The 140,840-nt window shown below is 54.3% G+C and overlaps 3 protein-coding genes across 4 annotated transcripts; 2 read left to right on the top strand and 1 right to left on the bottom strand.

Moving 5' to 3' along the window:
• Positions 1-7,610: 7,610 nt before the first annotated feature.
• Positions 7,611-35,889, bottom strand: CSNK1A1 (casein kinase 1 alpha 1; the record flags this gene model as incomplete). Of its 2 annotated transcripts, XM_082006100.1 has the most annotated exons (10): positions 35,722-35,889; positions 34,767-34,873; positions 22,246-22,372; positions 20,357-20,455; positions 17,862-17,945; positions 14,371-14,510; positions 11,069-11,147; positions 9,993-10,067; positions 8,629-8,735; positions 7,611-7,764 (listed from the first exon to the last, which is right to left on the bottom strand). In XM_082006100.1, exons 1-10 carry the CDS (start codon positions 35,842-35,844, stop codon positions 7,611-7,613), a joined length of 1,095 nt encoding a protein of 364 aa, XP_081862226.1. In that variant the 5' UTR covers positions 35,845-35,889. The 2 variants fall into 2 exon arrangements, with proteins under 2 accessions (XP_081862226.1, XP_081862227.1); XM_082006101.1 differs by lacking the exon at positions 17,862-17,945.
• Positions 35,890-58,222: 22,333 nt separating this feature from the next.
• On the top strand, positions 58,223-68,595 carry ARHGEF37 (Rho guanine nucleotide exchange factor 37; the record flags this gene model as incomplete). Its single annotated transcript, XM_082006419.1, has 12 exons — positions 58,223-58,426; positions 58,857-58,980; positions 59,397-59,544; positions 60,445-60,644; positions 61,224-61,354; positions 61,944-62,048; positions 64,081-64,191; positions 65,441-65,770; positions 66,687-66,815; positions 67,183-67,378; positions 67,817-67,989; positions 68,386-68,595. The coding sequence occupies 12 exons, from the start codon at positions 58,223-58,225 to the stop codon at positions 68,593-68,595; spliced, it is 2,061 nt and encodes a 686-aa protein (XP_081862545.1).
• Positions 68,596-90,054: 21,459 nt separating this feature from the next.
• On the top strand, positions 90,055-138,135 carry PPARGC1B (PPARG coactivator 1 beta; the record flags this gene model as incomplete). The annotated part of the gene is made up of 12 exons (XM_082006176.1): positions 90,055-90,291; positions 125,047-125,220; positions 127,762-127,974; positions 129,845-129,961; positions 130,780-131,956; positions 132,563-132,599; positions 133,026-133,090; positions 133,539-134,310; positions 134,770-134,845; positions 135,656-135,777; positions 136,227-136,381; positions 138,032-138,135. The coding sequence occupies exons 1-12, from the start codon at positions 90,208-90,210 to the stop codon at positions 138,133-138,135; spliced, it is 3,096 nt and encodes a 1,031-aa protein (XP_081862302.1). The 5' UTR covers positions 90,055-90,207.
• Between the last annotated feature and the right edge of the window lie 2,705 nt (positions 138,136-140,840).

Raw genomic sequence — 140,840 nt, 5'->3', positions numbered from 1 at the left:
TGCTGCTCTGCACGACATGGTTTGCAGTTCTAAGAACTACAAACCGATGCATTTTGACGCTCCAACCATATGAACCATTCTTGTTTAGAGTGCTGCTCAAGGACAGTTCTGTTTCTAAAACTTGACAACCCTCCTCAAAGTCACGAGTAAATCTAGTGGACAGAGGAAATAGTTTCTTTTCCTGAAACCAAATGATTTCCTCTGACTTTCGAATATCTCATGTCAAAGCAAGAAAAGTGGTGCCAAAACAATTCCAAGCAGCCACTCTGAAAACAGCTGCCAAGAAGGCATTTCATTGCCGCTTCTTCCCCTTCTGCCAATGCATGTTGTCAGATGCATTGCCTAAACAGTGGAAATCATATATAAGGACATAACATAGTATTCTAAATACCAGTTCTTAGAAACATACCAGTTTTCATATGAGGAATTGCTTGTAAAGCATCCTTATTCAGATGGGGCAACACTCAGTCTAGAACACAGAAAAACATCCTAGCCAAAAGAATCAGCTACATGTCTTCTTCCACCTTCCAGGTAACAGCAAGAGACTGCTCTGACTCAGAGGAGATGCTTCCAAATGTGCACTGATACCTCTGAAGCCCAGCACACTTTTTGCATCCCTGTACTCCCAGATTATCTATACAAATGTTTATTAGCACACAACATTCTCCAGCTAAAGGTTAACATCTTCTCAGGGCTGATCCTTCTGGTAAAGAGAGTATGCATAGTGACCGCACTAGAGTGTGGCCTTGACCCAGACTACCACTCCGTGACGACAGAGTGCACAGTGTAAGTACGATTTTGAAGAAACAGTTTTCAAAATGAAAGACCTTTTCAAACAGTAAAAATATGAACTGTGAGCAGGAACTCTGCTACATGCATGGAAACTGTCTAAAAAGCTAACATACAAACAACATTTACACAATAGGCATCTGGCAGCATTTTCAGACATTTTTTTAATTTATTCTGACATGCTATAAAGGAATAAATTACACTGTTAAAGAATTACCAGCAATAAAAGTATTTCTTTCTTTCAGCTGGGCTAGAATAGAAGTGAGAAGGAAGACAGCCTGGGGCAGTAACCAATGTGAACTCTGCATGGTGCGAAGCTGTCCCCAAGAACAAGAGTAAATCTGGTCATATCCACTTCACAAGAACTTGAAAGAAAATGCCTTGGTTTAAAACCATCCAAATACTCCATCCAAATTTTCCTTAAAACCAGCAATCACAAGTCAGTCCAGCCGGTGCATGACATGGCAACGCTCAGAGGCTGCCAATACTGGGTCTGCAAAAGATGCCGTTTCATTTTTTAAAAATCCAATCTTAGTATTGAGGGCTGGTCTCAGGTTATAAAAATGCAAGACTGCCCCTTCTCCTTCAAGGAAAAAATACAAAATTTTTTTTAAAACAAAATGATGAAGAGTTACAACACTAAATCTAAAATGATTTAGAAAGAAATATGACTTGTTTTGCTTAACAAATGGCCTCGAAACCTGGTTTAAAAACAGGGTAATGTAGATTTCTTAAACTGAATTAACAAGGCAAATTAAAAAAAAAATCCCATTTCCTTACAGAAACAGTTTTTAGTTTTTAATGAACTTGTAAACAAAAAAGCTCCCGCTTCAAAATAAAAACAAAATCCCAGATCATATAGATGTTTACAGTGATTACATTTATCTAAGCAACTTACATACAGGTTCAGTTGTAAGATGTTAACTAAATTTCGTGACAAATATGCTGTTTTTCCTTTTATACCAAGAACATTATAGAGTTAATGCAGAGTCCTAAAGATTATCTAGTAGTCGCTAAGTTTCTCTTAAGTCTTCACTTTAGATGCTGTTATTTCTAGCACAGGTAAGCAGGCAGAGTCTTTCATATGCTTAAAAACTGGAATCTTTGGTTACTACCATGTCAGCTGGCTTGGTATGTTGCACATAGAAGCCAACAACTTTAAGAATGTTTTAAGTGTACAACTTTCAAAACCCAGGGAGGAATAACCAGAAAAGAGTGCACAATTGTGAGCATTTACAATTATCACAACTGTTGCCGAAGACTGTTCATGCCATTCTTCCAAAACAATGAGATCTCATAAGCAGTGTAGTTCAAAGTAAAAAGGTAACAAAAATTGGCATATGCACAATTTTCTCCACTTGTGTGTCAACCATCAGTTAACTTTTCCACTTGAAAAAAATGCAATAGAAAACTGGACACCATGTTTCACTATCTCAGTAATATTCACAATTACAGCTGCTACAACTCAAAGTGCAGCATCATTGACACTGCCCAGAGCCAGTTTATACTGATATTAAGTTCTTTACACCAAGTAAATGGTTGCCCACAGCCACTGGCAAGTGTATGTATGAACTAAAATTTCTAGGATTTGGGGAGTGACAAGTCCTGCTCCGATCTGCTCTGCTTTGTCCCATCCTTGCCATGCTCAGAAACCTGTAAGATAAACACAAGGGCAACTTACTGATACGGGATGAAAATGAGAAACAGTCTTCACAATAGAATTAAACATCAGTTATGGTAATTCAAAGGGGAAAATGCTGCTCAGTCTCAGAATTGCAGAGTGCCTGGTGTCCCTTTCCAAAGCTAACCAGCATTTGACACCACCCTTTAGCTTAAACACACATCTCTCACACCTACTGCTGCACTGGAAAACAGGCTTATGCACCAACTGGATGCCACATTCCTCAAATAGGAATTCAGACCAACAGTTTGAAAACAAGATGCGTTATTGCCACTAGGAAGCAGGATGTAATTTCATAGGATTGTTTTCTACTTGTCTGCAATGTCTCATGCTTATATCCTTGAATGTCAAACTGTCATCTGATTGCAGTGGTGCTCTTCAGAGACGCAGTACAGCAGTGTCAGACAGACAGATGGAAAAGGAACAGGAATAACTTACCTTACAGTAGCTGGTGTTCACTACATGCTCACATGTATGACACTCTGGGCAACCAGAACAGAAGTGAGAACCTTTGACAGTGACTAGGAACACAGCATACCTTCTGTCCTTGGAAGGACAAGTGAACAACTCAGGTGACAGGGGAGGTGGGGCATCTAGAACAATTCTTCTGAAGTTTAGTACTTCAAATGACAAGTTCAAGACATTGTGGAAAAGGGAGAGTAAAGGAATACATACACAGATCTCAAAGAACCAGTGACTGCAAGCTAAGCCAGTCTTCTCTTCATGTGACTGCTTATGTACTCATCTCTGGTGACTCAGGTAGTAGCACTGTGCTTTAAAAAGAGGTAACAGGAGTCTCAATCAAAGACTACTTTGCCAAGCAAATTCCCGTTCTGGATGCCCTCCAAACAGCACGGTATTCTGTCGATGTATGAATTGAGCTGAACAACAGCTCTCAGTCCTTCCAACTGAAATCTCTTCACAGTGAAATACAGACAAAGCTGACCTCAGCTATAATTTGTGCTGTCAGCCAGAGAGAAGCAAGTACAAACAAGTCTTAAACATAGCCTGACTTCAATCAAAAAAATGCATCTGGATAGTACCCAGAAGACAGCTTTAACTTTTCCAGAATAGGCTACAGGTAACTTAGAAGAGATTCAATAGCTTTATTTGAACCCAATCTTAATGCACTCAAGGACAATTCTCTTTATCCAGCACTATCAATTCTAAAAAAAGCCTGCACCAGAATGAAGACAGTCATTCCCACTTGAGTGCAAATTCTCACGGAAACGCCAGTGATTCCTTAGTTCCACTGGTATAAAGTTGTCCATAACCCTTACTTGATGCATACAAAAGTTACACCGTTTTTCCATTTAGTGCATTCAGCAGTGAACACTGATTCATCATTTGAACCACTTTCTCCATCAAGGCAGCCAAAACTAAGCCAACAACGGAGGAGTGTGCTCCCAGAATGGAAAGAAACAGATCAACTCATTACTGTAGAAGCCTGGACATGTCAAATGAAAATGGGATCCTGAATCTGAGGACAAAGGACATGCTAGCAAATGATATGCTGCTATTTGTTAAATACCTCAAATCCAAGGTATTATGGGCAAGAGAATGCCCAACTCTACATAAAGCAATAGGGAACTGGATTCAACTCCCAACATCCCTTGCAAGTCCTATTAGGCCTACAGAGAAGTGTTCCCCAACACAGCTGTCAAATGGGATGTTGAGACATTCATGCAGCACACAAGACTTTACCAGTATGAAGAATATGCGGAAGAGTTTATGCCAGCATCTCTCTAACAAGTCTTCACTATATACAGGGTCAGTTCAAATCTGCACAATCATCACTCCTTGTCCCTTCAGGGTGTTACCCAAAACTTTGATAATCTCTATGCTGGGAGGATACTCAAACTGCTTTATTATTACCATAGCTGCAGATCTCATCAATGGGGTAACAGTAACTGTACTGTCATACTCCAAGAAGCTCCTCTACTTAAGAAGTGTTCAAACTTTTTCTCTGTTAAGTAGCTGCAGAGACAAGCAGTGAAAAGTATTTAGCTGTCAATTGGCTAAATCTCATGTAGTAAACTAACAGACTGTTCTGAGAAATATTGCCACAACCATAAGCATCCAGTGAATCCTAATGGGACTGCTGACTGGCTTACAGAACTCTACACTGAAGTGAATTAAAAACATCTCTCACAAATGGATAGACTTTATCCTGGCGATTGACTGCTTGAGTCAGTTTTATGACTGAGAAGCTGACTGTAAGCATTGTTATGAATCACACCTGAACAACAGCTGCACTGTCAAGAGATCAAGAGCTAAACTTCCCAGAGTCAGCAGAGAAGTTCTGTCTGTTGAAACAGTTCACCTCTCCCAAGTTCAAAACCAGCTGATCTTACTGTTACAAAAGACACTGTACAGGGTTCCAGAGAGGGGGAGGGTAAGGAAAAAAAAAGGCCACTGACAGAACAGGCTATCCTGGAATCAAATAGAATATTCAGCCTCAATAACCTATAGGACTCAGTGATACAGTTTAATATGGATCTGAGTTAAGACAGCCAGGATTACCTATGAATGAGCACACGGTCCAAGCACTCTAAGTCATGTAAGTCTCTGTACACTGTTTGAAAGAATTAAGATCTCACCACCCTCCCCAGATGCACATCTTCAACAGTACTTGCACTTTATACAGTATACTGTAAGATTTTAACCAATAAACGCATCTGTAAATTGCTATTTCCAGTACTCTTGCTAAACTGGATATGGTTACCAGAGGGGTGTAATTTTACACCATGAAGCCTTTTAAGCCACTTCAGCATAGGCTTTGCTACAGCAACTACATGACAATTTAACTGAACTCTGCAAAAAATAACCAGGTATTTCATTAATCTTCAATGTGACAGCAACTTATAACCCATACAGACTCCTGCTTGGGCTTAGCTGGTTTCAGAAAATCTTCATTAACAGGCAATATTCCACACAAAAAGGCGAGTAGGATTTTAGAAATCTGGAATCTTTACTTTGATGAAATGACTAAAGCTACCTATTTTAGGAAGCTGGGAAGTCTTCAAATGTTTGACAAGCACTACTTTAATGCTTTGCTGACATTACAGCCTGATCAATCCCAAGGCCACAAGCCTTTTCTTCATGACGAGAAGCAGGGAGGAGGGAGTCATTCCCCCAAGAGGCTGTTACTCCATGCAAGTGCCAAGGAAATTCTGCTAGAAAAACAGCAACTTCTCCATAGCTATAATGATGGGCCTCGCTACGAGGAACATCCATTAAGAAAGAGTAATGGTCTATCAGGTTCAACCTGAAAGACAGCTTCCCCATTACTCATGCTTGTCAGTCAGCTGCAACTTTGTCACTAAATCATCATCAAGGTGGCAGCAGACAATGATTATAATGATTTTTTCTTCACTTATGGTATAGCACTCGGTCAGAGACCACCTGAGCCAGGAAAGCAGCACATTAAACCTTAGAATACTTCACCAGCAAAACAGTATTTCAAGTGCATACAACTTGATTTTCAGGGCAGTGTGTGTTTATAGATCATCACCTCCTGTAAGACCTTCACTTTAAGGGCGAGCCATTGTGAAGAATCCGCATTTTTTGCTCAGATTATTTCCTCCTGCTCTAACAGCCACACCCCAACATCAGGCTGGGTTCAGTAGTGGGTTCTGAACTCCAGTCAGAGCTTCTGTATTTCAGGAAGCAATCTAACCCTGGGTGCGTAATCACCGAGTCTGGTACGTACTGGCATTTCAAGCTGAAGGAACTGGTTCACAGCCTTCAGTGTTGCAGCACCTGTTGGCTCCAGCAAAACAAGTTGGAGACTCTATGCCACAAAGAATCTGACATTTAATGTTATCCTATGGAAATTTTTTTTCCTTCATGAGACTGTTTCAGATTGAGTCTTGGGAAGACCAGCAGGTATTTTACTACTTCATTTTTCTGGATGAAGTGTTATATTTTTGGATAGTTATTTTGACTAAAGCCACCTAGTAATGCTTGAATGCTGCCACAATACATGAAAAACAACATTTTGGTAAGTTTATTGTAAACACTTCTGCATTTCTTTGACTTCCAAGTCTGCCATGTTAGCTTAATATCTAATTTTATACATATAAAAATTATAGTCAATGTAAGAATGTACTGAAGAGTAGCAAGTACTAGGAATACCTCAGTACATAACTTAAACCTAGCTTCTCTATTCTCAGACAACCTCATTAGCTCCTATTTTATCCACAGCTCATCTTGAAGAATCAGTTTCATTAGAAGACTGGCTGTAATAGTCACTACCTGTAGCAGTTTCATTCTAGTGACTTACTAGACTAACACTGGCAGATTTACATCACAGATAAATTTAAGAAGTCTCTAGAATGTGTAAAAAAAATGTGCCTTTTCAGAACTCCATTTTCAGTTTTTACACAATTGCATCTTGAACATTTCACATTTCCCTTTGAAACCATAACCTAGAAACATTAAAGATAGTCAAGAACCCTGAAGCATCACCCCAGAACATCCAGATACTTCAGAAAATTGTGACTTGGCAGTCCACAGCAGTTCAGGGTTACTCCTTGATTTAGGCAAGGCATTTTGAGCTCACTGGTCCTTTCCTTTAACTCTGGACCAAACGTCTCAATGTAAACCCACTGGAGGAAGCCAGATCATTCACAATTTTCTGCTTCCAATGTTTGAGGCATACAGAACAGAAGCAAACCCACAGCACTATACTAGCTGGAACAGAGTAGAACCCAAAGTCTCTAGATCCGTGCCTAGTTAATGAGAATTATCCCTTAAGAAGTGTTAGGTCTAGGATTTTGGATTGTATTATATATTTTTATATATATAAAAAGATATATGTATATATATAAATAAAAATAAAAATGTCACATTCCCAACACCAAGTCAGTTTCTTGTTTTTGGAAAGTGGTTAATGCGGGAGCAAAAGATGCAGTGGTTAAAATGACCCAACATCCCCAGAAGAAATGATATGAAGAACAAGGACATTTTGGTATAAAGTTAGTAGTCAAATTCTCCAAGGACGTCTTTTGTTTTTGCTTTTTAAATTAACAGCCAAATATATTTTTTAAACCACCTCCTTGATCTAACACTTAAATTGCTGACATTGTCCAAATTAGTGTAATTTTTTTTTCCTGTAACGTCACTTGGTTCTTGGCTACTAACCTTTCATGTTACTCTTGGATTTGTCAGTTTGCTTGCCTGTGGGGGTTTGGGCTTGCTGCCCCTGCCCACTGGAAGAGGCTGCCTGCTGTGCTGCTTTCTGCTTTAACATTGTCCAGTCGAATGTGTAGTCATATTGGTGGTTCAAGGTCCTAGAAAAAAGTGAAATACTTTACTATAACACATCATAACTTCCTTACTGCTAATACCAAGCCTTTGCGGAAAACCCAGAATTAGAGGTTAGCTCTTTGTAAGCTGCTTTGGAGAGCATTTATATACCATTCATAATAAGTATAACTGACTTAAAGGGATTCTTGAAGCAAGCCCAAATACCATCAAGCAGTGTTTTCTTCACTGTTTACACAAAAGTCTGCATTTGTACAAGCAGCACTTTCTCACAACCCAGCTTACCCACTTGTCTGCACTGACGTCCTCAGATTTTTTTCTTGTTTTAAAAAAGAAACATTTTGAAGGAGATACTGCAGCATTGTAGATAGTTGAATATAAATTGCTTTGGATTCCAAAAACCTGGAGGGAGCCACTTGAGAGATCAGTACCAACTCTTCTTTTGACAGATGCTCTTCACTCCACAAGGTTGTGTTTATGTTCTGGTTTCTCTAACAAGCTCAATGAAACAGCACTATTCCCCTCCGTTGAAATTCATCTCCTGGGCACCACTGCTAGCCCCATCACCAATCTCCAAACACAAAAAGCTTCAAAAATTTCTACCAAGGGGTCAATTTCTTAAGATACTTGCAACAGAACTTGAAGCACGAGCTCAAGCCTCTAGCATTAGTGGCCAGATCATGTAACACAAGAGAGAATCTTTTCCTTCATGCTTAACATTGAACAATATTTTTCAGGTGCTTTAAACAGCTTTTCAAATTCTGAAGTGAAAGTAAGTCCCAGACGAGCTCCCTACGCCACACACGTACAGAGCCCTGCAAGTTCCACAGAGCAGTTACCAACTGCTAAAGCACTAACAAGTTTCTGTACTTTTCCACTTTGAGACTGACCTGAAAAGAATACGGAATAATTGCCTCAGATACATGTAATCTGGTGCCTCTTCAAAGCGCAGGCCACGACAGTAGTTCAGATACATGGCAAATTCTGCAGGGAATCCCTGTAAATCAACAGTGTTAATCAAGCCACGGCTTGCAGCAAAAAGCTTCTAGCAACCCTATAAGAAAGCAAAAAGCTGTCTTTCTGTCTTTAATGGCAGAGAAAAACCAGCTGAAGATTCGTAAGTGCAAATTCCACTTTCTCTCTAGTTACTCATTTACTTTATTTCAGAAAGTGATTTAATCAGCAGGTTACCAGGTACATATTCCATCCCCAGAATTGTTACCTGATGCATGTTTTGCCATCGCAAGTCCTCTGCAATAAAAACCTTCAACATAAAACATATTTAAAGCACTTCATTAATCCTGATTGAACCTAGTTCTTATTAACTATTTTATTAACTAGGTCTCATTTGAAGTAAGTAGCAATTGTCTCAAAAGATTCCACTCATGTTTCCTTGATAATCTACTTGAACATACAAGCAGCAAGGTCAGTTACCACTATTAAGTGTGAAGACTTAAGACAAGAAAACCTCTTTCAAAGATTCCCTGCTTACATGCTTACACATTTAATGCTATATTAAAGCCTACATGTAAACAGGTAACACCATACAGCGTAGTGCTCTACTACAAAAAAGAAAACACAGGGTATAACAGTTCAGCAGTTTGGAATATGCTGTCAGACTATGAGGGTATATAAATGTGCATGACTAGAAAGTGCTGCTGTTTGATGTGCAAAAACTACTATGTGTTCTCAGGGACCTTTGTTAACAAGCATGTGGCTGCCACAGTTCAAGAGAAATCTTAAGACCCAAAGGATAGAATTGGAAAAACATCATTCTGCAACATGGCTTTAAAGATCACTTGACATCCAATTCTACTACATCCTCTATTTGAGGTACACAGGACAATATGAACAATCCTGAAGAGGCAAAAGCAAGTACATAAGGCAAGCTATACAGCTCTACCATGGTTTTACTTATCCAAGAGGGCACATGTAGAATTTTCACTGTAGAAGTTGAAGAAATGAACAAGCCTCACTTAAGAGAGCTGGAGAGCTTGTATGGCCAACAGTCACCAATAACTGGAATGATGGTAGCATGAACTACGCCAAGAAACAGCAGAAAATGCCTGCCCTGTTACACACATTCACAGTCTTGTTGGGTGGCCAAACACTAGGCACCCGTGACTGCCAGAGAAGTATTATTCAGCAGCAAATGCCATGTGATATTATCTAATATATTTGCTCTAGCTTTAAAAAAAAATGACAAAGAAAAGAACTTCCATTCCACAGTATGACATCATTTGGAAACTCTTACCTTACACAAAACCTCAACAGGAGTGGACATTTTCTTTTCACTAATCTTTTCATACTTTTGCTTCTTTGTTGCAGCCTGTGGAACATGTAGGTCACAATATAAGAGATATTGTGCAACACTGGATTAATAAGGACAGTAGCAAAAAAAATGACAAAAATCCTTTGGTCAACCATAAGTATTTTATGTGAAATCTCCAAGTCCCACACACTTATTGCAAAGAGAATGAAGGTCAATCTGGTATTAAGATTCGGACACAGTTTAATACCATTTGTCGCAGTCTAATGCGTCCATCACATGGCACAGCTCGTGTAGTTCTAGCTGCTGCTTTTGTCCCTTAAACAGACCAGACTTGCATTTACATTTGCCAAAGTTCTATTAATTCTCACTCAGTACCCCATTCAAGGGCTGCCTGCATGTTTCAGTAAGCAGCCATTACATTTATTTGCCACTGTAGAGTTCTAGTGTTTCACAAGCTGCTTGTCTTTTTAGAGAACTTGCGGCTGCAACACCATTTGAGTTACACAACTCACATGGAAGAAGAAAAAACAATTAAAACATGAAAACAAATCACTGAAGTCTGTATAACAAATAAGAATACTTGCCATGCTTGTACTTGGCTACCATACATGAAAATACTTGAAACAAGTCTGTTACAGCTAATGATTATTCAGTCATGTCATAAACTGGACTGAAGATATCACTAAAGCTGAACTTGTTAGGCGAGAGATTATTTCCATGCTCTCTACAGCAATTCAAAAAAGCCACTAACAATGTTATTTTCTAATTCCCAAAAAGGGCCTCAGCCTGCAAGAGGACAATAATAATTTGCAAAGATGATGTAAACTATTGTTTAGCATAAAATTTAAGACAGCCAAAGAGTATGCAGTTTGCCTGCTGCACGAGAAGCAGAAAGAACCTTTCTTCTACATTCTATAAATATCACATGCCTTGGGAAAAGCTGCTTTGTATAACTGAAGCTAAACACTATATACAACCACCTATCCAGAGCAGCAGGCAGAAGCACAATACCCAAACATAAAAAACAAAGGGGGGATAAAAAAGGCAACATAACCTACCTTTAATCCTTGCCACGGCAGACTGGTTCTGTTGAAGTACATCAATACATAGCCTAGTGACTCCATGTCATCCCTACGACTGGAGAAAACACCACCACAATAAATTACAAATTTTGGCATTTTATACTTTACTCCAAACAGTGCAAGTATTCCAAAATAATTAAAAAATAATAATTAAGGAACAAAACCTAAGCTGTGGTGCAAGGGAAGATCTTTTTCTAATACAGCTAAGACATCTAGGTGTTCAGGATTCCACTGGCAGGCATGTAGCATCTTCACAAGCAGGAAGGAGATCCTATTCATTTTTCAAGCAAGGAACAGTCAGTAGGTATTGTGTGTGGTAAGTTTCCATCTGCAGCTACATTAGAATAATTTGGGAAACAAACTTTGGGAAATAAAAGAATGAAACATTAAATGTCTTTCCCATTTAATTAATTAGCTTGGATAGAAACTAAAGTTTTACCTATAGGAACCATGGAATGCATTGCAAGAGAGACACATGACGCTATCCTTAATTAAGGGAAGTTTTTCCCTGAACCTTGCCTCAGCCTGGGAACAATACTGAACATCTAGCCCCAAAAGGGCATAACTTTTTTCTTTCTTCATTTCTGTTAAAAAAAAACCCTGAACTGTCTCCATGCTTTTTAAAAGACAAGTGACATTTAGAAAGGTGCCTCTGCTTTCTTCCCACAAGACAACTGTTTCAAGGCAGCTAGAGAACTCCAAAGTTATTGCAAACTCTCATCTAAAAGGCCTGCATATGCTCCAGATCCACACTTCAGCCACATGAACACCATCATACTTTGCTACACAGCTTTCATGATTACTAATGCTAGTCCAGTTCACTGAAGTGGAAAAAATGCTCCACGTTTTTTTTTTCCCTCTTGGCAAAGTTGCCTCTTCCCAGCTGTGGTACAATCAGATTTTTTCCTCTGACTGCCCCTCTGCAGCTGACATCTATTTAACATGAGATAGAAAAATAACTTATTTTTCCCTTCCCAGCTCCCTTATCAAGAGAAGCTGCCAGGTATTGCTGCTGCTTTGCCACCCAGGCAGAGCTGCAAGAAAAGCAGTTAAATGGTGGCTGGAAAGACTACACACCTGCCACCCCCACAAGGCAGCAAAAGGCTGACAGCAGTACTGCAAACAGAATTATACATATGGGCGAGGGTAAAACAGCTCCCTTTAAGTGAGAACAATCTTTAAGAACCTGGACAGATCTTCCTCTCATACCGAGATCTGGAAGTAAGAAGTTGTAGGTGATGCTTTGTGTTACAGCCAATCCAATATAACCACTAATAATCACCAGAATGGCCTGCCTGTCACCCCCTCAACTCACATTCCATCTGACTCTTTGAGGAACCAGTTCAGGGAGCTATCCCAGAAGAAAATCAGCCTGGCTCCCTAAACCATTTCACCACCAGGCCAAAAAAGCACTAGCTGTGCCCAGGGGTCAGCGAAGAGAAGATTGGTTCACTGCTGTTGACAGCAGCTAGCTCTGAGGTTCCCTCAGCTGTAGTATGAAACCACAGCCAAAGAGAGGGATGAAAAATGACACCAAAACCACAAACTCCAGGCTGCAAAACTTGCAAATTTGATTAGAATTGCAGATTTTAATCAACAGGATTCAGTGAACCAGTATGGCGCCATGACATAAAATTACATTTTCTGAGAAGGCAATGGTAAATTCAGAAGCAATAAGGGGATTAATAGTTTCCACCCCCCATCCAGTTAATTATTTTAATGTTTAATTTCATGATTTTGTAGTAGGAAACATTTAGTTCTGTAAACCTCTAATAGATATATTACATTTGAGCATATACTGATAACTGATTTTCAGGATTTGGAAAACAGGGTAACATTCTCCATTACTAAAAGAAATGGAGAACACTGCAAACAGCTCATTGAGAATAGCTGTCATTACAAATAGGAAAACATGTTCTCTAACAGTTAAAGTACAGCACTAACAGTTGAAATATTCTGCCATGAGCCTCAGGACTGGTTTCTCTTGATTACAGGGATATATATTGGCCTCACTGTTGACTTGGTCTAGTCAGTTTAATAGCTTTTAGCATGCACCAAGCTACATTTCCAATTATATTAGAATTCCCAGTACCAGCAGAGATGGTACAAAACCCCCCAACTAAATTCAAAAGCAATAGTCCTTCGCAGTTCCCTCCCTTCACTGGAAGGGGCTAGCACAGCTACACCCTCACAAGAACAGCCTGGGTTCTATGAAATGTACTAACTTCAGAAATTACACCTGTCATTTAGCCTACTTGACACACATGTCAAGTAGCCTTAAATAATGACACTGACAGACAATAGTAGACACTTAAAGAACCTTAAGGAAATTAAAGCAAAGAGGAAACAGAGCATTTTAAAGCACCAAATATTTGTAAGTTACATATTCTGTTGAAGTTGACCACTCCAAATTGTCATCCCCATCTTGATTAAAACTGAAGGTCAGAGGCACAGACATTCATGGAAGTTTTAACTATGTCTAAGCAATCTCAGCATCATGTGGTCAAGTCACACTACTACATTTACACATTACAATATCTAGGCATATAGGTAAGGAAGAGAGGCATCACTTCATATTTCCTGAGTACCTTACACTTCCAAACAACCTAAAGTGCTATCTCCACTGGACCACTGCTAGGATACTGTAGTAGCAATATGCTTTTGATCCAGATGATAAAAATGTGTTTGTTGATTGAGCAAAGCTCAAACATCTAAACATATATATACACACACACACACGCATATATACATACAGAGTCACAACTATGGTCATGTATACCAGAAACCAAAATACAGTGTGAGTGAAGTAGAAGATCTTTAAGTCTTGCTTGCAGGCAAAAGGATAAACAATAATTTATTAACTTGAGGGGAGAGTGAGCAAACAGGACACAGACACCAGCTTAGAATACCCTTTTTGGGTACAGAATTGCATCTCAAGCCTGTTATCAGTGGCATCAACAGCTACCAACACAATCAAGAAAGTGCAGTCTTATTTGTGAAGGTCCTCTGAAAGATCCACATGAAAGTACAGCTTATCCTTTAAGAAACCAAAACAGTACGCAGAACATCCACCTCATGCCTGCAAGACTTAGAATCTCTTCAAGAAGCAAATTAGGTGCTTGGATTCCCCTCTGCCCCCCAACATAGGCAGCCAAAAAGAAAAACACTTGCAAAGGGATATATACACTTATGCATATAAAATTAGTTCAGACACTTCAAAAGCTTACAACAGGATCATCTTGTAGCCTCCAAAAGCACAGCAGGTATCTTGAACTCACCTCTGCTCAATGCCAAGATGTGCATTGATACTGGCATATCGAGCTGTGCCAGTGAGATTTTTGTCTTCTCTGTATGGTATGTGTTGTCTTGTCCTGTTGTCCCGGTACTTTTTGGCCAAACCAAAGTCAATAAGGAATAACTTAAAGAAAAATGAAAATAGATTATATTCCTATACAATGCAAGGAATCCACAACATCTTTCACTAGACATTAGCTACATTAAGACATCCACACAATGTAAACAGCCTACAGTTAAGAGGAAGCAAAGTAACAGTGCACAGTTGCAACTAGCTGTAACTAGCCAGTTCAAAGACTTAATAGTGAATTAGTTCAAGCCTTTTCTCAATACAGTGGAATAGATTAGATTGTGCTACTCAGCATCTGCAGCTTAGTTCTACAACTATTTTATGTTACTATTGTAGTTTGTATCACATTAGCTCGGTAACTACAGTGCACGGTTTAGGAAGGAAACTAATAATGTGCAAAAGCACACTTCACAAAACCCCACTCACACTAGAACAGTTTACACATACAGATAGTTAATGGCAGCTCAGCAGCTTAATGCAATTTATGCACATCCTGTATTCTTCTCTATGTCTCAAAGAACACTGGCCATTCTGCAGAGTGTAAGGCCACAACCTTCAACAGCAAACAAGACCTCTTCCTTTCAATCATATGCTCATTTTAAGACAACCAGAACACTGTTACAGCAGCATGACACACTTGCTGATGATATTAATACAGCCAGGAAGCTAGAACCTAGTACATGGAATCCAATTTAGGTTTCTAATAACCAAGCTTGCACAATGATTTGATATTTAGGAACAACTTGAGTGCATGCTAATTAGCATGCTAACAGCCAGCCTATCTACAAAGGTTAAGCACAGACTGTACCTTCTTGCGACAAGATTTCAAGACTAGGCAAAAAAAAGTTGAGGCAGAAGTACATAAGGAACATTTCAAATTCTAGCAATCAGTCTTCAAGCTAGAAATCATCAGGCTGAGCTCCTGATGCCAACGCTGGATTAATCCTACAGGATCAGGGACTACAACCCCTACAGATTAATAAATACTGCAAAAGTAACTTGGGTGGGGGAAGGAGATGACGGAAATAAGACATAAGGTTCAAGAAATTCTCAGCAAAAGCCCATTCAGTATCACCTTAAAGGTGATTCCAGAACAGAAGATGCAGCTTTAAATGCAAATAAGTACTGGAGATTGATATGCAACATACCTGCATCCAAGACTGAAACAAAGGATCACTCTAGCACAGTGGAAGTGCTGTGAATTATAAAGTGACACTCGACATGAAGTATCAAAAGATGCTGAAAGACTGAAAGTTTCTGAATTGCATGGTAGGTATGTTTTACAATTCTGCTTGAAGAAGACTTTCTAACTATAGTAGTCTAGACAGGAAAACAAAGCTAAAAGTCTCTTAAACTACTGATGTCAGAGCAGAAAACCTTCAGTTGAAGTCTTGCTATGATTTATATGCAATCACAAAGCACAGCACTTCTGCATTTGTTGTTCTAGTGAAAGTCACCCTGAAAGCCCAGAATGCTTTGAGCAAGAGATCATAAAACCAAGTTTTTAAATCAACTACACTGGTCAGACAGTTCAGGAAAGTAGAGGTCTTGTCTTTGTTGCACCCACCACAGCTACCACTAGAGGTAGTGATTCACTTCATGAGCATGGACATACCCTCCAGCCACCAGGAAATTAGCTGTTTTGATACTAAACTCCTAAAGCAGAGAGTATAAAGCTTCTATATAATTACTATACTGCAAATACAACCTTCCTAGAAGCAAAGCCTGAACTCAAATGCAATCCCTTATTTTCTGATTAAAGATTTCTGATCTGATGACAGCCTCTGATGTATAGTTTGCAATAGCTATTTTTTCAGGGCCTTTGCCCATTAGTTTAAGCAAAATACTATGCCTTGAAAGAGAGAAAACCAAACAATATACACATCAGTCAGAATATTTTCACTGCATATTTAGTTGCAAACACTTAAACAATTCAAAGTCTTCACGTGCTTTCTGTAATCCTGGGGATCTTGCTGTTAATTAATGGAATAAAGGGACAAAGTCACAGTTCATGAATCAAAATAGTTAACAGTGGAAGTGTGCCTCTAATACATCAATAGCTGGTGTCCAGCCCTGTTTAGCACAGACATGGTGTGAATACTTTCTTCAACAGAGTTAAAAGTAAATGATGCACTGCCTCGTCCACAGCTGCTACGAGCTCTTGATATTAGACCTGAACAAGGTAATTCTGCATTCTCTCAAGAGGTATGGGTAAAACCTCTTTAAAAAAAAAAAAGAATCAATTCAGCAACACAGATCTGTTTTATGCCAGCCAAGTAACTGGGTATTATTTTATGGCACTGATTTCTCCAGGGAAGTTTACTCTGTTCTCTAACTTAGGCTCATTCTTTATTTCCCATTCTAGATGGGTGGAAGGCAAAGGAGGGAGTCCATCTTGCAAAGAGTTTAGTTGGAAGATGCAGCCTGATTTGGATGAGCACAGAATGTACTGATGTCAGCCAGCAGGAACACAGACGTATTCCCACAGATAACCTCATACCACCTTAATTCTGTTTGTTGCATGATCAGCAGGAAACTGGAGAAGTAGGGCAAGATTTTTGCCAAGAGCAACTAGAGAAGTAGATCAAAGTCTCTGCCTCAACTGATAAGAAAGTTTCAGAAGCAGATAACAGAAGCCTGTTGGCTCGTGTACAGCAGCTAGCTGCCTCGGATTTAATACATGAGGACTATCATTGTGTAAAGCTATGGACTGATTCTATGGCCAACCTCCTAAGCTCTGATTCATATTCATCAGTTTCCAGCTGTCCTGCTACTAACTGGCATATGTCTTCATTTCTCTCCAATTCATCTTCTCTTAAAGAGTCAGGAGTACTACGTTTAACACGAGAAGATAAGCTCACACTTCTCCAAGACACAGCTTATTGGAGTAATTTCATTTTATAATCACAATGGATGAAAATATGAGAGTTCTCATTACACATTCAGAAAGATTTTTTGAACAAAAACTGCAAGGGAAGGAGTCTGGCTGAAGCAATAACAGAACTTCTCCACATGCATTCAAAGACACTGCAGCAACCCTACAAGAAGGCAAGCAGACAACCCTACACAGAAGCCCTGCTATTTCGCTAGGGTGGCACGTCTATCCTTCAACACATTCAGAGTGCCTTTGAGTTTTAAAGGACAAAAATAAAACTTGCTTCTGCATCTGAAATCAAGCACGTACATTTAGCCCTTTTTAATATCAAGTTTAGAAGTAATTCCACAACTTAAACAAGCGCCACAGGGAAACATCTTAGTAATGTTACATGTTTGCCAAGTATGTCTGAATAATGCCAACATAAGAGGTGCTTTTGCAAGGTCTACATTCTCCAGAAAAAAACAAAACAAAACAAAAATAAAGCACATGAATTTGGGGTTGAGGTTGGAATAGGAGACAGTTCAGACCTGGTTTAATCCTGAGAAAGATGGGTCCTGAGAAGTACTAACAGTCATGCTTCTTTTCCTCTTCCCCACTGGAGATTCTAAACACTGAACAAACAATAGAGGGTGGCAGTGCATCAAACAGTATTGCTTACATTGCAACAATGGCCGGCGCAGACAGGCAACACCGAGGCATTCGAGAAAGAACAGGGTAGCCAAATGCCATCCTTCTTCCACCAAGCACTGTAGTTTTCAAAAAACCACGTATGTTTGTATTTTCTTTTTTAAATTTTTTTTTTTCCAAGGAGAAAATTTGAAAGATGTGACAAGGTAAATTTTAACTGTGAGCCGCTCCAAAATGGCACTGCCTTGGACCACGGATAGCAATGGTGACATTTGGCTCTACTAAAAAAGGAAATTGAAGTTTTGCTTACAAAAGCATCCTTTGGTTCCACAGACTGCCCTTCCCCCAAAAGACATTTAGAAAAAGTAAATCTTCAGTAAGGAAGAGGTAGAAGGCATTTAGTCACCTTAAAGTTTACTTTCATAAGCATGCAGGGCTTATTTCTAGCAGAGAGGAAAATTAATCTTTTAAGGTGGGAGCAAAATTTCTCCCAATCACCAAATTAAAATTTGAAAAAAATTTTTTTTTTTTTTTTAAATACAACTGAAAGGAAGCTACTGGAACAAGATTACCATGCTATTCTAGTCTGTGTGGATGATTTTCTTTAAACTGTGCATAGTCATCTCTAAAAAACCCCAAACTACACTTATGTTACAAAAAGAAACAAAGTAAATACTGTATGGTGGCAAGGGTTCCCTAGATAAAGCACTTGGTTCCAAACCGAAGCAACCTATTCCTCATTTTGCTCATGTAAACCCATCAATTTTGACTTCTGTCAAGAACTACCTCCCTACTCTCTAAAACCCTGCAACAGTGACAAAGCCAATGCCCATAGACAAGTGTTCACCACCATATCACTGCGTGGCTCCCTAACTAGTCTACCAATGGGAAAAAAAAATATTTACAGGCAATTTTGTTTTTCATTTCAGCTGATGCAAATCTAATGTGTTCCTCCACTAAAGTAAGCACAGCAGCAATTTCTAGGCCATTAATCCCCATCAAGATGAAAAAGAGTGCAGCAATGCCAACCTAGCATGACTGTGCAAAAGTACAGAAAAATGGCCCAAAAAGAATAATTGGAAATCAGAAACTAAAACTAAGAAAAAAAATTTAAAGTTTTCAAGTTATACTCTAAGTCATGCCAGAAAATTAAGGAGCCTAACTGCTCAACACAGCAGAGAAAAAGAGCTCTACAGAGTGAAAGTATGAAACTTGGGAACAAGCAAAGTTTAACAGCAACAGGATTACATAAAGACTGCCTTTCAGCTGGACTTACAAGCTTTTCCAACAATGGTTGTATCTAAACATTCAGTGCACTGCACCTCTTCAGACAAGAGCTGTTATCCCATGTTAATCAAGCTTTCCCCTTCTAATGTTCATGGCCCTGAAGTTGGCATTCATACAGGCAAACAAAGGTAAACATTTTAAATACTAGTAGTACCTAAAGAGATGAGACATTCTCAGATGGCATATAGAGAAGATAAGTGGGAATCTTGCTTCCAATAAACAGCTTAATCACATACATTTGTCCTGAAGTTAATTTCTATTAAGTAGCATGCTTAATGCATTGCCAATGCTGCCTGTCTGCCCGAGCTCAACATACAAATTGCAGGATTAAGCATATTTCACTCAAGAGAACTGAAAATAAAATAAAGAAGTTTTCTTCTATATAAGGTTTTCAACAGGAAACATGCACTTCTGACTATATTTACCCATCCAAACAAATGCAACAACTTCAGCCCGCCCCTTGCCCTGCCTTTTTTTTTCCCACAAAGTAAACTGAGAGCAGTTTTCAGTTGTACAACATGTTCATGTACTCTACAACAGTTTTCCACCAACATATTTGCATAATTTCATTTATTTACAAAGGCAATTGATCTACATGTTGGCTATTAGTTGTATCCACAATTCAGATGGCTGAAGAGTTCTCTGTACCACTCCGCCACTGCAAGATTTAATGCCCTGATGACTGGTAGGTCAGGAGCTCCCATGTTGGCACAAATTCATTTAATCCCAGCAAGTCAACCCCAAAGCCGAGATAAGATTTTACTTTATCATTGAGGAAAAAAAATGCTATTACAACAGTCATCTCAATAATGAAACTCCATCATTGAGAAAAGTAGCTAAATATTCTCCAGGGTTAGTTGATTATCTTGTTGCAAGCCTAGAAATCATCTTGCAAGCAAGTGCATCTCACAGGGTGGGTCAGAGACCCACATGTGTATGCTGCTGCATTTAGAAGTGGACACTGAGAAATGCAAGTTCTTGCATCAAAGAATCATGGTTTAGCATCCAAAACAACAGTTTTAGCAATGAGTTTTAAAAACGTTGTACAGCTTGAATCCAGTAACATAGCCATTCCTTTTGGACTTTAAACAAAGAGCATTAGACTAACCTTATTACAGTGACGCCCAATACCCATTAGGAAATTATCTGGTTTAATGTCTCTGTGTATAAAATTCTTTGTGTGCACATATTCAATTCTACTGATCATCTGCAAAAAAACAGCAACAACAAAACAGATAAGATTTCAATGAAAGCAATACAATTAACTTAAACCTTCAAGGAAAGCTTGAATTTCTAGTGTTACCTTCCTCCGCAACTTAAAGGGGTTCCTTTTTTATGCTGTTCAAATAAGTTTATCTTTCTTTTATGTTAAAATTCCATAATCTTGGTCAGGAAATGGCAAATTAAATACCTGAAACTATTTCCCAGATATTCAAGTTCATGATCTAACTACAGTGTCCTATTAAACAGTAATTTCTACTTCTTACTTCAAACAAAGGTTTTCTGTAACTTCCACATGACAATTTTAAAGCTCATCCCACCCCCCCAACCCGTCCCAATTATTCATTCATCTAGTTATTCATTCATTATCAAGTGCAACTTTTGCAGGTAACAGTTTTCATGGAGCAAGTAACAACTTGCTTGTGGCCCATACTGTGATATCTAGGCTACCATGATCCAGGAATAACAGTCAGCAATGAAGATGCAGAGAAACTCTGGCGCATCTTTATCATCATACAGACTCATGCAGTGTCCTGTGTGTGCAATCACAGCACATGCATTTATGCGGTACAGCTTTCCAGATACTAAAAACACTCTTCATGCAGTCTTTTGTGAGTTGAATGGTTAAAACATCATACCCTCAACAGCTGTTCTCCTGGCCTATGCCCTAAAAGCCAGTTCCATGCACTGGTATCATACATCCTGTCTATGTTTCCCAGATGACAACTAATTAGCGTTTGTCATTCAAAGGAATACTGCACAAAACCCATACAGATTCCCTGGAGATGCTGCAACACCCAGGCTCTAGCTAGCTAATCAGGCAAATAGCCCTCTAAAGTATACCACTCAAGGCAGCTGAGAATAGGGACAGCGGACCTTGTCTCCATACAAATGCTGTGAGCTTCCTTGGCCAAGAGCCTGGGATTCTACAAGCATCTGGCTAAGTGACAATTTGATACTAACATCAATTACATAATATCAGATGAAATTTAAACTACCATTGAAAATTCAACTTGAGAAACCTTTACTACCTTTCAAATAGCTGAAGACAGCACAATTAAGGCACTTATTAAACAGCAAGAAATAAATATGGCTGTCCATTTTGAATGCTGTACTTTCATGACCAAATTGAAAAAATCTCAATTGCTAGAAAAAGACTAAACAGATAGGTACTCCTGACGCCTTAACTAACAGACTTCAGTTTTACAGGCCTTAAGTTTAAGGTAGAGCAGCATCTCCACTAACAGCTTTAAGAACTATCTTTAAGCACCACAACCATCAAAATAGTATGTATTAGTTCATGGTCTGGTACTAGAAGGTACAGGAGGTTGTGACTGCACAGTGACATTCAATAAGAACAGACGCACAGACTTGCATGTTGTCCACCTGTCACCGCAACTGGCCAACATGTAACAGCTTTCCACTGAATCAGATCAGTCACAACTAGAGACTGCTTCAGGCCTTCTGACACCACCCCCATGGCTGGTATCAGGAGTTAAACCACCCATATTAGTCTCAATACTTCAGTAAAGTTGCACTTGTTAGATTTGCAGCATCAAGGAGTTGGTATCTGCACTGCCCTCCCACTGCAGGCCTACAGTCATTTTGCATGCCACAGCACACAGAAGCCACCATTACTTCATTCCTATATAGGTCAAGTGTTCACTTGGCTATATACAACACTGCATAAAACATTATCTAACCCCCTTAAAGAGAACCATGTTACACAAAATACTTTAAGAGTTTTAACTTCCTCACAGTAAGATTTGTACATACCTGGTCTGCTAACATAAGTACTGTTTTCATCGTAAACCTGCGAGAACAGAAGTTGAATAGGTCTTCAAGGCTGGGACCAAGAAGATCCATAACTAGAACATTGTAGTCCTTTTCTTGACCATACCACCTGCAACAAAGAATAATTATTCAGTGTTAGCAGAAATCCTACTACAGCCCAGGATACCATTAGCACTCTTGGCTGCAAGGGCACATCACTGGCTAATGTTCAGTCTTGAAAGCTAACTAAAAACTAGGGCTAGTACCGTCTTATTTTTCCTGGAAACAAAGTCTGAGGGCAAAACAGAATACACAAGCTGGCAAGTGCCTGTGCAAACATTTGATTTTCCCTTAAGAGGAAACACTACTACACTTCAGCAGCAACTGAAATACCAAACACCAAAAGCAAAATGCAATCAAAGCAGAAGCCATTACACATCAATAGAGGTGTGTGTACAAAGTCTGAATTTAAACTCATCTGCAGGACACCTTACACTCCTATCATTGTTCCCTGCATTAAGATGTTTCTGTGAAGTTGAAATGCTTTAGGCTTTGTTTCCAAGTATGACTTCTCTGCAACAGACCAAAGCAGCTCATGCAGTTAACTCATACTACCTCTTCATTCACTCATCCAAATTTAACAAATGGCAATGAAGTTCTACTGTCTATCAAGTAGAAGATAAAGGCTTTTTACCAGGTTATCATCATCATAAAGGGAAAAACGCTTCAGTGTCACAAAAGCAAAAATACCGATTTAGCAATATATCAGTCGCAGTCAGAGTGCCCTTAAGTGTCTGATATCAATTTGGGGTGAAAAATTAAATGTTACCAATGCAGTGAGAGCAAGCAGAAAACCTCCCATGCGTATTTTTCCTTCCAGTCCATGTCTAGCATTTCTATCATAGTATTGCTTTGCATTATCGGTAACTAGGGGATAGCATTTCACCACCTAAGCTGCCTGAGAAGACCTGGTATCACACCCTTCGCTTCTCTAAGTCTCAGCTGTGAATTTCTGTACTTCAAACAGGAACGGAAAAACAGAACCTGCATGTTCTTCTCTTCAGTCCCTCTGCACATTCCAGAGACCTCCAGTTAAGTGAGAGGTGTGTCTGAAAAACTGTTTATGAAGCTGTGCTGAGTACTAGTACATCACTGTAAAGATTCAATACCTTATTGATCAGAAGGCTGCATTTTGCCTTTGCTAGGCACCTAGTCCTTATGCCAAGGACCTAGTACCAGCAGTCAATGGATAAGGCATTGGCCAGCTCTCTCCTAGAGGCATCCTGAAGTTTCCAACAGTGGTGCAAACAAGATAAACCAAGAATATACCCCATAATAAGAGCATGTGGATAAAAAAAAAACCTGCCCCCCCCCCCCCCCCGATTCAGCTCAAACACAGTAATAGCTGAGTCTTAAAGACCTGTACAGACATTTTATTTCCACTTTAGGCAGTGACTCCAGGAGACTAAATGCATAGTTATCTGGAAAATAGTTGCCACTGATAAAGCTGACAAATTCCTTGCTACTCACAGGATTTCAAGCTTAGCCAGGGTAGTGGAGTAAAATATTTACAAAACCACAGAGAAAAGATCCTATATTTGGATTTGTTTCAGGAACTACCAGCCTGTACCTTCGCGCTGTCAGGATCTTAGTAGAAACCATGCACTTTGTAATGCATTGTTTTAAATTTGACAAAAGTTGTATATGAGCTGTGGATCATGCTCATTGTTCTACAGGTCAGGACCTTTATTCATTCCCTACATAAAGAGGAGATGCAGAAAATAGTATTTTGAAAACAGTCATTCAAATGAAATGTCAACAAAACAGTTTTCCTCCAACATGTTAATGATCATACCAATACTGTAAGGTATTATCAGGTTTTGCTTTCTAAAAATTAACTGAATGTAAGTTGGTTTTTTGTACATCATAGTACAACTGACTCAACTAGGAAAACATGCTGATGGTATTATTTGATAAAGTTTGTAATTTATGAAAAAGTTAGTATTCACACTGCAACCTGACACCGAGCCATGAAACACACACATGTTGAAAAGAACTGCCTAGCTAGGCCCTTTTAAGGAGTGATCAGAAGCTAGTTTCAACTGCAAGAACGACCAAGAAGACTATTTTAAAAATGCAATGCAGAAATGGAGAAAGAATCAAAATGAGATGCTGTTGAGAAAAGTTCTTAACTACAAACGAACTTCAGTTCAAGAATTACTGACTATGCCTATAAATCTACATCTGGGTTCTTATCGAAGTCACCTATGCAAACTGCTGAGTAGTTTTGAGATGGCTCTATAAACAACTCCATTGGTCACAGTTGAAAATGAAACATTATGGTCATCTACAGCAATGAAAATTGGACCAAATGACCTGCCTAGTTACTCTGTCATACGAAATTTAGGTTTGTTGTGAAGAAGTCTAAAGACTAATGAGCTGAATTGAAGCATAAGGAGTAAGTAAAGATTGAGATAAAACATGATTTTCTTCAAGAAATTAAAGTCCAGTTCAGATGCTGAGTGTAATTGTACAGTAATGGTTCAGTGCCCAGGAGACTGCAGTATAAGGGAAAAGGATCAAAGATCAGTCTTCAACTGCGCTAAGAAAATTTAGTTACAGCGTCACAGAAAAAGTGAAGCTGATGAAAACGAAGCCTACCCTGGGAGCTACATTTTAGAACGCGTTTGGTTCCTCTATAAGGATCTCTCTGCTTAGTAAGTGCAGTAATTCAGGTTGATTGCACAATCTCATTTGGCCTACTTCTGCATATGCACAAGAAAATTTTAATCTCCTGACCATTTTGCACTGGTGGAAAGCAGAATAAATTCTGCAAGACAAAGAAGTAAGACAGGACCTCTTAACACTTCATTTTCATGTGTACCTGCCTGTAATTCCTCGCAGAAGACTGCCCCATCTATTCATTTCACTACTGGCAACTGAAACTTCTGCTAGGGTGTTGGAGTAACTTGTACTTTATTTACTTTGCTAACACTGCAAAGTAAGTTTTCGTTTCCCTTGGAACATTTCCAGGGAAAATGGGATTAAAAAGTAAGGCTACATCACATCCACTCAAAATCTAGTAGCTGCTACTACTGGCAGCTCCGAGTAATAATGTTAGAATGCTTGGCTCTTCTTAGGAAACCTTGGATATTATGATACGTAAGAGCTTGGCAAGTACTCCTTACTCCCATATTCTCCTAATCAATGTAAGATGGCATATAAGCACACATTTTGGACAAGCACAAATTCAGAGCACTTTGGCATGCAAGTTTTAACACCACTGGGCTAAAGTGCAAAACAACATGGCAACTAGCTGAGCATAATTCTAAAAAAACAAACTAGTGTCTCAAAGAAATCTTCAGAAATTCTAATACTGCATCAGCCATGAAATTTGGAGTGAACTACTAATACAAAGGAATGATCCATACAAAGCCCTGGGCAACTATTAGATGACACTAGCATCTCAGAAGTGTCCCACATGTCTATGGACTTCTTTGTTAAGCACACTTGGAAATATTCTCTCTCATACTAGAGTGGAGGAAAAGCAACAGTAACAATACATTTTAAGCAGGGTGAGTTTTGGAGAGGAGTGGAAAGTGGGAGCAAGAGTTTTAACTACTTGACAGTTCACTTTGGGTGGGTAATGACTCTGCATATAGTTACGCAGATGTATTATTTCAAGAAAAGCTAAAATACTGGACTAGGAAAATTCATTATTTCTCTAATTCATTCCCACAGTGCTATATGTCCCATTACAACCTATTTCCTAAATAGAGAATTTTGATTCTGTAGCACAGGTCCATCTATACCTACTTATGTGAAAACACCACACAAAGTACAGATTATCATCAGCTTTCCTGAACAGCAGCAGTAGATGGATCTTATCGAGGACAACACAAAACATTAACAGGACAGTATTATTATGAAGAGCTAAGATTTAGCCTCAAACAGGCAGCATAACACTGCAACATCCAATACAGCTGCTAAGAACCCTAGTCCATATTCAAGCTGTAAGGCATGCCCAAGCTTACAGCTGCATGAAAAGGCTTTGTCACTCTCCCTTGCCTCATCTGTTTAAAGGCTACAGATCAAATTACTATAGATCAGTTTGAATACAGTAAATATCCTTTATGAAGCTTTCCGTCAAAGCATGGTTAAAGATCGAGCACAATGACCTTAATATGACTTCAGCAACTTGTCTAATTTAAACAACGAAGACTCACCACGTCAACAAGTTCCCAAATCATGTGGTTTAGCAGCCTGATATATTGCCCCAGTATACGCACACAGCTGAAATTTTGTAACATCTTGAATTTCAGTATTTGTAGCTCTAAGCTGAACAACTAAGTCACATGACAGTGGCTTCAAAGTATTTGGTTTCCAAATCCCATACAGTAAAGCGGGTATGGTGCCAGATCACATGACAAGTGAATGTTTACTTCAGCTCATGTGGGGTGTTGTTTTTAATTCCCTTGACTAACCTTGAGACAAGCAAGTGAAGTACTGATGCTCATCTAACACTTAGTAGCAAATACTGTAGTCAGGTCAACCCAAACTTAAAATCCTTTTCTGATTTCAGAGCTGCACCTTTCGAAAATCATACGATGTCTATTTCAGCAACTTTGCATATTTTGTAAATAATGTCAATGACAAAATAGATGTTTGAGAAAATGTTTGTTAATAGCTTGTTTTTTTCACTGAGAAAACATTTCATTTCATTATTATAATACTCTCTTCACATCTAGTGCACCTTCTTTTGAAAAGGTCAAATTGAGGTAGGCCAGTTAGCAAAGAGAGGTGAGCGAAGGGGTAACAATTCAGACACAGCCTATGAAATTATCATTTCAGACTACAGTACCACTTACACAATGTTAGTAGATATCCAGCAGTTTCATCCATTACATTGGCACTTGTAATTACAAGGTAACAAAACCAGCACAATTAAAGCTGTGCCTGCTGGTCACATGCGGAATAAAAAAAATTCTGAAAATTCACATGAAAAAATCTCAACTTCAGATTAAGATTAACTGTACAGCTAAATAAATGTACTGGTAGAGAAACTCCAAATCACATGCATTCTGAAGCCATGAAACTAGTAAAGGCATTGTCACCATCAGCATAATGGTACATTATTTTGTCTACAGCTTATTATATACAAAACCAGAACATCAGCTCAGTGTCACAAGAAAGCATTCCTACTACCAGAGCAACTATTAACAAGACCATTTTGTTCCAGCTTAATAAAAAGCTCTCCTCAATCAACACCTGCTTTGCCAGGTAACCTATCCTCCCCTAAAGGCTTCTGTCAATTCGATCACTGACTATTCCAGTGGAGGCTGTGGCAGTCTGGAATTACAAACAGGACTGCAGAAGGTCATGCTTTTATGAAACAAACAAAAAAAATCTCCTGGTGCCTCACTTCAAGGGAGTACAATGCTTCTGTGACAAGACTTGAATAGTCAAACTCAAACCTTTAGACTTCCAGAAACCTTTATAGTCACGAAAAAAAAGGTGGATTTGAACTTCTTTGACTTCTTTTGCCACTTCCATAATTCACAGTATTTGACCCTACGATTACTCCGTCTAGGTCTATGCAATTTTTCCCCAGCATTTTGGCTTTCAAACACCAAGTGGAAGAGTTCACATGACAAAAATGGAGATTGTCAGAACTAAGGTGGATTAAAAAGCTATTAAAACAAAAAGTGTATGGTGAACAAGCAAGCTGGAAAGAACTTACTACTGGAATTACCGGAAATCACCTTATTAGTAAGTTTGACAAATCGGCAGGCAGATGAAGGTGAATATGCAAGTCTGGAAGGCCTCATGAACACAAAGGGTTCAGACATCCTAGCAAAAACCAAATGACACTGAACTGATGAACACTCTGGAACTGCATTCCATTTCTGCTATCACCCAGTGATTCATACAAAAGTCTCTGAACTAGGCATTGGTCAGATAATGTGACCAAAGAGAAAACACAGACCTCCCTATAACCATATAGCTCTAATGTCAGGCATCACTGAAAAAATAGGAAATAATCACAACCAATAAAAGTACAGGTATTCTACACAGAAACCGTGAAGCAATCTGTATCAATGCTTTAAGGCACTGATGTGCAAGCCCTGTCACCAACATTCAGGAAAGGAAATCCACATCAGAACAAGGACAGAAGAGACTTGAAGAAAGATGGAAAGATGGTGACCTCTGTAATCACATATTCAAAGAGTGCAGCAAGGCAGCTTTGGAGTTAAGCAACTGTTCTTTTATCTATAAAGAGGACTGTGATAGGGAAAAGGTTATTGAAAAAATCAGGGAAGAAGTAAGTGGGAGCTGACTGCCTATGGGTACAAGCATTTATCTTTAGGCACAGAAGCTTGCTCGCTCTCCCCCCAGTGACAGAATCATGAGCACTACCATGCTAGCCTAGAAAGTTTTAACATTGTACCTGACTGATTCACAGAAAGAATAGCATGTTGTCCAAACCAGGTGCTGGATTTAGACTAAAGTGGTCCCTTCTAGTCCCATATTCTGGATTTCTCAGGACAGGAGTCTCCTAATAAATAATGATGTTTCAGACAAATTGGGAAGTATATTCTGCCTGCAAAAATACACTAATTTAAGTCTTAACAGGTACTGAAGCAACACACATAAGAAAAGTAATCTATCATCATAGCATTCATGTCTAAATTACCATGTATTTTATATTTCTAGTTTATCTCCCCTTAAGCTGGAAAAGCACTTAAACTGTTAGCCAGCTAGGAGTAATATAAATGAACTTCACATAATATGGCACGATTGAAATACCAAAGTGTAATATTTAGCAGATGTCATCTAACGTTAGTTGCCATGGTGAGTATGAATTAGGCCACCCAAGTACTAAATAAAGAAACAGCAATGAACACCCTATGCCGTGAAGTTAGACAGACTCTATAAATAAAATTCTGTATAATTTTTTGTACAGTTATAAGAGAAATATGAATATCTGAAGTATGCCAGTGCAACTCATCTCCTAAGCAGTAAGGTCATTTCGTCTGCCTAGTGTTATGTTGCATACATACTGCCATGTAGTTGACTCACTGTTTTGCTAGCTGTTTAATGAGGTAGATTAACACCTGGTAGGAAGCAAGGAGAACATAAGTCAAGTTTCTTCCATAAAAGTCAGAATGCTCAGCTCAGTTGAGAAGGTAAGCCATTAATCCACAGTAGGTATAAGAAACATTGCTGAGGGAAAGAGTGTTTCAGTAGCACCTCTGCTGATCACCTGTTCCAAATAAGAGTAACACAGAACTGAAACTGCATACTCTTGCAGCTGTTTATGAAAAGGCTGAGCTAAGGCAAGGAGAAAAAAAAAAAAAGAGCAAGATCAAAAAAGGACAGCTGCATTTCTTTTCAAACTGTGGTCTCTCTTAGCTGCTTCTAAGGAGTCCATGAAGACCAATTAAGGCAGAAGTTTAGATTGTTATAAAACATGAAGTAGATTTTGTTTAAAGACATTCATTCTCTCAGTAGACAAGTTTTAAGTATTAAAAGACTAGCTTTCAATTTCAAAAGACTAGCTTTCAATTTCACTTTGAGCTACCAGAACAAGAGGCTTCCTCATCTACTGGAGCATTTCTGCCCTTCAGTATGCAACCTCAAGTAACAAAAGAAAGTTAATTAATAGGAGGCTCTATTGCTAGAACCTTCCTCCTCATTACTTGCAGACCTATCTGAAATTATCAGCCTTACCAATGAAAGTAAAACAGAAAACTTTTCAGACTTTATCTGACTACTCATTTTGGGCTTGGTTGGTTTGCGTTTTTGGTTGGTTTTGGTGGGTTTTTTTCTTGAGGGGGGAAAGCACTGCAGGGGTTGTTTTTTGGTTTTGGGTTTGGTGAGTATTTTTCATTTTCATTTTTTGTTTGGGTGTTTTTAGGTTTTTTTATGCTGCAGGAAGTTACTGGGAAAAATTTAAAATGAAGGTGTTTGAGGTGTGTTTACAGATTTTTAAGCACTGCTTAAAGAGATCAAAACTTGAAGTGCTCAAGGAAAAATCTGTTGTGAGAACAACCTTAAAATTACCGAACTTGACCACATTTTTCCATTAACATGTATTACTCAGTGAAGATGAATATGCAGAGTCTGTTATTAAGAGATTATCCAACAACATGGCAGTAAGTAACTAGAACAACAAAAACTGTAGATGCTTTTATAGATTTCTTTTTCCAGAAACTTTACAACACGCTTCACTATTTAGAAGATTGCATAGTGATATAGGGGTGGCACTACTGAATTTCTCAACATCAAATTATTTTGCAAGAATTTACTGCATTGAAAAGTTCAGAAGTGTAAGGATTTACTTCTTCAGTTTGCAAGAGAATACTGCAATAAAATTGGTAAGTCAGTAGCTTCTGGTTTTTAAACTTACAAATGACTAAACTTAAATACCACCTTGATTAGCCTCACATGCTGTACAGTATCTCTTCATCCTTGCCCACAGAATACACACAGCATCTGTTTCACATTCACTAGGCTCTCCTCCTACTCAAGTGCAACACTTCTAATACATGGCCAATAGTCATCTGGTTCCAGCAGAGCTTTTTTCCATTTGAAACTGGTGATAAAGAAAATAAGTTATCCCATGGTGTTGTCAGGAGAAAAATCTGAAGCCCACTTTTCTTTCAAAAGTACATCTGAAAGAGTACCTAAAGGTAATCTTTGTAAAGGATATGAACAATAGTTGATAAACACCATAAATGGCAAAAATCAAGATTGGCTGTCACAGATAATTTGAAGAATTGCTTTTGTCAAGAGTGCTTTAACCGTTACACTATGAACAAAACATGCGAAAATCACCAAACACACTCTGCTGCATTCCTCCAAGCCAGAACCAAGAATTTGGGAATAAAGGTAGATAGTCCACACTAATAGGATCAGTGCCCAGTTAACAAGATTACAGCTAAAAATGCTTTGCCACTGAAAGAGAGAGGAAAAAAGAAAAAGACAGCTGATGGCTGAGAACAATGAGAGTAAGCCCAGCAGAATACTGCGGACTTTGCATTGTGTCCTAAAGGCAGATCAGATTGTTAGAATGTTAAGCCTGGTTCAAGAGCCTTTTGTGAAAAATGAAAGTAATAATTAACAAAAATTTGTGCATCAAGAACATACTACAGCTTAAAAAAATCTGTAGAGCATTTATAGGTTTTGTAAAACCCCAGAGACAAGTTCAGAAAATTTGCTACTCTTCCCAGAAACAACAGTAAGTAATGAAGTCAAAGATTTGCAGGTCTAAAAGGGTTTAGAATATTCAGAGAATAAAGACATTCCAATCTCAATTTTTGCTATTTTATGTGCAAACAATATGTTCTGTTACAGTGGGAGCACCAAGGCCTCTTGTTCACCTTCCACAACAAGTGAAGGCTCACAGTTGACCCCACAAAAGCAGCACTAAAGAACTTAACTCCCGAACTGAGATTTTGCTCATTATCTTTCTTGCAATCAGCCAGAAAGGCCATCAAATCAACCTTAAAAGCTATAAAAAAATTTGCTTGGTTCCATATATTCAAGTGACACTGCAAACTTAGTAATGATAAGATAGCATGTCTGAAATCTCATCTAAAGGGCAGAAATCAGTTTTAAGAACAGGTGCTCAAAATGAATGAGCAATCCATACCTCACCTATTATTTCAGCTTTGTGAGTTAAAGAAGCACAGCAGACCACTTTAGGAAGGCAAAGCCACATAATGCAACTTCTAGTAAGCTGATCTTGGCCACTGCATTACTTAAGTAGATGAAAAGTAGAGAACTCCCTCATTCTTAAATGAGGAATGCAAGATTATGTGCCTGTTTCCCAGATGTGTAGCACTGCGATAAAAATGCTGCTGAGCCCAGCTTATACAGCATGGCAATGGGAAAAGCTTAGAGTGATTCCTTAATTTTCTATTAAATGGTTTATTTGTGGTGGTGTTGTTTAAAGGTGTCACATTACAAAAATTTTAATAAATGTATTGAAAGATTTTCCTTCAACTTGATTCATCCTTCCAAATATACTGAGCCAAGAACAGCTTATTCCGACTTGACAGCATACCATTATAAAACAATGGCAGAACATGTAGTATCAATCACACATGCAAAATGACCTAAGTACAAAGTCATACATTCTCCCAGCTTAGCTGCTGCCAAAAAAACATGTCAGAAAAGCTTGAATTATCTGGAACAACATGCACAGTAACTTCACTCTGGTCTTAATCTTTGTAATCAGCTACTCAAAGACATATCCTTGTGAAGCATCTCAGTAGCTTTGGTAGGCCAAGCCCTCCCCTTTAGATTCAGAGTACCATAGATTCTACTTCTACTAAACACACCGCATTTTAATGTTTGTTGGAAGAACTGTGCTGAGTCCCCTGCTCAGCTTCCTCTTAAAGACAGAAAACATAAAAATGCCATTTTAGATTTCTTCAAGCATCACCAGGTATCATACAGCCAGAAGACAACTAGTAACAGAAGCCTAGTCAAAGAACCTGTCAAGCAGCATTTGGTACATACAAATAGATCTAAAATTAATGCTGCTTCTGAAGGCAACAAAAGGTACTTCCAAAAGTTTTCTGAAAGACAGTTTTCTAGAAAAATACTATGAAGACTAATACTGTGAGAACCTGAAAGTGAAAAACTTTAAGACTTACTGACATCAAATAGATCACACACCTTTACCACAATGAGTCTATGAATTAATTTGAGTTGTTTTGAGTATTGCCTCACTTGTCAATTCTTATTCAGATTCTTGTAATGTTGTATTATTGGGGGCAGGGGAAGGAAAATACTGAGGAAAAACTTAAAGATGACTGCTGTAATTGAAGCTAGAAGCAAATTTCTCAACACGCAAGACTTCCAGTATTTCAGCTTTACCTAAAACGCTCTCACAGGGCATTTTAACCAAATCCAAGAACTTACTTTTAAACAGTAGTTCACTTCTGCTACATGGAAAAGTCGAAAAATTTGCAACTTAGGCCTCATTATAGCACCAAACACTCATTCACTTTTTCAAAAAAATAGCTTAAGAATGCCCGTTTTTCCAGTTTGTGATGAAACACCTGATATCCACTTGCTTTGGCTGTTTTCCCAGTTATCCCTGTTTTAGCGCTTAACAACACTGTGATAGCTTTCCAAAATGCAATTTCTAGTCTTTCAGTTGTGAAATAAAAGCACTGATTTGAAGAAAAGAGGGAAACGGTAGTCTAAAAGACTAAATCTGTTTTCACGTAAGCAACTATTTAAGATGCAAGTGTTCCACTTAATTCAGGTATGTTTATTCTATTCCTGCAAAAGGCTGTAGTGAATGAGGACAGATGGCCCAAGGCAACACTGCCTCCTCCGCTATATAGCTCCTGCTTACAGTCAGGACTCCAGCCAGTTGTGTTTGGGTGGGGGGGAGCCATTAACCTCAGAAATGCAGACTTGTTTTAGGTTTTGTTAAAGTTACTATATGATCTAGAATAGGTCATCATTATGACCTTACAATAGACCCTGCAGGCCACTGTTGACATAGGTGCACACACAAAGTCAGGGAAGGGTTAACAGATTAAATGGAATCCACCATTTGATCCAGTATCTAAATTGAAATCATTTCTGCAGCTCTAGGAACAAAATTCCTTTACACTGTAATAGAAACATAACAAAAACTAACTTTAAAAACAATTATTAACAAAGTTTAAAAAAAGACCAACTTATCTGTACAAAGTCTTTCTGGAGAAAACTGAAGTTTCATTTAATCTGTTCTGATGCAGATTCAGTAGTTAGGAACTAACCCAGCATAACATCTCGATGATCTCAAGAGAAATAACTCCTCCTAGAGTCTGCGGAACCACTGATTTTCCTCCAGATCAGGAAATTGTTTAACACTTTTATTGAACGTTTCAGAGTATGAAACAAGGAAGCCGCATAATGAGCAACTGGGAGGGATTAATCTTGGCAGTTTAACTGTACGGAAATCCTAGTGACGCATCTGTTGCGGGTAACAGAAAGGGGCTGCCATTTCATTCCTGGTTGAGGTTCTCTGCAGTCTCAAGCCTTACAGCATATAACTATGAAAGGAAAAGATACATGCCTGAGCACGTCCCTTGTCCCAACACGAGAAGGGGGAGGGTTAATCACGTCCATCCGCCATTTTCTGAGCGGAGGAGGAAGACATGTTGGAACAAAAAAAAAAAAGGCAACAAAAGAAAGCAGCCATTTCCAGTACCGACTCGGAACTCTCAACCTCATCAAGAACATTGGCTCTCACCGAAACAGTCTCACACTTTGTTGTAATCACAAGAATTTCTCACAACTCGAACTGCTTAAGATCTCACTTTCAAAGCACAGTAGTACAGTTAAGACAAGACAGCAAGCCGGTGGGGAGGATACCCAACTAGTTGTAGAGCTTGGAATGGAGCATTTTTCCCCAAACAGCCCATTCCCCTCCAGATAGGTATCTTTTTAATGGTGGTGTCCTGCCTCACACTAACATTAAAGTCACTGTACTGGCATACATGAAAGATTCCTACCGTATATGTGGGATGCCAACTCCTCCCTGCAGAATCTTGTATAGTTTGCTTTCATACAGCAGCTGGGGATGTCTAGCCTTCTGAGACTCCAACTTTACAGCAACTTCCTACATTGAGAGGGAACAAGAATCAGAGCAGAGCGTCCACCAAGCACAGCCTTGCCACCGAGGTTTAAGGGGCACAGCACTTCAACATCCCCCACACACCCCTGCTGTAAATGCTTTTAAGTATAATTTTTTTTTAAGCTCTCGGTGCTCAACATCCTGCACTTTGTTGCGTCTTCAAATAAAATCCATATCGTGACGATTTGTACATAAATATCCTTCTCAGGTCATGAAATTGAGATGCAGATGCAAAGTCTTCAGATCCATGTAAGTGAGGAAGAACATACGTGGGTGTTCCTTCTTTACAGCTCAGAGCCATGAGGGGGAGGAAGAAAAAAACACAAGAAAAAAAAAAAGAGCTGAAGAAACAGGGGATCTTCTTTGTTTCTATCACTGCTGATGAAAATGAGATAAAGTGTTCCCCAGATCGGGACACACACGATTCTTGGGAGAGGGCCGACTTAGGCCGCTCATAAAAGACAAAGTATGTTTTCCTACAATGGTGGTCTCCTCTCCCTACCCTAGCAAGCTATGCAACTGCTGGGTGGGGGAGACCACGACCGCACGGCTCTGCTGTCGGGAGGGGTCGTGCCACCCCCCGGCCATGAAGACCCTCAGGCGGAGGAAACCTCTCAACCCCGGGGTACGCAACTTCACCCTCCCACCCTGCGGAGGGCAGCTTAGCCAGCCTGGCGAGATGGGGCCGCCCGCGACCCGGGACAAGGCGGGAGGCAAAACCAGGCTCCAAATCAACCTCGGGAGGGTTATCGCTGGTCTCCGGTTCCCCGTGAGGTGCAGAAGGGACCGTGCCGACGGGCCAAAGGAGGCGAGGGAGTACAAGCCACCCTTACCTCCCCGTTGGTGATGTTGATCGCCAAATAGATGTCCCCGAAGGAGCCCGACCCGATCTTCCGCACCAGCTTGTATTTGCCTCCGACAATGAACTCGGCCTTGGAGCCGCTGCTACTCGCCATGGCGAGTGGCGGCTGAAGGGCCCTCCCAGCGCTGAGAGGCTCGGGGGGAGAAAGAGGGCTCTATCGCCGCCCCAGAGGAGGGGGAAGGGACAGGGGAGGGAGAAGGGGAGGGGGGGAGGGGGAAGAACAAGGAAGGCTAGTTCCCGCTGCTCAGTTCCAGCCGGGCCCCTCCGGCGGGAGCCCCCCTCCGCGGCTCTGTCCCGCTCCCCGGCCGGGCTGCGCTCGGCTCTCGGCACCCTCCAGAAAGACGAGAGGCGGCCACCGAGGTGCTGTGAGGATAGGGAAAGGGAGAGGGGGAAGGGGAAGGGAAACGCAAAGCCCGCTGGCTCCGCCGGGTCCCGGCCGCCGCCGGTCCCTCACTCAGCCACCGCCGCCATCTTGTCTCTCAACCGCTGCTATCGCGGACACAAAATGCCCCCAGCCAGCAGCCGCCGCTTCTTCACCGCGCGGGGCACGCTGGGAGCGGGGCGGGGCGGCCGGCGCGCATGCGCCAGAGAAAGACCGCCCTCTTCCCACAGTGCGCATGCGCGTGGGGCTGAGCGGGCGGGGGAAGGGCTGGGAGAAGGCGGTGGTACACCCTCTGCGCATGCGCACATACCGCCCGCCCTCAAAGCCAATGACCGGCGTCGCTCTTCACCCGTTCCCAGTCCAGCGATTCGTCATCTGCTAGCTTTGCGCATGCGCACTATCGCACCCGAGCACGGGCGGAAGAGGAAGGAGAGAGGCATACGTGCCCTCACCCACTTCTTAAAGGGGCAGCTGTCCCAAACTCTGTGCCTCGAGGGTCTTGACTGGGCCTGCTCCGGGCGCTCTCCCCGTTGGGGCTGGGAGCAGGGGGGCTTCAGAAGCTGCGAGGCTCCTGCTGAGTATTCCCGGTGTCTGCTTTGCCCACCTGCCCCTGCATCTCTCACATGGTGAGGAGCTTGTCGCTAGCCTGGGCAGCAGGGCATCCGGCCTCGCTGGCTGTGAGGTGGCCATTGGGGTTAGGGAACAGGAGATAATGCCGGGGCAGAGTCACTGCTGTGACGCACGCTTCACGCTTCTTTTATGTGGGGTTGTGGCTGGGCTACTGGCACTGTTTCAAGGTTCTTATCAAATCCCAAACCCTGATCTGTGAGCGTGTTAATGGTCAGGTTTTACATACAAATGAATTGACAACAACCTGTCTCCTGTCCTGGGGCGCCCGCAGCCCCATGGGTCATAGGGCTGAGCTGAGGGCCTGGTAGCGCCTTCCCTGCTCCTGTGTACACGCATCTGCTTCATTATCCTACCCTGCTCAGCCTGCCATGTCTAACTTACCCCTCCAACCTTCAGCCTTGGTCTGCTCAGATTGCAACGTGTAGCACTGCAGATCTTGGACAGGCCTCATGCATTTCTGCTGGGTGTTTCTTAGTCCAGGTGCAGATTTAGGAAAAGCCTGAGTGGCCCTCTTACAAGGACTGCACCACAGGCAGAGCCACCCGTCCTGGTCACATCTCTTGGCCTTGCAGCCTCCACCTTCCTGTGACCATTACACTCAGCACATCTCCTTCCCAAGATCACTTTGACCCAGCAGTTTGTGCTCCAGGAGCTGTTTCTTGCTGTCTGTCAAAACGGAGATCTCCTCTGTTGCCCCTTCGCTCGGTGCTGTGAGTTTTTCCTTTGCAGGAACACAGAGCTGTGAATTCCCAGTGACTCATTATCACTCCCTGTCAGAGCGGTGTCTTTTTGCTGTGCAAGCCTACATTTGGGAAATGATTCAGTCTGCAGGAGAAAGAAAGCTCCTACAGAAATGTAGCTCATGTATGTAGAAGGAAAGTCCACTCAGGGTGTCTGCTTTTAAGGGGGGCAGTCAGAGAAACCGCTACCAGTTTCTAGTAGCCTGGTACACCCAAAGCCTTAAAAATAATAAAAAGTTTTTAAGACTGGTCTATGCACAGATTTTTGTGAATAACTAACTATTTTGGAGAAAAGTGAGATTAAGAGGTCCAGGTTAGGACACTGCTATATTGGTAGAAAGTTGTTCATATAAAGGTAGAGGAGTCCTCTTAACAGAACAGCATCCACATGGTGATAGAGGCTTATATTGCACTCACCGTGTTGCTTTCTAGCTTGGGAATAGCACTGTGGTACATTTTCTGTCTGCACAAGTGCAAAAACATCCTGGCTTGTGTCCATCTGGCTGTTAGGCAGCAAGGGAAGTCTGTCATTTGCCTGTGTTTCTTCCTATGGTGGACTCAGTCAGTTACAGCATGGCTCCATAGTGAGAAATCAGGAGGAATGAAGAGGGAAGATTGGCAGCCAGCAATGGCCTGAACTGCAAATATCAGATCCAAGTTCCCCTTGTGTTTCAGGGAGCTTAGATCCAAGGTTTTACTACAAGTGTCTCTGCATCTGTAATAAAAATAAAATGCAAAAGATTCAAAATCAGGCCGGACTGGGCCAGATGCATCAGAATGAAAACAATGCTCTGAGAGCAAGCTGGCCTCCAACTCATTCCCACCTCGGTTCTGTTAAGGAGTGTTTGCACAAGCAAGAATATCTGCACTGTTGTCACTCAAAGGGAATGTGGATCCTGTGCGGAGGAGCTCAGATACATCGCACACTAGTTAAGGGGGCTGGAGTTTCAAGGGCAAATGAGGTATCTTTAAACATCACACTCATTTCTAAATGCAGAGCCACTGTGTCCTCAGTTGCCCTCACATTGCTGTTAATGGTGATGTGCAGACAGTTTAGGACCGATGTGCAGCCTTTGGGGTTCAGTTGTTTTTAATGGTTGCTCTGGATGGGATTTGAGCAGTTTGGAGGCGTTTGGCTTGAGTCACACATCCTTGGAGGAGCTGGAAAAACAGGTCTGCAGCTCCTGGCCAGTAAACAGACCATGCATGGGTATGCAGGAGAGCAGGATCTCCTGGACTATGCAATGCTGCCACCTCCTGCCTGCCGGGGGACATCTCTGTGTCCAGGGGACACTGTTGGTGCCTGAGGCCAGGGGACATTATACAGGACAAGGACTGGTCGAGCTGAGCCTGATGCAAGTGCATCCGATGCGCACATCTTCCAAAACGCCTGCAGTCTAGTTGGGTCTTGTGCAAAAAGGACGACAAGCAATCAGCATTTGGGATTTTTTTTGTCTTGGTCATTTTTAATATGCATTCACTAATGTATCCTGCAGCAGGGATGAAAATGAGGGGCTTCAAAGGAGGATCAGTCTAGGTAATGTGGGAAGGGCTGCAGGACACACTGGAGGATAGCAGAGAGACGGAAGAAGTCAGCCAGCTAAAACCAGGACACAGAAGAGAAGACAGACCGACCAGCACAGCTGCAGCTCCATCACCCCTGGCCAGGAGCAGTGAGGATACCTGTGACCACCCTCCTGCACTGGGACCAGGAGTGTGGAGAAAACCTCCATGCCATCTCCAGCTCTGGCTGCTCCGTGAAGGAAGAGCTGGAGAGCCCCAGGCGCTAGCGTCCCACCATGTGCCACGTTGAGATGACCTCAGCCGATTTCCCATTTCCTCACTCCAATGGTTGCAGACCACATCTCTTTGTAGACTGGGGACACCATGTTGCATCCTACCTTTCAGATTTACATCTCAGCCACTCTAGGGCTCTGTTTATGTCTCCACAGCAGCAAGGAGAGCTTTGTTCAGATTCAAAGAGGGAAGGTGCACGTGTATTTCTGGGTAGGCAGAATTTAACCCAGTGAACTAACAGCACTATTCAGAGCATAAGGTTGGAAGACACTCACAGCTTGATGGGTCCTAGATGTCCAGAAGGTGTTAGATCTGGAGATGGGTCTCACCTGGTGTTTTGTCCCCTGCTGTGTCAAGACAAAGTCCACCTGTGCAAGAGTTTTTTATTTAGGCCAATGGATCTGTTCTGTCTTCATGCCATGGCGCAGGAAAATTCCCCTCTCAGCCCCTTGCAGAAAAACACATCCTGTGGCACTGTGTTTGGGGTTTGTCTTGCTGAGCAGTGAAGATACTGACAGTCTGAAAGCAGTCCTGGCCTTGTAAAAATCCTACCATGGCCTCTGCCTTGGTCCTGAGTCTTTAGGAAAGCACAGAAGTTGGTGAAGACAAACATGAACAATACCAAGATCTGCACAAACATAAAACCCATGGAGATACCGATTGGATTTAAAATTGTATCAATTAAAAGCACTGAAAATGTAAGTTGGAAGGGGAATTTTAGGCTGTGGTTTCACAGCAGCTGGCCTGATCTAATCTAATCTGACTGTCCTGGTCCCAATGCCCAACTCTGGTGGCTCGTCAGACCCTCTGTGGTCAGTTCAGCTCTCCAAGCCTACAGAAAATTGTCCAAATGGTTTCTCTCCGTATTTTCTCTGGGTTAATGTTCTGCCAGACTAGTGACTCAAAGCTCAAGGAGCTCCAGGGGACGGTGCAAGGGTTGTCCCCCATTGCCAATGACATGATGGCAGCCAAAAGACCAGATGGGAGCGCTCATACAGGAAAACTGAAGAAACATCCCCTGGTGCCTAGAAAGGCACTCTGCAGACACCCAGGAGAGAACATGAGAATCGATGAATTCACTGCTAACAGGAAGAACACCAGCCTCAGCACCACCACCAAAGAGGATGGGGTGGACTGGACAGCTAGAGCATCCACAAGCTATTCTTTAGCTCATGTTCATTATTATTTTTTACATCTTTCAGGGACACTGAGACAATGAAAACATGTTTATAGCTGCATCACTTGATGAAGTGAAATGAATAAATCCTCTCTCTTCTCTTTCCAGAAGATAGGCCAGAAGTTCTGCTGCATGACCAAGCCTCCAGTGTGACCAGCCCTCCTTGATCCCAGCTTTGTTCAACCTTTATTTGTGCCTGCTTTGCAACTGAGCATCCCCAAAGCTGTTAACTTGATCCCAGCAAAGGAGAGGTGTATTTTTGGTGTAATAAAACAGCTGTTTGATGCAGCACTGTTGGAGCAGCATGCTTTTTGCATGCTTGTGACTGTGTCAGCAAATATGTGCTGCTGTGAAGTTGGAGCAGGAAGGAACTGCTCATTCTCATAGGCAGCAGAAATATCCCGGGCTCCTGCCTAAAGGCTCCTGGGGAGGCAGGAACAGTGAAACGATGAACTAAGTGAAGCCGTGATTGAAAAAGTCAAAGGGCATGCAGCGCCTCTGCTCCAGAGCAGTCAGCTCATGTTCAGGTCAAATTATAATTTCAGAGACTCTCTGGAGTGGAGCTGCCATCTCTCAGGGCTTCCCTCCTGCTGCTGTGGGTAGGACCTGGGAGCACCAGGGATGCACATCCTGAGTGCTTCTGCAATACAGACTGCAAAGCGCAATATTATGGACCGCAAAGGGCAAAGTTACCTGCCACAGCTGAGCTGAGCCAACAAATCCCATCCCTGCCCAGCAGCAGAGTTCTGCTCACTCCCAGCCAGCTACTCTAGCAGTCCGGCCCCTCACTGAGCTGATGCACCTCCTAACCTGGCAGGAGACGATCCCCTTGTTTTCCCAGGCCAGTTTTCTGATGGTTTAGGGAATAAAATTGTCTCATGGCAAGGTCCAACAAAGCTGGAGCTGATGCAAAGGAAAAAAAAGAGTGGGATCAGCAGAAGCCCAAGATCTTCAGAAATAAAATTGCTGTCTTATGTCTTTTGACTTGTCCCTCCAGCCACCTAGCATCAGCCCCTCTTCAGAGGGGCAACATTCACCCTGTGTACCCTGCGTAGCCAAGAAAAAACAAGGTCCGTATCTTCAATCCAAGGTCCGATCTGCTCTCTGAAGTGTTTATTGTCTCAGAGAGATGGAGAACCCAAGGCAGTTTTGCCCCCAATTTTCCCTGTAAGTGGGCAAAACCCAGGTGCAGATAAACAAACCAAGACACCACCAGTGAATTCCACTGAGTCCTGGGCAGCCAAAGCCATCTCAGCATTTCTTTGCTCTTTCACAGGAGGGGCAGGTGAGCTTCTGGCACAGCTGAGGGATTTGTTTTAAATTAGATCTGGGTTGCAGGTTTGTAGACACAGTGGGTTGCTTGTCTGGGGACACCCGTTCTGCTCTAGCATCTCCTCATGCTCCCCTTGCTCACGCCATTACACCAGCAGCGTGTCCTTCATGCAGGAGCTTTTGCCCTCCCTTCTGAGACCCTGGGCTTCAGCTTTGTGCTGACCTTAGCTGACTCTCCATCCAGCTATTTTTAGCAGAGCTTGCGGCGTTTGAGAAAACTCCTGGAGAGGAGCAGCTTGTGTCAGTAGGAACCAAACCAAGCTTGTGTTGGGACCCCACATGAGGTAGCTTACCTTCAGAGGGTCCTGTCTGTGTGCCTGAGGACACCTCATGGGGTGGCTTTGCCACCCATCTGGCCAAAACCCGGCTCCCCCACGGGTTGCTCTGGCAGAGCGGGTGATGTGGGGCTCAGCAGGGCATTGCAGTGGGGCAGGAGGGATCTGGTCTCCCTGCATTCCTTGGGCAATGTCCTGCCTGACACACACCCACGCCAAGGGCATCCACAGGCACCAAAGAGGTGCTGCTGGCCAGCCCTGCCAGGGCCACTTGTTCCTGCCCTCCTGCCACTCCCTCCCCTGTGCTGGCAGGGGGCTGTGGGGAGCCAGCCCAGGGAACTGGTCCAGGTTGAAAATAACTCTGTTTTTCTGGAGCAGTCTGACACCGGCTGCATTTGCCAGGCTGGCTCTCAGCACAAAGCTTCAGTGCCAGTGCTGGCACAAGGCAAGAGGCACCATTATTTTTGGCAAGGGTGCCTGCTTTAAGTGTTCGCACATGACCCTCAGAAAGTTGTCATCCCTCCTAGTCCAGGGTTGGAGCCAGCACAGGCGATGCCTTATTGCTTCCTAAAAGATACAAGCAGCCACACCGTGTCCGACCTGGATCCTGGGATTTCATCTCTGGCAGCACCTGGTGGCAGAGGGTCAGGAGAAGTGCAGCAGAAACAGGCAAGGCTGGGTGAGTCTTCCCCACTTCTGCGAAACCCTTGCATTTGACCACATCATACCTCCATGCAGACCCCATCATCCGCAGCCATGACAGCATAGATGTAGCGTCGTGCCCGTCCTCTGGCAAGGAAAGGACATGGGGAGCCCTGGAGCTGGGGCACGGCTCTGGCTGGCTGGGCAGAGCCTGGAGCGGGGCTGGGACAGTGGGATAAATCTCATTCTTGCAGTGCTTGAATGGAACCAAATGTATCTCGGTCTGGGGAGAAGATGTCCATGAACTAATAGCACCATTTACAAGTCTTATAGGAAGTTAGACGGGGAATTCTGCAGTCTGGGATGTTCTTGGCTGTTTGGAGTGAGGGTTTTTTTTAAGTATGGCAGGAAAAGGGGGATTTTCAAGGAATTTTGGTGATTCATAGGAAGTGCCATTAGCACACAGCTGAAGCTCTACCAATGAACTTGTTCCCTGGAACACTCTTTCCTGCAAAGTTTCTCTAGTGAACATATTAGCGCCAAGCAGCAGCATCTGCAGGCTGCTTGGATTTCCCCGGCTCTGCTGCAGAGCTTGGAATATCCACCCAGGCAAAATGTTCAGGGACATGAGATCCCTAAAAGTTTCTTGATGGAGTTCCTTTAGGATACCTTGCCTTAACTCTCTGAAAGGCCACGAGATTTCCAAATGCAGGTTCCTTCCCTAATCCAGTGCCAAGAAGCTGTGCAGCTCCAGAAGTGTTTGTAGGTAGGTGGAGGAACTGCAGCCCCTTTCTTTTGGCACAGTCACTAGGGACAATTTGCTGAGCGGAGTGAAGTTGAGGTCCAATCTTTCCAATGATGTCAGACTTGAAATTGCTTCAGGTACGTCAGCAGATGCACTGGGAAGTGAGGCAAGAGACTCTGAAGAAGTCATGGGCCAAAAAAGGTGTAAATGGCAGCACAGCTGATTCACTGCATGTCAAGTGCTATGGATAAGTCTTCAGCAGCAGTTTCTCTGGCACTTTTGAAATAATTACCCTGCTGGTGCAGAGTACTGCTATTTGGCATCCAAGTCACATTTCCTCTGTGAAACTGCCAAAATCAGTCAGGTTCAAATCACTGAGGTGAGTCTCATCTAAGGCAAAATAATTCAGCTTGTGGATGACAACTGATACACCTGGGAGTAAATCTTCCCCCCAAGTATAATTTCTTGAACCATTTTAGGGAACATGGATTTTTATACATGCCGTGTGTTGTGGTTTAGGATGCCAGGGAGGATAAGAGGAACGAAAGCAGGCGGTGCAGAGTATCTGCTGCAGTAGCAGAGCAAGAGCCTGGAGAGCAGCATGTGGCCAGCTCGGTCCTATCTGCCCAGTGCAGGCTTTGGCTGGGCTGGGGGGACACTGCTGCTCCCCGGTGGCAGGAGCCAGCCGAGCACAGTCCATCCCAGCCGGCTGCCCATCACCCTCTTCTTGGGGTGCTCTGGATCTCTTTACACATTAGGGGAGAAATGATAAGGAGCAGTGAGCAGAGGCTGTGCCCCCCTGCCCCCCAGGCCCCTCTGCAGCAGGGATGCTCCCTCTGCCTCCCACCTCCTGAATCTTAAAACCCTTAGAGGCTGCCTCTGGATGAGGATCAGCACTCGAGCAGATTGCAGATGAGGGACCCAATCAAGGGCTGCTGAGTCTGGTGGTTTTATCACTAACAGCACATCATGTGGTGGTTTCTATCAGCACCTCTTCAGGGGTCATGGAATTAGTCCTGTGGAGTCAGGGCATTACAATTCCATTTTTTTTAAAAGAAAGTTGCTTCCTCCCAAGATTGGAAAGAAAAACATGTTTGAGAGCACCCCAGAGAGTCTGGTGAACATGGTGCAGTGGAAAGGAGCCCCATCCCTCCAGGTGCTTGTTTTTAAATGTCTGCAATTTTAAAACATGGTATTTCCTAGGCCACCCTCCTGATTTCTACATCCTGGAAGAGATTTGCAGGATACTAGCTCTGAGGGATGCTGAGTACTGGCCCATCTCTTGGATGCCATGCACAAGGGCTTGGCACTGGGATGCTACTGGGCAAAGTATCCCAGGATTTGGACTCAGGCTGGAGCGCCTCATTCCAGACAAATTGTGGCTGGAAACCAGGGGCTCCAGCCCCTTTATGACTGTGTCCTCCCAGGGGTACCCTCCACTTGCATCTTGTCCCTTCCAACAGTCACCTGCAGGCCTGAACACCTTCTCTACACAATGGGGCAGCTTTTCATATCATTCAAAAGCTGATTCTTGTTGAGATAAAAAAAAAACATGGGCTGAGAGATGCTGTTTGATTATGCCTGAATTTTTTCTCTCCCCTCCTCCAAAGATCATCACGAGCTCCAGCTGATTAGCGTTTGTGAAAAGCGCAGGGTGGAAAGTGCCAGATAAGGGGAAAGGATCATCACATGTTATTGTTGCCACAGTACTGGAAACATCACTAACAAATCAATCAGCCCCTTGATGCGCCAGACCCTGCTCCACATCTCCTCCGGAGCAGCAGTCACGCCGCGTGGGTCCCACTTTATCATCTGAGGAGCAGAGCGAGCAGATGAAAAGGGTGCAGGCTGTCCCGCTTTGATGCTCTTGAGAGTGAGCTCTTTCAAGGGCTCCTTTATTGGTGGGCCTTCAGCTAATTTTAGCACCAATGGACAGCAGCTTAACACAGCTCAGGGCAGCAGGGGCCATGGTTTGCAAAAGCAGGTGTCTGTGTTAGATGCTCCAGCCAACATGTAGGCAGCCACAGAAATGGCTCTGCGGGATCTTGCAGGCAGCCCTGAGCTCGCTGTGCTCACACTCCAAAGCAGCCGGAGACGCGCCAGCTTCGGTCCCAGAGCTGGGTGGCAGCGAGACCCTGTGGGGACAGCTTAACTCAAGCTCTGTGACACAGCAAAGCAGCTTTTGGCCGCCGTGCTTTCTGGCAATAGATGGAATTGCTGCCTGCTCCTCAGAGACACGATGCCCTGGGAAGTTGCTGGGTGCCTTGAAGAGCAGGACGCTTCGCTGGCGCCCATGATGCAAATGTGGGAGCAGCACCAGCTAGGGGAGAGCCTCCCGTCTGCTCTGCACCGACTGCAGCTCTGGCAGCAGCGGCACAAGCTCCCTCTGCGTTGTCCTCTGCCAAGGGGGAGTGGGTGCTGCTACAGAGCAGGAAGGCACCTCTGACAGCCTGGGACCAGATTCAGCTGCAGAGCAGCTTCATGGTGGGAATGCAGCTCTACTAGTTGCTGCTCTGTGCCTGGTCTTGTTGGCACTGAGACTGAGTTAAAATTCAGGTGTTTTCATTTATCACTGCATGAGGCTCCTGGTGTGGAGCTCTCGTACACATGCTCCTCTCTCCAGCCATCTCCTTTGGGTCTGTGAGGCCACATCTGTGTGGTGATGACTGACACCTGCCACAGGAATGTCACACAGCAAAGATGCCTCACCCTGATTACGGGTGCTGCTGGCCTGGTCCAAAGCCCACTAGCACCAGGGGAGCAGATCAAAATCTTGTGTGACTCAGGCACAAGACTCGTCACGTCCCTCCTAAGTGAGGCGGTTCCCTTGCTGTCCCAGGGTCTCTGGTGATCCTCCCTCCAGTGGGATGCAGAGTCCCCCTGGGTCCCCAGAGGAGGGGAAGTTGTGTGGTGGCCGAGCCGCAGATCCCCACAGCAAGCCCATGCTACCCAGGCTGATGGAGCCAGGCTCCTAGGACTGGCATCCAACCTGCCCTCTGAGACAGGCGATTTACATCACTCTGAAGCTTCTCAAGAAAATGCAGATGCGTGGGACCTGCCTTTCCTCTGCAGGGAGACAAAAAAGTCCAAGGCCGGAGGGGAAGAAATGAGTGTTTGATGCTCACCCAAGCAGCCGTGGGGTGCAGCAGGTGACAGTGTTCCTCTGTCCTGTGTCACTGCTGGCCGAAAGGTGGGCGATGCACCCAGAGCATCCCTCGGATGCCGCAGCATGAATTGCAGCAGCAATGCATTAAGTCAAAACAGGTGCCAGGTCCTGGCTGGGAGCTCTCTGCCAGCCGCGGCGCTGGATACCCTCAGCATCGCTGTGCTGCCGTACTGGGACGGTTTCTCATGGCAGGTTGGGGCAGATGCAACAAAAAGGATCATTCCCCCCGAAGTGTCACGTTCACTTCCCAAGGGTCAAGTAGCTGTCAGAGTGACCCACACTGTGACTGGTGTGTTCAGTCTCCAGAGCACATGAAGCCCTGTCAGCCACCTCTTTGAAAAATTATCCTGAAAACAAATGTTTCTAAAAATAGAAACTTCTCCATGCTTCACCTCTGCTGGACCCTCTCCTAAGCAACAAAGGAGGCAGACCAGAGTCAGATCTTCCCATTAAAGCTGATGGACTCACATCTCTGTTCCCAGCAGCTGGTACCTGGCTGCTGAGAACTGGTGCATTGCAGGGAACTCCAGGCACATGACAGCATCTCTCTGCGTGCCCTTGCTGTGAGGTTTGCTTTATCACCCCAGGGAACAGAAGACGGTGTTCCAAAACCTCTGAACTCAGGCTGAATTCAGTAGGGCTGCCTGCGTATCACAGTGATCAGAACATATTGTCAGACGGTGTGGCAGCAGGCAAACAGAAGACACTAGGGTCAGCTGCCGTGTCCGAATAGCCAGCTCCTGCCAACTCTGAGCTGGTTACAGCTCTTGCGAGCATTAAGCGGTGGAGGGGAGAAATGCACGCAGAGGTGCAGGCTGGTGAAAAAGGTGGGACTGAGGCCTAGCAAAGAACTTTTTTAAAATTATTTTTTGTGACCAGAACGTGTTGTGGTTTCCATGAATTCCCAGACTCTTTCCCCCTCTGTCTCAAGGACATCACCAGACAGAAGTATTTGCTTTTGTTAGGCTGTATGCTGCCTGAGAATCCAGAGGAGACCAGGCAGAGGGATGTTGCCCATGGTGAGTCATTCCAAAATGCACTTCAAGAAAAATAGAGAACTTCAGTTGATTATTATCAACTGTTCTCTTAAAACCAAAGGGAATGGGAACATCTTGCTGTGGCACAGCAGGTCCGGCATGCGGCACAGGTTGGGCTGAGCCCCCCGTGTGGGGCAGCCTCCCTGCAGAGCCTGTGACCGGAGCAGCTCAGGCTCACCTCAGGCAAGGAAGTGGTGTGCCATGTTCCCAGGGCGCTGCCTGGTCTGTGGCTTCATCTCAGGGCAGTGGTTTGACAAAATTTAAGAGCCATGTGACAGCTCATCGAGGCCAATATCCTGGCTCCAGCTGTGGCCCACGGCAGATGTTTACAGAGGCACGGAGTAAGGGCACAGCAAGACTTCCTGAGAATAGTCCCCAAGCTCCCACCAGTCCTCCAGCCTTAAGGAAGAGATGGTGGTTCTTTGTATTTAATAACCCAAAGGATTTTTCTTCCATGAATTCATCCAGTTCCTGTTTAAATTATTTGCATCTGTCACATCCTGTGGCGAGGAGCTCCATGGCTTAACTATACGTTGCACCGAGAGCCACTTCCTTTTCCTTGTTTTAAACTTCCCTCCAGGTAGTTTCATTTGGAGGTTGTGCTCCTACACTGGAAGAGATGGTGAGTAATCACCCCTCCATACCCTCACATGCCTCCCAAAACGGTGCAGATCTGTGCCACAGCCATCTCCGTCATCCCTTGTCCTGGCCATGGAGCCATTCCTCACACAGAGGCTGCTCCAGGGCTTGGGTCATTCCTGCTTCCTTTCTCTGAGCCTCTTCCATATCCCTCTTGAGATGGAGGCAGCGGGGAGAGCCAGACCTGCAGGCAGCCTCCTGAGCGTGGGCACACCACCGGCTTACGCAGTGCCAATGCTTCTTTTCTCGTCCTCTGTTTCTTTCCTACTCACTTCCAACATCCAGTTTTCTGCTTTCCCTGCTCCAGACATTTTGGAAACATCATTTCGCACTGCCTCCATTTCCTGGGAGGAAATGCGTCAGTCAGAGCCCATCACTGGGCTACCAACGTTACGACTGTTTTTCATGTGTTTGCTCTGCCTTTGCCTGAGTTTCCTCGGCTGCCTTACTGTCCCACCGCTCGGGGAAAGGGACCTGGCAGCTCCTTGCAGCCTGCCCATGTCTGCTCTGCTCTGAAGAGCTCAGTCCTGGTGGCAAACCTGGTCACTTGCTACCCCTGCCCTTTTTCAGAAAACTTCTGGACACACTCAGCGGTTCTGCACAGGTAACATCCCTTTGCTGTGAAAACAGACCCTTTACTTCAGTCCTTCCTTTCCTGCCTGTAACAGCTATCTGCCTAGCAGGTCTTTCTCCTCTTCCTCCCATACAGCACCATGTCCCCCGAGGGCCTGTGGTGGGAGGCCTGGCCGGACATCTCGCTGGACACCCCAGCAGACCACATGAACCAGGTTTCCTTCCCACATCTTTTCTGGATGGCCCTGTAATCCCCCTTGGCCGAGACCAGGACCCAAGGCTTGGCAGAGAGGTCTCTAACTGGAAGGTGTCAAGGCTGGTGGCTCTCCACCATCATGGCCTGGGGAGGAGACCTGCAGCTGGGGCGTGGGCTGGTGAGTCAAAGTGGGTGGAAGAGCTGGAGCTGGCAGCTCATCTACACACATTAATAATGGAGACGTCCCTCTGACGCTGCAGTCATCTTGTGGCTGGAGGGAAGGAGCTGAAGTAATGGCTGCTGACGCACAGGGGAGCTCTGCTTTCAGCCGAAGCGACTGATGAGCAGAGCGCGTCTTGGCCGTGCGCGGCCGCGTTGGCAGGAAGCCCCACGTTGCTGGAGCCAGGATAACGTGACAGGTACAGGGAGGGGGCTGAGCTGTACAGGGCCCCGGGGCCTGGGCAGGCGGTGCCCAGGCTGACTCCGCTCAGCTGCCAGACCTCAGTGCCACCAGCACCTGGGACTCCTGGCCGTCCTTTTATATTCCATGGTATTAGCTGCTGGGGTTTTCCCACAGCAAACTCCTCCCCAGTAAAACATACTCCTTGCTGAGATGTGAGGAGATGGGTAGAGGAGGACATGTGGGCAACACTGTGAGCTGGTCCTGCAGGCCCTCTGCTGCTGCTGCGGCTCCAGAGACTCCTGGACCTCTCCTTCCACCTCAGCCTCTTTTCACCCCTTCTGGGTTTGTTCAGCCACATCTGTCTTCTCAGCCTTGGCACGTGGCAGCCCCACCAACGCTATCCTGCCAGGGACCTGCAGTCAGACCTCCATTAATGCCAGGCAGCTGCCCACCCCCAGTTCTCCGCAGCCTCCAGTGGAGATGTCCGGTTCTCCCTGCTTGGTTGTTTATCTGCTCACGAAATGAAGCAGGAGCCCAGGCATTAGGCAGCTGCCCTGAAAAGGCTGTTGGCCATGGGCTTCCCCAGCCCATTGCACAAAGCTCGGGGGCTGCCCGCCACCCTCCTTCCCAGCAGTGCATGGAGCTGGTGGCCCTACTGCAAGGTCTTTGCTTCGGGTGTCCTTACTATGCTGGGAGAGGTAGCACACTGGCTGAGATTCCTGGACTGGGTTTCTGCCTTCAGTAGTGAAACGAGCAGATGATGATCGCTCTCAAGGGGGCAGCTGTTACGCTTGCCTGTGGCGGAGACGCAAGCCCTGTCAAGGCACGGGCACTCCCAGTTGCGTCAGTGGAACAAGGGATGGAGAGCTTGCACGCTGACTGGCTTGGCAGCTTCAAAGGACTGCTCTTGTCTCCCTCCCACCCTTCATTTCTCTCTCGAGCAAGAGAAGTCAGCTCCTGCAATGTCTCCCACGCAGGCAGCAGCTATTGCAGTGACTCCAGAATAACCACTCTTGCAGGAATTTGCCTGGAGGAGTGGGTGCTGGTGGGACTCCAGAAGTACCTGATCCCAGAGGAGAAGGTGAATCTCAGGGGGATGTGCCTCTCCTTATCTCCTCACGCCCTCACGTTGCTCAGGAGAGCAACTGCACCCCAGGGTGGGGTGCCAGCAGCAGGGTGCCCAGGTGCCTGAGCATGTGGGTGGTGCAGGGCGAAAGCGTGGTGTGCCGTTGGGAGGAGGTGGTGGTCACGTGCAGCTCCATCTTTGCGGGTGGGTGGTTGTAATGACTCGGCAGGAGCAGAAACCGTACAAAGTCAGGCAGGGAAAAGATGTTGGCTTGATCAGTGGAAATGACTAATCAGCATAAACCACCAGAATTTTCTAAACTTTTCTTACCTTTCTCATGTCTCATCACCTCCTCACTCCAGGAAGAAGGTGCTTGGTGGGATGGTGCGCCTGCCATGCTTTGGGTGAGGAGTGTTGTTGCTGGCACTGCCCTGTGATGGGATGCTGGTGGCCCCAGCTGGGGCTGGACTGGCCTGAAGACATTTGTCTTTCCTCCCAGAGCTGCAAGGTGCTGCAGACACCTCCATCCCTCCCTGGTGCCCCTGCCCAGGTGCCCATGGACAGTGCACATCTCTGTATGCTGCTCAGCCATGGCATTCCAGGCTGGGCCAGGGCAGAGGCAGGGACTAAGTGCCTGTCCTGCTCATAGGTTTGGAGACCCCAGCCCCCAGGAAGGGCCCAGTGCGTGCGTCTTTGATGGGCAGACCTTGAAGACCACAGCTTGAAGACCACAGCCCTTATGAAATAACCTGTTTGCTAACTGGGTAATGGTGCTCTCCATCAAACTGTTACCCTTCACCAGTACAGATAGCAGCAAGAAAAGCAGCCACTAGCATCCCTGCATTAACAGGAGGAGGAAAAAAATAAGTATCAGTACTGCTTGGTCTGTTGAGCAAGAGATGGCAAAGGGCTCCCAGCAGAGCACTGCTCTGCACTGGTCCTGAGAGAGCAGGCACTGCTCTCTGGGCAGAAAGGCAGATACCTCGGCATTCAGTGCCCTCAAACGAGCGTCTGGCTTTCTCCTTGAGCTGTCCTCACCATCAGCTGGCTTAGCTGATAACAGGGACGTGAGGCAGATAGGTGAAACCCCAGAGTTGCCATCCCTGGGAGAGAAATGGAGATCTTGGGGTAGGAAAAGCAATGCAAGGCAGAAGGAACTCAGTGGGAAGAGGGAAGGACCACAGAGGCTGGTGGACATGAAGCTTCAAGCACTGAAAGCTGGATACAGGAGACTTGAGCTGCTGTAGCCTCAGAGAGTCCAAGAGGATCTGACGCCTCCTCCACGAAGGAGGTCTGCCTAAGGCCCATAAATAACCCTTAGAAATAAAGAGCTGACTCTTAATTTATTCCACTTGGCTCAAATTCTACCTGCTTATTTTTAGGCTGTGCTCTGCCTCATGGTGCAGCCAGTGACCCCCATCCACGAGGCTGGAGCCTGCAACTCCTTCAGACCGCTGGAGCTAACACAATTTCTACCTTCTTAGGAGCAGGCCCTCAGCACAGCCCTGGCCAAGTACATGGACGGAATAATCCCCAGCAGGTACACACAGCCCTCCTTCCCTCCCACGGAGGATTTAAGCACAGGTTACGTTAGCTGGGAAGGGAGGAGGGAAGAGAAAGGAATTACATCTATGTGGTTTGTCAGGAGTTGCTCATGTTGATGGCCACCTCTGCAGAATGAAGACCTTTCATTTCACAGGCTTTTTCCTCCTCTCCCTAGCACCTTAGCTCAAACTCCCCTGCTCTGCACAGCATGCACAAGCAATGGTGGTGGAGGCAAAGTCCACTTCCTAGACCTGCAGTGTGGGAGGAAGTTTTGCAATTAGGACGCACCTGCAGGCACATTCTTGAGCTGCTATTTTTTTCCCCTGTGTTTTCATTTCCACTGTGAATAGCTGATAGTGGCATGTGGTCACAAAGTCCTTTCAAGACGGGAAAGAAATCCAAAGAACAGTAATAATGGGAAAGATTAAGTAGAGGAAATGTAACTTTCCTGTGCAAACCTGCTGCTTGGAGAGGAACCCCCGCCTGCTGTTATTAGGCATAGCCTGAACTGTCGTGCTTTGCATGGCTGGAAGTTGTGTTTATTTTCTGAGCAAGCCCTGTCTAAGTCAAAACTTACCTGGTGCGTTCCCAGAGAGCCCCCTGATGGCTTTAGCTTTCATCTGAATAGTCTGAGCTTTAACGTTTTGTGTAGCTGGGAAAATCCCCGTCAACCGCAAAAGACTTTCCAGGAGCCAGCAGAAGTTCAGGGCGAGATGTAGGGGGTCAATAACCACCTTCTTGGCTGAGATGGTGCCTTCTCCCTGGGTGGCTGCACACACGCTGGGCAGCTGTGTGTTCCCGCCTGAGTTTGGCTCCAGCAGCCGGCAGCCTCCCGCCCTGCAAACCTGCCTCCCTCTCGCTGATGCTTTTACCAAGATGCCTATTTTGAGCCAGAGCCCAGCACCATCAAGCAGGTGTTTCTCCAGCCTCTGGACTGGCCCTGTGGTCATCACACAAGGAGTGTCATGGAGGGACCTTGTCCCACCAGCAGCTTGGGGTTGTTTTTTTCTTAAATACTGCCAGGAAAGAGCTGGCAGAGCGCTCCTGCTGTGGCAGTGGGTATGAAGAGGGCCAGGCGGTGCCGTGGAGGTGGCTCACCCTTGCTCTACAAGAGGCATCCTGTAAAAACAGTTTTGCAATGAGGTTACACAAACCAGTGTCTGTTGCAGGAGAAGGCAGTCCTGCCTCCCTGCCGCCCTTTGCAGTGGCTGTGGGGTCCCACGCACAGTGCCACGCGTGGTCCCACGCCCTGCCACCACTTGCCAGGTTTCATGTTGGCAGGTGGGAGTGCTGGCTGCCACAAAGGTGCCGATTCCAAGCGTGCCAGGGGACAGCCCACCCTGGTGGGACCCTTTAGCTTGGCTTAACCTGAGCACACCACCTCCCCCTGGGACACAAACAATTGTGCTCAACCAGCCGGCACCTATTTGCTTTTCCCTTGCAAGAAGAGCCAGGCCAGGGCAGCCAGCCTGCTCTCACGCCTCCCTGGGGAACCCTGGCGTGGAGACAGCACTGTGACACTGCTCCTGGTCCCTGAGCCACCCGGGCGAGCCAAGCAGTGCCGCAGCAGCCCCAGCCCTGGGGCTGGACGGGAGGAGTGCAGGGCCAGCGGCACGGCAGGAAGGAAGCGGCTTGCACCGGGGGGAAGAAGGCGTCAGCTGCTCCCCGCAGGGCTCGATGGCAAGGCTATCCTGCACAGAACTTGCCGGAGCCAGGTTACCCAGCGTCTGGAAAACCGGACTGGAATGGGAAATATGCTTGAAGCAACGCCCATGGCGTGACCCAGCCAGGGCGGAGCGGGCGGCTGGGGATGCCACCCCGCTGTGCTGGCCCCAGCGGGGTGAGGACGCCGTCTGAGGGGGGAGCGCTGCCCTGGCGGGACTCCCTCGGCAGCCGCAGGAGCGTGGTTCCTGCCCTGGCGTGATCAGCCACAGGATGCTCATGGGAGCAAAGCAGAGGTGATGTGCCTCGAGGGGCGACGGCTTTGTTGGACGCAGCAGTAAGACTGCCTGTGCAAGGACGGAGCTGGGGAACTCCTGATGCGATGCCAGCCCGAAGGCTGCCCAGCCAGGTGTTTCACTGCTTCAGAAAGCGCCTGGGCAAGGACTGAGTCCCTGCTGCCACCTGCAAGAGAGGAAGGAAAACATCTGTGTCCCCAAGGCCACAGACAGGTAAAGCCCTCGCTGCCCAGCCATGTGTGGGTCTCTCCCATGGCCATATGTGTCTCCCTAAGCCCTTATGGCATGGGCCAGCCTGGGAACCATTCTCGTGGGGTGGCTTTACCCTGGCCACTGACCCAGCCAGGGGACATTGCTGTGTGTTGGCTTCTCCCCCAAAGCCCTGCCTGGGCGTTAATGCTTCTGCCTCTTCCCATCCCTAGCTTCTCCCACAGCGTTGCTGCCCAGCTTATCCATCCACAATTGCTCCTGTGTGCTGCAGCATCCTTCCAGCGCAGGGACGAGGGAGGGTGGTTTCATGCTCTTGGCTCAGGGCCCCCCGCACATACCCATGAGCTGCACTGAGCCGCCCCACAGGCAGGGTGGAATGCAGGCAGGGAAGGCAGCGGGGCAGGCTGGCCTTCCTGGCACCAGCACTGGGTGGGAGCCACTGGGGCAGGTATGTGCAGGCCCCCATGCCGGGGCAGGTACGTGCAGGCCCTCATGCCGCCCTGCCCAGCCCACATCAGCCCCTGAACCTCAGCTGGGGGGGCTGGCTCACACCCGCAGAAATGGATCCAGAGGGAGGGGCTGCACTGAAGAACACATCCTTGCCCGTGGAGAGGTTTTGATCTAAACACAGACACTCCCTGGGACCTGTGTGAGTGGCTGAAAGACTCAAGAGTCCTTTTTACTGTGACACTTTCGGACACTGCGAGTCAGCCCAGAAAAAAACAGATGCCACCATCCTCTCCCTGTGGCCAGGCCAAGGACAAGCTCCCAGCTGCAGGAGCTGGCTGCAGATCAGCTTCTCTTCTCAATAGCTTGTTCATAAGGATGCAAACACCCCATGAGTGAGAAAACAACTGCATGCTAAATAGCCACTAGCTCCCAATGGCCCAATCTGTGCAACCACGTCCTTGATTATACATTTTTGTTTCTGTTTGCTCTGAACCCTTCTCCGTGGCTGAGCAGCTGGGAAGTGGGGGCAGGCAGAGCAGAGGGGCATGTGGCGGGGGACATGCCTGACTGTGGGATAATGCGGGGGGAAGGCTGTGCTTTCATGGACAGGCTGCGGGAGCACCAGGGCACCAACCAGGCTCCCCTAGCTAGTGCTGAGGCGGCAACACCCTGGACCCGTAGCAAGGGCATAAAAAGACACAGAGGACTTGTCCATGTTTGTTTTTGGCAGGAGCGAGCCGGTGCCCCGGGCTCTCCGGCCGGAGCTTGCTGCCCGGCGCAGGTGCTGGGACTGCTGGCTGCGCAGCACCACGACTTGAGGACGGACAAGGGGAAAGAGGGGCGGCTGCGGCCGCCATTCCGGGGCTGGTCAGACTCTTGGGGATCAGCCGCTTTTGCAGACAAGAGCCCCCGCCCCCACTGCTGCAGCGGCTCCCCCGGCTCCTCTGCCCGCCGGGTCCGGCTGCCTGCGGCGGCAGTGAGGCCCTGCTGCCTGCCTGCCTGCCCGCCCGCTGCCTGCCCGCCTGCCCGCTGCCTGCCTGGCCTGCTGCCAGCCCCCGCCGCGGCCGGGCTTGCGCAAGGAGCGCGTCGCCGCTCACCTGACCGGCGCTGCCCCGCGGCGGGTGGGATGGCAGGGCCCGAACCCCGTGGGCGCGTGAGTGCCGTCACCCCGTGCCGTGGGCGCACCCCGTGTCGCGGGCTCACCCTGAGCCGCGGGCTGGCGCGTCCTGCCCACGCCGGCCGTGCCAGCGCGGCTGCGGCGCGGCGGGTTTATCGTTAACCTGCCGCGGGCAGCCGGAGAGCGGCCGCAGCCGGGCACAGCGCCCGGCGCCAGCCCCGCCGCCTCCGCAGGTAAGAGCCGCGGCCGGGGCAGCGGGTTTCGGGGCGCGAGGGTGACGCCGGCGCCGGAGCAGCGTGCGGAGCAGGGGTGGCACGGCCGTGCCGGAGCCTGTCTCTCGGGGCGCAGGGTGGGAGCGGCGCGCCTGCAGCCGACACCGCCCCGGCATGCCAGGGACCGCCCCGGGACCCCCTCAGCAGGCCAGGGACCCCCCCGGAACCCCCCGGGCATCCCCTGCTTGCGGGGCCCCGAGTGGTCCCCGCTTTACAGATGCTCGGAGCCACCGAGGCGGCTGTGTCATGCTGAAGGCGGGCAGGTGCCTGGAGGGGAGCTGGGGAATGAAACCCGCTCCTGCTCTCTCCGCCTGCTCCAATGCTGCCCAGAAACGCTTCTTTTCAGTTTTGCGCAATTCCCTTATTCCTCAGATGTTCCAGGATGTGGTGGGGCGGGGGTGAGGGAGGAAAAGAGGTTTCTCCATCTTGGGGACAAGCCCCCAAAGCAGCTGCGTGCTCTGGGGGATGCCGGTGCAGGGCATCTCTGCAGGGCTTCAGGGCGTGTCTCAGGTCACAGCTTTCTACCTGCCCCCACTGCAGCCCTTCCTCTGAGCAAGGATTTTGCTGTCACCCCCGGGCAGAGGACACTGGGCTTATCCAACTGTCCTTGATGGGCATCCTTCTGCCTGGGCACCTCAGAAGCACCCAGAGGGGCACAGGAAAGTGTCTCCTACTCCCCATGTCCCGTAGCAGCCGATACCATGCCACAGGCAGGGATGGCAGCCAAATCCGCAGAGGGCAGGGATGACAGCTGGCAGGGCAACGTGCCCCCGTAAGGCAGGGAGAGGTCCCATACCTTCCCACAGGCGTTTGCTTGCTGTGCCAAGCCCAGCTCTCCTCCAGCGCAGCAGTGGGCATGTGCCGGGAGGGGACATTCACCCTGCCCAGTGCTCACAACTGCATCATCCATTTGTTAGTCAGACCCTTCCCCAGCGGAGGCTCAGACTGTCCTGCCAGCCCCTTTCCCTACTGCAACCGCAGGTGCCCAGGGCCACAGCCTCCGAAGCAGGCGCGTGACACGTCATGGTCCAGCTGACAGTCGTGCGTGGAGGTCGGCTGGGCAGACAGCGGAGGGCAGATGCAGAACCGCCCTCCCTGTGCCGCTGCTTGTGCCATCTCGCTTTTATTCTGCCAAGCCACTTTGCACTGCCTTCGCTCTTCACCTCCTCCGCAGCCTCCACGGGCAGGCTGCCTGGCAGCGTCCCTCCTCCCGGCTGGGGTCTGGATCCAGCCGAGCTGTGTGCCACGCTGGCACGGGCTGCGCCCTGTGTCTCTCTCAAGGCCTCCTGCCTGGGACCAAGCACTATCTGTGATGCTTTGGGAGCTGCTCCATCCTCCTTGGCAGCGGTTAGAGCAGAGGATATTCCCTGAGAAGGAAACGGCACGAATCAGCTCCAATTTTTCAGGCTCTTCACAGGCAGAGAGGAGAGGAGTGCGGGCTGTGCTGGGCAGGGCACAGGCATTGTGCGCCAGGGGCTGCGAGCGCCTCTGACAGAGGCGCCTGCAGCTTGACCCACTTCTCTTCCCATCCCTTTTAAACCAGCTCCCCTGCCACAGAAATGTCTCTTGTTCAAGCACTGTAAAAACACTCTTTGTACTTTGAATAGGACTCTTGAACGCCAGGCGACGTGCCAGGCGCCAACAGCCCAGGCAGGGAGGGAACGGCTAGCCCTGGCAGCGCAGAGCGGGAGCAGAGGCGAACCCCGCTCTGCCCTCGGGGACCAGCCCCTGAGCAGCCCCTGTGCTGGGTGAGTGCTGCCGGGCCCCTTCCTGCATCTGAGGCTCCCCTTGCCTGCGCCCTGGCCCTGCACATGGTCTCTGGACTTTGGGCACATGTGTGGCAAGCCCCTGCCTGCCACATGTGGGTGTCTGCCCCCCGCTGCCAGCCCGCTCCTGGCTTGCAGTGCTTGATGTTTTTATGGATTTGGAGTGTCATCTGCACCTTGCTTGTAAATGCAGATGGCTTGAGCTTCCCTGGGGAAGTGCTGTGGGGTGGCCCCAGCACAGGGAAGGGAGCATGGGCACTGAGCTGGTTGGGCACCAGAGCTCTGGTTCCAGGGCTTCCCTTGCCACAGCCTGTCCCTAACCCCCTGCCACCCCCTGCAGAGTATCACGCCGAGATGGAGAGTGTCCACAGGGCAGAGCCCGATGCTGAGGACGCAGCCGAGACTGAAGAGGCCATCTACGAGGAGGTGATGCCCTGTGACAGGATGGAGCTGAGCCAGCGGCTCGCTGTGGAGGAGCTCATCACCACTGAGGCCAGCTATGTCCACAACATCCAGCTCTGCATCTTGGACATCCGGGCACACCTCCAGAAGAAGCAGGTGAGAGGAGGTACACCCCCCCGCCCAGGGGCTGAGGACTGCAGGGTGAATGTGTCAAGAACTGAGAGATACCCAAATCACTGCAGGGAGGTCACTGTGTGCCCATCTTCCACCTTCCTGGGCTCCCCCCAATCAGCCAGGGTCTTGAGTCGGATGGACATAGGGTCTGACCCAGTACAGCTGTCCTATAGCTTTAACCCCACATCTGTAGTATGAAAAGGCCTCACTGCCCAGCTCGGGAGCACAGCCAGGTCTCAGCATCCTCAGTGCCTCCTGAAACAGAACATCGCTCCAGCTCCTTGGGTGTCACATCCCCATGTGGTAGCTGGAAGGACATGAGTGCTCATGAGAGCATGAGTACCTCCAGAACACACGATCCACCTCTGTCTGATGTATTTGTCTTACCCTGGGGTATCTTTGTTCCCTTCAGCTGCCTGATCTTGACCTGGAAGGACTCTTCTCTAACACCAATGACATCCTCCATGTCTCCAAACGGTTCCTGAAGGGTCTTGAGGCCACAGCCACCCAGGAGCACGAGCAGCTGCTCTGCATCAGTAAGTGGTGCAGTGCCCAGAGCTGACCTGCACCCACCCATGCCTTTGCTGGTGCTGGCAGTGCCGCTTCCCGGAGCTGTGCCTGGGTGCAGCCCCCAGCCCACCCGCCCTGATACCTCCTGCCCCTCTCTCGGCTCCAGGAAGCGCTGCTGCCAGCATGCTGCTGTTCACAGGCAGCCACCCATGCTCAGCCCACAGGGGCAAGGCAGACCTGCCCAGCCTGCAGAAAGTGAGGTAGTGGGAAGGATCAGGCCCAGCTTAGCGGAGATGCCTGGGGTGCAAAGCACTGCCCCGGCATGTTTGGCTGGCACTACTCTGCTGGCTTCACCCTTCCAGCAGGCTGGGGAGAAACCTCCATCTTTCTCTGAGGCCACAGGAAAAGGACCATCCTTTCCAGCCTTGCTTTCCTTCCCCAGGCGCCCTGTTCCAGGAGTTCAAGGAGGAGATGGAGACCGTCTACAAGATCTACTGTGCCAGCTACGAGCATGCCCTCCTACTGGTGGAGAGCTACCACAAGGACCCCAGGCTGCAGGAGGAGATCTTGGAGACCCTGAATGCAACAGTGTATGTACCTGCTGCTGAGGCCACCACCTCCCTCTCCCTGTTTTACCTACTGGCCTTGCCCTTCTCTTCTCTGGACAAGCTGCCTGCACAAGTACGTGCCACCAGACTGAGTGTAATATCATGGCCATCTTCTTTGTGGCATTGCCTTGTGTAGTTCCTGGCAGCCTGTCCTGCATCCTTGGGGCCACTTGCCAAAAGGGGTACTACAGGTTGGTGGTCTTCTATGGTGGACCCCGAAACAAAGGATAGGGTGGCACCCACAGCTCCTGCCTGCTCCACAGCCCAAGAGGCTGTGCCCACAGGAGGGCACATGTTCCCCAGCTTGACCAGAGAGATGGGCTGGCCCCAGGGGACCTGCCGAACCCCTCCGGAACTCTGAGGGGGTCACACGCACTGTTGGAGCCAGGAGAAGCAGGAGCGGCAGTGGAGGAGCTGCTGGGATTTGCTGCGCTCTGTTTCAGGGCACAGGCAATGTGACTCCCTAACGAGCAATGCCTTGCGTGCGGGTAGAAGGAGAGTCCTGCTTGCAGCCTGCCTGCACTTTTCCCACACCCCCCTCCCCGTTGCCCCCAAACAAGTGCCGATCCCGTGCCTCCCAGCTAGACAAGCACAGCACTGTTCAGGGCGTCCGCCCGGCGCTGGCACAGCCTTTGGGGCTGGCGGGGACGGCATCCCTCTGCCAGCGCTGCGGGGGGGACGGCCCCACAGCTGGCAGGGAGCAGGGGTTCACTGCCAGAAACCCCTCATGGCTGCTAGGCACAGGTCCCCCATGGGTCCAAGGCAGCAAAGCTCCCCTGCAGCTGTTTACTCCCCAAAAAGCTTGCAGAGGAAGCTGGGGGGAGTGGCAGGGCAGGAGGGCAGCCCTCCACGCCGACCTCGAGAGAGTCCCCTCTCTGTCAGGCCTCACACAGGTGCATCAGACCTCAGCTTCTTCCTGGTGATGCCGGTGCAGAGGGTCACCAAATACCCGCTGCTGCTGGGGAAGATCCTGGAGAACACCCCCACCAGCGCCAGTGCCTACCCGGCCCTGCAGGCAGCCGTCCGTGCCATGGCCCAGGTCAACGCCAACATCAACGAGTACAAACGGCGCAGAGAAGTAGGTGAGTGGGCAGGGGGCACGGCACAGGCGGGGGCATGGCGTCTGGGAAGCCCCATCCCAGCCCCAGTCGTCTCCCCTTGGTGTTGCACTAATTCCTACTTAAATCAGTTCAAAGCTCTCCTGCCCTCCACCCGTCCCGCCTGGTGGAGACACAAACTTGTGCAGGCAGCTCCTGGCACGGTGCAGGCAGCTCCCGGCACTGCTCTGGTCCTGCAAATGCCACTCTGGGCAAGACCTGAAGGCTGCAGGAGCAGGGTGGCATGGCGAGGGGCTGAGACAAACCCAGTCTGTCTGCATTCCTGGAGCTGGGGAATGGGGAGGAACAGTCCTGCCCTTGGGATAGGAGAAATCAAGCTCCCCACAAATGGGAGCTTGCTCTTCTTTTTGGTTTTCATAGTACTTTCCCCGAGGCTGCCCTTCTTTGATGTGGGTTGTGCTTATCCTGTCGATCACGACTTGTCAGCTCCGGGCCCCCGTGCTGCTCACCTGCGTTGCCTGCTCAGGCTGCTGAGGATGCTGTCCCAAAGTTTCCTCTTCTGATCTTTTTTCCTCCTGCCTTGTGTGCCCCCACCCGAGGCAGCAACCAAATACAACAAGGCCGAGCACCTGACGCTGCGGGACCGTTTCGCGCGCCTCAACACGCACTCCATTGCCAAGAAGACCACGCGGCTGAGCCGACTCTTCATGCATGAGGCCGGCATCGTGGCCAAGGTGGGCAGCCCACACCCCACCGCCTGCGGACCCACTGCCTCTCTCTCCCTGGGTCGTTTCTGGGGCTTTCCGCTGCCTCCCGAGACGCCTCACCAGCGGGACGGGGAGAGCGGAGCCGAGGTTGCCAATGCTGACACCCAGTGGCCCGTGCTCTCACATGAGCCACAGTCCCATTTTCCAGCAGCCAAAGGGTGGCTCCTGGTCGCCATTCCCAGGGATCAGCAAGGTAGCAGGGATGCAGGTACACACCTTGCTCCCTGCCTCAGAGTGCTGCAGGGCAGTGTTTTGGCCCCCAAAGGATCCACAGGATCCTCCGGCATCCCAGCAAAAGGAAGGATGCCCTGGTGTTCCCCAGCACCACAACCAGACCGAAAGCCCTGTTTCCACATGCATCCCAAACACCCTAGATCTTGGCCCTTTTCAGACTCCTGGAGGCTCTCAGGGCCTCCCCTGCCTGTCCCCCAGCACTGTGAGCTTCAGGCAGGTGCCTGGGTGCTTTTTACATTAGCACCCAGTGAGGGGCATCAGCCCTGCCCAAGGCGTTACCTGGCCTACCCGTGCTGGGGATAAGCTGCCCCTTGCCTTGCAGATGGAGGACAGGGAGTACGACGACCTGGAGGAGAAGTTCCAGTACATGGTGTCCAGCGTGGCTGTGCTGAAGGAGAATGTGGCATCCTACCTGGGCCATTTAGAGGTAAAACCCTGATAACTTGCAGTGGGTTGGCCCTATCCAGGCCTCAGGACCTGTTTTTTGGAGTTGCAGAATACTTTCAAGTGCTATGGAAACCAGGTTTGTTGGGGATGTTCAATGACTTGCATCTCTCAGCTGAACACGTTGTGCCAGAGGCTCGCAAGGGTCACTCGGGTCCAGCAGAGCTTGGAACAAAGTCAAGGCTTCCTTGACACAATCTGAGCTGGGTGTCGTTTGAGAATAATCAGGCCTTGAACTGATCATTATTTCAAGGTATTAAATAGCTGAGAAAGCGGAGAGTTGTTCAGCCTGGGAATTCTTGCATAACAGATAAAAGGCAGAAGCATTCCCAAATCAGGGAAATGTCTCTTCTGAGATGACCCCAGCTGAGTAGCTGCTGTGATTTTCTCATGGAAATCCCTTGAGGCATCTGAGGGAAATGAAAGTATGAGCAATGGCAAAACTTGAAATCTCCAGGCACTGTATTATCATGAAAATCTCAGGAGATGGCAGAGGGTTCAGAAAACAGCAATTCAAGGGCTGGAAAGACCTTGTCATGAAAATATTGACAAGGGCTCCCCATATAGGATTGGGAAGGAGGAAAGGGGGACAGAAAGACTCCCTGTAGCCCAAAGAGTGGGTAAATAGGATTGGAATAGAAAACATGAGGATGGCAATCTGTATGACAGTGAGATGTGGCATCAGCTAGGGACACAGGGTATGACTGTTCGTGGGGACCTGCCTGACGCTGCCCCTCTGTGAGCTGCATCTCTGTAAGCCAGCTTCTTGGCTTCAGCCAGGACACCAAGTGTCTGCAAATAGGCTGGGCAGCCTACATAAGCTGTGGTTAGGGGTCATTCTGGGGCTTGGATGCAGCTTCAGAGGAGCTGCTGGTGGGGGAAGGTGGGGCTGCATGCATGCCCTGTCTCTCTCCCTCTGAAAGCTTCTCAAAGACATCCTGAGGAGCTGGTGAAGATGTGTTCTCAAAGGGCAGAGACAGCCCAGCCTTTCTTCATGCTGGCTGGCTGTTCCCTCTTGTGTATCTGTATCAGTGCCCCCACCACAAGGAGAGGCAAATCTTGATGCATACAAGATCATCACTGCCACCTCTGCTTGTGTAAGAGCCCCTGTAGGGTTGAGGAAAAGCACAGATCTCAGAGCTGCTGCCTTCTGCTCAAAGGGTCAATCCTTTTCCCCTTTTATATTTCTATCTCCAGTCCCTCCTGTGGCAAGGGAAGACTACAAAGGAAGGGTCTCCTAAACATGACCACAAGCAAAAAGGCAGGATAGAGGACAGAGAGCATGGCACTCTGAGAGGCCCATGGCAGCCATGGTTTATGAGAATCAGACGGAGCTCCTGCTGCTCCAGGACTGACTGCAGGAGCAGTGCTCCAAGGGCCAGCGAAACCAAGCCCAGGAGGAGCAGGAGGCCAGGCTTCCCTTGGCACCAGCAGCAGGCTGGGGCTCTGGGAGCTCAGTCTTCCCTTTGCTGGGTCTAGAGGTTGTGCACCAAAATCTGCCTCCAGGCAGGAAGGAGGCTGCTGCCCACAGAGTTAACATTAGAGCAAAGCCTCTCAAAGCAGAGGAGGGTGTCCACCCAATGCATCCCTAGCTGCTTTCCTTTCCCACCAGTCTCACTCTCCATGCAGAGGTGGGGGGAAGATTTTGTACAAATACAAGAAATCCCTTGGAGCTACTGGAGCACCAAACCCAAGTATCAAAGCACCAGGCAACACCAAGCTGGGGCAGGCTGCCTGGGGCCACAGGGCAGCCTTGGCCACCTTGCTGGGGTGGGATTGCTTTTGCAAGCCAGTGCATGACCCCTGCTCAAGGGGAGAGGTTTGCCAACACCTAAGCAAGTTCCCTGGCTTGCAGGCAAGAGTAGCCCAGAGCATCAGTCCTACTGGGCTGCTAGCACAGAGCACCCAGGCTGGGACATTGGCATGTCTTTGGGAACACAGGGGTAGGTTACAGATGGGTTAGCTAGTGTTGGGCAGCTTCTGCAGGTCAGGTCTGATGGCTCTCTCCCTTTCAGGCATTCCTGTTGCCCACCCCACACAAGCGTGAACTGCAGATTGACGAGGGACCAGCCCAGCAGTACCGCTGCTTTGCGGAGTACCTCCATGGCACTGTTTTCCCAGAGTTTGTGAGTGCTCCTTCCCTGTGTATCTCCTTCAGGGTCACAACCAAGCATTGCTCTCACACCTTCTGCCAGGGCGCAGCAGGGGCTGGCTCCAGGGCAGGGCAGCCAAGAGCTGAGGGGGACCCCAGAGCAGGCAGTGTCCCCACCAACAGGCACAGTCCCCTGGGGCCTGAACATGGAGGGACAGGTAATGGGATCCATCAGCAGTCCCAGGCACATGAAGAACAAGCTCCAGGGTCCATCCAGGAAACAAAGTGAGACGGGGCCAGAGACATGGCTACAACACAGCTCTTAAGCCCATCCAGATCTGAAGAAAAGCTGCAATGTCTATCTGAGGGGTCCATCCAGAAGCTGAGCTACCTACAGCAGAGACCCAAGGTCCACCCAGGAGACAGAGGCAGAAATAAGCTTACCCACAGCAATACTCAAGTAGCAGCTGAAGTCCCTTAAATGAGCTGCGGGCAGGGGTGTGGGTGGAGGCTCCAGGTGAGGCTGGTCTGGGCCATTAAAGACTATTCTTGCCTTCAAGGCCCTGACATGTTCATGGCCAGCCATGCAGGCAGGGCTGCAGCAGAGACAGGATGGTGGGAAAGCAGGCGTACTGTTTATTTGACTCACACAAGGTGTTTGCCACCTTGTCTCACCTCAGTCCAACCTGCCCATGCCTTGTGGGCATCTGTACTCACCTTTGGGAGCCCAAGAGCCCTCCATCTGTCTCCTTCCACCACCCTTGCTTGGTTCTTCAGGGTTCCCTCTTGGGTGGTGGGTGCCACCATGAATGCAGTCAGGGAGGGTTTGAGAGCAGTGAAGAGTGTGGCAGGACAGCCCGAACCACACACCTGGATGCCGGCATCCCCAGGGAGCACCAGCACGGGGAGGGAGGGTAGCTACGTGGGATGGCTGCACAGACCCTGGGCTGAGAGGCTTCATCAATCCAGGACACTGTGACCTGCATGGGACAGTCACTGCAGCACCCCTTGGCCTATGGTACCTTGTGCGTGAGGGTCCTACCTGATCATTTGCATGGAGCACAAGTTTTGAATCGTGGCATGCACGACAGCTCTCTACCAAGGGTTTGCTTTGGTTGGCATCCTATGTACCTTCAGGGGAGGGTGCCTCAGATGCTCCCTGCTCCACACAAGCCCTTCAACAGGTCCCCAAGCCTTTTCTCCTGTGTAAGACAGTGCCCCATGCAGACAGCTGGGCCTGTCTGGGGGGCTCACATGGAGATTTGGGTTCTCTCACCCCACAGAAGCGACGACTGGACAGGCTGGTCTGGCAGCCCCTCTGCAGCCTCTCGGACATGCTGGTGGGGCCACAACAGCTGGTCAAGAAGCGCCTGGACAAGCTGCTGGACTATGAGGAGATCCAGGAGCGAAAGAACGAGATGGGAAGCGTGACGTATGATGAGGAGGCAGCCATGAACACCTACCTCGCCATCAATGCCCTGCTCGTGGCCGAGCTCCCGCGGTTCAACCAGGTGGCTCTGCAGCTCCTGGGGCAGATACTGTGCTCCCTCAGTGCCCTGCAACAGGACTTGGCGGCCCAGGTCCTGCACCAGGCAGAAAAGGAGCTAGAGCAGGTGAGAGTGGCCCCTTGGTGTGTGTGCCCAAACCGGCGCACATGCTGAACCAGACCTGACTCCTTCAGGCTTGGGACATCACTTGGATGTCAGGGCACTGAAGGTTTGCTGTAGACCAAGCCTGCCCTTTCAGACACACAGCTCCCTGTCTAGCATTTTTAAGTGATCTCTCCTCCCTTCAGCTGGAGAAAGCCAAATTGTCTCCTCTTCAACTGCCAGGAACTGTCCTGCTCTCTGAGGACACCACTGGTAATTTATTGAGGGATCAGTGTTAACTGAGCTCCAGAGAGCTCTGTCCTGGGAAGGCGAGGAGAAGGACAGCCTGTGGCCTGAGGAATGAGGATCCCTCGAACCTCCATCCCCTGGGAGGTATCTCCCAGGACCCCTCGCTGCACGGCACTCTCTGAGCCTGACATTTGCAAACGTGGTGGGTCCAGCCAGTCTGGAGCCCTGGGGTAGGGCATGGCCCTGGCCTGACCCATGACCAAGATGAGAACAAGATGTGGCCCCATAGACGTACCCTCTCAGGCACTACTCGTACGTACCTAGTCATGAGGGTGGATTTCCCTTGCTCAGTCGGGGATGTTTATCCTGCAGACATCTACCCTGGAGCTACATGGGACAGACTGTGGGCTTGGGGCAGGACAGCAGGACCCAGGGGCTGCTGCGGTGGGCTGGGTATGGCCCAAGAGACACGTGCGTGACTGCCCTGCCCAGGGCAGGTGGCTCAAAGCCAGAGAGCAGCAGCTCTCCTTGCCAAAGGGAACCACATCCTAGATGCAAGGTGCATCCTTAGTGACAAAGTCTATTCTCTTGCTTCCACACCTCTTTTCTTTCCTCCTCCTTTTCTTTTGACCCTACCCACAGCTCTTAGCCTCCCCAGGGCCCTCTCTGATCTCAGGGTCTGTCTTCACAGATGCCCCATGGCCACATGCCTCTGCCCAGTTTCTGGAAGGTGGTGGAAGACACCTTGCAGCAGTCTGGCACTCAGCTCCGTATATTCTGCCAGACGTTTGAGATGGTCACACCAAGCCCTATGGCACAGGTAGGAGCTGAGAAGGGGGTGTCTCAGGCCAGCAGGATGAAGAGGTAGGACTGTGGCTTCCCAGTGCAGAACATTTCCTTGGGGGAGAGGTTGGCTCAGAAAGTTGCACAGGAGGTTGCCACAGCCACAGTATTTCCTGCAAGCCCTCAGCAGCTGGCTGGGAATAACCAGGGATGCAACAGTCTCAGCTCTTCTGGTTCTGGACACTCATCTCCAAACCATGAGCTAGAGCAAATACTGTGAAGGAGTTTCTCCTCTGACCTCTCACTGGGCTGTGATCCTGCAGAAAGGAGAGCACATGTACATGGAGGCCCTCAGTCTCCTGCCTGTCTCCTCAAGTGCTCCTGTGTCTCTTGCTCCCCAACAGCCTCTGAACCCTGCCGAGGAGCAGAAGGTCCTTTCCCTTGTGAGCAAGCACGGCCCAGACAGACTTTACCAAGTGACAAGCAACATCAGTGGCAGCAGAGACTTGGACCTGACCTTGCAAAGGGGACAGATTGTAGCTCTGCTGCAAAGTGTGGACACTAAGGGGAACAGGAGCAGATGGCTGGTGGATGCTGGAGGTACTGTGGGCACTACGGGGAGCCTCTCCCCGCCTCAGCACCAGGGTCAGAAACCAAACCCAAACCACTTCCTCATCTTGGATGAAGCAGCAGGCCATTGTCTCCCGGGTCCTCCCTTCCAGGGTTTGCTCAGCCCAATCCTACCTCTGCTTTGCCAGCTGCGCCCATAGCCGTTAGCTGTAAAGTTCAGGTTTCCCCATGAGGGAGCACTTGTGGCTCATCATGGCTGGGAAAGGAGAATTCCGTGCATGCAGAAACATCTTGAAACCCTTTTCGGGGGGGGTTTGCTGCTGAATGTCCCCTAGTGCTGGACCAGTTTGAACAGGGCTGCTGTGCCATGCCAGTCAACAGCCAAGCTGTCATTCTTCTGTCCTCCAACCAGTCCTACATGTGCCAGGCAGCAGGGCCCCATCACCTGTGTGTATGCATGTCCTCCAGGTCCCCGAGGGTTTGTGCCTGCTGGAAAACTCCAGCCCTATTGCCCAGTACAAAGCCAGCAGCCCGGAATGCCGATGCCAGCCCTGGAGAGCAGCACAGAGAGAAGACGACATTCGTATGCATCACCTGAAGCTCCCAGGCCCCAGATGGCCACCTTCACCCCAGCTTTCCAGGTGAGCATGGGGGACACCCCCCAGGGCCATTGCTAGTAACCCCACCAGCTCCATGCTGGTCTCTGCATGCGCAGCATGTGGGTGGGAAGGTGGACCTGCTTTTCCAGCACATGCGTGGTCATACACGTGCAGCCACGTGCCTAGCAGGGGAGTGCCGCAGCCCCTGGTCAAGTGCCTGCAAGGCTGGTGTCTGCCCTGCTGGGACCTGAGGTGGACAGTCAGAGAACTGTGCTTGGTGGGGTCCCTAGTAACCCTTCATCGATGGCAGTACTGCGCTGCCCTCTTGGAAACAACTTCCATGTCCCCTCTAGGACCTGCCCTGCAATGTATGCCTTTTCCCGCTTTGACTCTCGCGTCTAGCAAGGGCTTCCTCCCTCCTTCGCCCGCCTTTCGCAGGTGGTTGCCGGCTTCTCCTTCGCAGCCAGGAGTCCGCAGGAGGTGAGCCTCCAGGCCGGGCAGCCCGTGGTGGTGCTGGAGCCGCATGACAAGAAGGGGAGCAAGGAGTGGAGCCTGGTGGATGTGAACGGCCAGAGGGGCTATGTGCCCTCCAGCTACCTGGTGACAGTCCCTGTGCAGGAGTCCACGGGCTGGAGCTTGCCTGTGTGAGCATGGCCAGCCTGGCACCCAAGGGCACAGGCTTCATCGGATGAGCGCCGTCCGCTTGGCACCTGAGGACTCGTCACGGGAGATGCTGGATGGCGGCAGCCGTGGTGGCCCCGGGCCAGGAAGGCGGTGGGAAGCAGCTAGCAGAATACATCCCGGGGGATGGGGGTGCCAATGGGAGGCACGTTTTGATGGGTAGGCATGAGTGTGCCATGTCCTATATGTGTTTGCACAAAGGAAAAGAGCATGAGGCAGTGAGGGCAGGTGGCTGCAGTTTTCTAGGGATTTGCTGAAATCCATGTCAGTAACAAAAGTGTCCCTAGGGGTGACAAGACAGCATTGTCCCCTGGTAGATCAGGACCAAGCTGCAAAGAGTGTCATGCTGCGGAGGGGGTCTTCAGCCTGGCACGGAGCATATGGGGCTCTTGGGAAGAGGCTCTCAGGGGAATCGCTGGTTTGAGTGCAAAGACCGAGGCGGAGCAGCCCCAGAGACGTGGCTGCCTGCTCCCCACCAGGGTGTCATGCCCGTCTGGGTGCCCACCCTGATGTGCTGTTGCGGTCCCTTCGGCAGCACAGCCTTCATGTCCCGCTAAGGGGCACGCCGAGGCCAGCCCGTGCCCAGCCACACCACCAGCGATGGGAGGGTGCCGGGCTGAGTGCCGTGGCCGGGGTCCTCCCCAGCCCCCCCGGCCACCGAGCACCGCTCCAGGCCCCAGTTCCCCCCGCAGCACATGGCGCTGATGCTACTGACCCCTTTGAGAGACTTGCAGCTCCGGTGGCGAGAAGCGCTCTGTACAGCGCCTTGTGTGACCCGTACGTCCAGAGTATAATATATTCTACTGTCTCTCTGCCGCAACCGTGCTGACGGGCTCGCCCCCCACGCGCGGGGCCGGGCCGTGGGGCTGCGCAGCGCCCGTGGCAGCCCGGCACGGCCCCGCGCGGCCGCGAGGTGGCAGAGCCGCCCCGCGCGCCTCGGCGGGGCACGGGGAGCACCGGTTTTGGGGCGCTGGCAGACCGCGAGGGCCGGGGGGGGGTCGCTGCTGCGGTGGAGTGTGCGTGTCCTTGGCCGGCGTGGGGACAGCCCGCGGCGGCGGGGCGGCGAGAGCACGGCTGCGGCGGGGCGGCGGCCGAAGGCGAGCTGTGTGCCCGCTGGGGCCGGAGGGCGCAGCTCCTGGGGCTCTCGGGACACCCTGTCCCCCTTGCCGACCCACACAGATCTCCAGCGGCTTGACACATCCACGCTCTCTAGAAGCACGAGCCCCGTGGAAGAGTTTTTTGGGAGAACCAACCTGTGTTGGTTGGCCCCTGCCCTAAGGGTCGGTCTGGGGACGGAGGCAGCACCCCCTCCCACCGCTGCCTGAGGCGTCACAGCTCTGTGCCTCGGTTTCCCCATAGCTTGCTCTGACACTGCTGTTACGTGGTGCTGATGGGGCTCGGGGCAGGGAGCTGTGCCCGCAGCAGCGCTGACATGGTTTCAAAGGGGAATTCAGAAGCGCCCAACTGCAGCCCTCGGGGCCTGGCACCACACTCCCTCCACGGAAGAGCTTCAGTGGCACGCTACTCCTCATCCCCCGTGGGCAGTGGAGTGTGGAGGCACCCGCCGGTGCAGCAGCCTGGCGTCGTCCCGGCTGCCCTGGGCACCTGCCATTTCCCGCATCAAAGGTGTGATGGCCCGGCTGGCGAGCGCTGGCACGCCAGCTCCCACTGCCTGCCCGGCAGCGAGGCGGCACGCTCGGCCACCCACAGGCTCCCCACAGGATGCGCTTTGGCGGCACGGTGGCTGCGTGTGGGTTCCTGCGGTGCTGCCTTGGAGCCTTGGCTGTGGGCTGGGCAGGAGGGGGAGAGGTGGCATGTCCTCACCCAGGCTTGCTCCGTGGGGGGAACAGGGGACGGGGTGGGTGCCAAGCAGGTAGAAACAGGCCCCAGATGCTTCTCTGCACTTGCTGGGCACACGTGGGTCCAGGTGGCTGGTTTGGGGCAGAGCTGCCTGTGGAGCTCACCCTCCTTTGTACCTGCAGGGTCGTGGGGCTTTATCTGCAGGGAGGCTGGGGGCTTTCTACCTGCCCAGGTGCCATTGAAAGTCCTGAGTAACTGCTCACCCACAGGAAGCCTGGGAGGGGATGGCAGTGCCGGAGCTGGGGACATTGCCTGGGGATGCTCCCAGCCTGGGGAAATGCTGATGGGCTCCTTGGGATGGGGACCACTGCGCAGGGGCTGTGTTTCTGAGACTCGCCCACCCAGCCTCAGCCCCACAGCAGCAGGGTTCACACCTCCAGCTCGCTGCTGATGGCTCCTCTGGATTTTTCCATTCTTAATCAAATCACATCAGGTCGGATTTCCCTCCCGAGCTGCCTTCCTGCCAGTTCAGTGGGACGCAGATACACTCAGCCCCGCGCCAGCACAGGCAATGGGCAGGTCCTGCTCCACAGCCTATGAGTGCCCGGGACCCTTGGGAGGGTGAAAGGTGACAGCAGGACAAGGTGTACTGAGAAACTGCTGCTGCCTGTGCCCTGATCTGCCTGCTAGAAGGTGACCTGGGGCGGGCAGGACTTGATAGGCAGCTTATAAAACTGGTTGAGCTTTCTCTGTCCTTCTCATCAGGACTCTGGATTTCATGTGCTCTGAAACAACAGCTCCCCTTTCCCTCCCTTTGGCCACTGCCGGTGCCTGCATGTCCGTGCTGGGCAGAAGGATCTCTGTGCCCTGCCTGCAGCCGGCATGGGGGGTGCAGGCTGTTGCGAGGTGTCCTAGAACCCCACCACCTCTCCAGGGCCCTGCTCTACCCATCAGATACCCGTCTACCAGCACTTGCCAGGGCTGACGGGGACTTGAAGAGCAAGGTGGCAACAGCCCATGCACATCCCACCAGGAGACACACGCGGGTGCTCTGCAGGAGGTGGCAGCTCACTGGGGACGTGCTGCCGCTGGGCAGGCACCAGCTGCCTGCCCTCTGCCAGATAATGCGGCTGTGCTTCGAGCCAAGTGCAGCCGAGGCACCAAGAGGCTCCTTCGTACAGCGCTCAGCCACCCAGCGCCAGCACCCTGCGCAGCGGTGGTGGCACCAGTGTCCTGCCTACCCCGAGGTCCCGGCAGCGGCTGGAGCACGCTGTGGACATCCCTGCTAGGAAGAGAGGAATTAGCTTGTGCGGCTCCTTTGGTCTCCGGACCCGAAGGGGTGAGCTGGGCTCTGCAGCACCCACCAGTCCTGCCGCCAGCCTCGATGGCTGCGGGACGTTCTCCATGGAGTCCATCCCAGGACGTGCCCTAGTACTTGGCTGCAGGACATGGGGCGCCGACATCCCTCACTTCTCCCATGATTTCACCCAAACTCGTTGCACCTGCTGCTGCCCCGAGCCTGGAAGTGCCCCCTTGAAGTCACTGGAGGCTCTTCCAGCGTAAACATGGCGGGGAATAAAGGGCACAAGTGTGCCTTTAAATAGCCCAGTGAGGACAGGCTCTCTGGGGAGGAATGCTCTGGCCGGCCTGGTGGAACATGCCTGTGGCCAGGGGCGCAGTGGGACAGCCGGGCAGGGACGGCTCCTCACCAGGAGGTCAGGTCAAGGTTAGGCATTGCCCCGGCCGGGCGCCGCTGTGCTGTGGCTCGGCACCACAGGAGCACGGCTGTGCAAGGGAGGGCAAAACACGTGCCAGGCTGAGGTCTTTCTGTGCCTGGGGCTGATCTGCAAGGTGGCAGCGGAGCCGGGCAGGCGCTGCTGCCTGCAACCTGCCTGCCAACCCATGAGGGGTTTGGCACCAGCACAGCCTGGCTGCTGGAGCAGCCTGCCTGGCAGCTCAGCTTGTCCAGGAGTGGCTGCTGCACTCCTGTCCGGGCTGATTCATATCCTGGACGTGCAGGCATTTGGATAGTGTCCACCCGTGGGGTGTGATAGCACACAGCCATGTCCCTGGGCTGCAGGGAGCCAGCCCGGCCGTGCGCCGGAGAGTGACACGGTGGCAGCTCAGTCTCTGCTCTCCCCTGCCATGCAGGGCATGCCTGTCCCCAGGGATGCGCCAGTGGCCCTGGGCAAGGTGGGCAGCTGCAAAGCACATCTCCAGACGGAGACACCTGGATCGCAGGAGGATGGCTGCGTGCCCTGGTGTCGATGTGCCCACTGGCTCTGCTGGGGCACCCAGGCGGCAGGGAGGAGCAAGAGGAGAGCAGCCGCCAAGAAAGCCCCAGCTCAAGCTCCCAAACCCAGAGCCGTCCCTGTCCCCTCACCGTGAGGGGGCAGGAGGGGAGTAGGGGTGCAGTGGGGTTGCAGAGCGCGGGGAAGGAGGGGAGTGGGGGGACCCAGCAGGAGCAGGGTGGCTGAAGGGCACAGCCAGCCCGAGCAGAGCTGTGTTTGCAGGCATGGTGCTCGAGTTCACCACTGCTGCCAGGCTGGGCTGGCTCCCGGCAGAGCCAGCCTGCGGCTGCGCTGTCCCCAGGCGCCCGCACAGGTGTGGCAGCTGGGTGTCCCACGTGAAGCAGCCTGCAGCCCTGGTGCCCTGGCCCCCGGCAGCCCACGCTGGCCCTGCTCGCCGTGCCACCAGCCCAGGTCAGCACGGTGCTGCGTGGCCTGAGGAAGGGCTGAGCCCTATGGAGAGTGGCCCAGGGGTTGTGAGACAGGAGCGGAGGCGTGAGCAGCAATGCTCGCTGCAGGCTTGCGCAGCCGGCACCTGAATTGTCTAATAAAGTGTGAAATTGCTTTCATGCTCTGCTACCTTTGCTGAGATGGACCGTCATTACGGCCCCCCTTCCCAGCCAGCAGCCGGCTGCTGCCGATGTCCCTGCTGTCGTGGCGCTGGCAGATGAGCCCGCGGGCTGGAGCTGTGCCTGGCATGGCCCTGCAGGACCGCTGTGCCGGGGGCTGCCGGGTGGTACCTGTGGTCCTGGGGATGAGCACCCCTCCCCTCCACCTCAGCACCCACCCCATGTTAAAGCATGAGCTGCTGCAGGTGCATCACCCGGGCAAGGGTTGAATCCCTGCCATGGGTCTGGGCTGGGGGATGTAGACTGCCTTCCTGCCCCCCATCAGATGCCCTGGGGGTGCAGGGGTCAGCTCAGGACGGAGCCCTGTCCTGGAGCTGTGCCGCTGCCAAAGCCCTGCACTTTCCCAGGAAGGGCTGGCGGGGAGGACGCGTATCAGACACAGCCCGCACGCAGATAGGGCTCCCTCCAGCTGTGCCAGGAGTGCCAGGAGCCGCCTCGGACCTTCGCTCGGGCAGTGGAGGGCTCCCACCTCGGCAGGGAGAGAGGGGCAGCCTGGTCCCCCCCTCACCAGAGGGTGACTAATTGCTCCTGAATCACCTGGATGTGCACAGAAACTGTTCTCCAGCTTTAATAATACTCATCAATCATCCTGCTCTGGGCAGGGGTTGTGGAAGGCTTTCCAGGGCTGGAGAGCTGGCAGGGCTGGTGGGGGGCCTGTGGTGCTAGCGGAGGGGCTCCTCCGAGGAGACACAGAAGTCTCTGCTCCGGCGGTGTCTTTCCTCCGGTGCTGCCCGCCATGAGGGCAATCCGTGCCAGGTACACCCTGCAAGGGGAAGTGCCAGCTCCTCGATGCTGGCAACGTGCCGGTGTGCCTGGGTCTGTGCAAACCGTGATTTTGGAGGGAAGACAGGGCCAGCTGGGAGCCCAGGCCATGCATGGGGCACAGGGTGCTCCCTGCCCCAGAGGATCCCGAGGGTCCCTGTGCCGAAGGGCCAGACACGAGCACCTGAGAGCTGCCGAGCGGGGCCCAGGAAAAAGAGCCATGTCTGGGATTTCAGCAGGGATCAAGATACTTCGCCCCAGGGAAATGGTGCCATGTTTTTCCAGCCACTGATAAAGTTAAACCCTTGATCTGGTTAAAGATTTAGCCCACAAGGCAAGCCTGGGAAGGACAGCAATGCTGTTAGCACCACCGACTCGGTGACACTTGCCCAGGCAGAGGGGACTAACCCCGCTGCCCCTCCGCCTGCAGCTCAGCCTTGCTGTTGGAGCACATCCCCACAGACGGACCCCACTGTCGGAGCACATCCCTACAGCTGGACCCCACCATCCCTGAGCCACATCCAGGCCTCTGCACAGGGATTAGAACTGGAGCATCCCCAGGCACCAAGCTGAGGCCGGGCAGGCGGATGGTGCATAGCCAGGACAGGGATCATCCCGCCGGGAGCTGCTCTTTCTTCGGTGTAATCTTATAACCCGCCCCCCCCCGCCACCTGCCCTGGCCACAGCGCAGCCCAGTGCCACCAGTCAGGGCAAGGCTTCATGCCACTGGGAAGCCAGCCTGGCCCTGATGTGACATGAGTGAGCTGGCGTGGCTGGGCATCACTACCCACTGTGAGTAGCTTGGCCAGCATGCCAGCCCCTGTACCGTGCACCCCTGGCCCGAGGGTGACCCCCCATGTCCCGACGGCGTCCTCAGACAGGCAGCCCCTGAGCCAGTGCTCATGTGCCGTTTCCCTTGGGGCTTCCTTGGCCCCGTGGCACAAGCAGCTTCATCCGCCTGGCAGCAAAAAGCCGATCCCTGTGGACTCGTTCTGTCCCCAAGGTCACTGCACTGGCTGGAGAGCACACCAGGGCTTTCCAGAGGCCACAGAAGTTAAGGAGTGAGCGTGGCGGGGAGGAGGTGCAGAGCACCCTCCTGCCTTCCCACCGGCTCCTGTGACAGCCACCCTTTCCTCTGTCCAGCCTGGCAAAGCGGACAGACACCCATGGCCACAGCTCTCCTCCCACAGTCCGTGCCTGCATCCTCGGGGTGGCTGCACCTCGTTGCCGCAGCAGTACTACAGCAAAGGCTTCCCAAATACATCTCCGCAAAGGCATCCCAGATAAAAAACTTGGTCTGTCTTTGGGGTGCTGGTGCCCCCCAGGCTGCAAAGGCAGCCCTGCCTTGAGCCATTTTGGGCACAGGGGCTCTGGACCCCAGCTCTGCTCCCCTCTCTGTGGGTGAGCAGATGGCCTCCCCTGCCTGGATGGGCTTGCTGCCCAGCCCTGAGCATGATCCCTGCATGCCACCAGGCACTGCCATCGTCCCCTGCCACGGCTGGAGCTGGCACGGCTGGCCCTGCTCCTGAGCCGGGGGGCTTGTCCCCAGCCCCCCGCCCTGCAGCTCTGGGCCCGGGTTTCCCTTGTGACACGGGGAGGGCTAAAGGGGGTGCTGAGCCCCAGGCAGCCTGGCCCTGTGGTCTGCAAGCACCATGGCTCAATCTTCTGGGCAGCTCCCGGCTCAGCTGGCCGCTCTCCGGAGGCACAGCCCCGGGGCGCACGTGCTGCGGTGCCGGGCAGATGCCGAAGGCAGCTTTTTGCTGGAGCGAAGGCAGTCGGTGCAGATGGGGGCAGGCACGGAGAAGCTCAGGTAAGCACCGAAGGGCAGTGTCCCTGCCCACAGGCAGGGAGAGGGCAGAGGGGTCTCCTGCAGGCCTGGCACGCTGGCGGGGGTGCCAGCCAGCATGCTGCCGGGGGGACGGCACATACCTCTTCTGCCACAGGCCCTTTCAAAAGGGCCACCAATTCAGCTTCAAGGGCCATTTCAAAGCCCTCTCCTCGCATCAGGCATTGCAGGCAGGAAGGCTGCCAACTCCTACCTCAACCTCCCCACTGCCCAGAGCCACCCCATCCGCCAGAGAAAACGGGGCGCTGGGAGCAGCCGGAGGAGCGGCACTCTAACCCAGCAGCATTCCCAAGCCCTCCTTCATTAGCATTCCTCTGCTCCCAGCCGGCACAGCCTGTTCCCAGCGCCCCGAGTGTTAATTAAATTACTTCCCCCAGAACTGCGGCAGCTTTGGGGACTCGAACATCTGCATACGCCACGGGCAGCCTGTGCCGCGTCGGCTCGGCCCTTCCCTGCGGGATGAGCCAGCTGTGGGGAAGAAAAACGAACCCGGCAACGGCAAGTTCAGGTTGGTGTGAAGGTGCTAATGGCCCCGTTGCAAAGACTCACAGAACGAAGGGGATGGAGCCAAAGTGTAAATCAGAAGCCCCAAGAGCTTGGGGAGCCCCCCAGTACGGTCTGCAAGTGTTCAGCAGGCTGTGCAGGGCTGGGAACAGCCCGCTGCTGCTAAGGCCATCGCTGCGCCTGCTGTCGGGGCAGCAGTCCATCAAGCCATCAATCCAAGGCCGTTGCTGCATCACTACCTGAAGGAGGTGATTTGTGGGTCTAAAATTTGCCTCCTTTGAGCTGCGCCCAACTATAGCTACAAGCTGCAGACATGAACCCCTTTTGTGTGCCCAGCCCGCATCCTGGCTGGGATTTACCTAAAACAGCCCTGGGGAAGAACGGCTGGGCGGGGATGGGGAGGGTGAGGGAGGAAGGCTGCCTGGTGTTTGTTTTTACTAATGAAGCCCCATAATCAAATCATTTCAATTTTAATTGTAAAGCCAGCAGGCAGATTTCTGTCTCCAGATGGGACGTGATAGGAATAGTTGAAGGCTGGGCACGTTCTGCTGCTCACCTTAATACTTGGAACGAGGCTACCAGGAGCAGCCCGGGGAGGCTCCCACCCCGCCGCGGAAGAGCCTGGTCCCCGTGGGGTGCGGGGACTGTATAAGCCCCTTGGCATCATTAAAAAAAAAAGACTGGAGACAGACAAATCCTAGGGAAAGAGGAGTTCCTGCATCCCGAGCCGTGCCCAGGTGGAAGCGGGGTCGCAACCAGCCACGGTGCCAGCAGAGCCTGGGGCTGTGAAGCTGAACTGGGGCGGTGAGATGTTCCTTGGAGCAGCAGGCCAGCCAGCATCCCGCCTGCACCAGCCTGGGACCTTGTCTGGTCCAATCCCCCCGTGCCTGGGGGCAAAGAGCACCAGAGCCCTTGGGCTGGACAGAGGATGGCGGCTTTCCTAAGCAGTTCGTAGGCAGCGTGGGACTTGAGCTGGGGTCAGCCCCAAAGCCTCTCCTGCTTCTCTAACTCAGGAAGGCTAGCCCCGGGGAGGATGTGCTGCCACGTACCCGGGTCTGAGTTGGGGAGGCAGGAGCCATTTCCCCTGCTTTCATCTCCTGGCTCTGCCAGGATATATGAAATCTATTTGTGGCTTTCACTTACCTTCTCATTTTTTGGGTACTTGGACTTTGGGAAAAGAAAAAAATGAAGAAACCGGGTCATTTTCTATTTATTTGGAAAAGCTGAGATGTTAGTCCTCCAGCTGCAGAGAGCTCTGCTCACATCTCTGTGGGGCTCGATGAACTTGGAAGCAAATGATGGGACAGAGGAGAAACCTCCCCCTCACCAAAGAAAATGTGCATTCTGCCCAGCTTTTTGTTTAGGCTGAGGGGGAACTGGGCTTGCCCTCCCAATTTAAAATGGCTAATTCAGGTTAAACACATCTGTTTGTTTCTTGTATTGGAGAAACGCAGGCAGGAGGGGCTGGGTTGCTCTGAGACTAACCCCCCAGGCTGGGGGCATTCCCGGCTGCCGCTCGCCTTGGCAATCCCCCAGGGGCAAGGGACAGGCAGCCGGGTCCCTGGTTCCAGCTGGAGGTGTCAAGGGAAGGAGAAGTGCTCCTCTCCTCCCCATCAGAGAGGTTTATTCCTCCCAGGAGAGGGTGATGTCAGAGCGCTGGGGTGGTACCGCGCGATCCAGGCAGGTCACACCAAGTATAAAATAACCAGCGCTCTTGTTAGTGCGATTGCCATAGCCATAACGGGGCAGAGCCCATCTCTTACCAAGGATGGCTGCTTCTGCTTTCACCTCCTGGAGCTGCTGCCCTCCCCATGCCCACGGTCCCGCTCCCAGTGCCGACAGCATTTCTGGAATCCCCTGGAAGGGATCCAGGCCAGGGGACGCCGGGCGCTGAGCAGCCACCAGCATCCCTCCATCTGGGCCTCTTTGCTCTTATCTGCTCTCCCTTTTTGTGCCTGAGTCATCAGAGACAAGAGCATGAAATCAGAAATAAAGTCATTAATTCACTAAGCAAATTCAGATGAAAACCCTCACTTTATTTTTTGAAATCGGAGCCCTGGCTCCTCGGGGCTTTAAGCAGAGTCTTCCCTCCTCCAGCCCTCGCGCGGCCAGGTCTGTTCCAGCCCCACACATGTCGCGGGGGCGAGGAGAGGAGGGAGACATCGCACCCGCCCCACAGGGCTCGGCTTGGCCTGCAGCAGCCCATGTGCTTGCTGTCGATATGGGTCTCCAGCCGGGATGGGGGATGCCTGTGCCTGGTGCACTCCCTCGCCAGCGGGCTCAGCTACACAAAACTGTGGTCACGCTCCCAGCCCGGGCTCGGGCACATCCAGCAGGAGTGACGTGTCCCTCCCCTCCGCCTGCGGCACCCATCCCTGCTGCCAGCACCGCACCTTCTGCCAGGGGCTCGGTGCCTCCCGGCACCTCGTGCCTCCCACGCGGCTGCGGCTCGTGCATCCCCATCCCAGCCGATCCATGCCGCTTTGTGATCTTGCTCTTCTTCCTCTTTTTCTTTTTTTTCACCATGTACAAATGGGAATTAAATTGAGGCCACTAAACTCATTTGCGCTTGCAGCCGTAATGGGATTGCAGGCAGCGTTTCACCACCAGCTCTTCACAGCAGCTGCCTGTCTCCGGCTGGAAAACCGCAGCGTGCTCGCTCCTGCTGCCGGTGCCTGGCGTGCCACTGCCTGCTCCCTGCCAGCCCTTGTGCCGGCAGCCCGTGCGAGAAAGCAGGGCTGGGGTTAAACCCAGACAGACCAAACCACGTGCAAGCAATTTCTTTCTCGTGTGACCACGCTGGGGGCCAAAAGGCACCGCTCAGCTCCTGCTCGGGGTCCCGTGGCTACGCCTGGCCCAAAGCCCCGTTGCACCGGGTTTACCCCGGTGTCCCGGGGATGCGCGCCTGCCCGCACCCCTGTCCCGGAAAGCTGAGTGTCCTTTGGCACAGGGGGCCCGCTCTCCCACTGGAGCCGGGGGCGCGGTGCTGGAGGAGGGCTGGGCGCCGCCCCCACAGCGTGGCTCAGCCTCACGGGGTGAGGAACCATCATGAGGAAATGGGAATGAGCTGAGGCCAGGGATGCAGCCACAGGGTGCCCGTAACCGACGCAGGGGCTGGGGGTGCCAGTGAGCACATGGGGCGAGCACCCAGCCTGCCCTGCATGACCTACTGCACCACAGCAGGGACGAGGCACCATGGGGGGCTGAAGCCCTGGTGGGTCCAGACCCCCGAGCAAGGAGCAGCCCCCAGCTGCCATCCATCCCCCCCAGGGCTGGCCACTTTTTTTTAGCAGGCAGGAGGAGGAAGAGGAGGGATGCTGGTCATGGGTGAACTTGCTGGAAGACCCGCTCCCTTACCGCCCAGGGAAAAAGTCCCCAAAAGTGCCTGTGGACAGCGAAGGAGGGCAGGCATGAGTGTGCTGGGAGGGAACAGCTGCCGGGAATTTAAATGACCGCCCGTGAATGCTGGTTTTGTTTTGTCCCAGCCTCGGCTACACTCTGCTCCGGCCGGGCAGCATTGAAAGGCAGCCGCTCACGGGGCTAGCGCCTGCGGACAAAGCCGGTGGGAAAACCTGGGGAGAAACTGAGCTTGGGAGGAGCCGTGGTGTGGCACCCTGCCCCTGCCCGGCCCCGCCAAAAGCCACGGCCCCATAGGAGACGCCAGCAGAGCCGGCCAGAGCGGGCAGAGCCGCAGCAGCAGGGGAGTGCCGGAGCTGGGCTGGGCTCTCCCCAGGGCCTCCGGTAAAGCTTTATTCCCATCTGCCAGAAGGAAGCGCGATGGAAGGAGAAGAGATGCTCAGGAAGAGAGCGAGGCGTGCTTCCTGCTCACTTCCTGCAGGCTTCCTGCTCGCTGCGACTCACCCTGCCTGATGGGACACTGCTGTGGGGCTGGGGAGCAGAGGCAGACTTTTCCAGGGACAACCTCGGGGCAAGGATCTCAGCTTGGCCGCCAGCCCGGGACATGGAACGCTGCCCCGTGACCCGCCACGGCTGCCTGGGCAAACGGAGATGCCGCCAGTCGTTGCGGTTTATGGTCTCGGCCACGCACCGACTTGACGCACCCCGCCAGATCCATGCCCTGAAAATCTAGTTTCGTGTGGATAAAGAGCATTTCTTATTACTGTTGTTAATGTGACATCAGCACATTGCAACATAGATATTTTAATAATAGATAGCTCTTTTAATGAAGGGGCTTAACAAACTAATTTACTTTCCAATGTTTGTCATATTTGCTCATTTATTCATGCAAGAAATGAAATTAAAGTTACTAAACATTTATAAAATAGCAAGTATACGTAAGAAGCGCACCTGCATATTAAAGAAAACCCTGGGCGCTGCTTCTGCTGGCACAGAGGCTGCCCGCAGGCACGTGCTGCCGGATGTTTCCTCCTCTGCCCGTGCGGCAACGGAGGCTGGAGGGGACCGCAGCCGGGCACTGCCAGTCCCCCATTCCCAGGGATGCTGACGGTTGGGACAACCGCTGCATTTCTATTTTTACCATCCTGACAATGTCTCTGTTTAGATCAGCTTTTATGAAAAATAAATAACGCTTTTAAAACGAAGCTGGCACTGGGGCACCAAACTGTGACAAAGGCCAGGGAGGTGGCGCTGAGGATGATTTATGTGATTTTTCCAGCAAAAAGCTCTAGCGGTTCTCCCATGTCAAGGGCTCCGCTGGGAGGTGCGGGGAGGACGAACGCGCTCAGTGCTGCTTGCAGCCCAGTGGCTTGTCCGCAGAGGGCACAGCCCATGGTCATGAGAGGTCTGACTGCGGCCTCGTGCTCTCCCCAGACCAGGCGCCGGTGCGCACGTGTCGGGCAAAGGCGGGAGGTCGAGGCATGGAGCCCTCCCAGCCCCTTCACGGGTCCTGGCTCTGTACCCATCCCTCCCTCAGCCGTTATCCCCCGCGCCTGGCTCCAGTGGGCTTGTCTGCCCCAGCGCAGCCGGGGGAGGAACCCCGCTCATCTTCAGCGTAGTTAAACAGGACATACGATGTACCCCCACAAGCGGCGTAGGGGTGCCGGGGGCTTCGTTAGCGTCATATATCCACATATATGCCCTATCTCAGGCACATCTGTATCACATATGGAGGTTTCCCCCGTGTCGCAGCCTCCGGGTGAGGCTGAGCAAACCTCCAGCTCCCCAGGAAAACTGCCGAAGGCCGTCCAAGGCCAGGCTCGCTTCTCCTGGGCAGACTCAGCCTGCTCGGGCTTCCCAGGAGGGTGCACCCCGTCCACCCCAGCACGGACGCGTTTTGCTGCGCAGAGCACTGGTGCAATGATAGATCTGCCTCCGCTTACGGCCGTAGGGACTAGGCTGCAGCTGCTGCCCTGTTGTGACAACCCCAGCTGTAGCCAACAAGGCGGGGGGCTGGAGGGCTGTAGCCCTTGCTTGGAGCTTGTCCAAGAAGCGCTCAACGCCTAAGCTTTCCCCTGCTCCCTGCTCACAGCGACCAGAGGAAAAAGTAATGAGCAAAGTCTTAGGCAAACGTTCGGGGAATCAAAAAAATCTCACTCTCTGAGTGCGGTTTGGCTTAACAGCTTGACGGGGGATGGCGTGCCCTCAATGTATGGCTCGGGAGCCAGAGACTCTGCCCCTCGGAGCTTGCAGTTATCTGCTCCGTCGGGGAAGGGAGAAGGCGTTGCCGCACATTGCTTTGCTCCTTTTATCCCGGTCCCTCCCCTGCTTTTCCAGGCCAGAGCATTTTCCAAACTCTGCTTTATCCCATCCCTGCTGCTTCCTTTCCAGCGCTACCAGCATCGCTAATAGTAACAGCTCTGAATTCTCCTCGCCTGGCGCTTAGTCGGTGGCAATGAGCGCTGTGCAGCCTCGCTGCATCTCTCTGTGCCTCCATTCAGTCTGCGGCTGTGCGTGCGCCCTTAAACGCGTAAAATGCGTGGGCAATCGCACACCGCACCCTCCTCCGCCAGTTGTGCAATTTGGGATGCAATATCCAACCCCTGGCTCTTTGCTCATGGGAGTATCATGCCTGTCCCTGCGGCAGGCGGAGTAGCTAGGTGGCTGTACTCCTTACCCCTCAAAGGAGCCGGGAGCTTGGGAGAGCTGGAAATAGCCCTGGCTGACACAGATACCTGTGCAAAGCAGCAGGGGCCCGCACTTGCCTTGGTAATTGCATACTGCACGGCGATGAGTCACCCGCAGCCCCGCTCCGGCGGGCAGCACGCGGCCTCCCCGCCTGCTGCTGCGCGGTGCGGGCAGGATTCACCACGCTCAACTTGGTACCGTTTTGGCTGGGGAAGTGCTGCACCTCCCTCCCCGGGAAGGGGGGTCCAAAGCACAGGCAGTGAGCGGCAAAGATAGCGGGGAAAGGATGGGAATGAGAGCATCCTGCGGCTTTTTAAGCTCTTGAGATGCTTTCAAGTGCCAGGAAGACTGTGCGAGCTGTGATTTTGCTGCATTATTTCTGTTGCTAGCCATCTCTGCACAGGGACCTCCTGCGTGCAGAGAAACTGCTTGCAGCAAGCAGGCACTCACTCTCCGCCTGGTCTGGGGGGGCTGAGCCCCCCGGCTAACGGCACCCGCAAGGGACCAGGGTCCACCCCAGGACCAGCCCCCAGCACTTCCCAGGATGGGGACTCAGGGCCTCTGAGATGGGTCCCCCTTGTCTCAGCCACCAGTGCAACCATAACCAAAGCAGCCGGAGAAGGAAGCGATGTGTCGGCTCACCCCGAGCTCTTCGGCCACGGCAAGAAGTCTCCACCAGCAGAGCTCTCCATCCTCCTCCTCCTCATCCTCCTCCCCATGGCGGGAGGCTTGGGGGCTGCCTCGCTGCCGGTGATAGCACTGTCAGGAGGAGATTAATGAATAATTAGCCGGCAAACTTCCACCGGGGAGCTTTGTTTCTTCTCCTCCAGTGGTGCCGCCTGTTCAGAGAGTGAAAACCAGGGGAGAGCAGCTATCTCGGGGGGAGAGGGGCTGGAGGGGGTGGCATTTCCCCCGCCAGGCTGGCGGCTCCCCAAGCTCCTCCGCAGCTGACATCACATATCAAAGGGATGTGAGAGGGAGGAGGAGGAATGGGTAAAATCAATGAGAACCTATTTGGCGGGATAAAAGAGTGTGGGTTTATTTATAGTGCTGGCTGAAGCAGAATGGTCTCCTGCCCAGGGACACCGTGACGAGGTGCTGAGGAGCAGCACCGCGGTACCTGCGTGGAACTGGGAGATGCGGCAGCAGCCGCCACCCGGGCACCCCGGCCTCCAGCCCCACTGAGCCCCACGGCCCCATCCCCGCTGCTCCCCAAAGGGCTGGCAAGGGGAGCAGGATGGGATGCCTGCAGAAGGATTTCTGCTCTAACACCAGTGCAAGAGCTCGCTATGAGCAGGGCGACCCAAGCGTATTCCCCTCAGATCTCAGCTCTTCGCCCATCCGTTGCAGCTGCTCCTGGGTGTTTGCAAAGCACTCGCTCTTCTCTCCCCCCTTCCCTGCTATAAAGCATCCCTGCCGCCCGCCGCGCACTCCGGCATGCTGAGACCACCACCACCACCTCCACTGCCCACCCCTGGCCAGGGGCTGAGCCCCAGCCTGTGGTCAGGGGGAGCCGGGACCTGACATCCAGCCCCTTCCCACCGCTGGTGCCCGGGCCGGGGTGCAGTAGCTGGGGGCAGTGACGGCCAGTCGCTGCGGGGGATGCTCAGAGGAGAGCTGGTGAGGAGGGCAGGGGCAGGGAGGAGGGGGTGCTGCAGGATGGGGGCCCGGGGACAGATGAGGGCACCCTGGCTGGCGGTCACCCTGGGCTGGGAGCCACGAGGTGAGGAGATGCCCACGGCCATCCCTGCCAGCAATGGCTGCTTGAGGAACAGCAAGTCCTTTCCCGGCAGCGCCGGGGATCCAAAGCGGCTCCCTTCGCTGCTCACCCCCTCGGCCAGCTCTGCTGGTGCAGGGGAACAGGGACCTGCTTGGGTGGTTGAGGCACATCTCTGGGAGGAGGCAATTAAACAGAAAGAGGAAGAGAAAACCTTGATGGCAGCACCCGGACTCTGAGCAGCTCGTGGGGAGAGGCAGGAGGAGTTGCCCTGCTTAGGGCCAGGGTCAGCAGAGGAGGATGAGGTGGGTCTGGGTCTCGGCCAGCCTCCCCCCTGCCCCTCGCTCCTCCCAGGGAGCAGAGCAGAGGAGCAGCTAACAGCAGGATGATGGGGATGGAGGAGACACCCCAGCTCCTGTGCTGTCCTGCCGGGCAGGGCCGGGCAGGGAAGGGAGGCCGAGCAGCACCACCAGGACCAGAGGCAGGGATGAGGCAGGCAGGCTGGCGAGGGGACAGCGGGGTGACATCGATGGACTATGACAGACACCATCAGTGCGGTGTGGGAGCTGCCAGTGGCACGGCGCGGCGGGGAAGCTGAGTTCAGCCAGAGCGAAAGAGTAAGCATGAGGGAGCTGCGCCGTACGGTGCAGCTCCCTTTGGTCCCTGCACGCCGAGGGCTGGCTGGTGCCAGCATGCCAGGCTGCCTCTGGGGCAGCACGTGGGGACCTCCGGCAACACAGCGAGGGGAAGGCTTGGGTCTCCACGGCGGGGTGTCAGACAGTGCAGAAGGAGTGGTGCAGGGTCTCTGACAGGGGTTTCTTCCCCCAGATAAGATGAACCGGCTGCCGCGGGCTGCAGCCGGGCTCTCATCCTCGGACAGAAGCAGCCAGCTGGCCCCGCTGTGCCGGAGCAGCCTGGGGAGGAGGACAGGCTGCTTCAGCTGCTGTGGGTGTGCTGCTTCCCGCGGACAAATGAGTCACTGAAAACGCCATAAGGAGTCAATGGGCATCCTGGTCTCCTCGCTCAGCCTGCAGCTGGTGGGCAGCATGAGCCATCACGCAGGAGCCTTCCCGACCCTCCGCTGCGCTGCCTGGCCTCTGCTGCTTGCTCCGGGAGATTCCCATCTGTTTCAATAGCTCATCCACAACCGCCGCCTTACTCCTTTGCCACCACATTTCTCTCTTCATAGGTTTCCTCTGCAATAACTGCTTTAGCTCCACAGCATGTGCAAGGTGGCGGTTTTGGAGAGGAGGCAGCTGCAGAATTGGGCAGGCTGGAGCCCTGTACAACCACCCTGTGTGTGTGCATCCCCGCAGCCCTCAGCGCTGGCCGCGGGCTCTTCTGCCGAAGCCGGAGCAGCCCAAGCGCCTGCCTCTGTGCCAGGGAAAGAGCTGCAGCAAGCTGAGTTTGGTGGCAGGGGCTGGGGAGGGCCCCGCTGCACTCCAGAGAGGGGACTGGGGGGTCTCTGCCCAGCACAGGCAGATATGGTGCTTGTGTGTGCCTGCACGAGGGGCTTTGCCGGCACGGTGGAGCATCGCTCCTCGATGATGCCTTGGGATGCTGGAGTGGGAACGGCCACCTCTGAATAAGCATAGCCACAGCCCTGCTCCCTGGACAAGCTGGAGCTCAGCGGCAGCAGCCCAGCCAGCACCCACGTGTCCTCTGAAGCCACTCTTTTGTTTCTCAGGTCCCCTCCAGCCCAGTAGGCCACATCCTCAGCCCTGGGGCAAAGAGGGCATCAGACTGGGAGTGAAGGAGCAGTTTCCGCCCAGGCTTAAGGGGAGTGAGGGGCCATGTTGCTCAGTGGTGCGTTTCCAGAGGTTCACTCCTTGCTGAGCCTTAAGCAGCACAGAGCCCTCTTGTCAAAAAGTGAGGAGGAGGAGGAGGCGGCAGGAGCTCCCAGGTGAACACGGCTGATCAGGAGCCATCGGACACAGAAAGCGTGGAGGAAAAGCGACACTAGGTCCCTGCGCCTGGTGACTTCAAGTGAAGGACAAGGCTGAGCTGAGTGCTGAGCAGGGCTGAGGGGAAAGAAAAGCAGAGCTCGTGGAAAGGAGCCAAGCAGAGAAACTCAGTGAAACCCAGGGGCACGGCACTAACCACTGCTCTCCGTGGGGAGCGGGGCCTCTAATTAGCAGCCCACATGAATGAAGATTGCTTTAGAGGAGGGCTTTGGGAGACCCATAGCGATGTCTTCCCCTTTGGCTGCCCCCCAGCTTACCCAACCGCTGGCTCAGAGAGACCCAGCCAGCGCAGACCCCCTTCCCCTGGGTCTCCAGCGAGACTAGCCACGGGGGTGGCTATCCTGGCCACCACACAAACTCCCCCCCGGGACTGCATTTAATTTCAGTGCCGAGGAGAGAGTGTCACAACGCGGGGGGCTGGCGGGGACCCGCCAGAGGCTGGGGATGTAACTCGGAGGAGCCCCGTTTGCCGCTGCCTCTCACTGCCCGCGCTGCCCGGTCCTTAACAACATTTTCCCATCCACAAACAGGGGCAGCTGCAACACGAAACCAAAGGCGGGCGTTTGCGCGGCGCGGGGTGTCTCCTGTCCGGCCGCCGCTCATTGGCTCCTGCCCCTGTCCCGCATTTGGCCTTTGGCAGGCTAAGGGTACCTTCAAACCCTGTCCCCTCCTGACCGCTGGCCTAATGACATTACTCGCGCTCTGCTGTTTTGAAAGGGCATTTGCAGACTTTTCCTGTTATATTTTACCTTGGTAATAGTATCCCCAGCCCCTCCAGGCTTAGCGTCGTGTTGCTGCGGCTGGTTGCAGCGCTGGCGCAGTGCCGCGGAGCACTCCGGCTTAGGCAGGGCCGGCAGGCGAAGGGGGCTTATTTCTGCCCGCCTGTGGCTGACACCTCTCCGAGTACATAAAAACAAAGAGCAGCAGAAGCCGGAGCTCTGGCAGCTCTCCTTCTCGCAAAGCTCAGGCTCTGGTTTAGGAGGAAAGCCGTGAGCACTTAGTGAAACCGCGCCGTCACTCTGTGTGCAGACAGAGAAGGGCGCGTGCACACGGGGAATGTAACGTCCCGTTCACACCATTGCACATGGATCGGACGCCCTCTCTACCCACCGCGGGTTTTTCTGAGGCTGCCACATGACTGGCTTCTAAGGAGGTGGAGACAATACCAGCTGTAACATCTTGTCCTCCTTCGCCTCTCTCCTGGTGCTTTCGAAGCTCTTTTTATGAGCATTATTTAACCAATACCCCCAGAAGCTCCAGGGCACAGGGAAGTGGTGTGATCTCCGTCCTATAGGTGAAAAAACCCAAAAGGCACAGAAAAACTTTTGGACTGTGCAAAAGTCCAGAGCACTCAGGAGCAGAAGTTGGAGAATGTTAACACCAACTTGCAGCCACGTGAGCAACTGTACTTCGTCCTCCGGTATCCCACTGAAACCCAGAAGCAGCAGCTAGTCCACCCCTCTGAGATGCCCCCGTTTTGCTTCGTCTCTGCTGTCCTCTGGCCCCATCTTGGCACAAGGGCAGCCGGACCCCAATGTCTCATCCAGTCTTGGCTGCTTGGCTGAAAGAAGCCCTAACCCGTCTCTGCCCAGAGGAGAAATGGGGCAGACAGGCTGGGCTTCTCTTTCCTCGTGCTCCTTGGTGGCTCCGGGCTGCCTGGCTGAGCCCAGTGTGCGGGTCGCTGCTGCCGGGGTGGGCACTGGAAAGGGCTCATCTTCCTGGGAGAGAGAGCAAGGAGGGAGGAACTGTGCTTGCACACACACCAGAAAGGAAAAGGTATTTCTGAAACACACAGCTATGTATAACTTGAGTTTAGAACAACTGTTCAAAAGCCATCCCCATGAATGATTACTTCCTATTTGAGTACAGCTGGTATAAAGGAAATCACGAGATACCCAAGCGAGAACCTTGCCTTTTGTGCAACAAATTCCTCCCAAGACTACTTTTATGGCAAGGTCTTCCAGTTCTGCTTTTTCCCCTGATGGGGCAAATGTCCCTCCTGTTCTCAGCTCACCTCCTCTCTCCATAGCGTTCAGCACTTGCATCTTCTGCAAAGGAGAGACTGGGCGGGGGGAATGCACTCCAGATCACCGGCCAGCAGGGTCAGCTGGGAACTCGAGTCTTGGTCTGCAAGGAATTGCACGTGTCTCAGAGCAAGGCAATTTCCTTTCCTGGGTCCTTCCGATGCAGCGCCGTGCTCTGTGCCATGCCCGCTATGAGCTACCGCCATGCACCACGGCATTTCTGGGCCCAGACCTCCCACCCACGGGAAGAGAAGTTTCATTGCTGGCGGAGCAGCTTGAAAAGCAATTTGGGGTACCTATTTCAGCTTTTGTAACAGTAATTAGGAATCAAGTGCCACAGCAATGAGGAAGAGTTGGCAGCAGCTTCTCTCTTGCTTTGTCCCATCCCAGCAGCCGAGCCGCCCCCAGCCCTCGTCAGCCGTATGATACCACACACACTGGCCGCTGACATCTGCTTTTGGTGCAAGGCTTGGGCTCATCGGGAGAACCCAATGTTGCTGCATTGCACAGTGTTCACAGCATATCCCGAACCAAAGGGAGGCCGGAGGGAGTTAGAGAGTGGCTGGAAACAGCTCTCCCTTTGAAACAAAAGCAAGGCGAGAACGCGGACGGCCAGGAAGCCTTTCCTAGTAGAGGAAGAAGCACCTTCTGCTTATCTGTCAGAGCCCAACACAGTGCTCTCCACCCAGATCACTCCACATGGCTTTGCTTCATCAGCCATTTATGGGCAGAAGTATCCCACAGGCCCGGCTGAGCCATCCGAGGAGATTTGAGGATCTGGAGCCATTAGGCTGCAGGTGTTGCCACTCAGTTGGTTGTGTATCAGCTAATTCGAGCTGCAGTGCCAAGCCCTGCTCTTTCCCTTGTAATTGCTATGGGTAAGTAAATAGAACATTCATGAGATTTTTGGTCCCGTCATTAATTATTTCTGAAAGGGCTTTTAGTGTACGCCTCAAAACCCCAGACAGAAAAATGACGTGTGTGACATCAAGACACTCGCAGCAATAGCAAGATGAGCCTTGAGACAAAAACGAGGGAAATCTGAAGACCTTTCACTCCTTGTTACTCTTTGCTCTCAGCCAGCTGGCTCCACTGAGCCTGGATGTGACCCTCAGCCCCACACGCTGCACTCAGGGTTTATATATATCTCAACTCGGGGTAATCTAGGGACTGCTGAGTGCCACCCAGTGATGCTGGCAGCACTTCTAAGGGCTGGCACTTACAAGGTGTGCACAGTGGAGCTTAAAATGGGTGTCCTGGGTGGGTGCATGTCCCGTGGGAAGGTGTTTGTGCCCCACGCATGGCTGCAAGCCCTGGGGGGCACTCTGCAATTGCAGATATGTGTCCCTGAAAGTCGGATGTGACCCTCAGCTCAATGTGCTGCACTCAGGGTTTCTATATCTCAACATGGGGCAATCTAGGGACTGTTGAATGGTGCCTGGTGGTGTGGGGTGCTTCCACTTTTAAGGGCTGAGAGTTTTCAAGTGTGTGTGGTGGTGCTTAAAGCAGGTGCCCTGGTCTCACACATCCTGTGAGAAGGTGCTTGTGCCCCACATATGGCTGTAAGCCCCACGGGGCACTTGGCAACCATGGGTGTCCCCCCGCACTGAGCATGGATGTGACCTTTAGCCTGACACGTTCTTCTCAGTGTTTATGTACCCCAATGTGGGGTGACCTAGGGACTGTTGAGTCGTGCTGGGTGCCTCCACTTTTAAGGGCTGGCACTTCTGAAGTGTGCCCAGCGGTGGTTAAAAGCGGGCACGCATGCCGTGGGAAGGCGCTTGTGCCCCGCGCGTGGCTGCAAACCCCACGGGACGCTCTGCAACCGCGGGTGTTTCACCCCCACCTCGCCCCACCGCCCTCCCCGGCTCCCGCAAGCCGGCGGGCGGGGGCTACGGGCAGCTCCGCCCCGCCGGCCGCCCGGCTCCCCGCCGCCGCCGCCGCCGCCGCCGCGCCTGCTGCATGCTCGGTGCCGCCTCAGCCCCAGCCGGAGGTGGAAGATGGCGGAACCGGGGCCGGATTGCAGCTCTCTGCTCGATGAGGATCTTTCCTCCTTCGTCTTCAGTTACCTCGCTGACAGCCAGGTAGGGAGGGCGGCGGAGGGGCTCTGCGGTCCGGCTGTCCAGCGCGGTGCAACTCGGGGGGAGGGAGCCGGCAGACCCCCCCCTCCCCAGGCACCTGGAGGAAGAAGCCGTTCCCCGCACGCCCGAAGGGTGCCCGGAGGATCTGCGGAGGTCCCGTTTGCTCCACGGATGCGTGGAGGGGGAACGCGCGGAACGCTGCCGCCCCCGCGGTTCTGTCCGCGCCCCTCCCCGTGGCTTCGGGCCGGCCCCGGCGCGGCAACAACCCCGCAGCCCCGCCGGCGCTTTCAGCACCACTCGCACGTGGACTCCCCCACCCCCCACCCGTTCTGCAGGGAATTTTGGGGGGGTGGGAGGGGGAGAGAAGTTGATGGGTTGATCGGTTTTGGCACACGCGCCCCCCCCCCGCCCTCCGTTGCAACACTCCCCCCACCCCGCTGCAAAGGTGGGGAGGGGGACGCCGCGGTGCGGGGCGGGGGGGGGTGGGCGATAAGAGCCGGGCTGGGGATGAGTCATGCCGAGCGTCAGTGACACGCATACGGGCTGGGATCTGGGGGAATGGAGGTTTGGGGGGGGGGGGGGGTGGCAGGGAGAGAGGGGTCTCGGCGCTGCGAGTCAGCGGCTCCAAAATCTGGATGGACTGCCTTTTGGACGGAGCTGGGTGTTAAAATCAGATTAAGGCTCCTTGGCAGCTCCCGCGCGATCACGAGAGCGAGCCGTGCTGGCTATAGGGCTCGCATGCTTTTCCATTTTGGGGGGTGGAGGGCAGGCGCTATACAATAAGCCGGGCGGTAGCAAGAGCCGTGACTGACCTGGAGCACAACCGCGCATTTCGCAGGCGGATTGATGAGGCTGGTGCAAGTGGGAAGAGTTTTCTGTAGTTATATATCATCCCTCCAGTCCTTCACTTTCATAACCACAGATTACAAAATAGCTTTGGTTGTGAAGCTAGCGCATTCATCCCAACCCTTGCTCTCTCACCAGTTGAGCTCCGGGATTGCAAACAGCAGGAGCATGTGTACGGGGAGCAGGATGGGGACTAATCCTGCTGTTTGGGTGCAAAACAAATAAGGTCTCAAGACTTGGTAAATCAGATTTGCCCCTGGTGCATGTGCCAGACAGAACCAGGCAGGTCCTGACACCAGCTAGATTGATGTAGTCCCGGCGTCTCTCCTCGCACGCACCAGCTCCGGAGCAGTCCGGCTTGGCATGGGACCCGGGCAGTGTGTTGGGGGCAGAGCAGGGCGGGAGGTGGCAGCTTCATCGTTAACGAAGAGCCGCTGACAGGTTGATTACAGCAGAAGGGTCAGGAAGGGTGAGAAGTGGGCTGAGAAGATTTTGTAAGCAGTTTGCGTGTTCTGATTTGGACGGATTTATTATTGCTGAGGGAACCATCGGGTAGAGAAGAGGAAGCTGGTTGTGTGGGATGTCGTCCCTGGAAGTATGGCAGAAAGGCTGCGGCTCCTATCAGCCCCGTTGCTCCCTGGGCAGGTGAAAGTTCCTGGCTCCGGTTCCCTGCAATAATCTGCCTGTTCTCCGCGTGCTTAACATGAAATGCAAAGCTCGTGAGACTGCAGCACGCATCTGAAGGCTCGTTTCTTTTTTGCTTTTTGGTCAGCATTTGATGTGCCAGTTTAGGAATCTTATTCCAAAAAGGGGTTGCTAAGGGGAAAAAAGAATCCTGCGAATTGCTATCCTTCTCTGGCGCAAAACCACCATGTTGTGAATGTCCCCTGCAAAATTTGGGATTGTGAAACGGCCTGTGATGAAATAAGACCAGCTTTATGGCATCTCCTAGAATATGGTTTGCCGTACCCGTCCCCCTTTTTTCTCTCCCCCTCCCATACATGCGCTGTATTGGAGAGAGCAGCGTAGGTACACGCGCAGAGTTGCTGCTAGTCTGACGTCTGCCGGGTGTATAACGTGAAGAGCAGCGAAAGGGAGCTTTGCAGCCCGCTGCAGGCTCGCTCGGCAGCAGTGTGCAGCCTGCGTTTGCTCTCCCACCCCGCGCCCGCTTTTGATAATTGCGTTTCCTCCATCTGTCCCCACGTGCGCAGAGGGGATAAAGGCTGGCGTAAAAAAAAAAAGGCAAAAAAAAAAAGGCAAAAAAAAAAAGCTCCCCCCCCGCTATGATTTGCATACATTTGCTTAAGAAACGCCTGAAGTTGTAAGCGTGTGTTGTGCTTGTACCTTAACCTCTGCTGAAGCCGCGGGGCAGGCTCCAGCCCCGGCTGCTGTCACACGCCCGCTCCGCGGCGGGGGGCGGGAGGCGGTCCCGGGCTGGCCGCTGACGTCGCTCCCCGTTACTACTGTACGAGCCTCTCCTTACAACTGGGTTACTGACTTCTCAATGGAGCCCGAAAGCTGCTTCCGCAAAGTCTCCAGTGCTCCGGCACAGGGTCAGATTATCCTGCGAGGCTACGATGTCAGGAGGCCACGAGACTATGAATGTTAGCCACTTCCTTCGTGGAAATCTGGAGGGAACTCTGGCTCTCCTCCTCTCTCCCCCACGCTCCTCTCCCATCCTTGCTTTCGCAGCTGGTTTCGAGAAGGGCGCAGCTGGGTGTGTGCAGGTGCCAGGTGACCCTTCCTCTGCAGGAGATCCTCAGGAGGACTCTCGGGAGACGCATGGTGCAGGTTTGACATGGATATTTGCATCAGTCCCTTTATGGGCTTGTGCTGAGGATGCCTGCTAACCTCTATTTACACATCGAGGACAGCGACGATTCACGTGGTACCTGCATTGCTACAGAAAGAAAATCAGGGTTTTTCACTTGATATCTGCCTTTCTCCTGCGAGCGCCTTTTCCTTTTTTAACAACAAAAAATAGTGATTTCTGTTTTGCTGGGACTCAAAACGTGTCATTTCTGGGCCTGCTTAATCCATTTTGTGCAACTCTGCTGCTCAGAGGTATGAAGCTGGTTGTAGCTGGTTCATCTGCTGGCACCAGGCACTGGAAAGTGCCAGCCAGGCAGCTCTGCTGAGAGCACCGCGGAGCAGCCGGCGACTCTCAGCGTCCCTGCGAGAGGCAGGAGCAGTTTGACTCTTACAACTTCGATTTGTTTAAAAACCCCAAACAAAGTGCAGCAGGGGAAAATAAAACAAAAAACCAGTCTGCTTCTCAGAGAGATGCTTATAGATCACATGAACTGAAATACAATATTCCATCTTTAACGTCTCAGCCTCCTGCTAACATCCATTGATGAGTGCAGGAGGCACCCCTCGGTGGATTGCTATTGCTAGTAATGAAGTGGGGATGAATCCCTAATTTCTGCCGGTCCTCACCGAGCAGACCAATATTCTGCTTTTTCTGCAGCTTTTCTCTCAAAGATCTAGGGGGTAGGTCTGGATGACTGAGAAAGCCCAAGGGCCTGTGCAAAGTGTATCTCCCGCCTGGCTGCATTGCTGCAGCTTGGGTCGGAGGGCTGCTGCATGGCTGGGACCGGGGACACCCTCGCTCTCCCGGGAGAGCTCTGCAAGGTGGCGGTTAGCAGAGGCCGGTGCGTTTGCAAAGCGGGGGACGGTAGTTGCTGGGGATGCTGGCAGCCGCCTACACCGCAGCGATGCCTGCGGGAGATGGCGAGCACGGCGTGCTGCTGAGCTTGCCGCTCGGAGCCGGGAGAGAGCAGCCGCTGGCAGCGGCGGCAGGGGAAAGGAGGGCTGGCCTGAAATCTGGCCCCTCGAAGAGCCTCCCTGCACACCCGCCTGCCTTCACCCCCTGCTTTTGACTGGATCCCCCACTGCCCCCTGCTCCCCACCCTGGCAGGGCCCCAGGACTGTCCCATGCCGTGGGCTTTCCTCCCCCCCGCCTGCACATCCCTGCCCTGGTGTCATGCCATAATGGAAAGGCACCTCTCCAACAGGTGAATAATTAAGGTCTCAACCTAGTGCCTCCAGCAAAGGGAGCTTTGTGAGGGAGACGGATCTCTCTCTCACATTAACCTTTCCAATGTCAAATGCCCTTTAGTTGTTAGAAACTCCACTTGCTCCTGCACTTCAGCACTGTCGGTTGTCCAATGAAAAATGCCCAGGGGCTGCTCCTCCTGCCCCAAACCCCTTCCTGGCTTTGAGGAATGGGTCCCGTGGTCCCTGGTGTGGGGCTGGGGACAGGGACACCGTGGTCTGGCTCCTGGCAGGTGGTTTGCTGTGCTGCTGACCACTGCTGCCTGCCACCCCCGAGGTGCAGGAGCCCACCGAGCTCTGAAATCCCCTTTGGTGGGGCTGGGGGCCGGCTTGTGGCAGAGTGTGGGAGCCTCACATCCGCACTGCTGGCGGGCAGAGTGCTGGCAAGGGCACGCTTGCCCCTGGCCAGCATGTGCCAGCGCCCATGGGAGCTCGGGGACATCACCCGTTCGGCTGGGGCAGAGGCATTGTGCAGGGACAGCCTGTGCCTTCGCTGCCCGGCGCCTGCGGGGCAAACGCCACCGAAGCCACCGCTGCTTCTGCTCTGCGTATGGCCTTGGGGACATGGTGTCACCGGGGCAAGGGGCACCGTCCCTACAGGGCGCTCTGAGCTCGGGGCTCTCCGGCACGGAGGGGGCCCTGGCTCTGCCGGGGAAGGGAAGGGCTGTCCCCAGAGATAAGGCTCTGCCAGGACCACACATGTGGCGCCCACTTGCCGCCACCGAGGAGCCGGGCCGAGAGGAGCCGGGGACGTGAGGTGCCGGCAGGGCCTTGGTCGGCAAATGCGTTTGCCGGAGGAATCAGCTTCGGGCTCCCGCGGCTGAGCCCTGCTCCATGGCAACCCCGCGCGGGCTTATATTTCTCGTGACTGCTTGGCAGCCTGAAGTGATTTAGCAGAAGGGGAACTTTGTACGCACCGGAGCCGCTGCTGCCAGCGCGGCTGTGCCGGGCCAACCGCCGCAGTCCTGGCCACGTGGCTCTCCTCCCTGGGGGCCACGGGCTGGGCAGCCCCTTGCCCGCACCCCAAGAGTGGGCAGCCGGCTGCCCTGCCTGCATGCCGTGCCGGGAAGGGCAGGTTCCCACCACCTGCCTGCTGCCTGCCGAGCTATGCTCTTGCAAGCGCCCGGAAGAGGGTGTTTTAAGCTGCCTCTGGTTGTAGTAATGAGCCAGAGACTAAAGGTTAAAGTTAATGGGGCGGGTGGTCAGGTGAGGTGGTGACCTACTTCCAGGGTCAGCCCTGCCGAAAGCACCAGGTGATGGTCCAGCCAATGTGTTTCCCTTCCCTTATCGCTCGGCTGTTCTGCTCTTCAGCACTTTTCCTGAGCTCTGGCTCACAAATTGTTTATTTAATTATTGTTTTTTATAATGGGAGCTTCCAAGAAACGCCATAGGACTTTGCACAGATCTGGCTGTGTTCAGGGTCTCGTCAACCCCATCCTTACCCTGCAGAGGCAACAGGCGGGGTTGAGCTGCTGCAAATTGCTACGTTAAACCAGTTAACTTCAGAATTAAGACAGGGGAAAAAAAACCAAAAACGCTGGAAATCTCCTTTGGCCCTGTAGGAGCTGGAATCCCCCCCGGAGAGGGGTTCCCCATGCAAGTCTGGTATCTGTTGGTGGGGGTGTGTGGAGACTGTGGCAGCCCTTGGGGCAATTTGGGATGGCCCCATCCGGTAGCCAGACTAACCTTTGATCACTGCTGGCTCCCGGGCGGCAATGTGGGGCTTAGGGAAAATACTTTGCTTATCTTGCATCCCTGCTGTCCTGAGGCAAAGCCGGCCGGTGCTGGGTGCCTCCCCACTACACCCGCCCCTACGGCGGGGGCAGCAGGATGAGGGTCCTGCTGAATTATCGCAGGAGCTTTTTATACCTGCCTGTGCGTACCCACCCTTCCCGCAGCACTCTGCCTGCCCAGGCAGCGAACAGGCAGGCGTTCGCCTTCGCAGCTGGGAGCAGGAGGCCTCTGCCCTTGGCATGGGGAGCCTGTGTGATGGGGGCTGACGTGGGAGAGACCCCGGTGCACCAGGAGGGCTGATGTGACACTTCTCCCCTCCCCTGGGATGGAGCAGTACATGCTTTATATGGATGTTTTTGTGCTGAGGCGGCAGAGGATAAAACGAATGCCTCGAGCTCTTGCAGCGACTATGGTTGCAGGGCAGCAGTATCTTTACTGAGATGCATTTTCTAAATTCTTCCTCTGCGCCGCTTCTGCGCCCTGCGGTCGCTGCCTGCAGCGGCAGGGAGCATGCCGGCCAAAAGAGCCTCTGCTGAGCCAGTGCCACTGGTCAGGCTCCTCGGTTCCTGTTTCAGTTTGCAGCGAGTTCATCGCTGCTGTCGCTTCTGCTTCCCTGGCCTTTGTTTGGGGAGGCTGCAGGACCCCGTTCGACCCCAGCATATGAGGCAGCGGGTGAGGGGTGTGGGAGGTATCACCTTTCCCCCCGGCCAAAAGCTGCCTTCCCCACCTAGTCCCCGAGGAACCCTCATTTCCTAATTTTTGTACACATCAAGAGCAAGGAAATCCTGTGGCGGGGGGAGATGGAGGGGAGAGGGTAGAGCATCCCGGCGCAGGCGGGGGCTGAGCTGGGGCTGTGCCGCAGCCGGAGCAGTGTGCTGGGGCGGCCGGCTGTGCCTTGCGGACGGAAGGAAGCCCAGCTGCCGCTAGTCGTGTTTCTCCTCCTCCCTCCTGCCCGGATGAGGGGGGACCGCAGGTTTCGCTGCCTGCAAGTGACAGCTGGGGACCTGGTTGTCCTGCCACGAGGGGACCCGCGGCCGGAGCAGCCCCAGCGGTGCCTCGGCGCACAGAGCTGGGGTGCTGGGAGCAGGCAGGGTGGTGCCTGTCCCCCAGCCTTGGCAGCCTTCTTGCTGAGCCCTTTCTTGCTTTGCTTTTGGCCAAAGTGCCTAGGTAGGAGCGAGTTACGTGGTTTTGTTTTTATGAAGAAAGTGCAGATGTAGCTGTGGGGTGTTTCAGGAAACATCCCAGCGGGACACAGCTGCGCACGCGAGACTGACGGGGCTGAGCTCCAGCCAGCCCCGCAGCAGCCGGGCTGGGTTAGAGCAAAGAGCAGCGCGGGTGGTGGTCCTACACGCGCTTGGGTGCTGCACGGAGCTGAAGGTGTAAAACATTGCGCTCGCGCAGCTCCCCTTGAAGGCCAAAGCAGGGGCAGGCATTGGCTTCTCTTTCCCTGGCAGAGGCAAGCCCCTCCGCGAGCATCGCGTGCCGGTGTCGGTGGGCACGGGGCTGGGGTGGCCGCGGTCCTTGGGCTCCTCGCGCGTTGCCCAGGCGGAGCGTGCGCTCCCTGGGCTCGGAGCAGGCATGAGAGCTGCTGCCTGCGTGCCGGGAGGGTCGGGGCTCTGCCTGCCGGAGTCGGCACTGGCAGAGGGCACGGCAGGACATGGGGGACTGCGCGGTGGTTTGTGCCAGGCCAGCCAGTTGTGCCCTTTCCTGCCGCGCAGAGGTTGCTCACCCGGCACCCAGCACAGTGGGGCTGAACTTTGTTCCAGCTCCAGTCCCTCTCTCCTGATTTCCCCGGACTTGCACAGCCTCGGTGCAAATGTTTGCAACTTCCATGGCCCTTGGCTTCAAGGTAATTATACTTTGCATTCCTGTCGGCTCCCTTTAAACTGCGGCTGCTTAGCTACTTTCCTTTGCCCCTCTGTTCTGGGGCCTGCAGCCCTGCCTGCGCAAGGTATGTGTGGCTCAGAGCCACCTTCCAGCATCTTAATGATGGGAGGATTTTTAAACCTTCCCTTGAACAGCATAAACCCCAGAGCTCTGCATAGCTGGAGACTTCAACCAACCAGCAATGTTTCTCCTTGCAAGCAAGCTTGCACACAGGTAGTCACGACCTAACTGTGCTAATAATGAAAAGAAAAAAATTGCAAATGCCTGTCTTAAAAAGGAAGTTTCTGTCTCTGTGTGAGCCCCACCAGGAGACTGGCACATGTGGGTTTTGGGTGCTAAAACCCATTTGCCAGGTAACAGAACTCAAGCCTATGAGAACTCTGTGGTTTTCTCAGGCTGAAAGGTTGGATGGTATTTGAGCTGCTTTATTTTTCTTGTGGCCATGTCCTTTTAGGAAGGAATAAGTATGTCTATTTATATATATTTTGAAAATGAAAGCATGTGGTACACGTCCCCAGAAACCCCCATGGTGCATGTTGTCACCCAGCTCTGGTGGGGATGCTGCTTTGCTGACAACCAGCGAATAACACTACTGAGCTGGGGAGCAGGGGCAGCCCCTGTCCCGCAGCCCCGCGGCTTGGGGTGAGCAGCGGTGGGTGTGCGGGACACGCTTGTGCACACACATCTCCTCTCCTCGTGGCACCAGAGGCTTCGGGATGTGGAAGTGGATGCAGGAGGAAGGAAGTCTACGGCTGCGCGGGGAGGGATGTCGCAGGGGTACTGGTAGGACAGGCACGGACGGGGAGGGCTGGAGCTGTTGGGTTTATTTACTTCTGTTGATGGCTCCTGCCCGTGCTTTCGGTCGTGCTCCCTGGCCTGCCTGCAGAACGTCTTCTCCGTTCCTGTGTTAGTGCATGCGGGCTGTGGTGCGTTGGCAGCCCTGGGCCCGTCTCCCTGCGGCGAGGGAGGGGCTGCCCACGAGGGTTCGCTTGCCCAGGCTCCCTGGTCTCCGCTTGCCCTGCTCGCCTGCTGCCTGTCTGCCCAGAGGAGCTGGAAACCCATCCGCACATCCAGCTGAGCTGAAAATAAATGAAAGGCAGATTATCCGGGGGAGACTGTCCCTATCTCTGCTGCTCGCTCATGGAAGTGCAAGGACCTGGAAATGCAGCTTTCAGGTTTCTCGCTATATTTATGTAATGCAAACTAACTCTTTTTTGGAAAGAGCCACTCTGTCTCATTTAGATACCTAAATATAGCAGCTGCTCTGGAGGGAGGATTAGCCTGCGAGTGCCCTAGCGGGTATGGGACCTTTGTGGACCGGTGTTCGGGGGAGTTTACACCTCATTCAATCAGGCCCAGGGGGTTATTCCCCTGCTATTAGCAGGGCAGGCTTGCAGCCCACCGGGGCAGCGGGGAGCTCATGGCTGGCAGGGAAGCAGGAACCTGTGGAGATGCGGACTGCAGGGTTTTTTCTAAATGTCTTGATCCCTTTTGAGGCCAGAGCCCATCTATGCCCAAACGTGCTGTTTGCTAACGTGCCGTCGCCTCCCCTCGGAGGAAGAACCGTGCTCCAAAGCACAGAAGCAGCGCTGAGCTGCAGGGTGAAACCTCTGTGTTCTGCCTTGCCAAAGGGCCCCGTGGGGCTGCGGCACCTCGGGGCGATCATTCGGGGCTGCTGGAGCAGAGCCGCCACTGCGACGTGGGGTTGGGCGGAAAGGCAAGGAAGGGCGAAGGTCCTTCTGCCTCTTGGCGCATGGGTCACCGCAGGCATCAAAGTCCTTTGAGCTCCTTTAAAGATGTGGGGCTGACCCTTTGAGACGCCGAGCTGAGGGATGCCCCACAGGTGCCGTATCCCCTTGCCAGGGACGTACGCTCCCCACCCTCGCGGGCACTGGGGCCCGTACCTTTGGCCGAGACGCAGGTGGTGGCAGGATCTGGGCACTGTACACACCCCACGGCCCCGCTTCTGCTTCTTCATACACACGAGACCCTTCGTTGCCTTCGGAGGGAGCACACGAGATGGGTTTGCCTTGAGTGGTCTGACCACCTCACTAGCTTGCCCACGCGGTGTGGTGGGGCTCTCCTGCACCACCTGGGATCAGCAAGGCTTGCACGTTGCACCAGGTATTGACGGAAATGGCGTTTCTTGGAGGTGCACAGGGTGGCCCTTGCTTTTGTCTCTTGACATGTCTGACTGCCCTGTGGTGAGGGTGCCCATGGGTCCTGTCCGAGGAAGTGGGCAGCAGCCGTTTGTGTCCATGGGTGCTGGTGTCCCAGGGACTTGGGGCATGGGACACATGCTGCTTGAGTCGTTGCAGCTGGCTATTTATAGTGCATGGAGGGGGCACCCCTCTGTGCCTGTCCACTCCTCCCCGCTTTGCAGCGCTGACAGCGAGAGCTCCGTGGCCCAGGGCTGCTGCAGGGGCTCCCTGATCCGTCTTGTGATTTGGGCCCTGATGCAGATGCGCAGGAGCTGCCTTATGTTTTCTGTGGGAAAGCAGAGCGTCCCTAAGCTATCTGAGCCTGCGTCTCTGTGCTTTTATTGTAGCTTCCTCTGCACGTGGCGGCTCTGTCTCCTTGCGCACCATCTCCCTGCTGCCCATCTTCGCCCCTCACCGTGCTCTGTGCCCCCCTTGGAGCAGCACAGCCTCATGCCCACGCTCACCCCAGTGTGCAGGGTCCTCCGCCATCCCACCAGGGCAGGAGCTGCCTGGATGAACGGCGGGACCCCCGGGGAGCGTCGGTGAACACATGCTTCTCATGATGCACTTGTACAACCTTGCAAACCCTGGTGTGATGCCCGCTTGGCTCCCATTGCACGGGCAGGGACCGGGCAGGTTTGGCACTGCCCCATGGCAGCCCCACTGGTCCCTGCTGGGTGGAGGTGGCCTGGGTCTGAAGGAAGGACCCTGCCGTGATGCCCTCTTCAGGTCTGTGTTATTTGATGCTAGCAAGGTGGAGGTGAAATAGAGAAGGTAAAGGCTGTGCATTGAAATGGGAGGAGGCAGCGCGGTGGGGCTCCGGCCGGAGGGCTTGCAGCATCCCCAGGATCCCGGAGCCGCTCCAGCAGATGGCTGCAGCCCTCCCGCCCTGCTCTAAGGAATACAAATGCGCGGCAGATACGGTTACCCAGCCCCGAGAGCGGTGTTAGCTTTCATCTAGATCGATATCCCTGCCTGCCTGCGTCTGAGGGAGCACTCAGCTGGCAACCCAAGCCCAGCCAGGAGGAGACACCCGCCGAGGCTCTGCTGCCCGCTCCAGACCCTGCCTGTCCATCTGTCTGTCTGCCTTGGTGTGGAGGCAGAGCTAGCGCCGACCGCAGTGCCGTTGCTGTGCTGTCGGACTCCGTCATGCGTAAAATGTAATAAATAGGGCCATAAGCCTTTTACGAAGTCTATTTCCACTCTTGGATCCGGGATTTAATGCATGGCTGCTTAGAGAGGCTGAGGATTTCAGGGGTCAGCGAGGCTAATTGCACTGCTGGAATAAAAGGGTGCATGGCAGGATCCTGCATGTGGGTGGAAGGGGGTGCTGGGGGTCCCAGCCGCCCACCGCACTGCCCTGGCCCTGCGTGCTCCCCGCCAGCGGCCTGGGAAAGCAGTGGCCATGTGCGGCAGCTTGGCAAAGGATGCGGTCCCTGGGGAGCCTCCTTGGCTGGGAACCAGTGGCTTTTGTGGCTGGGGGGACCATGTCAGCTGGGGAGTCATAAGCTGCAGATGTTCGGTTCCCCACGGCTCCGTGGTGTCCCTGGGCAGCTGACTGAGCACGTCTGGCTGGAGTGCTTGATCATAGATTACCTGGAAGGCAGGGAGAGCTTCCGTGGGGCCGAGGGTCAGTGAGGATCAGGGCTGTGCCGGTGCAGGCTGGTACTGCCAGGCTTGGCTGGCCCCGGTGCCAGCTCAGCCCCAGCCTGCAGCATCTCCTTGAGCTGCAGAGGGGAGCTGGGTACCACCCTGCCAGGCTGCCCGCTGTGCCGGGTGGCCCCGACGCCACAAGCTGGGGCAGGAAGGGATGCGTGAGCTCAGAGGTGGTGCCATGGGTACACAGCCCCCCAAGAGCTGGGGCGAGGGCCAGGGGCACAAACCCGGCCGGGTGCTCTGGTGCTGGGTGTGCACTCGGCCAGCTCGGGGCTGCGGGTCGGGACCTGAACTGCGCTTTCATGGAGGTGTCGGGGAGGGACCCACGCGACGGGCAGGCTGCACTTCGTGGGGACAACAGGCAGCCGGCACACGCCCCAAAGGCGAGGGGGACCCAGATGCCCGGAGGCTCCTGGGGCTTCGCCCTGTGCCAGCCGCCAGCACAGGGCTGTGCCGCCGGCCGCGGCAGACGGAGGACACCAGCTCCACTCAGTTACTCTCCTGGCTGATCCTGTCATCTCCATCTCACGCCAAGTGCTGAAGTTGTCATGGAAACCGGCACGGTGGCAGCCTCTCCAGCAGTTCCAGTGCGGGATCCTCAGCCCGAGCGCCCAGCCGGCGCTGGGCTGCGGTAGTGGGTGGCCAGCTCAGTGGGCCACTTGCTGCTGGTCCTTATTCCTTGAGGGCATCAGTCTGCCGCTGGGCTCCAGCGATGCACGCGCATGGTCGCTTCCCTGGCGTTGTAACAGGGCCCAATCCATTAGTGTTCACCAATCCCAGAGAGAGCCTTGCAGAAAGCACAAAAACCCAGCCCTGTAGTATTTCTATTAATAGTAGCTGTTCACAGAGTTACCTTTAGCATCACCGTTCCCACCTTCATTCATAACAGCCATCACACAGGCCTGATTCTTCTCCCTGCTGCCCAAGTGGCTTTGAGGTAACTCCGACCTCCCGGGGTGCCCCGCTCACCCCACGCTTCCACCGCTCACCAGCATTTCATTTAGCCGTCTAAAGACACGGTCTGCAAACCTTTCCTTGCAGTGGGAAATGGAGTGGGTTTTTCTTCCAGGGTTAATTTTTCTCTGGTCACCATAACTCTGAACTCTGCTTCCCTTCGCCTCTCCTCCTACGTCACTCCTGTCCAGCGGGGCTGTGTCGTGCCGAAGGCTTTCTCCCTGGAGCATCCCTGCTGGAAGTCCACGCTGGTGCTGAGATTTTTCTTGATCAGTGCAGGAGGCAGTGCCTGAACTTGACTATCGAGGATGGAGTATTTTCCACCTGTATTTCAGTGGATGTTTTTATAGATTTCAAGGTATGGTCCTCCCTTCCCAGCACCTTCCATCTTCAGAGCTCATGCAGACTCCTGGGAGGGTGCAGGGCTTTGAAAGGGCTTTGAGGATTCATGGGTTCAGCCCACCACTTTGAGGCAGCATCTCCCACCACTGCCAGGGAAAGGCCTATTTCTCCTATTCTTGAACTCGACAGTCAGAGAGTTCCTCGGGTTCCTCAGCTAATCTGTTCCTACCTTTAATGAGCTGCCTCATTAAAGTGTTTTTCCCTAATAACCAACCCTCTAGGCTGGGTGAGAGGCTGGGGATACTTGACTGTAGACAGCTGGAGACCTGCAGGCTGCAAAGGGCTTTTCCAGCTGCTTGCGGGGGTGCAGGACGAACACCAGCCCCCCCCTCCTGCACGGTGCTGGCCAGGCTGGAAGGGGGCAGCAGCCCCAAGCACCCCAAACCATGCCTCTCCTGGGCTCCAGCACCAGGGCGTGGGGCTGGGAGCCCTTAGGGTGATGGATAGGAAGGAGCGGATTCAGCAGTGCCTCTGCCTCATGGATGCCACAGCTTGGGCTGGACCAGCCCCCATCTCCAGGCCCTGGTTTTTAGGGTGGCGATGATGCAAGGCAGGAAGGTGCCTGGTGCCGGCGCTGCTGGGGCTGCTCCGTTTATATATAGCTGACCCACTTGCTGAGCGGGGCTGCCGGCCCCTGCTGGTGCTGCGCGTGGGGCTGCACCAGCGTCGGTCTGGGAGCGCGTACCTGGCAGCGCAGCGCTGCGGATGCCTGGGCTGCAGGCGCCTGCAGCCGTAGGGGAGTTGCCTGCAGCCTGGTCTGTGAAAGGGCTGTGGGACGTCTGCCCTCGCAGCCTGCAACTGTGCTGCCCGTGACCCTGGGAGCGTGGGCTCTGCAGCCTGACTACTTCCCCAGCTCGCTGCCCACAGCACTCTGGCTCTCCCGGGGAAGGAAGGAAGAGCGGCCGGTGCCACAGCAGAGGCAGGAGCGGGCAGGAATTGCTGCCGGAGGGGCCAGCTTGAGGCTTGCCGGACCATGCCCAGGCTGAGGCGGGATCCCAGGGCAGTGCTCAAGCCACCATCCCAAGAGGCAGCCCCACGCCCCGTAGGGTTACCCTGCCTCCCGGCCATCCCCTCCCCTCCAGCCAGGCTGCGGTGTTGGGTGCTCAGTGCCTGGGGGTTTGGGTGCTGGAGCAGCCACGTTGCTGCTAACCTCAGGTCTTCGTGAGCAGGCGTGCGCAGGGCGCGCGTGTGCATGCGCTGGCGAGGCAGGAGCTACAGCGCGCGGTACCCGTGCTGCCCGCCGGGGCTAGCGCCCGCCACACGCGTCGGGCGCGTGCGTAGCCGCCGGTGTTGCCGGTGTGTGCCATGTCCTGCTGCCTGCCCTGCCCGCCCCAGGAGGGGGGCTCTGAGCCAGTGGGCAGGCAGCAGCACTGGGGTGGCTGGGACACAGTGGCGCAGGGACCTTGTCCCTGTGCCCTGGTCACTGAGGAGCTGCACTGCTCCCCGGGGCTTGCATCCGCTCGAAGGCACAGCCTGGTGCAGCGTGGTGGCCTTCCAGGCTCGGATTCCCACAGGGGACAGGGTGCAAGGACGGGGCTGAGCAGTGTAGGTGGCAAGAGGAGAGTGGGCTGTAAGAGGCCAGGATGCAGCCCCGCTACGGGGGTCATGTTCCCTTGGCCAGAGGACCCAGGGAATAAGGGAGCAATAAATCACCAAAATTCATGCCCTGGACCACTCCAAGCACAAATCTTGCATCCGCTCTCCTCTTGGTACCAGTGGGGCTGTTCTGATCTCCAGGCACCCCCCAGCCCCAGCTCACCCCTCCAGCTGCCTGCTATGGGTGCTGCCAGCATATGAGGGGCTTGGGAGAGCTCTTGGAAAAGTGCTGGGCTGCCAAAGCACCTCTTGGTGGCTGAGAGCCAGCCGCTTCCCCAGGACGGGAAGGAGATAAAAAGAAAATCTCTTTCGAAGTGTGGCTGATGGGACACCCTGCTACGTGATGGCTGTGGCACGCAGGTCGCCAGGCGAGCAAGGGAGGAGGTGCTGGTGCTCCAAAGCCGGCACCCGCGCAGGCTTGGCTGGTTTCTTGGGGAAGAGACGGGGTGCATTGGCCTCCGGCCTGTGCCGTGGCCCTCCTGGTCAAGGGCAGGCAAGGGGTGAAGTGGGAAGGGCCAGCCCTTCTGGGTGGGCTTGTACTGCTGCTCCCGTGGAAGGGGGGTCTGCCTCTACGGAAGTGGGCGGTCAGCCAAGTGGACTGTTGGTTTGGTAGGAGAGGAGCAATTATCCGAGCCGCCCCGGGTGGCTGCACAGAGCCATCTCCTGTGCTGCCCCATCAGTTTTCTGCCCACCTCGAGCCCAGCTCTCGGGGCAGAGTGTCGCGGGGATGCTGGCAGGTGTAGGGACAGGGTCCAGTGCCAAATCGCTCGTCACGTGAGGCTGCAGATGATGGCATGCCTGAGCTCTCACTCACAGCGAGCTGCTCCACGGCAGGATGCCAGCGCTGGCGCAGGGAGGTGGGTGACATGACAGTGGCAGTGGGTAGCACAGGAGCCTGGCAGGGTGGCCTTGGAGAGACTGTGGGACTCACCCCTGTTGAACCCACAGATCCCTCCCTGAGATCTGGGTCCCTGGCCAGGATGCTTTTCTGGAAAGAACCATTATCCACGTGTAGTTGCGTCTGACAGGCTGGAGGGGACATGGTGTTCCCATCCGATGGCCTCCTGAGGTCCCTTTGGCTGGGTGTTTCCAGGGCTGTTGTGGTTGGCACACCTGGAGAAAGGCAAGTCCCCAAGGTAGGTCAAAGCAAAATGCTTGCTGCGGAAAGGGAAATTAATTATAAGCACTTTGCTGCACTCCAAGCAACTGCAAAGACTGATGTTTCTCCTGTTGGCCGATAAACTAATTGTAATAACAAAACCTCAACAAAAGCAATGCTCTTAAATGCTTTGTTAATTAATAAGTCTCAATAATTGCTTGACGTCAATGACAATAAACATTTCGGAGAAGGGAAGTTGCCATTAAGTGCCCAATGCCTTTGCTCCTCCAGTTGCTCCACGTGGGTTCCTGCAGCTCTGATGAATCCCACAGAAAAGTGCAGGGAAGGCCAAGCCCAATGTTTTTAAAGGAAAATGTTAAGCAGGAAAAAAGTGATTATTCACGTGCATGTCCACAGGGAAAAGAGGAGGGAAGCTGAGCAACCGCTCAGCCCTGCTGCTCCTCACTGAGCAGCTAGCAAGGGATGGCAACGCCGATGGGCAGGCGCCCAGAGGGGTGGCACCCATGGGTGCCCCTTTCCTGCCCTTCTGGTGCTGCTGAGCCCCCGGTGGGGTGCTTTCTCAGGGGCAGCATGAGGGAGAGGGCATCTTCCCAGGGAGCCCATGTTCAAGGGGTCTTTGAGGCCCTACTGAGCGTCCTGCACCTGTGGAGGGTCACCTCCCTCCCACTGGCATCTGCTGTGTGCCTCTTCCTCCCCCTCCTTCTTCTTTTTCATCTTCTTCTCCTTTTCTTTCTCCTCCTTCCCACGGCTTGTCTGAGGGCAGCATCTCCTGGGTGCTGCCAGGCCTGAAAGCATCACCGGCTGCATTTTTATCAGGTGGGAATCGGGAGGACCCTGGTGCATCCGCTGTTAAGCGGAGCCTTGGAAAACCTGCCGTTCATCCTTACCACTGTGCTCCTGGCTGCAGCGCAGTGCCAGGAGGGTTAATGTCATCCTCCTCCTTCTCCTCCTCTTGGCTTCACAGCCATCTTAAAACCGCTGGAGCCGGAGCTGTGCAGTCCCTGTTCCCACTCCTTTTACAGTATGGGCCGGGTGGCCGGCCAGGGAAGCCAGCCGGCTCCTCCATGCGTCCGGCTCCTTTCCTTCTTTGGATGTACCCTGTGCTCGCCGTCCAGGCGCTGCCTCCCTCCCGCGGGACCCGTGCCCTGGCGAGGGGTGATGGCCAGGGCGAGGGGCTGCCCAGGGCTGGGGGCAGCAGGCATGGGGTGCAATTTTTGCAGAGTTTTCTCAGGGATGATGCTGGGTGTCTGCCAAGATGGATGCCAGCCGGCTCCCGGGCATGGTTAGCACTTAGCGAGCCCTTTATAGCTGCAAATCCCTTGGCAGGCATTAGCAAAATCCTCCTGGGGGGAAAGGTGGGAGAGGGTCACTGCCATTAACTGGAGGGTGAGGAGGGGAAACTGAGGCACAGCCAGGTGACTTGAGCTGTTTGGGGTGAAGGAGCCTGTTGCAGGGCATCCCGCTGGGGATGGGGGCAGGTCTCCTTCTAGCAGGACAGCAGGAAAACCTCACCCAGCACGTCACCATCCAAAATAAGCTGTGGTCCTGGGGGGGCAAAAGCAGTGATGCCATAGGAGGCCACCCCATCCCTGAGAGGTGCAGGCAGGGAAGGCAGAGCTGCAGGCAGGCGGGCACTGCTCCCCTCCGAGCCCTTCCCCCATCTGCCACCCCCAACATCTGGACTCGGGGGTCCCGGGGGTGTTTCCTGGCGGCCGTGGGAGAGTTGCTGGAGCATGCGCTGCTCCTGTCCTGATGGACAGACAGCCGCAGCCACAGCTGTCCGTCCGTCTGGACAGCAGCAGCGCATGCTCCCAGCTCTGCATCCCTAGAGCTCCGTGGCCTGTTACCCAAATTCCAGCCACTGCCCCGGGGTGTGTGCCCCACGTGAGCCTGGGGAAAGCAGGGGAAAGGCCTCTGGGGCTGAGGGGGGAGGCAGAAGCAGGGCATCCCGGCATCCCCTCGCTGCTGCTTCAGCAGATGTCAGCACAGGGAGGAGGTCATCCAGAGAACACGTCTGAGGGTTTTTTGGGTTGCTAAGTCTTTGTTCATAGGATGGTCCTGAGCAGGGAATGGGGTGAGAAGGGGGAGTAGCTCTCAAAGGTGGGGAGGTCTCCGATGTGCTCCTGCCTCGTGAGTCCAGACATTCCCCCAAAAGAAGGGCTGTTGCCCTCTATAAGGTCTGGCTGAGGAACATAGCATGGGACTGGCCAGCTCACCCCAGGTGTGGGGATGTGGTGAGGGCTGGACCGCTCCAGGCTTCCCCATGTTCCAGAAATGTAAAGGTAGGTTGGAAGGTGGTGAGATTTGGGGGGAAAGGGTCAAACTATGTCCCCTCTCTCTGGTCCCCAAGTAGAGACTGAATGGGAATTTCAAGACTGGGAGCATCCTGTTGTGTCCGGGCTGAGGGATGTTTGTGGGCGTGGGGCTCCTGTGGGCTTGCAGAGCCCCAGCTCCTTCCCTGCCACGCTGCTGCGGGTCCCCATGGGCCACTGGCAGCAGCGGTCTTGCTGCAGCCCCCACAGCAGCAGGGACACTCCGTGGGGACTCAGGACCTGTCAGTGGGAGTGTGGATTTTTCACCTGCCCCACATAAGCCCTACGCCTTGTCCTGCCTGTCCCCTTTTGGGAACGGCAGCCTGGGGCGCGAGCATCCCTTGTGTCAGGAGCTTGGGCTGTTTCTGCAGCCAGCCAGCTCAGCTTCCAGCCAGGAGGTGAGGTGCTCAGGAGCAGGGGAGTCATCCCGGCCCCTGCCTGGGGGATGCTCAGGGTGCCTGCGTCGCACCCTCCCTGTGCCAGCAATGGGCAGGTGTGCAGGGCATGGCTGTGCGATGGGCGGGTGTGCGATGGGCGGGTGTGCAGCAGGAGTGCCGTGCAAGGCGGCAGCTTGCCGGTCCCTACATGGGTGGTGGCACAGGCACAGCGGGTGCCATGGCTGCCTTTGCTGCTACTGCCACGTATTCTGAGTCACACAGAGGCAGCCCCCAGCAGACCTCCGCCGCTCTGCGGGACCCTTGGGTGGTCCCAGCATCAGAGTGTGTGGGGTGCTGGACTGGCCCTCCTGTGGGTGCCACGGGCTGTGGGTCCAGCCACTCTCCAGCAGGGATGATTAATGCCCTAACCCTTTCCCTCCCGCCGCTTCCCAGCCTCCTGCTTGGCCAGTGGGATGGCTGGGTGGGCTGGGGAGCTGGAGGGCTGTTTCCTTTGGCCAGCGCTGCAGGCACGGGGCAGGAGCCGTGGCTGGCAGTGCCGGCAGCGGGGTGCCCGGGCCACTCGGGGAGCAGGTGTCCCAGTGTGAACCGGCCGGCCAGGAGCGCCGGTGGCAGAAGGCAGGATGCCTGGAGTTCCCGTCCGCTTGGCCCCGTCTCAATGGGACTCGGCGCCAAGAGTGGGGGGATGGCCGCTGCGGGCAGCCAGCAGCGCCTCGGCCCAGCGCGGCTTCCCAGCCACGCGGGCGTAGGGGCTGGCTTGCAGTGCATCCCCTTTTTTTCACCAGTTTCCTAGCTGTAGCGACGGAGGCAACAAGCACGCAGCCTGGGGCTGACGGCAGCTACCGCAGTGCAGCTCCCTGCCCCTTCAGCCTGTTGCAGGGTCCCCCACTCCGGTGTCCCCACCAGAGCACAGCAGGAAAGGTGCCGGGAGCTTGCCCTGCCCAGGCAGGAGGCTCGCAGGCAGCTCACACCGGCCCTGCATCTCCTAGGACGGCTCTGACAGGGCCGTGGGCTGGGGTCAGCGCTGGGGTTTTAGAGGGAGCACCTTTGGGGTCCCCCCTGGACCCACCCTCTCGAATGCTCCCCCGGAAGCTTGGGCGAAGGGGCTGTGCAGTTTGGTGTGACCCCAGTGTTTGGCAGAAACCATCCCAGGGAGACAGTAAGAGCAGCCGGGTCAAGCGCTGCATCCGTGGCTGTTTTTGGGGGGGGAGCCACAGGGAAGCTGTGCTCTGGGGCGCCGGCGCAGCATCCTTCGCCGGCGACCGCCGCTGCTCTCGCCAGGAGCAGGGGGGATCCCCTCCCACCCAGGAAGGACCCGCTCGTGCCAGCGCATCTCTAAACCCCTCCAGGATGCAGAATGGGGGATTTAGACCCACAGCATTTCACCAGCAAACCGGCCCTGTTTCTCAGGAGTCACCCAGGGAGAAGGCTCGTGGTCTATTTTATGCTTTGCACCCTGTTTAAGCCAACGTGAGCTTCTGCCCTGGATGTGCACAGGCAGTCCCCAGCCATGGGTGAAGGGCAGCGTTAATGCAGCCCCCCAGCTCCTCTTGCACCAAATCCAGCAGCCGGCAGGGTAATAAATGAGGAGTCTATATTTAGATGCAGCATCTGGAGAAGCGTCACGGCGTTGCCAGCGGGTTTCACTATTCGGCGCAGGCAGGTTTCCCTGCTCCTCCAACTTGATGCCACCTTTGGGGAGAAGCTCATCAAGAACATCCAGCACCAGCTGGAAAAACACCCCAAACAGAAAAACTGACACCCGCAACAAGAGCTTGGCACCCGCTGAGGGGTGGGTAGAGCAGAGCATCCCATGGAGCCTTGGAAGGAGCTGGCTTGGGGCCCATTTGGTTTGGCAAAGGCCTTATTTTGTTGCACAGAAGTTTGTAGTAAAGAAACATGTTGCAGGGATGGAGCCATCCCTTGTGCCACCCCAGCCCGGTGTCGGCTCCTCTCCCGGCACTGCCACTGGCACAGCCGGGCTGGCGTCTCTCTTCTCCATGCGCTGGGCTGTCTGATTCCTCTCCCTTTTCCAGTGTGCGGTACAAAGGCTGGCTCTGCAGCACTTCTCCCTCCCCGCATTCCCCACCCGGGCTCCTCTGGGTCGGACACCACTGGCAGCAGGAGCCCCGCAGCCCTGGTGCAGACGGGCAGCTGGCTTCATCCCACTTCACCCCGCATTTCAGCACAGCATCAGCCATCGCCCCGCGGAGCTGCTAATCCATACGGTGCCTGAACCACCAGCAGCAGCCGGGCTGCCCTGGCTGTGCTTCTGGAGCTGCTGGGAGCAGCCGGGGGTGGTTAGGGAACATTTCCCTGCCGGAGCCAGGGCCGCCGGGCCTCCGCTGACTCAATCGGCGGCAGATGAAGTTCCCTGCAATCTGTGTTGAAATTTAAGGAGAAGCTGAAGCGTTGTGCAAAGGAGGAAGGGCCCTGCGCAGAGCCAAGCGGAGCCAAGAGCCCTGCTGTCCCTTAGTGTGAGGTTGGTACCGGCTTGGGAAGGATGAGATTTGCATGAGGATGCCTGGTGCTTGGATCTGGGGTTTTTCCCCCATTTTGCAACATGTCGAGGGCTGTTTGGAGCAGATGCTCTCCATATGCTGCCTCCTCTCCCGTCCTAGCCCATGGAGAAACCAAACGCTGAGCCATTGCCATGAGGTGTGAGTGTGGCTGAGCCAGTCGGCGACAGACATGGTGACCAGCTCTGCCAGAGGCCTCCTTTGTGGCTCACAACACCTTGGCTGTTTTTTCCCTGCACCCCTCCAAATTTTGATCACAGTAGGTAACAGGGAGCAGCGTGCTCGGGTTCCTGCTGCATCCCACCAAGGATGCAGGCAGGGTGGGAAATCCCAGCATGACCACAGTGCTGGGAAAAACTCACCAGCGATGGGGCAAACAGCCCCTTCCCCACCTCTGCTACACCCTGGGGCTTGCACGGTCCCAGCTCCCCGCTCCTGGCTGGGCACGATGGGTGTTGCATCGGTACAAGCTGTGCATGGACAACCTTTCCTTGGGTTGCCCGCTGGGCACGATGGGTGTTGCGTCGGTACAAGCTGTGCATGGACAACCTTTCCTCGGGTTGCCCGCTGGGCACGATGGGTGTTGCGTCGGTACAAGCTGTGCATGGACAACCTTTCCTCGGGTTGCCCGTCGTTCACGCTGTACATCAGCAGTACCGGGATGCTTGAGGACACCTCAAGGACTGTGAAACCTGCTGACAGGGCTAGTTCACAGCAGCGCTGGGGGGTAACAGCGTGCCGTGCCGGGGGACGGCGAGCCCCTGCGCTGGACCCCACCTGCCAGGGCAGCCCAGGGAGGGAGCCCCTTGTTCACAGCGGGCATGAGGTGTTCAGCGTGGGGACGGAGGCACCCACGGGAGCCTGGGCAGCTGCCTGCAGGGGACTGGCAGCCGTTTCGGGAGGAGGAGGAAGAAGGCACCTGACTGCCAGGCAGCAGTCCAACTAGTTGAAACAGCTCCCGTTGCGGTTTGCATAACCAAGCGCGGCTCAGCTGGGTCTGGGGACGCACGGCTCCGCCCGGTCGCCCACCACTGGAAACCGGGCTCGCGGGGAGTGCTGGATGGAGAGGCGGAGGGGTTTGCTTGCTGTGGCACCATGCCTGCCATGCCTGTGCTGCCAGGGGCTGGGCGGCACAGGGAGGGATGGCTTCTTCCCTTCGGGCGCTGGCGGGAGGGCGGGCAGCCAGCCTTACGCATGGACTCAGCGTGTGCGGGCCGAGCTGGGTCCCGCCGAGGTTCTCCTGCCAGTGCTGTGCTGGGCACGACTGCAGGGCTCGCTGCCCTGCCTCCCCACCGCAGCCCAGCCGGAGCTGCGGCGCTCCCCTCCAAGGTGACATTGGAGGCTGTGCCCAAGGACACCTGGCCGTGCTCCCACTCGGCCTCCGAGAGGGACGACGGCCTCTGCGGAGCGGGGAGATAGGCGGGATAAAAGCGAGGCGCAGAAGCGGCGGCAGGGCTGGTGGCTGGAGCTGCTCACATGACAGGGGAGCTGCTGCCAGGCGCTGGGACCATTCAACGCGTGTGAAGGTGGCACACCAGGCAGGCGCCTTAACCCCTGCGAGCCCTGCGGAGGGATTCGGGTTGCCTGGGCCATGGCACTGCCGGGGCAGAGGTGGCCACCTGCGTGCCAGAGGGGACCCTCGGCTCTGATGCTCCTGACCTGGAGGTGGATGCTGGGTCAGACCAGATCCTGGGTACCAAGCTGTCGGATCCAGACGCCAGGTCTGGATTTCAGGCCAGCCTGCCCCGGGGTCTCTGGCTATAGGTTGATCCCTAGATTAGCTAGGGTCAAAAATATGGGGGGACAAGGCTTGGGAGCAGGCAAGCTCAGGGGACAAGGCTTGGGAGCAGGCAAGCTCAGGGCAGAGTTGTGAGGGAGCTGGCACAGGACGTGAGGTGGGTAAAAGGGTCTGATTTAAGCATAGGAAGTCATATTTGTGGGCTTCACCCCCACTTGTTTGGGGTGGGGGGAGAGGGGTCCCAGCCCCCCGCTGCCGCAGCGGGGAGCGGCCAGACCCCGCCTGGGCGTGCGGCTCCCACGCGTCCTGCCGGAGCCTGTTGGGCTGGGGTTTTGGGGAGGGAGAAGGTGTGGTCCCTTGCAGGGAGGAATTTGGAATAGCACAAAGCTTTGTGCGTGTGAGTGATCGCCCAGGTTTGCATGTGCTCCTGAAGGAGCGTTTTGCCCTTGGAGGGATTTTTCTATCTTGAGATCTCAGAGCAGTTTCTTGCCGGGGTGAGTCAGTTGTTTGGGGGAGGAGAGGGGAGCGCCTGGTCCCGATGCCGGGGAAAGCTCAGAGGAGCAGCCGGGTTGGCAACACTGGCTCCAGGCTGCAGGTCCCAGAAGTGCTCCCTGCAGAGCCAAAAAGCAGGGATGGAGTCCCAGCCCAAGGTCCCTGGGGCAGGTGGCCCGGGCGGGACACCCGCTGCTTCCCGCGACGCCAGCAGTGCTGCGGTGCCGACCCAGGCACAGCAGAGCCTTGCACCGGTTGGTGTAGCGCTGGGAAATCCCCAGGCCAAACAGGTTGTGCTAGTGAAAGCGCGGTGGGCGCTGGCAGCGCCTGCACGGCAGCCCCAGAGGTGCTGCTCTGGGGTCACGCCTCCGCCATCCACCTTGTGAGCCGTGTACGTAGTCCGTGGTCACGGGACCTGCTGCAACCTGCCCTCATTTCACCTTCCCGTGCCTCAGTTTCCCCAGCATAGTACTTGGAATATCAATAGCATTGGTCGGTTAATACCAGTGATTTCCTAACATGATGCCCACCTGGAAAATACCCATCTGTTTGGCATCTCCCTTCCCCACCACTTTTTTAGGTCACTGAAGGGGTGATGCAGCTGTGCTGGCTCTCTGCATTTTTGGGGTGCTGGGGCTGGCACAGCCCTGCCTGGGAGAGCCCAGGAGGCGGCAGTGCCCGCGCCGTGCCTGCGCGCCGGTGCCCAGGCACCCCCAGCTGCCCCCAAACTGGTATTCATGGGGAGTGCGGGCAGAGTCGTGCCAGAGCGGAGCCAAGTGGTGACCGCGCCGGGTGGTGACGCATCTCCTCCGGCCAGGACACCTCCAGGCTCTGTGCAGAAAATGGGCAGTAATTTAATCAGGGAGACTGCAGTGCCCGGCGGATGTGCCCAGCTGGAGCGGGGAGAGGAGGGAGCCCCCGATTCAGGAGAAGGGGAAGAGACAACCCCTCTCCTCTCTCTCACGGGGGACCGTGGTGATGGGGAGCAGTGAGGTGCAGGCAGCATGGCCACGCCGTGCGGTGCCAGGGCCTTGTGCAGGGCAGCCGGCAGGAGCTGGCGCAGGCAGTGCTGCCCGTTGCCCTGCAGCACGGGGATGCAGCGGGGGTGGCCGGCAGCACCCACCCGCCTGGCAGAGAGGGCTGGGCAGGGCTGGTGCTTCCACCCCGGCCGAGATATGGGCCTGGGCACGCATGGACAGGCCTGGCGGGAGCATAGGGACAGATCCTAGCAGTTTTGCCCGTTCCATGGTGGTTTCCATCCTTCGAGGCTGAAAACTTCATTTTTCAGGTGGGAGCTGGGCACAGTGGGGGCTCCCCCAAAGCCCTGCTGGCAGGAGGGCCGGTGCAGGCAGAGTCTGGCAGGAGAAGGGTCCGTTGGGGGTCACAGTGAGTCAGGTTTGGTGACGGTGCCCTGACCCCTGGCCGGGCACGGCATGGCACTGGGGTGTGCCTTGGCGGCGAGTGTCAGGGCTGGACCCGCTGGGAGGTCAGGCTAATGCGGGAAGATCCTCCTTGTGCCTTCTTAACCCCAGCTTGAACCTTCCCCTTCTCCGCCTCGTCCTCATTAGCACCGAGACGGTGCTCTGTGGCCAGCGTGGTGCGGGACACTGTGCTGTCTTCTGTGGCGGGCGAGGTGCGGGGCCCTCAAACTCAGCTTTGGTACAAAACCTGCAGGCAGGCAGGCAGGAGAGGTGCTTTCCTCCCTCCCCTGCCTGCTGCCTCCCTGGCAAATTGGACTGGGAGCGCTCCCGGCGGGGGACAGGCTGCCCGGACGGTCCCTGCTCTGCACGGGAGCAGCGGTGAGGTCGGAAAAGGCGCCTGTGGCTCAGGGGGGTGAAGGGCATCCTGCAGCTGATGGCCACAGACCTGGCAGAGGGGTGACACTGGGCTGTGGTGTGCGGCGGTCAGCAGGCTGTCTTCTCCAGCTCTTCACATGTGTATGTAAAGGGGCAGGTCGGCTTTAACCTCAGCTCCCGTTTCACAGCTGCGGATCTGCTGACATGGAGTGCCAGAACGTGCCCCGATTACAGCCCCGCCGCGCCGAGCGTGGCAGAGCCAGGCTGCATGCCGAGCCCCTGCCTCCCGCCAGCTGCCACCCAGAAGGCCCTGTGTTCGGTGTCCTGAGCCGGGGGAAAGGATATTGCAGCAATGACAGTTCACCCCGAGCTGGCCTCTCCTCCCCTGCCGTTTCGCATCCTCAAGGCAGCAACCCCAGAGCTGGTGGCACCGCGGGGTGAGTGGCTCCGGTGCAACTGGGAGCCTGCCCCGCTGGCACGCTCGCTCCCTGCTGCCTTCCCGTGAACCCCGCAAGCCTGCCGGCTCCCCCACATTGCCTCTGCCAGCCCCCGGGAGTAGTTCAGGGATTCCTGGGACCACAGACTGCGGCCGTGGCTCCTGGCAAAGCCAAGCACAGCACGACAGAAGATCCCGAGGCTGTGGCTGGGGGTAGGGCTGGGCTCGACTGGGCAGCCCAGGCAGCTCAGGAGCTGGAGAGGCATGACACGGTGATGGCTACCACGCTCCCGCGGGCAGCGGCTCTGCGTTCCTCGGTGTGCTGCGGCTGGTTCAACCTCCGCGTAGTGTGGGGAGCTGGAGGGACGGTTGCTTGCTGCCTCCTGGCAGGGTTTGGCTCTTGCGGCCAGGTGGGAGCGGGGCGGAGAGGCCGTGGTTTCGGGGAAGAGCTGCCGGTGCCAGGGTGAAGAGTGCCCGCGAGCTGAGGCGTGTTAGCCGGGAAGGGCTGCGCCAGCGGAGGACGTTTGCAATATCCTCCGGACAGAAAGGGCCTTGTGGAGCCCCGTCAGCTCATGGGCTGCTGACCAAACCTCCGAAGGGGCCGGTGGTTGGAGCAGGGCAGGGGCAGGGCCGCTCCTCCTCTGGCCCCCACAGCCACCCTGACCCCCGGGGAGCCGCCTCACTGGCACGCCTCTGCCCATGGCCGTCACGTGGCTGCTGGCCGCCAGGACGTCAGAAGAGGAAGGTCTGAAAATAATCGCCTGCTCATGTCTTCCTTTCACAAGGAGGGAGTTGCCATCGTGGGGAATTTTTGTGACCAGCGGAGCTGGCTAATAGTCATCTCCTTGGTGAGTCAGGCACTTGCCCCCTCCCACGGCGTAGCCTGACCCCCCTGTGCCAGCAGCCTGGCTGGGGCTCGGGGCCATCCCCGCTCCCGGGGCCCCCCAGCCTGCCTCGTGGGCCACAGCCCTTCCTGCCACCTCCAGCTTTGGGTCTGCGAGTGGAAGTAGTCCTGAGAGTTTTGGGGTCTTCATGCCCCCACTGGCTTTGGCCACAGCCCCCGCTGCTCCCTCTCCCACTGGGCATCCTCTGTGCAGAACCTCTCGAGGTTGTGCCACCTCTTGCTCCATCCTTCTTGCCCCAGGCAGGCGGTGCTGCCTCGCCGGAGAGATGCTGCATGAGGAGGTGAGCGTCGTGCTGGAGCGCAACACCTGCCTGCTCCTGCCTGCGCCTCTCTCCCCACGGGCAGGGGATCGCACGGCTGGGCTGGAGACCTCCCGAGCTGATGGGACGTTTCAGTTCCCACTGTGGTTTTGTACCCGGCTCAGCACGTGCCAGTTGCTGTCTGTTGGTCCTGCCTTTGGTTTTGGGGCAGATAAGGAATTTCTTAGAAAAACACCACCAGAGTTCAGGACCAGGCCTGTTGCCCTGCCTGGCTGATGCCATCGAGCGGTGCCGGCCCTGCTGCCTGCAGCAGCACCCGTTGGTGGCTGGGGCAAGGCTGGCAGCAGCCACTGGCACGTGTGTATTTGGGGGGGCTGCTCTCTGCTGTGCCGGGACCAGTGGGTGGTAGGCAGTGTTTGCCAGGCTGGCTGCTGGCAGGGTTGGCATGCGGCGTTGCTGTTTGGCTCGAGGGATGCAGGATAAAGCTGTCACGCTTCTCTTGCGATGGGTGACACTGTTACCAGCATGCTCTGTGTGCCCGACCGCGCTGGCACTGCCCGGACAGCACTCTGCCCAGCTAACCATATCCCGGGGACGTGGCAGCAGCGGCAGCTGGCGTGGCATGGCGCTTGGCAGCAGCCACAGTTGGCAGGTGCCGTTTCCATGAGCCGGTGTTGAGAGAGGAGCGTCCCTCTTTGGGAGCAGCCGGTTCCTCGCTGCATCTACCCACTGTCCCCTCTCCCTACAGGGGCGAAACAGCCATCGGTCCTCCTCTTCTGCCCTTGCCGGGTGCTCGGTGGTGCCGCCCCGGCGGCGGCGGTGCCGGAGTGTGACAGCAGCGGGGAGGTGCTTTGGGCTCTGTGCGGGGCAGCTGGGGCTGCAGGGTCTTTCCAGCTCTGCCGTGGTGCCAGCGGGTCCTGCAGCCCTGGGCTGGCCAGTCCTGGAGCTCGGGCAGAGATAAAGTGGACTGTGTAATTTGGAGCCCAAATAAATGGCTGCAGAGCATAGTATGAACATGCAGCTCTGTAACCTGTGATATACTTTGCTGCTGCCCTTCTTCCTAAAGCTGGCACACCTTTGTTTAAAATGTTCCAGCAGAGTGTTGTTTATTCAGGGCATTATTACCAGTATCTCAGGCTCCTTTTTTCTGTCCTGTGACTCGGGGATAGTTTGGTGCGATTTCTTCCATCTTTCCTCCATATCAAAGATATCCTGGCAAGTTCATGTTTATTGTTTGCAGTTAATGTTTAATATTTCCTATTACTAGCATCTCATGGTTGATCTTAATTACACCCTTCTAATGTAAGACAAAAGTCAGTGAGCGAGACCGCGTGCACGCTTGGGCTGTGGCTCGGAGCCTGGCACCGAGCAGCCCTGGTCCTGCTGGTGCCGCTGCCTGCGCTCCCTCCCCGTGCCTGCTCTGCCCTTCACGGGCCGCGTCGGGAGGGCGGCTGCTCCACGCGTGTCGGCGCAGGGCGTCCGGCGTGGGGCCTGGCACCGCCGCGGCGGCTCCCATGTGCCACGGCAGCCTGGACAAGCGGCAGTTGTTTTTGAGCAGCTCAAGTGGAAGGAAGAATCAACCTGCTATTTATTTTGTCCGGGCTTTAAATGCTAGTCCTGGTTTTTCCTCTTGCTGGCTGGGCTGAATCGTTGAAAAAGATCAGTAGAAATGAAAAAAAAATATAAAAAAACAACTGAGTGCAGAGGGCGAAGTGCCCTGCTCCTAGCAGAACGGTGAGGTGTTGCCTGCCTTTGTGCCCACCTGGGAGCCCGTGAGGTTCCTGTGCTCCTTTTGCCCCAAAACTGGGGAGCTGGATGAGGGAGCAGCAGCCTGCTGCTGCACAGCCCTGCCTCTGCACTCCTCGTGCCTCCCGCCGCTGTGTCCCATCCGAGTGTTTGCAGGCAGGGTCCCCTCTGCCTTTGCTGCCTCCAAGGAGGGGCCGCTCGCCCTCCGCTTTGGGGTTCTCAGGCTATAAATATCGGGGGGTGGCGAGGGGCGGCTGGGCCAAGGCACAACCCGACACCGCCTCTCCCTCATTCACAGTGACATTTTGTCAAATGCCAGTGGGGAGGGGGGTTGCTTATCTTCTGGCACACGGTACAGTGACCTTCACAGCTCTGGCCAGGTGCCTCCTTGCTGTATTTACACTTATTTATAGGTCTCTCCTCCATCCCCACCTCTGCCCTCCTCCCTGGTACTGGAGGGGAGCTGCCCGCCCCATGTGGGTCCCTCTGGGCTGGCAGGGAGCTGGCATGTCCTTGGGGACGACAAGGGCCTGGCAGCACCCAGCTTTGCCCCCAGGGTGCTGGTGACCTGACTGCATGGGGACCGTGTCCCCCGGGTGGGAGCTGTGGGAACAGCAGGGTGCACCCCGCGGGCAGACGGCGCTGGGCTTGGCCCCGGTGTGGGTCGCGGTGGCTGCGTGCCCCCATCGCCTCCCCGCTCCGGTGCTGGGGCGGCCTGGGAGGGTGCTGGGGCTCTGCAGGCGCCCGTCCCTGCCTGCCTGAGTGGGGCTCCCACCTGCCCGAAGCCGCTGGCAGGGCGGGCAGCCGTGCCCACCGCCGCACCAGCCAGCCCGCTGCCGCACCAGCCAGCCCGCTGCCGCCTGCCCGGGGAAGAGTTCATCCCGGTGAAGGATGAACTGAGACAGTGCCCGTCTCCCTGCGTGGCCGTAATCCCCGTTTCAAGCAATCTGTAATTATGGATTTCCCCGATAAGCCCGGACGGTGCTCTCCAAAACCCTTGCCCAAGGATTTTCTTTCCTTTTTAGAGACAAGCCTGGAGTGAGGGCGAGGAGGGGGAAACTCCCCGGCTGGCCGTGAATGCAGGCACCGGGAGCTGGCGGGGGCCTGGGCACCCGGGGGAGGGCTGGCGGGAGCTGGCACTTTGTGTCCTTGGCATTTCTCACCTTCTGCTGGTCTGGGTCCCAGCCTAAACGCTACTGGCTAATTTGGGGCTCTGTCTCCAGCGCGTGTGGATGTATATTTATCCCTTAATGCGCTGGGCAGGCACTCAGCTGTGGGGAAGGAGGAGGCTCCGTGGGGGGCTGAGTCACCGCTTTGGCTCCTGGGCGAGGAGATGGGCTGCCTGTTTCTGGCCATTTCCTGCGGCCCCTCCAAGGAGCTGCCGCTTTCCTTCCTTTTTTCCATACAGCAAAGCGGCATGTGAGTGCCAAGGCAATTGCACAGCATCCTGGGGCCGTTATGCGGGCGGCAATGCAAATCTGGCTTCCCAGGCTTAAACAGGATTAAGTTCCCGTGAAGGCGCTGCGCCCGTCCAGCAGCGCTTTCGCGCCAGCAGACTTCAGGAGCTGAAACTTTTGCAGCCTCACAAAGCGTGAGCACACTGCGTGTGCCATCGCCTGGCGCGCTCGGAGCCTTGCTGCAAAGTACTTGGCCGCAGCTTCAAGGGGCTGCACCCACGGGTTTTGCAGAGAAGGGAAATTTCTATCGGGGGTGTGACAGAGGAGAGGACCTGCAGGTCTCTTTGTCACGGTCACTGCCCCGTCCCCAGCCCCCCCGAGCCAGTTACGCGCTGCGGGCAACAGCCAGCTGAGCTCTCTTGCTGGCCCGTTTAGGTTGCCATTGCCTGGCAGCTGGGCTGCGCTTCCTCTGAGACGCTGTCCGGGGGCGGCATCGCCCCTTTGCTTCTTTCCCAGGCTCGCCACAGGGAAGGCAAAACCCCAAAGCATCAGCATTTGCCTGAAGGCTGCTGAACTCGGGGTGGCTGGTGCCTTTGTCGGGGTCCCCGGCGAGCGGCTGCGTGTGCCTGGAGCCGGGCTCTGCTCTGCGCGGGCTCGCTGGGTACGGCTGGCCCTGGGAGCCAGCAGCCCGGCCCCAGCCTCACCGGCTGGCGGGGGTTTAGACTGAGGAGCTCAAGCTGACACTGAAAAAGAGGAAAACGTTTCCTGTCTCATTAATCCAATATTTGAATTAGAGTTGGGCTTGAGAGGAACCTCGTGTCTCTGCAGAGATAAGACCTCACATGCTCCCACACCAGAGGTAATGCTGCTCCAAAGCAGGAGAAAGACCTGAAAATGAACGTCCCAGGGAAAATATGCCACCGGCTGTCCCCATGGCGTCGGGAGCCAGCATTGAGCTGTGCTCAATGGGGGATTCTCGGATGTGGCTCCAGCCAGCAGCTGCTCCCACTCTGCTGCAGGTCCAGGACACGTCGGAGCTGCTGGGGACACCAGAAATGGTTGCCTGCATCGGCTGCCCTCATGATCGGGCAAGGGAGATGGAGCTAACCCCCGTGCCAGCTCCTCATCCCACTCTGCCATGCCAGGGCCCCGGGAAGGCCGAGGACTGGGGGCTTTGCAAAGGGACGGGGAGTCGGAGCAGCAGGTGCCGTGGTGGGCGCAGTCCCCAGAGCCCCTGGGAGCAATTCCATTCGCAGCCCTGGGCGGCGGAGGGGTGGTGAGCACGGAGCCACCAGAAGCACTCAGCTTTGCTCACGATGGGTTTCCAGGAGAAGGCGTAGCGCAGGCTGTGGGGAGAGCTGGCTCCTCCTCACCTGCAGTGCTTAGGGAGAGGGTCTGCCGGTACTTGTCTGGAAAAGTTTAGGTGCAGCTGAGGCTCCCCGGGACAGGAGTTGGTGAGGTGACCTCTGGGCGTCCTTGACTGCCAGTTTGGAGACTCACGCTTTCTCACTATTGCCAGCTCCGCCGTGGTGGAGATGGGCAGTGGGGCTGGCAGCGGGGTGGTGCAGCCGCGGCGGGTGCGGAGCCCTCCGGCCCTCCAGGCCGTGCCGGGCGCGCACAGCATGGCTGTGGCCGCGTCTGGCCAGCCTTGAGAGGGGCACGAAACGAGCACAAACCCTCGGCGTGAGGGTCCCTGCCAGCCTCCCGGGTCCACACCCCTGTTCCCACGATGTAAGTTATCCCCTTGCAGTGGGGAAGGGCTGTCTGAGCTCAGCAGTAAAGGAATAAAAACGTTAATGCCCTAAAGCGAGCAAAGCCTCTGCAGAGGCGAAGCTCCTTGCAACAAGCGAGTGAGTATCAGCTGCCTCTTTGTCCTGTAATTGTGGTTGTGCTCCTGCTAGGGCTGAGGTCAGAGTTGGTTCATGCTTTAAAGAAAGCTGGGGAGGATGTCTCTGAACGGAGGCCATTCCCCAAAATGCCCTCCGCCTTTTAGCTTTGGCTTTCAGGCGCAGCTGCCCGTGCGGTGCTGCTGTGGGGTGCTCCTGCCGCAGGAGGGGGTGCCCAGGCTTGGGCTCCTGCTCCCCCAAAGGATGTAAGTCTGTGGTACGGGGCACCTACATAGCTGCGTGGGCATCCCTTTTCCCAGGAGCAGGGATTCATCAGCTGAGTCGCGATGAGCTGCCGGCAGCTTTCTGGTCACAGCGACACTGCAGCGTGCACGGGCCAGGTGTCTGGGCTGGAGGATGCCTCCAAATTTTTGAGCATGTCTCCATGGGTGTTTGCTGGCTGCACACCAAGAACCCATGGCTGATCTTCCTACAAACTCCTGAGTAAAATTAGGACAAAAGTTCACTCCTCTCCCAAGGCAGCAGGAAATGCAAAGGGTGGGAAAAGGGAAAGTCAGAGCAGAGGAGGTCCAGTGCCCACAGGCAGCATCCCCACCACTGCCACCCCTTACCCGGGTGGGGAGCTGGCTCCTGCCCCACCCCTGTGGCCAGCCCAGAGGGGCTCTGCTCTCAGCGCTCAGTGCGGGGCTAGCGGTGCTCGGAGTGATGGATTCCCTCCAGAGACTCAAGTCCTTGGTGGCTGGGCCAGATAAATGACCCTTTCTAGCAGAGGGGTCTGGCTGGAGCTGCAGCTTCACGCTGGGATGCCCTGCCGGACGCCCGTGCGGGTGGCCGTGCTGAGCAAAGGCTCTCCTCACATTTTCCGAGGAGGAGGAGGAGTGACGCCGGCAGAGCTGAGTTTTTGGGCACTCCTGACCAGTGCTATCTGGGAACCTGGGAGCATCCACTGCCAACCACTGCCTCAGCACAGCTGCACACAGCGTGGCAGTGCCGGGGCACTCCTGCCTCCGGGGTGCCCAGGGAGGGCAGCTCAGCAGCATTAGATTGCAGGAGTTTATTTTTACCCAGCCCTGTTGCCAAAGGGGACATGTCACATCTGTGGAGTTGATCAAAAGACGTCCCGAGCGCTGGTGTCAGCTGCTCCTTGTGATCTCAGCACCAGGATCTTTTCCCTTGTGGCATATCAAAAGGAGCAGGAGAATTTGACTGCTTTGCTATTTTTAATTGAACACACACACAGACACATGTATATATATGTATGTATGGCTTTTCTAAAAATAAAAGCCTTTGCCTGTGTTCCCATGGGAAGATTTGGGGAGAAGGGAGAGCCGAAGCTGTTGCAAGACTTTTCCCGGAGCAGGCGCAAGAGCGGTGGCAAGAAAGCAGGGACAAGCCACAGCAGGTAAGGGACACGTCTGAAAGGCCAGAGGACGTTTGATCTCAGAGCAGCCCAGGATGCCGCTGAGCAGAGAGCACAGGAGAGCTGGGGGAAAGGTAACATCTGTGTCCCCCAGAGCTGGCAGTGATGAAGACGGGGACCCTTGACCTGCGCTCTGACCACCTGGGGAGCAAAGGTTTTTGCAGGACAGGTTTGAGGAGCCCCAGCTTTGGGGGGCCCATGAGGAGTATCAGCGTCCCGGGGCTGTTCAGGGGGTTGCACAGACCTTTTCTTGTGTTGCGGCACCACACTCGTGGATGTCTAAATGACACCCCTCCTTCCAGCGGCAGGGCGGACGGAGGACGCTGGGGAGAGCATCCCCCCAGCACGGGGGCAGCTCTCCAGCCCCCCATGGCGGGGGGGTTGCCTGCACCGGTGGGGCTGGGGCAGCATCAGCAGCTCCCTGCAGCCCCCAGCCCTGCTGTGGCCATGAGGACAGCTGGGCCGGTGGTCCGCTGCTGGGACATGGCACTGGCTTGCTCTTGGGCCACGAAGCTGCTCTCTCCTGCCCTTGCTGCATCCTCCAAACTGCTCACACTTTCCTTGCCACCCCTGGGAGGGAATGGGGCAGAAAGCAGGTGAGAAAATGCAAAATGGGGTGTGTGTGTGCACAGGAGTGTCCTTTGGTGTGGCACAGGGTATCCTAAACCTGGTACGGAGCACTGGCATACAGGCTCCTCAGTCTGTGGGAACACAATCAATAATCCCAGATTATCCCAATTAAAAAAAAAAAAAGAGAGGAGAGAAACACTGTCTTTTCCATTCCTGCAGCTCAGTTTGAAATCCCTTTTCCTTGCTGTTGAGCGTTGGAAGAGACCCTTCCAGGGCAGTTCAGGAGGGGAGGTGCCCACGTTCTCCTCCCCCTTGCAGCCTCTCTCACGTGCTCACATGTTTGCCTGCTCCAAAATCCATTTTACTCTGTAAATAAACTCGCTTCCCACCTCGCCAGAAAACTCCCCCCAGGCAGCCAATACCGGGAGAAGTTGCACCAGACCCTTCCCCTTCGCGGTTGAACCTGGACGTTGGGGGCGAAGCCAAGCGTGACCCGCGGGCTCGGTGCGGGCAGCGAGCGGCCGTGCGGGCAGGGCCGTGCCGGTGCCAGCCGTCGCTCCCGCGGGTGCTGGATGCAGCCGTGGGGCTCCGTGGCTGGGCAGCGGCTGGGAGGCAGGCAGAAGCAGGGCAGGTCCCAGCTGCTTTCTGTGGTTAAATGGAGATTTTTAGCTCGGTTCCTAGAGCTCACGTTGCGCCGTGCGCACCCGGACATCGATTTGTTTCCGTCCCGTTTTTCGCACCCTGCAGGTGCGATGCGGGGCCCAGGGTCCGCGTTGCCTTGGCGGTGCCCTGGGACGGGCAGGACGGGCAGCTTCCCCAGAGGCACTGTGCCCGCGCGGTTCAGCGCCACGCGGTGGGGACGGGGATGGGGTACGGAGCAGCCATGCCGACCGGGAGTGAGGCTGCGCGCCGGAGCCTGGCCCCGTGCGTTGCCGCCTCGTGTGCGCCCAAGTCTCTTGCCTCGCTCCGTTATCACTGATCCCCAGGGCAGCTGGATAACCCTGGCTGTCACCTTTGGGACGTCAAAGGCAGGAATGGCTTCACTTTCCCCTAAGAAGACCCGCAGCTGCTTTACCGCAGTCCGGGCGGCTGTGCCGTGCTTTGGGCCTCTGCTCGCCGGAGGAGACAAGGCTCTTCCCATGCAGACGCTGCTGCTCCGACACCTGCCAGGGCGCGGGATGCGAGAGGAGGGGTTTGGTGGCAGTTGCAGGGTGGCTTTTAGTAACCAGCAGTACCAGTGCCAGGCTGTGCAAACCGATTTGCAAGATGCTCAGCGAAGAGGTGCTCTCCGTGCTCTCCACGGCCACGTCGTTGCTTCTGGAGCCACTTGCCAAAGTTTATGTGAAAGAGGATCTGAGTAATGGGCTCAAGTGGAGGCGACAGCACGTGGGGAGACCGGCCATCTCTGCGGGTGGTTGTTGCTGCCTGCCTCTGGCGTGGTGGCAAGCTCACCCCCTTCTCTTCTCTCCCCAGTACGAGGTGTCGGGCGAGGAGCACCTCTACTCTGACTTCCCCGAGATTGATTTGTCCCAGCTGGATGCCAGTGACTTCGACTCGGCCGGCTACTTCAGCGAGCTGCAGTGGTGCGGGGAGCACTCAGAGACCGACTCCAGCCAGTACAGCACCGACGACTCTGAGCTCTTCCAGGTACCCCGTTCTCCTGGCACAGGGGACCCGAGGACAGAGGCAGGGAGAGGGCAGGGGAGGGGGAGAAGGAGGGGAGACACATAACTATTAATAGCTCCTCCCCAGCTGATTAGTGCTCCATTAATTTGCGCGCCAGCTCTAAATGGAGCAAGCAGAGTAAGGCTAATGAGGAGGTGGACGAGCAGAGGAGGGCTGCTGAGCCAGCCCTCCTGTGATGCTTTATTAAAAGGGAATTACAGCTGCCGCACGGCACATCCCGTTCGATTCCCAGGATAGCAGGGTGAGCTGGGGCAGCAGCGCGGGGGTCTCAGGGATCTGGTGTGGGGCAGGTATATTCATTTCCAGGAGCAGAAAGCAGCCCCTTCCCCCAGTTCTCCAGCTCTGGCATCCTCCCTGTGTTTGGGGCTGGGGTCCCTCTGGCAGAGGGCAGCTGGTTTCTCCCCTCGCCTTTGTGCTGGGATGGCCCCATCACTGTGCCGGCACCTGGGACTGCGCGGTACAAAGCAGTGCCGGGGCAGAGGATGCTCCCAGACACTGGCAGGGCTGCTCCTTGTCCCTCAGCATGTTTTTGCCTCTCCTCACAGAAGAGCTGAGCATCTCGTGGAGCTGTGCTGCCAGGGCAAGGGCTGTGGGCACAGCGCAGGCAGGGTGGAGGCAGGGAGCTGCAAAGACTGCCTGGGCACTGGCAGCGGAACAGGCTGGGCAGCCCGCTTGCCTTTGCCCAAGCTCATGCCATGCCCTGGATATGCCCCGTCCTCGGGGGCTGAGGTCACCGTGCCCTCCTGAGCAGCACCCAGGCCCTTACGCCCTCGGACGAGGAGGTTGCGACCCACTGGTGCCCGCTAGCCACCAGCTCTGGGTTACATCTTGGGAGGGAGGAGGATTTGTATTTAAAGAAGGGGGGAAAAAAATAAAAAGCCCCAATATTTTCTAACCTGGCTGTAATAACAACCCCCTGGCTTTTATGCTGATCCTGTGCTTGACAATGGTCCAGTCCAGCTGAGGGACCTTCATCACGAGATGCATATTTTCCGCTGAACTTCCTGGGGAAAAGATAAACAGAAAAGAAATGCAAAAGACAGGCCCATTAGGAGCAGCAGAGTATGATGAAATGTATCCCACTGAACTTGTATGCACAGCGGTCTCGTGCCAATAGCAGGAGGAAAAGAAATGGAGCCAAAAATGGAGCATCCTGCTGCCTTTCCCTGGAGCCTGCTCTAGTAACTGTGAGCAAGGTTAGGGCATGGAGCAAAAGATATTTAATTTTCAAACAAGATGAGAGGAACATGGGAGGCTGTGTGCAGTCAACAGTCCTCCTTTGTGAGCCTGAATTTGCCTCCGTGCTAATTTTATAGCTGAGGGTAGCCTGCTTCTTGTTGGACGTGGTTTACATTCAGAATATGATGGAAGAGGACCAAAAAGAAGGAAATCCTGGCTCACGTCAGCCATTCCTCAGCTTCTGCATCTTCTTCTGGGCTTTGGAAGCTTATTTCCAGGCTGGAAGGGGACTCCTGGGGCTATGTGGGACTGGGACGGTCCTGAGGGCTGGAGGTGCATCAGCCAAGGCCAGATGGAAAGAGGGGCAGGTCGGGGCGGCGGGCAGGGAGGAGGCAGGAGCAGCCCGTGGCCCTGCCTGGCCCAGTGCAGCCCCGGCGCAGCCCCGGGTATTCACAAATCTCCCGTCAGCACCCGCAGATCACTGAAAAAAATGGATCGGGGGGCTGTAACGCAAGCCCCAGCTCGTTCTGGGACCGTGCTCTGTCATAGGGTCCCTCGCAGAGCACCGGGCACAGCCGGCTTTAAGCATGAGGGCTCAGAGCCCCTGTCGAGCTGGAGGTGCCTGCGTTTGGGGGCTTTTAGTGAAAACAAAACCCCATACTGCTTGTTGCAAGCTGTGACATCTGGCCAGCGGTGCAGCCTGGGCTGTGCTTCCCCTGCGCCTTCCCGGGGGCCCGTGCCCTCTTGTCCACTGGGCAGCCCTGGGCTGGGCTTACAACTTGCCACATTTTCTTTGCCTTCCTGGTCAGGAGAGCTGTGAATAACCGGCCGTGTCTTCTCGGGCCTCCCCAGCCCCGCAGGGGGCAGGGGGCTGTGCCTGCCCCCTCCCCGGGCTCCTGTCCCGGCTGGATGCTGCTCCCAGCCCCGCTCAGCAGTGCTGAGATAGCCAGCGCTGGCGGGGAGCCTGTAGCCCAGGGTCAGGAGGATTTGGGCAAGGAGCCTTTTAATCACAGGTCCTTCATCTGCTGCTTTTTGCCTCAGTGGGGTGGAGGTGACTATGGGGAGAGGAGATGCTCTGGTTCATTATTTTCCTGCTGGGGATGCAGGCGGTCAGACTGATGCTCCTTTTCCAGTTGGGTCTCTCTCCCCCTGACCCCATCCTAGTGCTCCGCTGAGGAGAAGCTCTCCCAGGTCCCCTGTGGGGTCACTGGGAAGTGTGGGTGCTGCTGTGGCACCACCAGCCCCTCTCCCCTCCCTGCCCAGCATCCCCCGGTCCCTCTGCCCAGCCTAACTCCCCCTCTCTCCTCTGCCTGCTCCTTTCAGATAATAGACAGCGAGAATGAAGCGCTGCTGGCAGCCCTCACCGAGACATTGGATGATATACAGGGAGATGACATGGGCCTGGCTGCCTTCCGAACTATGGAAGAGGGGGACACGCTCAACCATGCCTACACCTCGCCTGCCCCCTCCCCCAAACCCACCGCCCCGGTCACGGGGGGGCCGCCCCCGGCCCCCGAGTTTGATGAGCTGTCTCTAGTAAGAACCCACTTCCTACTGTTTAAGGTGGATTTGGATGAGCCCCTGATAAGCCGGCTGCATGGGTATGATAGGAAGCAAAGGTCTGAATTTTTTCATTCTAGGCTTAAAACTCTCTTTAACCGTCAATACCAAAGCATATACTTGTATTGTATACGTATACATGTTCTGCATCATTGCTGTCACCTCCATCACCATCCTCACGGGAACAAACTGTGTGTATACAAATATCTATATGAAAGGGGTGGGGGCGGGTGTCAAAGGGGCGGTGGCTGCTTTGGCAAGACCCACACCTGCTTTTACCCAGACGCGGGGACGTGGGGCCGCCCGGGGGCCCCCTCGCGCATCCCAGCCCCGTGCCCGTGAGCAACGGTGGCTGCTCCCGCCCGGCTCTGCCTCGGGGCCGAGCTCCCCGCTGCTCTCGCAGGAGGGACAGAGGGGGCTTGGCCGGTGTGTCAGACAGCCCGTGGCCTCAGCTTTGACCCCCCACGCCTTCCACCACAACCCCCTCAGGGGCTGTGTGGCCTCCAGTCCCTACAGGTTTGGTGACTGGAGCATCCCTCACGGCTCCCTGCAATACTGGGGCTCCAGCCCCGCTCCCCCTCCCGGCCCGGACTAACTGGCAGCTTTTGCTGCAAACCACCACCATGCCCGGGGGTCCCCTGGGACAGGGGCACCCAGCTCACTCCCTCCTGGGGCTCACGGTCCCCACCAGGGACCCCCAGCCTGGCCCCGGGGTCCCCCCAAAAGCCGGGGCTGTGACGGGGAGGAGTGACATCCAGTGGCGAGCGCGTGCATTTCCACCGCCCACGCCCTGCGCGGGGGGTATATATCACACACAATATGTATGTGTATATATAGGATGTATACGTTGCAGGGGTGGGGGGGGAAAGGTGCTGGTTGCTTTTACCAACAGGAGCTGCACGCCTAAAGCTGTGGGTGCCCCGGGTGATGTTTTCCAGCAGACCCTGACCCTGGCACCCCTTATTTCTGTCACCCCTTAAAACCCCCTGTGCCATCCCCGGAGCTCCGTGCCTGCTGGCCAGCACGGCACCCCAGATCTGTCTCCTCCGTGCAGTCCCCCGGTGCCTACGCAGTCGTCTTGCTCTTGAGCTGTTGTCGCCTTCGGTTGTTAGCGCGACACGGGTGGAATATGAAATGTTGTTGCTGGGTGTGGGGTTTGGGTTTTTTTCACCTAACCAAAAATGGTTTTGAATAGAAGAAAAATGTTGTGCTGACCTTGTCATCAGAAGTGGCAGCACTGTGGGTAACCCAGGGAAAACCCCACTCCCACCGCCCGTGGGCTTGACAGAGCATGTTTGGGGAAGATCCTCAACGGGTCCCACAGGGACTTGCATCTGCAAAACGCCTTGCAAGCTCATTCATGAGTCAAGGCCCTTGCTGGATGTTTCGGCTAAATCAGCCTTGCACGGGGACCTGAGCGAGCTGTCCAAACCCATCACTCATGACAACGTAAAGTCTCTGTCACCTAAGGGCAGAATTGATGGAGTGAGAAGTTTGGATGCCATGACAGCCCTGGTGTGACTGACGGGAGTGGGGATGCCCCTGGGAAGTAAATTCCCTCATGTCCACACTGCCCTGACCTGCTTGGGTGTCCCTGGACATGCGGGTGAATGCTGCGGAGATGGCCCTGACCCCCCCAGGGCTGCGCGGCCAGGCACCTGCCCCCGCAGCCACGGGGAGGTGGGAACCTCCCCCCTGCCTTGTTTTTCCTCCCCCATTTTTGGGTCGGATGCTCAGCAATGGACATAACCAGTGCAGGCATGAGCCGAGGGGCTGCAGCCCCACCGGCGCTTTCTCCTGCCCTCTCTGTGATGCCGACTCCTTTTCTTGACACTTCTCTTCGCAGCTGAAGAAGTTGCTTCTCTCTCCATCGCACGTGCCTCCGAGCTGCGAGGCTCAGTGGGACGGGAGCGCCCGGCGCCCGGGGACCCCTAAGTCCCGACCTGCACGGCCCTTTGCAAAGGTACTTGCTTGGTGGGCAGAGCTCAAGCCCACCCCAGCACTGACCTCTCGGGAACCGTCGTAAAGGAGGTCACGGCAGGATGGTGTCGGGGAGCATGGGCAGCCTCTGAGCTGGGCCAGGGGCTGGGGACAGGCGGGGACCGTCCCTGCCGGCAGAGCAGCGCCTGGCGCTCCCGTCCCTGTCTGCACAGCGGCTGCAGTTCGGGCTCAGCAAAACCCTCGGGCTTTGTGCCGGGCTGAGAAACGTCTCAATCTCATTTGCACCCGGTGGGCTCAGGCCTCTCCCAGCCTCCCTGAGCGCTGGTTTGTGAAAGCCCTGCGTGCTCCCTGGCCGCCCCCTCGTCCCCCTCCCCGCTGACTCGCAGCCCGAGCCGGGAGCTGTTGGCCAGGGCGAGCTGCCTGCCGTGCTGCAGTGCCGACCCTGTCACGTAAGCTAATCTCCTGAAACCCAGCAGAAGTTGCCGTCAAAGATGTTTCTACTTGGCTAATGGTAATTGTGCGGTGCATTAGGCCTGGCAAATTAGATTGCCTGAGAAGAGCAGCAGAGCCCTCCCAGGGAGATGGAGCATCATCACGTGCCGGGTGCTGGAGGGGCAGCGCTCGGGGCGGTGGGCTGCCGGCCCAGGGCGCCCAGTAGAAACCTCCTGGGGCATGGGCTTGACCCCCGGGCAGGTCGGGATGCTGGTGGGCCAGAACAAAGGGGTTCGAGGATGTGGGATGGCTCTGTCAGCCTGGGATGCTTCTTCCCCCACACCTGGTACTTGTGTCAGGTCGCGCTGCGGGGCTCGGGGCTGACTTTCTCCTCTCTTCTCTCCAAAGGTGGAGGGTCCCCGGGACAGGAGGGCGAGCGTCCCGCAGGCACAGAGCCGCAGCTGCACTGAGCTGCACCGGCACCTCACCTCCACCACCCCCTGCCCCCAGACCAAAGCCCTCCGGGCGCCCGAGGAGTGCCCCAGCATCCGCCACCACCCGTCCTCGGGTGACTGCGCCCATCATGAGGACGACAGTGACTCCAGCGAGGACTCACTGAGCTCTGGCAACTCGGTGACTCCCCCCTCCTCAGTGGAGGATGGCTCCAGCAGCCAGTTCTCCTGCGAGGGGGAGATGCACTCGGTGGTGGAGCTCATCCGCTACATGCACACCTACTGCCTGCCGCCGCGGAAGCTGCCCGCCCGCGACGCCGCTGACGCCAAGCCCCAGCCCTGCGGCAGCCCCTTCAAGAGAGCCAAACCGGACTGCCCCACGCATCCAGCCCCACCTGGCAGCACCCAGAGCCGGCCGGGCTGTGCCTGGCAGGCAGCCGGGGGCTGCAAGAAGCCTGGAGCATCCTTCTCCATCCTGAAGGAGCTGCTGGCACGGGACCTGCTGTGCGACGTGAGCAAGCCATACCGCCTGGGCAAGCCCGTGTATGCCGCGCTGGCCCGGCTGCCTGGCTCCCGCTCCCCTGTGCCACCAGCCCAGGATGGGCAGGATGCTGGTGGGACCTGCACATCCGGAGCCAAAACGGCACCAGAGAAGGGTGAGCCGCGGCAGAGCCCCGGGGCTGAGGCAGAGGCACCACGGGAGCCGGCTGGCCTCGAGGACGATGCTGGGAAGCGTGTGGGTGCCCCGGGCACAGCCACGGGGAAGGTGGCCCGCAAGCAGGAGAGCACTGTTTACGCCGTCCGCCGGTCCAAGAGACTCAACCCCGAGCTCGGCCACTGGCTCTCCTTCCTCGACGAGCCGCCCCCCGGGCCCTCCGTCCTCCAGGAGGCAGGGGACGGCTGCGGCCCCCGCGGCGCCCTGGCCTGCAGAGAGCCCACGCCATGCGCAGTGCTGGAGGGCTTCTCTGCCGAAGAGCCCGCAGCCGAAGTGGAGGTGGGGGACACGGAGGAGGGAGACGGCGGGAGCATGGCACCACCGGCGGAGCCCCAGCCCCTCTCCCTGGGCTCCCCGGGCGACAGTGAGGTGGGCGACGGGGCTGAGAGCCAGCGCTGTGCCCTCCTGGAGCAAGCAGGTGAGGGGGGCCAGGGGCTGTCGCTCTGCCTGCCCCTGCCTGGTGTGCCTACGCTGCCTGTGGCGCTGCCTGTGCCGGCCGTGCCGCGGGCGAGCGCGGCTGGCCAGGCACCTGGCGCTCAGCTGGCAGTGGAGCTGTGAGCAGCCCCAAGCACAGCTGAGCCCTGACCCATGTGCTGGCTGGCTGTGGGGTCCCATTCTGGTTTTGGGATGCTGTTTCAATCTATGGCGGCCTCCTGCCTCAGTTTCCCCATCCTTATAATGAGATGAAGGAGTTGGCGTAGCGCTAACCCAGCAGGGACCAGGCTGCTCCATCCCTCCGGGTCTCCCTTCCCCGCGGGCTCGCCCTGTGCCTGGGCACTGGGGTTCAGCTGCACAGGTGCCCCAAAATCGCAGCTATCCGCAAGAACTTTGTGAGCACGAACGGCTCAGCCCTGGCAGCGTTAGACCTCCTGCAGATGCTGCTGCCTCGCAGGCGGGCAAAGCCCATGGTCCCCAAGCGCCCTGCCAGGGCGGGGTGGGCGAGGGCCCCGGCTCCGCCAGGAGCCCCGCGGGCGCTGGAGGGAGCACAGCTCGGCTGTAACCCTGCTTCCTCCCTGCCTTTCAGGAACACCCAGGTGTCTCACACTGTCCTTGGCACAAACGTAAGTGCACAGGGGGCTTACTGAACTGCGCTGGGGCTGGAAAGCTGCCTTGGTTTGTCTGGCTGGGCATGCGTCTGCAGCGAGCAAGCGAAGCTGCTTTTGCAGAGCAGACCGAGCTGTGCAGCCGGGCACGGGGCTGTGGGGAGCCACGGCCATCGCTCGGGTGCCAGGAGCTTGGAGAGCCCGGGGCCGAGGTCAGGGCATTTCCGCGTGCCAGGGGCAATGCGTCCTGGAGCTCTGGCTGGGACGGGGAGGGCATGCTGCTCGCCCCGCTGCCCCTCGCACCCCGCTGTGGGGTTACTCTGTCAGGCACTAGCCATGGTGGGAGGGCTCGCTTGTAGGAAGCTTTTTCTCAGCTGCTTTTGTTTTTTGCGACTGTGGTTCACCTAAACACTTTCTCTCTCCTCATTTTCTGCTCTTCGCCAGTGACCCAGCCTTTGGGAAGAGAAACTTTGAGCCAATGCTGACTGTGGAGCTGTGTGGGACAGCAGGTAGGATGGGCTTTTAATTTTTTAATTTTGCAAAAATCCTCGCTGGGAGAGGGCAAATTTACTCTACATTCAGCCTGGAGTCACCAGCTCCAGCCAAGCCCAGCCGAGGGGGCACGTTCCTCTCCTGGCCTGGGACTCCCCCTTCGCACCGCAAACGCAGGAGACTTCCCATGCGCTGCCTCCACACCCCAGCACGGAGCGCAGCGTTTGGGATGGGGCGGCTGTTCAGGGGGCCCCTGCATGAGCGTGGAGGAAAGGGAGAGTCCTGTGGTCCCTGTTGGGATCAGGCATCCCCTTTTTTTCCCCAAGGGCCGCTGGATAGATGAGGCTGTCGGGGCCGAGCAGCCTCTTCCCTTGCAACGCCTGGTGCAGCCCAGGCGCCGGGGTGGGACAGGGCAGGATGGCAGGGGCAGAGCTGACTCCTGCCCTTTGTTTGGGGGGGGTTCAGGTCTCACGCCGCCCACCACTCCTCCGTACAAGCCCGCCGAGGAAGACCTATACAAGCCAGACATCCCCCAGGAGCCAGGGAAGGAGGACGGGACAGCCCGCAGCCCCGGGGGTGCGGGGGACGCAGCAGCCTCCCGGAAAGCCCCCAAGAAGCACCCCGAGAGGACAGAGCTCTTCGCCCACCTGAGCCGAGCTGCCGGGCGCCCCGCGCTCCCCGAGCAGCAGGGCGTGCTCAAGCGGCCCTTCTCCCGCTCCTTCGGGGACCACGACTACTGCCAGGTGCTGAAGCCTGAGGCCGCCCTGCAGAGGAAGGTGCTCAAGTCGTGGGAGCCTCCGGGCCAGGTGGAGATGGAGCACAAGCGGAGGGTCCCGGCCGCCCACTACCAGGGGCTGGACCTCGGCGGCAAGGAGGCGGGCGGCGAGATGCTGTGGAAGGATGGCGTCAAGCAGCTGAGAGACCAGGAGATCAGAGCCAGCTTAACGAAGCACTTTGGCTTTCTGGACAGTACTCTCGACGATGAGGACATGGTCTTCTGCAAGACCCCTGAGTATGACACCGTCTTTGAAGACAGCTGCAGTGAGAGTGGCTCCCTGGTGGAGGAGGAGGAAGAGGAGGAGGAGGAGGAGGAGGAGGAGGAGCATGGTGACACCAAGCTATGCCTGCGGAGAAACCCCCTCTCCAGGACCAGTTTGCATTACTGTTCCCGGAGCAGGTCCAGCTCGGGGTCTTCGTGCTGCCGGTCCCGATCGCCCGCAAGCAGACGCGCCTTCAGGTACGGGGTGGGGGGGCACTTGGGGACATTCTTACACCCTGTGTTTTTGCCCCAGTGCGTGGCAGCCCCGGCTCGCTCTGCTTTGCTACCCCAAGTAATGAAGATGCTAATTAATGAAAGAAAAAATATTTAAATAATTGGTACTACATCAGGAGCTGCTGCAAGTGTCAGCCACAGCCGGAGAAAGCAGCACCAGGGCGAAGCAGCCAGAGGTTTCCATGGGGCCGGAGCTCTGCTGTGGGGCCGGCGAGTGCTGGCTGGGGACTGCCCCCCCACCATCTGCCAGAAAGGACTTTCCAGCGTCCTTTCGAGTGTTTCCAGACCCCCATCTCCCCTCGGCTGCGGATGCTTCTGAGTGCCCGCCCACCACTGCCAACGCCACGTGCCTCAGCTTCTCTGAGGGTTGAAGCTTTCCCCACGGGATCGCCCCTGGCTGACCCCCTCTCCCTCGCTTCCTAGGTGTGAGAATGGCGAGCAGTGCCAGGGCAGGAGCGGGCTCCGGGGCCAGCTGGAGAAGAGACGGGAAAAGGCCATCGTAAGTGAGCAGGGACCCTGTGCTGGGACAAAGCAATCCCCCGCCCTCAGTTCTCCTCCTGCTCCGGCAAAGCAGCGGTGGAGCCCGTTAGCCCTGGCTTCAGCATCCCTTGGTGCGAGGCCAGTGTTAAACAAGGATGTGGGGGTGGAGGGGGGAGAGAACAACCTGTGATGTGAAGCCGAGGCCACCGGTGACTGGCAATACACGAGAGTCCTTGGCACAGAAACGCCCAGAGCTTCTTAGGCCGGTGCGCGCTCGGCACTGGCAATTAGCGGGGTCAGCTGGGGAATCCCGGGAGCCGCTCGGCATTTACAGATGCGGTCCTGCCGCAGGGGCAGCCTTGTGCGCCGGGAACGCCGCGTGTGCCCACGGGCAGGAGCTGCGCGGGCGGTGGGCGTGCGGGGAAATAACTCGGTTCTCTGTACTGTTGTGCGCACGCACACGCGTGCACTCACACATGCCCCTCTGGCATTTTTTTCCTGCAATGCAATGGAATTTTGCCCCTAGCAATCCTTGGGAATATTTCTTGGCATCGTTACCAGGAGAAGCTGAAAAAGCTGCAGGAATGCAGGAGAAATTTAAAAGAGAAGAAGGGGGCGGTGGCTGCTTCAGCCTGGATATGGCCGTCCCCCACAGCAGCGGTGTCCTGGGGACGACACGCGCGAGCTGGCTGGAGCGGGGACGGCCAGGCCCCGGAGGTGTCAGGCTGTGCCCGCGGCGGGGCTCCGCAGCAGCCCGGCATTTCCAGCGCCAGTCGCAGCCCAGAGGTGCGGTGTCCCGGAGCCTGAAACCTTCCGCTTGCTTTGCCAGGGGGAAGGCCGGGTGGTGTATATCAGGAACCTCTCCAGCAGCATGAGCTCCAGCGAACTGAAGAAACGCTTCGAAGTGTTTGGTGAAATCGTGGAGTGTCAGGTCCTGTCCAGGACTAACAGGTGGGTGGCGAGGGAGCGGCGGTCCCGGGCTGCAGCGGCTACAGACAGCCCCTCTCCTGCGGCAGTGCCGGCACGGCCAGGCGGTGCAGGGGCTCCCCTGCGTCCCGCCGCGCGAGTGAGGGGGCTGTGCCAGTGGGGTGAAGCGCTCTGCACCATGCCAACCCCCGCGGTCAGCCGAGCCCACGGACGCAGTGTGTCCACAGCCCCAGGGTACGGGGAGGGACGGCAGGATGGAGGGACGGCAGGATGGAGGGACGGCAGGATGGAGGGATGGCAGGATGGAGGGACGGCAGGATGGAGGGACGGCAGGATGGAGGGATGGCAGGATGGAGGGACGGCAGGATGGAGGGACGGCAGGATGGAGGGCTGGGGTGGCAGCGCTGGTCAGAGTGGCGTCAAGAGGGGCTGCGGGACCCATCGCATCTTGAATTCTTTCTCTGGTTGCTCAGGGGCGATAAATACGGCTTCATCACCTATCGGTATTCAGAGCATGCCGCCTTATCTCTGAAGAATGGCACCTCGCTAAGGAAGAGGAACGAGCCTTCGTTCCAGCTCAGCTCTGGTGGCCTCGGGCACTTCTTCTGGACCAGATACACTGACTTGGGTAAGAAAGCAGGAGCTGCTTTTTCTGAAGCATCTCATTTTTATCAGCGTAGAGCTGTAACGGCCCATCGCACTGCTGAACCCTAGTCATGCAAGGATCCTAAAGCTCTGTAGAGCCTGCAGGAAAAGCCCACCAGCTCTCCTGTGGCTCATGTCGCTGCTCTTTGCCCAGGCAGATGGCTCGGGAAGCTGGGGGCAGAGGAGAAAAGCAACTGGCGTGAGGACCCAGAGTGTGTTGGCTGCAAAATGCAGCATCACACCCCAGGGCACAGCCCATCCTGTCTCCACTGCGTTTCTACACAGCGCTGGATGCTTTCCAGCAGAGAGGTCCCTTCCCCGTCGTTAGAGAAGGCAGTCAGCAATATCTCGTTAGCCCGAGAGGTGATCTGGATGGTTTGCTGCTCCACAGGACACTGCATGTGCACTTTTGAGCCAAAATGATGGCACTGTAATGTTCTCTGGTCGCATTAACTCTTTCTGTGCTGTACGGGCTTCTGCAAGACCTCCCCCCTCATCGACGGCATTAGCCAGGGTCTCGCTGGACCCAGTCCCTCCATGCGTGGGAGGGCTGCAGCCTGAGCTGGGGATGGGAAAGAAACCCTGTGCTGGTCCTGCGAGAGAACTGTGATCCAGGCTTCCCTCAGCCCTGGTTGCTGTGATCTTCAGGTGTTTCACGAACACCGCGTGCTTATTTCTGTACCCTCAGCAGAGGGTGAAGCGGTTCGAGTACCCCACTTCATACATGAGAGACTGAGGCCCGGAAAATAAACCCCTAAGTCTTGGCTTATGTCTAGACGCCCAGTCTGACACGAGTACTGCCCGATCTTTTAGCACCTTATAGTGTCTCATCTGCTCAGAGCAGCAAACCCTCTGGCTTTGGTTATGGGTGCAAATGCCTGCTGTTCATCTAAATAACTTCTGGGGCCTCTCATTTTGGACACGGAGAAGTCCAGATGATGAAGTGATGAAGATGTTGTCATGTGGCTGTGCAGTGCTGTGGGGAGCGGGGGCAGAGGTGTCCCCCGGCATAGGAGAGCCCCCCTCAGCTCTCCTCACCTGCTGGCAGTCCCCCCGTATTGCAGCGCCTGGCTCGTTCCTAAAATCCTTCTCGCCCTGGTGCGGGATGAGATGGGGAGCCCACAGGCAGAGGTGAAATGCAGCCAGGTCAACCCAAAAGCGTTAAGCTGCTGGGAAACGAGGCAGCCTTATTTCTGGCATTTGCTGAATTGCCCGGGCTTTGCGGTGGCACTGTTTGTTCAGCTTCCGACGGAGGGCTGGGGGGTGCTGCAGGCAGGCACTCCCCTCCCCGCAACCGGCACGGCTCCCGCGGGGACGGGCCTGGGAATTCAGCTGCATCCGGCAGATTTTTGCACACCTGGGAAGGGGTGCCCGCGGCGTGTGACCTGCTGGGCTGGGCATGGCCACAGCCCCTCTGCCCACCAGCTCCTTTTCAATGGGGTCGAGACCATCCCTGCTCCCTTTTGCCATCACTGCCTCGTCCAGGCTGGCTTTGCGGTGCCGGGATGCAGCATGCCGGTAGCGGGGGAGCAAGCGGTGCCCTGCCATGCCTCAGTTTCCCTCCCCAGCAGGCAGCGAGCGTGCTCGTGCCCCGCTCCCTGACCCGGCTGCCTTGTGTCCCTGCCGTTCCCAGATTGCAGCGCGGAGGAGTCGTCCCCAGCTCCAGTGAAGAGCAAGTACGAGACCATGGATTTCGACAGCTTGCTGCAGGAGGCCCAGCTAAGCCTGCATCGGTAACAGCCTTAACCTTGGAGGAATACCTCAATACCTCAGTCAAGGCACTTCCAATATGTTTACGTTTTCAAAGAAATTATTCAGTCTATGGAAAGCGAGAGAGAGCGAGAGCACGCACGCGCGAGAGAGAGACTGCTGTCCCTTCTGAGCGATGTTTACATTGAACAAAGCTGCTTCTGTCTGTGAGTCCCCATGGTGTTGATGTCTCACTGCCACACGTTAGTCCCCCTGCTTCTGACTGGTTGTTTTAGGGTGAGCCTAGGAGCCCCCGGCCCCTCTCCCCACTCCCGGTCCCCACCGTGCTCCCCCCGCGGAGTTGCAGCTGTGTTCACCATAACATTTTTTTGTCCGTAGTGTGTGATGATGAAATTGTTAATTGTGAATAGAATCAGGATTATAAACTAATTTTTAATAGAAGAAGAAGAGAAAAAAAAAGTATATACTTAAAAAATGTATTTATGGCTCAGATGTACTGTAATTCAGATTTATTGTACTGCTTCCTTGATTTTTAACTATGCACTGTAATGAGGCACTTGCCACTCAGCAAATGGGGGGTCAGAGCAGAGTCGTGGAGCCGGCATTCACCCGTCGGCCACGGAGGCGCCCACCTCCCCCGCCGGCAAACCGGGGTGCTCGGCAGTCGCGTCGGAGTCACCCACTTTGCTGTAAAGCCATTCTTCTTGCTCGCATGGCCCGAGCCCCCCAGCCCCCAGCCCGGCACCCAGGGGCTGAGCTCAGTCCTGGCGCGTGACGGAGCCGGCGGGTGGTGGGGCATGCCGGCCCCGCGCCGTTCTTGCCGTGGGGCCAGGCGGCTTTGCCGGCGCGGAGGAGAGGGGTGGTAGAAGGATGCGCTACCCGGGGGGCTGCGGGACCGATGCCTGCTAGCCATCGCTGCCCCAGCCCTCCGCCGCCTTTGGAGGTGGCCAGGCTCGATCCGGCGTGTCCGGCCAGCGCAGCCTGGGGGACTGGCGGCTCTGGGTCCCCGCGGGGGAGCTGGCTTCTCTCCGGCTCCTCGGGCGGCTGGGCGACCGGCCGGGCTGAGCAGCTTCCTCCCTGCTCAGTTCCAGCCCCTGCAAAGCAAGCGGGGCGAGAAGACCTGTCTGCGATCCCCGCCCAGCAGCCAGCCCAAAATCCAGAGAGGCAGCGAGGTGGGAGGGGGCACAGCAGCCGTGCCGGTCGTCTGCTCCACCCCAACACCCTGCCCGCGCTCTGCCAGGTACCTGATAAGCCATACACTTCCCCAGCACCCAGTTGGCACCCAGGACCCGTCCCCCACGCCCGCTGATGCCCCGTGGCACGCTCGCCTGCTCTGCCTCTGGCTGGGAGCCCTCGGGGCTGCCTGGCAGCACTGGATTTAAGGCATGCTCCAGCACCCCACTGAAATCTGCCTGCAAACTTGCCCTCCATGTCTGGGCGAGGTGGGAGGGGGAGAGAGCTCACCACCAGCTAGAGCGAACCCCACCATGAGCCGGCCAGAGGCACTTTTCCCGAGGGAGTGGGAATCTTGCTGCTGCTCAAGCCACTGCCATCGTCTCCATTTGTTTTTCAGACCCAGAGACCACTAGGGATTTAGCCATCCTATGTAGATAGAATATTATAGCCTTAACTCTGCCAATAGATAGATTAGGGTCTCCTGGGGTCTCCCCTCAACGTGACTTAGGGGTTTTATTCTCATTTCCCTGGTGTGGGTATTGTTTGTCTTGCAGGGAGTATGACCAAAGCCTCCAAAATTGCACAAGACGTGATGACACGAGCCTGAGCGCTGCCGAGGTGGCCCTTGGCTCCGGGGCCGTGCATGCAGCTGGTCTCTGGTGGGAGCGGGAACGCCAGCAGCGCCGGCACCGGCGCAGTTACCTGGCTATTTCTCCCTGATTTCGGGGAAGCCGTGGTTCTGATGCCAACCAGCCCGGCGGTGTGAGGGCCCACAGGCCACTGCAGGGTTTGAACTGTGGGTCCCCAATCTGCTGCCCGTGACAATCGCTGGCCAGGAACAGCCCTTGTGCCATTTCAGTCTCAGCAGCGAGGCTCGGCGTCTCTCCTGCCATGCACTCCCCCGCTTCTCATCCCACCTTAGCAAACACGAGTAGCTCTGGCCGAGACCGAGCATCTGCTATTGGCAATTGCCTCATTGTAGCTTTGCCTTTTTCTGTCCTAGTATTTCCTCACAACGATGATGTTTACATGTGATTGCTATAGAGCTTATGTAGAATGTATATAGCGACACATTTAGGGTGGGTAGTACTGTCCTGTGCTGTGCTGATGTTTTTCAGAAAACGATCAATCCAAAAAAAACCAAACAAACAAAAAAGCAAAGTCAGTGGAATTCTTCCATCTCCCGCTCAGCCGGGGTCACCGGGCCGCCGTGGCCGGGCCCCGCTGGGGATGCATCAAGCGTGGCGGAGGGGAAGGGTTAGTGCAGAGCCGGGGGGTCCAGAGCCCTCTCCTGGGGGATCACTCAGTCACTTCCCAAGCATTGGTTTCGGTGTACCCAGATATAAAATTTCACGGTGTTTTCCTGCGGCTGGGCGCCCCAGGTTGGCCCACAGCCCTGGCCTGTGCCTGGCTTCTGGATACCGAGGCCGGTGCTCGGGAAAGGGAGGGCTCGTCCTGCACAGAGCCGATCAGTACTGCACCCGTAGGGTAGGAAGAGTTGCAATAAGTGGTCTTTGTGGTGCCTGAAGCCTATAAGTGGGGTTATTTTGGGTTTT

This window comes from Phaethon aethereus (genome assembly GCF_964289735.1).
Source record: "Phaethon aethereus genome assembly, chromosome: 14".
NCBI lineage: Eukaryota > Metazoa > Chordata > Aves > Phaethontiformes > Phaethontidae > Phaethon > Phaethon aethereus.
The sequence above is the reverse complement of the archived record's forward strand: the minus strand, read 5'-3'. Positions and strand labels throughout refer to the sequence as shown.